The sequence below is a fragment of the Leptodactylus fuscus genome, chromosome 8, assembly GCF_031893055.1.
Source record: "Leptodactylus fuscus isolate aLepFus1 chromosome 8, aLepFus1.hap2, whole genome shotgun sequence".
Classification (NCBI taxonomy): Eukaryota; Metazoa; Chordata; class Amphibia; order Anura; family Leptodactylidae; genus Leptodactylus; species Leptodactylus fuscus.
The window spans coordinates 75,189,380-75,294,604 of NC_134272.1; the positions used below are offsets into that span (position 1 = coordinate 75,189,380).

At 43.6% G+C, this 105,225-nt stretch overlaps 1 protein-coding gene across 1 annotated transcript; it reads left to right on the forward strand.

Moving 5' to 3' along the window:
• Nucleotides 1-9,201: 9,201 nt before the first annotated feature.
• On the forward strand, nt 9,202-86,623 carry COBLL1 (cordon-bleu WH2 repeat protein like 1). Its single transcript, XM_075284233.1, has 15 exons — nt 9,202-9,459; nt 11,252-11,364; nt 65,807-65,992; nt 66,348-66,555; nt 68,119-68,347; nt 68,924-68,962; nt 69,413-69,501; nt 70,547-70,786; nt 71,388-71,550; nt 72,471-72,542; nt 73,381-73,639; nt 74,393-74,457; nt 76,249-77,987; nt 80,515-80,670; nt 84,697-86,623. The coding sequence occupies exons 2-15, from the start codon at nt 11,303-11,305 to the stop codon at nt 84,781-84,783; spliced, it is 3,594 nt and encodes a 1,197-aa protein (XP_075140334.1). The 5' UTR covers nt 9,202-9,459; nt 11,252-11,302; the 3' UTR covers nt 84,784-86,623.
• Nucleotides 86,624-105,225: the final 18,602 nt, after the last annotated feature.

Sequence of the window (105,225 nt, forward strand, 5' to 3'; positions counted from 1 at the left end):
GGAATATGGGATGGAAATCCATGCAAACACAGGGAGAACATACAAACTCCTTGCAGATGGTTTTATGCCCTTGGTGGGATTTGAACACCAGGACTCCAGCGCTGCAAGGCTGCAGTGCTAACCACTGAGCCACCGTGTGGCCCCAAATAGAGTTAGGTTTTCCAATAGGTTTTCCGATTATAGCAGATTTGTGTGATTGATCTATGCTATTGCATGTCCAGCTGTTGCAAAACTAGACTTCTGAGCGCAACCCATTACCAATGCTGGGAGATGTAGTTTTGCAAGTGCTGGAAAGAGTTGGAGGCTGGCTGGCATTCCAGTCCTTGCACAATATACTTCATTGTGTGCACTTATTACACAGGGATAAGGAGCTCCGACCTCAGGCACATGAACATTGAAGAGTCGCTTCTGTATAATAACATATTGTGCAACACGTGGAAACCTCTCGTCCTTATTGGAGTTGGCTGACCTTGTGAGATCTGCAGCTGATAATTCTATGACAATCTCACAAGGGGCTTTAGACTGAGTTAGTGACACCGAAAAATTGGCAGATAAGTGGCTACCATTGGTGCGTCTATGGCTGATGGGAAACATACTGCATTTGTGTGAAGGGGTTACCCCATGATATAAGGATATTAGGATAGGCCATTAACACCAGACTGATGGGGGTTTCAACAGAACTGCACAAAGCCAACCAGTAAATGGCCCAAAGCTGTAATACCATGCACAACCACTATGAGTGTGATGGCACTGTGCAATGGAAACAATGGAGAGGATGTCAATCAGATGATCAGCAGATGCATTGATAGTCTGATCAAACCAATCGTGTATCAATAGCCCAGGGGTGAACCTTCCCCTTTCGCCGCCCGAGCTAACTGCAGAAAGCCGCCCCCCCCCCCCCCCGCCGGGAGGAGGGGGCGGATCGGGGGCATGACCGGGTGGATCGGGGGCGTGGCCGAGTGAAGGGGCAGGGCTTAGCCCCGTTCGCCGGCAGAGAGTAGGCCCGGAGACTGCCTGCTCTCTGCCTGAGCGTGAGGGGAGGCTGCTGGAGCAGCGCTGCTCCAGTGGCCTCCCCAAACCACCGCTCGGTGATAAGCCAGTCCAGGACAGCTTGTCCTGGACTGGCTTAGGTTAGGAAAAATGCCGCCCTCCCTGAGGCCCTGGCATAGTGCCGCCTGAAGCGCTCGCTTCAGGTCGCCTCATGGGAGGTGCGGCACTGCGATAGCCTAACCTAAGGATAGACCATACATTTTGTATTACTGGATAACTTTACATTGTGCTGGTCCTCTGTTACTACTCTAAGATATGTTCAAGTAGCTGGGTGTTGCCACTTGGGGGCGTGTTCCTGCACTGTCTGACCCTGTCCAATCAGTTCTGCCAGTATCAGACGATATCAGAGGGGCACACCCCTTTGACAGAATGAAGGGTAACACCCAGTTCTTAGTTTATTCATAGATTTCTAGGCAGACTAACAAAGGGACAGCACAATCAAGAGGCAAACAGAATTGTTATTCCATGGGGCAAAACCGAACATGTGCAGTAGCTTGCATTAACTGCAGTGTTTCACCCTGTACATTGCTTTGTCTAGCTCGCTCCATTTGTCAGATACTGCTCATTATGTCTCCTCAGGGTACATTTTGCAACCACCTCTGCCAGTCGCGTAAGTGTTGTGGGTGCAATCTTTTGTCCGGGGCCCCCTACCTCAATCCTACAGTGAATTCTTAGGGTTATCTTCTTCTGGATCAACACTGCGGGATAATAGGTTGATCTGGTTTCCTTCATTCTTACTAGTGATTCTGACCTTCAGTATTCATTCTACATACATGACTTATCAGACTCTTTCCTGTATCTTCCGTGTTTCCTTCATTCTTACTAGTGATTCTTTTTTTTTTTCAAATCTTATTTTATTAACATTTTTCAAATTTTACAGCAAATATAGCGGTAAGAAAAAAGGAACAGTTTGTGAATGTACAAACACGTCGAGCATAGAGGATACAAACAATGAGCAGAGGGAGAAGCCCTCTGCTAAGTATGGGTTGAACAAAGCAAGTCCAAGCGATAATATAAAGCTTACAACATGACCTGTATGGAGGAAAGAGTTACAACGTAAAGGAGATAGGTAGGAGCAGGGGAAGAGGGGATGGGAGAAAATGAGGGGGAGAGGGAGAGAGATAGTCCATGGTAGTCGGGTTACAGGAGGGGACGGTATGGGGGAGCAAATTGGAGTACTGAACATTTTCTGGGAGAAATTACTGGTGGTCTATAGAGATGTCAATTCAACAGTAGCGGGCCCATGGGGACCAGGTTCTCAGGAAGCGTCCGTGCGAGCCAGTGGACCAGCTGAGCATTTCTTCGACTTTGAAAATTTGTGTGACTTTCTCTTTCCATTCTACAACTGACGGAACGGTGGTTTGGAGCCAATAGTTGGGAACAAGGCTTTTAGCTGCTTTCTTACTAGTGATTCTGACCTTCAGTATTCATTCTACATACATGACTTATCAGACTCTTACCTGTATCTTCCGTGTTTCCTTCATTCTTACTAGTGATTCTGATCTTCAGTATTCATTATACATATATGACTTATCAGACTCTTACCTGTATCTTCCGTGTTTCCTTCACTCTTACTAGTGATTCTGACCTTCAGTATTCATTCTACATAAATGACTTATCAGACTCTTACCTGTATCTTCCGAGTTTCCTTCATTCGTACTAGTGATTCTGACCTTCAGTATTCATTCTATATACATGACTTATCAGACTCTCACCTGTATCTTCCGTGTTTCCTTCATTCTTACTAGTAATTCTGACCTTCAGTATTCATTCTACATACATGATTTATCAGACTCTTACCTGTATCTTCCGAGTTTCTTTCATTCTTACTAGTGATTCTGACCTTCAGTATTCATTCTACATACATGACTTATCAGACTCTTACTTGTATCTTCCGTGTTTCCTTCACTCTTACTAGTAATTCTGACCTTCAGTATTCATTCTACATACATGATTTATCAGACTCTTACCTGTATCTTCCGTGTTTCCTTCATTCTTACTAGTAATTCTGACCTTCAGTATTCATTATACATACATGACTTATCAGACTCTTTGACTTGTACATTTTGCAGCCTGAAAACATTCCTGACATAACTAAATATTTTCTGCACAAGAAAGTACATGTACATATTCAGCTTACTGTGCAGGATTTTCTTCCATCTTATTTTTATTTTCTTAGGTATAAGCTCCTACTGCTTCATATTTAATACTTGATAACTCAGAACCAGCAGCTCTATCTGTAGGGCCCTGTTCACATCTGCATTGTGGCTTCAGTTTATAAAGGAAGCCCCACGGCCGGACCAAATGTGCGGCAGACACCAAGAGCTCTTGATGGACTACAATGACTTATAATAAGTTCTATCCAGCTCCGTTATGATGTCCGTCTTATTGCCAGGAAGTTACAGCTGTATATTGGATCATTTTTTCTAGTGAAGAGGCTTTGACGCAGATATGAAGAACCTGACACTTATCCTTAGCACAAAAAACTAGATCGGATTGGAAAGGCAGCAAAATATTTCTTAAAAACCAAAGTAAGTAAAAACCTGTCTGCAGGTCTTTACAGTAAAATGATCACTCAAGAAATATCTATATGTATAAAATATACTGTAAAATCTCTCATATACATCTCCCATATCCATTTAGTGATTGTGGGTGAGACCAATGACTGTACATATACATACATATCTAGTACATACCTAGTACATACCTAGTACATATCTAGTACATACCTAATACATATCTAGTAAATATCTAGTACATACCTGGTACATACCTAGTACATATCTAGTACATACCTAGTACATACCTAGTACATATCTAGTACATACCTAATACATATCTAGTAAATATCTAGTACATACCTGGTACATACCTAGTACATATCTAGTACATACCTAGTACATATCTAGTACATACCTAGTACATATCTAGTACATACCTAGTACATATCTAGTATATACCTAGTACATATCTAGTACATAACTAGTACATATCTAGTACATATCTAGAACATACCTAGTACATACCTACTACATGTCTAGTATATACCTAGTACATATCTATTACATATCTGGTACATACCTAGTACATATCTAGTACATACCTAGTACATATCTATTACATATCTAGTATATACCTAGTACATATCTAGTACATACCTAGAACATACCTAGTATATACCTAGTACATACCTAGTACATATCTAGTACATACCTAGTAAATATCTAGCACATACCTAGTAAATATCTAGTACATATCTAGTACATACCTAGTACATATCTAGAACATACCTAGTACATATCTATTACATATCTGGTACATACCTAGAACATGCCTAATATATATCTAGTACATATCTAGTATATACCTAGTACATACCTAGAACATACCTAGTACATACATAGAACATACCTAGTACATATCTAGTATATACCTAGTCCATATCTAGTATATACCTAGTAAATATCTATTACATATCCAGTACATACCTAGTACATACAGTATTACTGCTCAGTGAAGAAATCCTTCTAATCTACAAGGCGCATCTACATGTTGGGCGGCTGGGTAAGAGGAAGGTCATTCTGGTCACTACTACAATAAAACAAGATATTATCTTTGCTACATTGTAAAAATCCTATTAGATGAGCAGATACAGGGGAGGGCGAGAATCACAAATACAACGTATAAATTGGTGCTGCTTTGCATCAACCTTACACACAGGTGGAGGAACAATGGCTGCAGTGATCATCCGTCCACCATACAGTTTCTACTGTTTTTAGAGCGTCCTCTTTGTATGGGGCGTTGAGATCTCCACTAACTTTTTTTGGGGATATCATCACTTAACAAATGAGAGTTTTCCATCTTGTACAGTTATGTGAAGCGAGTGTCCCTAAAAATCTTCTCAATAGGCGCCTGTGGTCACTCTACAGGTCACACAGTCACAGTTACTTGCTTCCAGCTCCATGCACCATACAGTACAGGTGTTGGAAAGAAACCCCAAATGATTGACCCCTGCAGGTGTCGGCCCCCCACCAATTTCTGGCTAACCCTAGGGATAGGTTATAAAAAACCATGAACAACCCCTTTAAGATGGTGTGAAGGGGGCTCATGTGTAGTCCAGGACTATAAGAAAATGATTCAATAGAAGTAAGAGGAAGGTGCTCGCATATACCAAGGCGGTTTGTAAGCTTGGTGACAGTACACACAGGTGATCAGCTAATACTGTATGTCCGGCAGAGGCAGAAATGACCTATCAGTATCGTACTGAGCGATAACTAGTAAATTGCTGATCACATTCACACTATGGTACCCGCCCTTGCAGCTGTCACATGCCTACCAGGATATGTTATTGACTCTCCGTACTGAAGTTGCAATAGCTGCCATATTGCTTGTCACCCAGCTTTCTCAGAAACTGATATATTAAGAAACAGCTTTAACAACTTCTCAGGAAACGACTTCAGTTAAGGGTTAGTTTGAAGGGAAACTTCCGGTTCCATATGCCTTTAATTATCTGTGCGGTTAATACATAATCTGCAGATATGACACAGAGGGCAGCGGCTACACAGAGTCCTGTGCTAAGAGATATGTGACACTGTGAATAACATAACCTTAATAGGGTGGGTAATACCCTATACTCAAGTATTAGGTCATGTTCACGTCTGGATTGCAGGTTTTATTTGGAGCAAGCAGCGCCATTTTATAGTAAAATCACAGACATATGGGTAGGGCTGGTGAGAGAGCTCCGTCCCAGTACCAAACTTGATTTTGTCTTGTTTGATAGACCTGACCAGCCCAATACTTTATTAATGAACTGATAACTAAAACCCAATAAACATACTTAGGACGGGTTCACGGTCTCCGCTTTCGGGTTTCCATCTTCTGGCCGAGACGGAAACCCAGTGGTCAGTTTTCAAACCCATTCACTTGAATGGGTTTGCAAAGTGACCGCCGTGAGCGTCTTCTGCCTCTCCCAGCGATACCATTTTTTTTAACCGGACATGCAGGACTTTGTGTCCGGTTAACAAAAAAACGCTTTTGCTGCGGAGAGGCACAAGACGCTCACGGGCGATCACATTGCAAACCCAATGGGTTTGAAAACTGACCGCCAGGTTTCCGTCTCTTGTCCAATTTCTCGGGCAGAAGATGGAAACCCGAAAATGGAGACCGGGTGCAGGTGTGACACGACCCGGGACTGTCCCAATGACTCCAGGACATTTGGGAGCTATGCTCTTCCTATTCCTCTCTCATACGCCTCTCATACTAAAATGAGGACATATATCCTATACAATTATCTGGATTGTAGGCCTGGGTATGACGGGTATGTGCAACTACAGAGCACACTACATTACAGCAGGAACGACAGAACACGTCCGCACTGTAAGACTTGCAAACAGGAATAGACTTTTTTTTTAGGGAAAAAAACCACATTGAGGGTTTGGATATAAAACAGACCCCCAATTCATCCAGACTTGTGTAGCGGCACTGTCAGCCCTTCAGCTGGAGGCTGCGGGATTTCTGAGAGGATTCTTAGATTATAGACACGAACCTTCATCTCCAGCCTAAAAGGTTCATTTACTTTATGGAGATGGAAGTTATAGAAACCATATAAAGTAACATAAAAATCTACGATCTACGAATCCTGTAGGCCGACGTCAATAAAGCTTTATTTATAAGATTCTGGACGAGGTGTAGGCCGATGTCAGAGTTTATTACAATAAAGCTTTATTTATAAGATGCTGAAGACATTGTAGGCCGATGTCAGAATTTATTAGTTATGTAATGAACAGTTATTCAACTTTTTGATAAGTTTTGTGTTTTTCGCTTTTTCATTGTTGCTGTTTTTTTTTGTATCAAATCTGAAAAATAAAAAAAACATCCATACTTGTAAGTAAAACGTAGTATTATATTGGCCTCTAGACATAACAACAATGGTTCTGGACAGCAACAGGAGTGTTTTATAACTAATGCAGTATATACAGTATATGGAATACAGCTTCTGTGCAGTATATACAGTATACAGAGTGCAGCTTCTGTGCAGTATATACATATATAGAGTGCAGCATCTGTGCAGTATATACAGTATATAGAGTGCAGCATCTGTGCAGTATATACATATATAGAGTGCAGCATCTGTGCAGTATATACAGTATATAGAGTGCAGCATCTGTGCAGTATATACATATATAGAGTGCAGCTTATGTGCAGTATATATAGTAAATAGAGTGCAGCATTTGTGCAGTATATACATATATAGAGTGCAGCATTTGTGCAGTATATACTGTAAATAGAGTGCAGCATTTGTGCAGTATATACAGTATATAGAGTGCAGCATTTGTGCACTATATACATATATAGAGTGCAGCATTTGTGCAGTATATACAGTATATAGAGTGCAGCACCTGTGCAGTATATATAGTAAATAGAGTGCAGCATTTGTGCAGTATATACATATATAGAGTGCAGCATTTGTGCAGTATATACTGTAAATAGAGTGCAGCATTTGTGCAGTATATACAGTATATAGAGTGCAGCATTTGTGCACTATATACATATATAGAGTACAGCATATACAGTATATAGAGTGCAGCATCTGTGCAGTATATACAGTATATAGAGTGCAGCATTTGTGCAGTATATACATATATAGAGTGCAGCTTTTGTGCAGTATATACAGTATATAGAGTGCAGAATATGTGCATTATATACAGTGTATGGCGTACAGCTTCTTTGCAGTATATACAATATATGGAGTGCCGCATGTGTGTAGTGCAGTGGTCTCCAACCTGTGACTCTCCAGCGGGGTAATTTTATTAAGAGTGGCATAGGTAACTCTAGTACCCGGTGTGTTTATAAAAAGCTGTGCACTGTACATATAAGTACAATACAGATACTATACACAGTGCACATCACTCATACACACTGCACAGATATTATACACACTCTACAGATATTATACACAGTGCACACCTCTCATACACATTGCACTGATATTATACACACTCTACAGATATTATACACAGTGCACACCTCTCATACACATTGCACTGATATTATACACAGTGCACATTTCTCATACACATTCCACAGATACTATACATAGTGCACACCTCTCATACACACTGTACTGGTATTATACACACTCCACAGATAATATACACAATGCACATATATTATACACACTGCACATATATTATACACACTGCACATATATTATATACACTGCACAGATACTATACACAGTGCACACCTCTCATACACACTGCACTGATATTATACACAGTGCACATCTCTCATACACACTGCACAGATACTACACACAGTGCACGCCTCTCATTCAACCCGAACATATACTACACAGTGCACACATACTACACACAGTGCACACCTCTCATACACACTGCACAGATACTATACACAGTGCACACTTCTCATACACACTGCACAGATACGATACACAGTGCACACCTCATACATACTGCACAGCTACTACACACAGTGCACACCTCACATACACCCCGCTCAGCTTATACACACTGCAGATACTATACACAGTGCACCTATATTATACACTACAGAATACTATATACAGTGCACACCTCACATACACCCCACACAGCTCTTATACACACTGCAGATACTATACACAGTGCACCTATATTATACACTACAGATACTATATACAGTGCACACCTCTCATACACAAACACTGCACAGATACTATACACAGTGCACACCTCATACATACTGCACAGCTACTACACACAGTGCACACCTCACATACACCCCGCACAGCTCTTATACACACTGCAGATACTATACACAGTGCACCTATATTATACACACTCTACAGATACTGTATACAGTGCACACCTCTCATACACACTGCACAGATACTATACACAGTGCACCTATATTATACACACTCTACAGATACTGTATACAGTGCACACCTCTCATACACACTGCACAGATACTATACACAGTGCACAGACTTGTCATACACCCCGCACAGTGCACAGCTCTCCTACACCCCGCACCGTGCACTGGTGTAGTGTCTGCTGTGCAGTGTGTGACAGCCTTGTGTGTCCTCCCAGGTGTTGTTACAGTCCCTGCCTGGACTTTGCACCTCCCTCCCAGCTGCAGCGCCAGGAACAGAACACAAGACGCTTTCTCCTGTGACCGAAGGGGAATGTGAGGGAGAGAGAGAAAGAAAGAGAGAAAGAAAAAGAGCGAGAGAAGGAAGTGGAGAATGAGCAGGACTGAACTTGCATGCTAAGCTGCCGGCAGCACAGAGAGTTAAGCAGCGGGCGGGGGCTGAGGGGCTGGCACAGCCGGGGCACAGGGGCTGGCACAGCCGGGCTCAGGAGAACACAGGCTGCCTCTGTTTCCCAGGGAATCACTCAGGACAAGGTTGGTCTCAAGTTTCCTTTTCCCCCTTGGAGAAAGTTGCTCTAGGTGTGGTTTGTTGGTGCGGAGGGGCTGGAGAGCTGGGTACCCCGCTGGCCCACTCCCTGCAGTGCCCTGACTACCACAGCCCGCCATATGGTTGTCGGGCAGGAGGGTTAGTGCGGGAGAATCACATGGGAAGGTGAGCAGGTAAGTGCTGGCACGTTACATTGTAGCAGCCACTGTTACTATGTATCTAGTAGGGCACATTGTATATGGGGATCACCTTGTACTCGAGTCTGGGGAGAAGGGCAGAATTAACTCATTGCTTACCTGACATGTGATGGCACTACAAGTGACAGAATGCCAGCCACAACACTGCTGGAACTTTTGTTACAATGTTACTACTTGTTGCCTTTGCTACTCTTTGCCATTATATTAGTAACTAGAAGTGAATGGAGTTTCTGTGTTTAATTTAACCCTTGATGTGGACTATTTTCTACAGGGTTTGCCTTATTCAAATCTGCAATGGAAAATTTGCACCATTGCCTTGGACTTCGGCGTTGAAGCCGGTTGTATTATATTTGTAGACATGAATGTCATTGATTCACTTATTAGGGCACCTTGAGAATGGCAAGTGTCAGACAAAGGGGTCACCACCTGCCTGTAACACTACAAGTACCAGCATGCCGGTGGTTAATATTTCCGAAACATATTTGCTTAGCTCACATGCTTCTGCTGTATTTGCATGATGTTGTGCATGTGTTTCCCATACCGACCATGTACATTATGAGAACAGGCAGAGAGTTTGGGTTTGACAGCTTTTGTTGCCAAGAGCAGCTTCTGATTTTGCATGTGATAGTGGAATTTTTCCAGACTTGCCTATAGACATGTGCGTAGTGTCAGTGCTGTCTGCTACATGAGTCAGGGCTGCAGGCAACTAAGCTGGTTGTGTTCAGGGAGAAGGGGGGTGACAAGGTGATGAAGGGGGTGCATGAGGCGGAGGGGGTGACATGATGAAGAATTGGTGATGTTCTGATGCTTAATGTGATATGGAGGGGGCAATATACAAAACAGGATAATATGATGAGAAGGGGCACAGTATGAATGGCAAGGAAGAGGTGACATGAACAGGATGGAGTGATGTCATAAGAAAGAGGTGACATGAAGAGGATGGAGTGACGTCATAAGGAAGGGGTGACATAAGGATGATGGAGTGACATCATAAAGAGGTCTGATGTAATGCTCTAATGATGTCATAAAAAGAGAATGATATAATAAGGAGGGACTAACATGAAGAAGACAGGTAAAATAATAAGCAGGTAGTCATTGGAAGAGCTATTAATATAAGATTGGGGGTGACAATGATATTTAGTGGCTGGTAATGGGGTGACATATATAGGTGGATGTGAAATCCTACAGGAGATGTGACATGATAAAAAGAAGCATAATATTAAAAAAATGGGGACAGCCAAAGTATAAAGATACTTTGAGTGGAATATACAGAGAGTACAATATCAAAAAAGTGGAGCCCCATGAATATATGATAGATATATACTGAGGAAGGGTTAACAGCTGATGGCAGGGTGACACCAAGAGGAGGGGGTAATAGGATGGGTTATAAGGAGCAGGTGACATGATAAGATGTGAGATTTGAAGAATGTACCATGTGATCCGTTAGCAATAATATGATGAGATTGGGGTGTTCTAAATGTGGGTGACATGTTAAAGAAGAGCTAACATGATAAGAAGAGGGTAACATTACAATCATTGGGTGACATGGGGCGGCCACTTATCCCATCAATTTGTTATACAGCTGCTGAAATAAGGACGACTCTGCTCAGCACCCGAGGGACACAGCGGGGGAATGGACGATTCAGGATCTTGGTCTGAGAACTCCAGCCAGGACGCTTCCCTGCCACCATCAGGGTAAGAAACTCTGGAAAGTGCTAGCAAACAAATCCATGCTGGATCTATGACATGTAAATCAGACGTGGACTCCTGACCTTGTTATGCAAGCTTTAACTCATGGAGAGCGCTCATACAATGACAAGTAGGCAAAAGATGTCAGTGGAGACTCCCCGGGACCTGCTGCAATATTTCACTTTAACTTTTTTCATTTTCAGCTGTAAATAACTAAAAGTTCATTGAGAACCTCAAGGAGTCCTATCTATCTATCTATCTATCTATCTATCTATCTATCTATCTATCTATCTATCTCCTATCTATCTATCTATCTATCTATCTATCTATCTATCTCCTATCTATCTATCTATCTCCTATCTATCTATCTATCTATCTATCTATCTATCTATCTATCTATCTCCTATCTATCTATCTATCTATCTATCTATCTATCCCTTTCATACTCTTCCACTGGCTACGCCATGCCTGTCTTGTATTGCCTTGGATGGGAAACGTCCACAGTCACCACTTATGTTGTCTATAGTGTTAGCCACAGACTTTGCAGGTGTCAACAGCACAAAATCACATCCGCAGGCCTGGTCCCTAAATACCGAATTGTGCAGGGTAAAGGGTTTGACTATATTTGGATGCTTTAGTCCTGTGTATAAGCATAGAGTAGGAGAGGCATTTGATATCAGTTGCAGAGAATCTCTGCCATTCACACCGTGCCCATGATATAGTAGCCTACTTTCCACATGACAATGCACGTGCCCCTGGCTAACCACATGCCCTGCAAATACAGTGAAGGAGTCTCTTATCTGAGAGATTGGCGCCTTGCTGTTTGAGATTGGTAATGAAGAGTTTCCACCATGTCCGTGTTCTTGCTCCCAGTTGGGTAAAGGTCAGGGTCTGCAGATTCTGCTCTCTGGACTCTTATCTGTGCTCTATGCAAATGTCTGACTTCTTATATCTCTACTGTCAGGTGACAATTTACATATAGCACCTTCCTATAACTCACCCAAGATGTTATGCACAAAGGCTGGACACCTGGAGTTCTTGCAGCTCCATGCCTTGCATCCATAGGCTCTATATGTGCTGCTATATAGCGCTCTGTACTGTTAGGTATGATAGAGATGGCTTCTCTTTAATAGCACTGAATCCAGAGGAGAATAATACGTAATATGAAGTTCGATGGAACATGCCATGATTGTCTCTTATACAGAAGTATAGTATGATAGACAAAAGATGTATTCTATTGGACTGTTCATACCTGGTGACAGCGCCGATCAGATGATGTATGTCATTGGACTGTTCATACCTGGTGACAGCACCAATAAGATGATATATGTCATTGGGATTATCACACCTGGAGACAGCGCTGATCAGATCATGTATGTCATTGGACAGTTCACACCTGGTGACAGCGTTGATCAGATCATGTATGTCATTGGACAGTTCACACCTGGTGACAGCGCCGATCAGGTCATGTATGTCATTGGACAGTTCACACCTGGTGACAGCGCCGATCAGATCATGTAAATCTTTGAGATTCTCCGACCCGGTGACAATTCTTTTTTAATATATTGGTGGACTGTAAAAACTGACTCAGGAGACCTTTGTTTTTATCTGCGCCAAGTTCCATTCTGAAGCCTTGACATTGCCTTTAATTGACCACTGATTTTCCTATAGGGGCAATTCATTTCTTAATTTTCCCCTAAACTCTGCTTTCTAGTGTACACATTTATCTTGGCTGTAGTTTATCTAAGATTAACCGTATGAGAACATATGACTCCGCTTGGCCCCCCTCCTCTGCCATTCTATCCAACTACTAGATGTTCGCATCTGGTTTTGCGTTGAATTCTCCTTTCTTGTGGTTTTGCTCTTGCATAGTGGTGGAAAATTTACTGCCCCTTTAGACATGATTTGCAGATGTATTTCTATGGCTCATGACATCTGGTTGGTTTGTGAATTTACTTCCCTTTGAAAGTAACTGAATATACGATACAAAACATTAGTAGGGTTTCTCGATAGAATATTTTCATCTCATTGCTATATGGATATCATTTTATTAATGTTCTAGTTGATCTCTTGTCTCGAAGACTTTTTGTGTTCCTGGAGTCTCATGTAAACCCAGATGTTTGTGCTCCAGACGTGTCCTGTCTTAAGTCTCGGTGAGATTACGAAGCTGTCTGCACTGTTGTCACCCATTTTGACCCCAATGGGCCAACTTCTCTTGTCACACGGCCTTCAGTTGGCTCAGATGAGATGTTTTAACATGTGATATGATCTGGTTCCTGTTACCAATGATTTGATCATATGAATTTCAACACCATAGATATCAGACATCTTACTCTCCAAATGGCAACACATGCATGCTCAGGCCAGCCTAGATCCTTCTAACTAACCCCGAGGGAGTCCATGTGACCAAACATTAGACACATCCGGATATGTAAGAGTGTTCTGTATAGAGTCATTAATTGGGAGACTTTTTGGGGGCCACCGTTATGGGGCAGAAGTTATTTGGGGAATCGAAAAGAGTGTAGGGTGAGGAAGATACTCCCAACTGAGATATCCAAGGAACCATATAACCATATCCTGTTCCGATCATCATTGTCAAGTGGTTTGGTAAGAGTGATCCTTCTAGAAGCTTCTTTACATCAATATTAACCAAATTCCTAGATGAATGTAGAAGGGTTTTCTGGCTTCATGATACTGAGTTCAAATACTTTGGGTTTAGGTCATCGACACAATAAGATATTCAGGGCAATAGCTTTGGGGGCGATAGCTGTCAGCTGAACATCTAGGGCCAGCTTTATAGACATCCCAAGCAGTTTGGGTGGTACCAAAAATATGTCATGGAAGGCGAGAACTGGATAGTGAATTAATGCCTTGTATGTGAAATGCGTGTTTTGGGGTTAGTAATCCTTAAATACAAGTCCAAGGATTATATTTCAGTTGGGTTTGGCAGCGCTGGCTGGTTGTCACATCAATAACTACATGGAGAAAATGTGCTCTCTGTGTAGTGTAGAAATGTGCAAAGTCAACATGGATATTCATGGAGAGTAACGTGTCCAACGTATTCCTAGGAAAAACATGAAGGTTTCAGAAAAGTCCATTAATCTCAGGTCTTCAGGCTCCTCCTTTTTTGAGGTTCCTTTTGGTTGGTGTGGGCGGCGATTACCTGATCATAATTTTATCTTACTCTTGGTTAGAGAGTGGGCTGATTGGTAACCTATCTATCTGTGCGCCGGGGTGATATGCTGGTTCTGGTGACACTAACCTATCTATCTGCAGGGCTGGGGTGATATGCTGGTTCTGATGACAATAACCTATCTATCTGCAGGGCTGGGGTGATATGCTGGTTCTGGTGACACTAACCTATCTGTCTGCAGGGCTGGGGTGATATGCTGGGTCTGGTGACAGTAACCTATCTATCTGCAGGGCTGGGGTGATATGCTGGGTCTGGTGACAGTAACCTATCTATCTTTTTTTTTTTTTTTTTGCAGCTACTGCAATATTGCTTGTAAATTCAGCATTTTTGCTACAATCTTATGGTGCAGAACACAACATGACACCAGTGTGTTAGTGCTCGCACATAGTTGTTACCAATGTTCATTCATCCAGTATGTATTGTACGTATATGGGGATTTCTTTACTGCCTTATCAGTCCACATTCACATGACTGGTGGATTCTCATGTTGCTTTTATAACCTTCTGAATCTTCTCATGGTTGTGATCTTGCCGCTGTGGTAAATCCAGTCTTGTAGCCTTAGGGGCAGTTATTATTTCTATACTGAATTCTAATGAGCATTTTATACCATAATTGCCCTATGTAATGAGTAAAGATGAGAGATAAAGTTTATCATCAAAGGGATTGTCCAATGTGAAATAAAACTACAATAAGCAATTACTTCATAGTGTCTCTGCATTACATACATTACTGAATGTTACAGTACGGTCTCTACATTGTAGCAAGTAGAGATGAGCAAAGTGTTTAGGAGTGACCTGAATTCAACCCAAATTTTCCAAAATTTTTGGGTTTAACTCAAACTCAAAACGTTGGCGGCGTGTCACCCACGAACCACTCTGGGATCTCTTTCGAGACCGTTCTTCAGAGCTTTACCCCTGTATAGAAGTCAGTTGTTACTGTGAGATCCAAAATCTATATCATCTCACACCTGAACAGAACCATCATGGAAATATATTTCGGAGATTGGTCTGATCCTTATATACTGATGATAAGATCATTGCCCACTATAGGGGGCAGATATCTGGTTTATAGTAGTCACAGATCTTGAGTGTTCTCATTGGGTTCTCTTAAGCCTAGTTTGATGTTTCCACTACGGTTCTTGGATGTAGGACCTCATGTTTCATGTCCACCTGGCATCTGCTCTCCATTAGAGTCCATGTCCTACTTGCCTTGGAACTGTCCGGCCTGCCTGGAAATAACACAAAGCAGGGACAACAACCACAAGCTGACAAATATCTGAATCTACACAACCCTCCGGCTCTTCAGCCTTCCATTTGTGGAGTTGGGTCACACATACTTCTACGTCTTGAGGTCACGCCTGGCAGAAGATTGGAAAATAGCAGACATAGGTTACACAAATATGTCAGACATTGAATCTATGAGTTCAGCTTCGCTTTTAACCCAGGATTTCTTTACGCGCCAGTTGGCAAGCCTGGGTGAGCTTTGCACATATTTGATGAGGAGAAATTCAGTACTGTGCATTTTTTGGCCCCGGTTTGAGGCTATCACATACAAGCTAGAAAAATGTACGGGTTGGACCGGCGGAGATTGATATGTTTCTGCTGCCGCCAGTAATCACGTTGGATATATTTGACATTTTACATGTGTTACCCTCATAAAACGGGCGAGTTGGGATTTTAATATATCAACTGTATGGCTGCTGAAATGTAGAAGATGTTTGGCAGAGACTCCTTGACTCGTATGTAAGGTCTGTATGATGTCCTGGCTGACGGTCTATGGGATCCTGAAGTTTGCGAGGTCCTTGAGAATCAGTCTGAAGTAATCTGAGCTTTTCTTGACATCTCGCCATGTCAGGGAAAGAATCGGCTCTTTTCACTATGTTTGATTTAATAGGACCTGAACACAGCAAACAAAGGCACGGACTTTGAGATATTATCTATTCCACCTATTCGGACCTCACGGCCATTGTTCCAATCGAACAGAAAGATACAGAAAATAGTGTTTCGTTGCTTCATAGTTAATTTCCTATCACAGCATACTTGATAAATGTCTGATCTGGGCTCCCAGGATTCACTAGAATGGGGTTCCCAAACCCCTTGTTCCTACACAACTGCAATGAGGAGTAGTTTGAATGAAGCAATGGTCACACCATCTACCATCAATGGAAATGTCCATGCCGAACTGTCCTTAGTTTTTTCCAACTACCCTATAGACATTGAATTGGAGTGGCATGGTACATGCATGACCACTGAGCTGCTTTTGCTGAGACAGTAGGTGTCATCCTTCTTTGTAATTTGCAGTTCACTCCATGTTACTAGGGAGGGTTCCATCCATAGATTCCATTAAAACAGCAAGGCATCTTCACAGTGAGTGGAGGGGAGGGACTGGTAGCTTCTCACAGTCTCCACATACATCTTCAAAGTTCTCTCTGTGCACTGGACTGAATGTTCTGCACATACCACAGTCTTCTCTGCACTTCCTGTATATACTTGAGTATAAGCTGACCCGAATATAAGCCGAGGCCCCTAATTTTACCACAAAAAACTGGGAAAACTTATTGACTCAAGTATAAGCCGAGGGGGGGAAATGCAGCAGCTGCTGGAAAATTTCAAAAATTAAAATGGTCAGATTTTTTGGGTGCAGTAGTTACTGGGTGCTGGGGAAGGGGAGGGGGGTGTTTTGGTTGGCTGTCTGCCCCTTCCCTGAGCTTGAGGACTGTTTTTTCTTCCCCCACTTGGAATTCAGCTACAGCATTCCTGCATGTATTTGCAGTACAGTATCCCAGGATCTCCTAAATCATGATCATTTGGGCTTTTCTCAGCTATTTGTTTGCTATTGTACAGTTACCCCTGGCAGAATGGCAGAACATTATCAGTAATGGATAGAGGAGGGACAGACTGCTCTTTATTGTACATGTAACAGCCTGAAAGCCAAATGTAAAATGTGCTACAGCCATAATGGGGCTATTAGCCACAGGAAAACTGATAGGACACCATGTATAGAAGATTTTACAGCCAGAGAACCGACTGTAGAGATTTCAGGATTCCATATTTCCCATAATTTCAATGATACCCCATCTGAATTGAAATGGAAACCTGAAGATCCTCCATATTGGAGTATGAACAATCTTCTTCCGCTTTACTGATCTTCTTGGCGTATCTGACTGACGTGTTGTAAAAGTCTCTTGGGAGGACCCTATTTTGTGAAAACACAAAACAAATTTTACTCCTCAGCCAGTCATATTATTACTCCTCGTATTACTTAGTGACGATCCCTCTAAATTTATTAGTCTGGCGATAGTTTTAAGTTGCAGGCTAATACTTGCCATACGCGTCACTGGTCCGCAATAGAAAAAGGGAGAGGAAGCCTCGTAAAATGAACTCAAATTGCTGTAAAATCAGCGCTTTATGGATTTTATCATATAAAAGGACTTGTTAAAATACAAGAAATACTACATTAAAAACCTTGTCGTAAAAGAGTTTTATATGTGCAGGAATTATTATTCTCATGTTTAGATAAGGTTCTTGTGTTGCAGCTTGTCACATATAATATGCAACAAGAATGTAAAAGTAGCTGGCGAAATTCCGGTTTTGTGGTAGTAAACAATGAGACAATTCACACGGGATATTCCGCACTTTATTAGATACGTTATGTAAAGTTTTAATGTCTTGGTAAATCCAGTTTTGCTTGGATCAAGCTTGAGAGTGTATATGTGTATATATATATATATATATATATATATATATATATATATATTAGCAAGTATTTAAAGGGGGCCAGACTAGGAACTTTACCTACTCAGCAACTCCCAGGCACTTTAAGCAGGACCTTTCCTCAACTCTTTGTACCCTTTAATAGGCTCTGCTCTACTGATTTCGGCACAGATGGATTTTTTTCTCTATTCACCACCATTCTTGAGCAACTGGTGCTGTTAGTTTTGGTGCCTGATGAGCTAACTAGGCTCTGAAGTGTCAGGTGGGTGGTCAGAGGAGACAAGGGAGTGTGAGTCTCAGCTATAACACTGTTTCAGAGAGCTCTGAATCATTTTCCACCTTAGAACCACCCACTTAACAGTACAGAGCCTAATTATCATATCAGGCACCAAAACTAACTGCACCAGTTGCTCAAGAATGGTGGGGGCTAGAGAAATAATTCCAGTTGTTGCAGAATCAGTGGACCAGGGCCTTTTAAATGATGCAAATGATGTGAAGAGATATATAGACACTTATCGTATCCTTCTTACTGAGATTTAGGGTTGCTTGTCTTTTGTACTCTCTTGCATTTTTCCTTTGTGTTCACATGTATCATGTTTAAATCACCATAAAATATATGAACAATGAATAATTATTGAATTATTACCAAACAATTGTGTAAACTGGACAATGATTGGGATTGATTTGCCCAGCGCCCAGCAATGATCTCCCCACGTAAAAGGCCCTAAAAGGGATTCTATCATTTAGAAAACTCATTTTGAGCCTTTAAAAGGCCATTCAGGTGCTGTCTCCAGTTCTTCCAAAGACCCCCAGTTTGTATAAAAAATGGGTAAATACTATATGCAAATGAGGCTCACCGAGCACCCTGGGCGGTCCCCAGCACCAGTGAGCGCCCCCTGCATCTGAAACGCCCCTCTGTTGCTTGTACGCCATATGACCCTTTCCTCCAGACATCCTGTACCGCCTATATCTGCTGTAGTCCCGCTCTGGGCGGTTGAAATCCTGTGCATGGTAGAGCGCTATTTTGTTGAACGTTCGCCCACTATGTAACACATGGTCATGTGGAGATCCCTAGAGCAGTAGCAAATATACACAAAAGTTCCCCATAGCACCACATACATTGGGCTCTCAATCATACTTCTGGATTTTGCCATCCAGGACATATCTAGTTCCTTTCTATGACCCTACTGGTCATTGTTCTTCCTGTTCCTCTAATGGTTATGGAATCAACCTGTGCGTACTGCATCCAATCGGGAAAAACAGACCAGATAGGAAGCCTAGAAGCAGCGCAGCCATTGGTGGGATTCCGCGCCCTAAACATGGACCACCATACAAGCCTGCAGCAACACGTGCACTTCATTGGTTGCGTTAATACTCAGTGTAATATGTAGATGCCCTTTAAGCCTCCTAGAAAGGTTTCATGTGTGGGAGTGAAAAGTCCAGCAAAACAATACAAGATGCAAGAAAATGATGTGAATAACCTGGGCTGTGGAATTTGTTTGAGCGTGGAGGGTGTAGAGACACTAATCTTCTGTGTAATGCTAGAAAGGCATTTCCTCGGAGCGTGTCGGAACCTGCTCCTCTGTACGTTGTCTCTGAGAACATGAAGAACTGTTTGCTCAGTAGATCTTCTCATATACAAGGCCGATCTTCTAATATTAGTCACAGAGAGTCTCACGTGTAGCTGGCACCAACCGGGTAAATAAACTTATTCTATTCATTATAGATATGGTAATGTGTGGGGAAAAAGCTGAAGAGCAACAATGTTAGAAGATATAAAAGGGTTAATAGTTTGCGTTCGTCAAGGAACAGCATTTTTTACACCTGTCTAAAAGAGTAAGTTCACACAGAGGTTTTTGGACCGGAACCTGAGGCGGAGGGCACCTCAGGTTCCGATCCAAAAGCCGGGTCGCCCGCAACTGAAAGCCGGTGCAATGCACTGACATCCAGCCGCACGCTCCACTCTGGATAATGCCTGATGAATGGGCCTAGTCTGGAGGAAGGAGTTTCTTCAGGCCAAATCGCAAGGCGACTCAGCCTTGTCAGGGTGAACTTATCCTAATCAATAAATAGATACACAAAAGTATGTGTGCACTAAATCAATTAACAAAACAAGGTTTTAGGGGAATTTTTATGCACACTAAAATATAACTTTTAATAGTGATTGTTAAAAGTCACAATGTAACAAAATTACACACTTAGACGTTCCTCACGTAGTGTGTGGTCATGTGGCTGCTGTGTTTAGACACCAAAAGAGGGTTCCCCCTGATTGAATACAAGGGAAAAACTCTCAATAGTTTGGTGTTCAGTTAGCATCCCACCCAATTATAGTTACTACCACCCAATGTTCCACTATAGCTGCATAGAAATGGTGTACGAATTGCCACTAAGTATCCACCTACTTAGGATACTTAGGATACTTAGTGGCAATTCGTACACCATTTCTATGCAGCTATAGTGGAACATTGGGTGGTAGTAACTATAATTGGGTGGGATGCTAACTGAACACCAAACTATTGAGAGTTTTTCCCTTGTATTCAATCAGGGGGAACCCTCTTTTGGTGTCTAAACACAGCAGCCACATGACCACACACTACGTGAGGAACGTCTAAGTGTGTAATTTTGTTACATTGTGACTTTTAACAATCACTATTAAAAGTTATATTTTAGTGTGCATAAAAATTCCCCTAAAACCTTGTTTTGAACTTATCCTAATCCTTTTGTACGGAGTTGGGGGATCATACACATAGAGGTCAAAACCCATGTTTTTTTATGGTGCTAAAGGGTGCAAAAACTAGTATAAGGGTAAGTTCACACAGAGTTTTTTGATCAGGATTTTGAGGCTGTAGTCACCTCAAAATCCTGACCAAAAAGACAGCTCCCATTGAAATCAATGGGAGCTGGTCACGTGTTTTTTCCAGGAGCCGGCTTGTTCCGGCTCCCGAAAAAAGAAGCGACATGCTCGTTCTTTAGGCCGAATCGCCTCGCGATTCGGCCAGAAGACACTCCCTCTTCCCGACTAGGCCCATTCATTGTGCCTAATACAGAGCGGAGCACGCGACTAGGTGCCGGTGCCGTGCATCAGCATTCAGTCGTGGCTACCCGTATTTTGGATCGGAACCTAAGGCGGCCTCCACCTCAGGTTCTGATCCAAAATACCCCTCAGTATCAACAAATTTCAGAGGCCTCCCCCAGTAGCCTCGGCGGACACAGAATCGCCCCTGCTCCATTCATTGGTGCTGTACTTTATCTATTGGGGGAATGAAGATTGGACAAGTTGTATGTCAATCTGCCCCATCCTACAGGGAGTTCAGTCACTATGACCGGTGTGGCAGCAGATAATTCCTCTTCAGGACACTATAAATGAAGTTTACTGTCTAGCACTTTGTAGTTTATCACCTGCAGCCATTTGGCCCCTGGAGGGAAGATCCTGGAGCTGCTATTTGTTCACCTTCGGAGGACTGTCTGTAGGGGATCCTCTGTGTGCACATCTAGTTTTCAGTAAGCTTATAAACAAATAAACAGTTTTTATGTATTTGTGGCCTGATGTTAGGCCTGGTTCACATCTGCGCTCGGTATTCCATTCAGGAAGTCCGCGTTTAACCCCCCCGAACAGAATACTGAGCGCAATAAAAAGCGGTGAGCAAAGGACCCCATCGACTGTAATGGGGTCCGTGTGTTTTCGGTGTGGTATCCGCACGGATCATGCAGAGAGAATAGTGCTTCTTGCAGTACTTTTGTCTCTGCATGATTCGTGCAACAACGAATACATACGGCCCCCATTATAGTCTAAAGGGTCCGTGTGGTTTTCTTAGCTAACCGCTTTTTAATGCGTATGGGTTTCCGTTTGAGAGGTCCCCAAGTGGACTCCCGAATGGAATACTGAACGCAGATGTGAACCAGGCCCGATACAGCGATTCCTCTAACAATGTTATAGCCTGATCGCCCACGGTACCTACCGCCGCCCTGGGGCGAGCCTGTGCTGTGGAGCGATGTGCAGGTTTCTCATTCATTCTTGCAGGCCGTGTCCATCCTATACATGACTCCGGGTGTGTCACATCTGCACAAGCCTTTGGTACTTTCACACCTGACTCATAATACAACTGCAGGGTTGAGCGACTTCAGAATAGTGCGGTAATGGTTTTTGTTTCTTTTCGTGCTGCTGGTTTTGGTATTTTTAAGGAAAATAATGAAAGGATAGGGTCTGGTTCAAACGGAGGATTCGTTTTTGTGTTTTGTACTTGACCTGTACTGAATTAAGGCGTACTCATATTCTATACTGTCAGGGTTTCTGTGATTTTTGTGACAAAAATAGCATTGGGAGCCCGGCTGATGCTTTTGTTACAGTAGAAAACTTACTGCAAATCATCTGGTAGGTCAAAAGTTTCAGGCAGGTGTGGAATAGGAACATTTTCAGAACTCGAAGGGTTAATAGTTATTTTTGCAAATGTAAACGCCATCAATATTTGGTGCGACCTTTGCCCTTTGGAGGAGGAGTCCTGGACGTGATGATACGGCCCCCACAGATATAGCCCTGACCTCAACATCCTCCAGTCTGTCTGGGATCACGTGAAGAGACAGAAGGATTGGAGCAAGCCTACATCCACAGAAGATCTGGGCTTAGTTCTCCAAGATGGCGGGAACAACCTCCCTGCCCAGTTCTGCCAAAAACTGTCTGTACCTTGAAGAAGGCAGAGACCAAATATTGATGGGATTTACATTTCTCTTTCCTTAATTTGCAAAAGTAAACTATTAACCCCTCTATTACTGAAAGCTTTTTCTTACCGTGCACAATTTTCCATGTCTGCCTATAACTTTTGCACACGAGTGCATGTGTCTGAGCTCTGTTTCTTTGATGTCGTTGTATAATGTGCAATTCATTGAGGGGGAAAAAATCTGATATTTCAGAGCACGGCGTTGAATCACAGAGTGGGACTGTCCGGAAAGTTGACTAATACTTCCTTGGCCCGCTTAGAGCTGCACACAGAGGATTTTTCCTTTCCTGTCGTCATTTTTGTGCTTTCATGTTTCGTGTCATTAGTTGTCTATATATAGCCGTGATCCTGTCCAATGTATACAGCAGAGGCAGACATTCTGAATAGTCACAGCACAGCACTATAACAGATTCCGATCCCGCACACATAGTATATAGAAACTGTAAAAGGTTCTGATCCAATACACATAGTATATAGAAACTAGGACAGATTCCAATCCCATACACATAGTATATAAAAACTGTAAAAGGTTCTGATCTAATATACATAGTATACAGATTCCAATCCCATACACATACACATAGTATATAAAAACGAAATCCATACATCACGTTGCAGAAGGTCGGGAGGATTTTCCATTATATAAGATTCTCCGTACATCTTATTTCCTGCCTTATTTCACACTATGGGTTCACCAACGTCTCTCTGTGACATGACAGAAGATAATACAAGATAACATTGTGACTGTTATTCTTTCACAAGCTGCTGCATGATACATGAATGTACAGCTGTGCGGCAGCTTACTGGCCTCATTCATGTGTCACATTGCAGTATCATCTGAATACATTCCTGACCTGACCATTATCCCCTCCAGAATGTTATCAGACTCTGCAGTGACAGTAAATGACTCTGACATAACATGGACAACAAATTTAGGGGTCCAATAGTAAATATCCTCCCAGTATGTAGCTGACTATGCACATTAGAGTCATGATGGCCGTACATGCTGATGTTATGGGACTGGCCACACATCTAATGTTCACGGGTTGCTGTGACTTTCTCCTGTGGTGGATATCAGGGGAAGGATCAGGCTGTTGGACTTCAGTATGTGCAATCCTTTAGATCTCAGGGGAGATAACCTGTTACAGGGGTGTCTGGTTTTGGCTTTACCCCCTTTTCCCATTCATCACTTATTCAGCCTAAACCATATAAGGGAAAGTTCACACGGGGTTTTTTGGATCGGAACCTGAGGCGGATCCAAAAGCCGGGTAGTCGCGACTGAAAGCTGGTGCACCGGCTCCGGTGAATGGGCCTAGTCCGGAGGAAGGAATGTCTTCAGGCCGAATCGCGAGGCAAAACAGCCTGAAGAATGAGCACTTTGCTTCTTTTTTTTTTATATATATATATGAGCACCTCGCTCCCGAGCGGCTCCCATTGATTTCAATGGCCTCAAAATCCTGACCAAAAAATCAGTGTAAACTTACCCTAAGCATGTGTATGGGGAAGATGGGAGATGCAGAGTCATAGTCTGGCTGACAACTGTCTACTGTGTATGACCACATCTGATAAATCACAACACTCAGCTGTAATCTGACTTTCTATGACTTCATACATCGGACACTTGTAGTCTTATTATTACTGTATGAAATATTTGTATCTCTTAAAGACCAAAATGGTGGAATCATCAGGCCAAGCACCAACTCCAACTCCAATACTTTACTATAGCCCAAGTCTGACTTCTTCATAAATGTATAACAAAAAAGAAAATATGGGGGTGGGCACTCACCAATCAGTAGACGAAAAAACTTCTAAAAAAATAGATCCTTTATTGGGTGCATGGATAAAATTCAGAGAGGGAGCAACAGCATATTGGCAGAAAAAATGGCAACAGCCGTTTCGCGTCCAAACAGACGCTTTTTCAAGCCTAGAATGCAATTTTTTTTTCTTTCTCTATCAGTGACTTCTTCATAAATGGCCAACATCCATGCAATAACAGTAAGGCCTGGTTCCCATTTGCATTCGGTATTCCGTTCGGGGAGTTCGCTTAGGGACCCCCTGAATGGAATACCGAACGCATTTAAAAACTTGCAATACATTTCTCTCCATGTGTTTCATGCGGACACCATGCGGGGTCCGTGGGTTTCCTTTAGGTTACCACTTTTTAATCCGTATAGGTTTCCGTTCAGGGGCTTCCCAATGGACTCTCCAAGCAGAAACACGAACACAGAGGTGAACCGGGTACTCTAGGAGAGGTACGTCCCAGCCCCTGTAGGGTGAGTCTGCTGGTGACATCACGTGTACTTCTCACTGACAGATATAATGGCCGGACACAAAAACATCACCCATTATGTTCTTTAGGGTTAGTGTTAGGATTTTCCAGCCCCTAAATATTACATCCTATAGTCTGTATGTTACATGTTACATAATTGAGGCCGGTATTGGCCCCTATAATGACATGGACAATATGTGACCATGTCCTCCTCACCAACAGTCTCGCAACATTTCCGTGATACTTTAGGAATTTTCACATTTTTCTCCATTTTTAGCCATTTCAATGCTTTTTTGGGGGTCGATAAACCCTTCAAACGAGGAGTGATAAAACTCGTAGTCGAGATATGAAGAACTTTTTGTGGCCATTTAATATCTTGTGTTGCTTCAGGTTTTTGCTATTTTTTGCTATTTCATTGTTTGATAGGAATTCTATACAATGTAACAATTTCTTATGTTGTTATTAAACAAATAATAGTTATTTTTATTCTACATTTTAGCGCAGTCTGGCCGTTGTATAGGGCCCTCGTGTGTCCTATATACACCCGGTGACATCTGTGCAGGGATACAATATAATATATAACAGCCCGGCTCATTGTCTTTCCTTCCAGCCGCAGTCGCCCTGACATCAGATCTGAGTGTACACAATAGAACAATGTGGTTTATTTGCTGAGCTGTAGGTGGAATATATTATTATTACTCCCGAGGTATAAGCCTGACTGGATGTGGCCTCCAGCCTGGGAAATCTCTCCCCCTCCCATTCTTTTAAGGTCCTATACTTTGTTCTACGTTTTCTATAGGTTAGTAAATCAGATTTATGGCTCGGCCATTTTCAGATTTGGCTGGGCTCCAGGCCAGACCAATTTTACTTTCTCTAAAAATAAAGGCACCTGCTATGGTCTGCAGTCACGGGTTTATTTAGCTGTGCGTATATCTTAGGCCTCTGTCGTTGGGGTCTGCTACAAATATAAAGCGCATATAATAAGTCATCATTAATACAAGCAAAGGAAATGAGAAAATGTTGCAATAAATAGATATGAAGGTAATAACGCGCCGTCTGCCAGATGTGCTGCGGCCGCTGCTGCTCGGCATTATTCCTGCTGCAATGCTTTATGGGAAAAGTCAAGATTTACTCTGCTTAACATTTTACTAGTGAGGAGGAGGAGCGCCGGATCACAATTTAAAGGGGTTGTCTGGTCGATATAGATATTTTTAATATAAGAAGTATAACCTTAGCCATCCCCTGTATGGGGTGCAGAATTAGCAGTCGTCCCTTTGTCCTGGTGCCTCAGAAGGTCCCATAATCCATATATAAAGACCTCTGCCACATGGTCCATAGGCGAACCTGTAATAGAATTTGCATTGGGGCAGAGAAGCTTCGCGTCTGATGTGTTGTAAACAGCAACGTGATCAAATGGTGAAGACATCTGTAAAATAAGCTTCATAGCAGGATCCAAGTTTGGAAACCTTGCGCGGTCAGTTCTTAAATAATGAGTGAGCCTTGACCACAAGACCTGAAGCTGCTCTTAGGACCTTGTACACATTAGAATGCATATTTGGCAATATTTGGCGTGACCTTTGACCTTTGGAGGAGAAGTCCTGGACGTGATGAGATATAGCCCTGATCTCAACATCATCCAGTCTGTCTGGGATGACATGAAGAGACAGACGGATTGGAGTAAGCCTACATCCACAGAAGATCTGGGCTTAGTTCTCCAAGATGGTGACGGGGACAACCTCCCTTCCCAGTTCTGCCAAAAACTGTCTGTACCTAGAAGGCAAAGGGCAAAGGTCACACCAAATATTGACAGACTTTAATAAACTATAACCCTTCTATTTCTGAAAGAATTCTTGTTTTGTAGTATTTTTGCCTAAAACTTTTGCACCTTACTGTACCTGTGAGCCAAATGATCATTTGACTGAGGCTGATCTTACACAGCCGTAATGATTTTACAGTCCGCAAGTTGCTGATCTGCAACACTAGTTGCTAGTCAGCAACATAGACACCGCAGATGCCCGTAAACTGCCGCACTCGCCCTTAGGCGAGCTTAAGCAGTGCCGCAATTCACGGCCAATTACGGACATGTTCTATAAATTGCGGACCACGGTTGCGGCCCTGCCACACCACGGATAAAATATATGGTGGTGTAAGAGGCCGCATTGAATATAATGTGTCAGCAAATGGTCCACAATTGAAAACCCTCAATTACGGACTATTTGCGGACTTACATTACGGCCGTGTAAGACCAGCATGAGTATGGCCAGACCTACCTTGGTCATGGCTCATGGCTCGTAGAGTGGGGTCCTGAGCTGGGGGTCTCTCCTGTGTGATGTCTGTATACCCTAACAAGGGCCTGTGAACATTGGCTGTGGTTAGAAGACAACATGACACAATGTTTTTCATGTGTTTGCACGGTAAATAGATATTGCAGTTTATTTAATTTGGCTGCTTAGACTTTTATAGTGGGAGCCGCGATGACTGTAAGACATTCCTGTAGACAAATATGGAGAGAAGTCATTGCCTATATAAAGCTGATTTGCTGGCTGTAGTTCAGACTGAGGGTCGTGCTGTGACTTCCTGCTGTGCTAGAGACAGTGAAAGCAGCTCAGATAGCGGCTGCAGAGAAAGTGGGAAATTGCAAAAGTCAAACCTATCAGTTTTATCCTGAGCTCATGCACGCATGATCCAGCGATTGATTCCTATGACAGTAAATATGTAGCGAGATATAGATCTAATTATTTTAAATAATTAATCTTTCTATTTGGAATACGTAAATGACTTTAACTTTTTTCCAGCCATGACTTCAACTCCACCCAAAGCTCGCTGTGTCTCTGATCCGGAGGTACAGATCTGTGCTGGATGGTGATGGGTTAAGTCACCTGTGCACTGGCTGTCGAGCCCTGGCTCCATAATGTGCCAGCAGTAGAACATTCCAGTCTTGCTGTGAGATCCTATTAAGTCACATTCCCTGCAGCGGAGTGTAGGAGAGATATGTGAAATTCATTCGCTACCACCCTCCCTGAAGTCAACCAGTTGACGGTTTGTTAATAAAGATTGTTTTTACCTCCATTGTTCTCTGGACGTCCCTGCACGGCTTATAATTAAAATTCTTGATATGTCACATCAAAGAATGAAATTTTCTTGGAGACCGATGTGTCCCGTATAGCAGTCAGATCGTCCCGCAGATCGGTCTCTATGGTCGTGGTTGTTGTTAAAATTTTACTGTTTTGTTATTTACTACTTGGCGTATTTGAGGAATATTCATATAAATTATATGACTGATAATTTGGGGATACATAGATAGCGTTCTTATCACAATTGATATGTTAGGGACAATATTCCGGAATTGATATGGTGTAAAGCCATTACAAGGGTGTGGTGGGAACAAATGTCTAAACTTAATTTCAACATTGTATACAATATTTGTATACAATAGTTGCAAACTTTGCAACTTTGTAGCAATGGCTTACACCAAGCTTTGATGCACAGCGAACAGTTGGCTCTACTAGATATGTCCTGTATGTGCAAGCAGTACTTTACTCGCATGTTTCGTGTGAAAACCGAGCGGAAACCTCACGGACCCATTACAGTCTATAGGTAACCGCTTTTTAATGCGGATCGGTTTCCTTTTGGGGGTCCCTAAGTGGACTCCCTGAACGGAAACTTGAACACAAATGTGAACCAGGCCTATGAACATTTGATGATATTAAGTTAGTTGTCTGATGGGGCCAATAACATGACCTTCTGTCCAGTCTTCTGTGTGCAGGTCCCCAGCATAACCTCTACAGAGATGCCCCATTTGTGCCAGGTGACCCAATGACCTAAGGTTGGACCAAGAAGAGTTGAGTACAGTTTGTAGTGTTATTGGCCCCGCTCTTAAACCTTATAAAAAGTCAGACAACCCCTTTAAACATGGACGTGCACATATTTTCTGGTGGGACGAAGAAATCCTAGTCATACCACCCCTATTGGGTCATGAAAAGTTATAGTCCTTTTACAGGGTCCAATATCAGACCTATAACATATGTCAATGAATGATATAATAAGTCGGTCAGCACTTAAAGGGACAGTGCCCAATGTAAGATGATAGGGGACAAACAGCCATTAATATGGCCGCTCGTTCTCGTACAGCTCAAATTGATAGCAGATCCACAGTTTACTGGAGAGATGTGATGACCACAATGATTGTTGCCCATTTGTAGGCCGATTGGTGCTCTTCTTTGTGTTACCTAAAGGGATCTAATCAAACTTTGTGATATCTGTCAAACAGGACCTTTCACCACCTCCTCCAGTTCCAGTTCTTATTCCAGGTGGCATTTTCTCTCTAGCCCCCACCATTCCTGAGTAACAGGCATAGTTAGTCTTGATCTCTGATGTGCTATTTCAGTTCTGTACTGTCAGGTGGGTGGTGTCAGGCAGGGGGCGTGACTCAGAGCTCCAATCAAAGGCAACCAATGTCAGAGCTCATAGTCACACCCTTGTCCGCTCCTGCCTGACACCACCCACTTGACAGTACAGAGCCTAAATGGCATATCAGGCACCAAAACTAACAGCATTGATTGCTCAGGTATGGTGGGGGCTAGAGAAAAAATTCCAAAATTGCCGAAATCAGTGTAAAGAGCTGGACCTGTTAGAGCTGGTGAAAGGTCCACTTTAATACATGACACTTGGCACCCAATAACCTTTTATTAAGATATTTCTGATATATTTTCCATGAGTTTCCTATGACCTGCCCCGTCTGTGTATCTCCGCCCTGCTCTTACGTGATAGCCACCAAATTTGGCGCACGTGCCCAACGTCACTTAATACCCTTCCCTAATGAATACCCCCCTTGTGCTTTGATGTGTAGTACGCTGACCACATTGTATACACCCCGTGTTGCCGCAGTAGATTGTTGTTTTCTTGCCGTACTTTCTTCTGCTTCTCGCTTGCTCTTGTAGGACGTGGACTATTGACATTGCTCTTTCTGTAAATACAAGAATTACTCTGAGGATTGTCGTACTCTATACGTGCGGCATGTGTCCGTCCACACAGGATTTGGATTAAATAGCAGTAAAACTCGTCGGAGCAGTTCCCCACAGCTGAGGTTGGCACATACATTGTTTGCATCACTGCAATGAGATCACTTTAACTCCAGTGGAATTTCGGACTTTGCGAAGGATTTTTCATGTATCTGTCCATTTGTCTTCTCTGATTGGTTGATGACATTTGACTCCTTAAAGGGAGTCTATCACCTCCCCCGTTATACTCAGCTGTCACAACTAAGGTCTAGCGCCCATCACACTTGTAAACAACACTCCATTGTTATATAGGTCACTTTGGTAGATTTGGAGAAAAACAACTTTGACATGTTATGTAACTTTTGGTGCACTGGGGGTGGGTCTTAAGCTCTCTGTCACCCCTTCCTCCTTGTACTTGCGCCACCCCTTGCAGTGACTGTTGACATCACTACTGTGACATCACACAGTCCTACCTAAGCAGCAAGAGCAGTGCTTAAGGCCCGCCTCCAGTGCTCCAAATGCCTCATTTGTATAAGTCTTCAAAGTTGTCTACAAAAGTAACCTACATAACAAAGATATGATGTGCTCTGGTACGCTGAAGGTCTCAGGGGCTTTTGCAGAAGAATAACCTGGTGGGGGTACGGCCATGGGGACCAGCACCTGCCACCAGTGCTACAATCCTCTTCTTATGCAACTTTGTTCTGACCCCCATCGGTTTCGTTTGACCTTCCGCCTCCATGGTGGTCTGTAAAAGTTGGGAGCTGAATCTCCTTGGCTGGGAGGTAGCTTGCTGCAGCAGGCGTCCTCCCTCATTCCAGAGACCAAGCAAGCTTCTCAAGGAATAATGGTGAAGGGCAGAAGATCCAGGACAATTCCTTCCAGGATGGAACCAAGCACCCTACGGGGGGTCCCTTATAAGGCTCATTATTAAAATGGATCTGTCTAATGACACACAACAGATCTCTAGGGATCCTATGGTCTGTGACGGGGTCCGATGGGTGGTCATTGTTTTCATTGGATTTTAAACAGACTCAGCGCTGGGGTCTCCGAACTGAGGCAGATGTGACAGTCGCTTTACGTCTGTGGTGTATTGTATTCTCTGCTTGTACCTTGGTCTCCATTCAGTCATAATGATGGCGGTGTGTCAGTATAAAACATTGCGGGATTCTATTCACTTTCATTTTTAGGATGTGATAATTATAGAGACTTTATTGTATGTTGTTCCTTCCTAACCCCAAACCCATAAAACAAATAATTCTCCAGGGGTGGATATTTTTGGCTGCAGGGCTATGGGTGGAGCGAGACACAATAAGATTCTTCTTGCTACATGGACACAGATCATACAACCTGGAGAATATGGGATCAGCTGATGGAAAATTTGTAAAGAGTAATGTCCCAATCTGTATGTATTACCTGACACCAGATGACAATGATATTTAGGTTTGGTAATGGAGCCCTCAAAAATATCAAAAATACAGCGTGCTGCGCATTTGGTCCAGTAACGGGATGGACACAGAACCAGAGGGCCTGTAGAGTGGCGCCGGTGACATTCATGGGACAGATCCGATCCTTCTGTCATTTTCATTGCTCTGCCCCTGATCCTCTATATTGGGGGGTGTTTTACTCCTGATCCTGATATTGGGGGGTGTTTCACTTCTGATCCTAATATTAGGGGGTGTTTTACTCCTGATCCTGATATTGGGGGGTGTTTTACTCCTGATCCTGATATTGGGGGGTGTTTTACCCCTGATCCTGATGTTGGGGGATGTTTTACTCCTGATATTGGGGGGTGTTTTACCTCTGATCCTGATATTGGGGGGTGTTTCACCTCTGATTCTGATATTGGGGGGTGTTTTACCTCTGATCCTGATATTGGGGGGTGTTTCACCTCTGATTCTGATATTGGGGGGTGTTTCACCTCTGATTCTGATATTGGGGGGTGTTTTACCCCCATCCTGATATTGGGGGTTATTCTACCTCTGATCTTTATAATGGGAGTTTGCTACCTCTGATAATGGGGATTGTTTTACCCCTGATCCTGATATTGGGGGGTCTTTTACCTCTGATCCTGATATTGGGGGTCTTTTACCTCTGATCCTGATATTGGGGGTGTTTTACTCCTGATCCTGAAATTGGGGGGTGTTTTACCCCTGATCCTTATATTGGGGGTGTTTTACCCCTGATCCTGATATTGGGGGATGTTTTACTCCGGATCCTGATATTGGGGGATGTTTTACCCTGATATTGGGGGGTGTTTCACCTCTGATCCTGATATTGGGGGGTGTTTCACCTCTGATCCTGATATTGGGGGGTGTTTTACACTTGATCCTGATATCGTGGGGTGTTTCACCTCTGATCCTGATATTGGGGGGTGTTTTACCCCTGATCCTGATATTGGGGGTGTTTTACCCCTGATCCTGATATTGGGGAGTGTTTTACTCCTGATCTTGATATTGGGGGGGTGTTACCCCTGATATTGGGGTGTGTTTTACTCCTGATCCTGAAATGGGGGGGGGGGGGGTTACCCCTGATCCTGATATTGGGGGGTGTTTACCCCGATCCTGATATTGGGGGGGGGGGGGGGGGGGGGTGTTCTACCTCTGATCTTTATAATGGGAGTTTGCTACCTCTGATAATGGGGGTTGTTTTACCCCTGATCCTGATATTGGGGTGTGTTCTACCTCTGATTCAGATAATGGGGGTTGTTTTACCCCTTATTTTGGCGATTGCCCTGAGAGATGAGGTCAATGTCACAGGCTAGGATACTAGAGTTCGCCATCCCTACACCAGAGATATCACTGTTATGGAAATATCAGTCCTTATCTGTCTTATGTCTTGCACATTCCTTAAGTTCTTAAAGGGACACTAAACCCTAATATCTAAGAAAACTGCTCAAACAGCCGCATCATTCAGTTCAGATCTTTCTGCAGGATTTTCTGCTCTGAGCGGTTTAGGATTAATCTTGCAGACATCCAGCGGTCAGACAAGGCTTCCTTCCTCCCCACACCAAGTACCAGCATAACTTCACAGGAAGTGTGGAGGGGAGGGGCTTAGTGTTAAGGGGTGGGGCTTAGCTCCCATTCACTATAATGGAGTGTCATTGAGTGTAATGGAGACGGTGCAGCTCCAGGGCAGGAATTACTCCAGGGACAGGGCACGGTTACAGTCATGTTTGTTGTTTTCATCTAGTTTATGGAAATTACCCAGCTTTCTCAGATTACTGAAAGGCAAAACTAGCTTAAAGCGTTATAACACAGAGAAAGGTTGTGTATGTAGATTTTGCTTCAACAGCAGTCTGTATTACAACACTAATAGGTTTTTCACCCATCTTTCCCGGGATCCTGAAAAGCAAACCTGGCATGTTATGGCATACTAGTTAGTGTATATACATAGAGTATCAGGACAATAGCCAAGATACTACATACTCAGCCTGGTATTCAGAATATCTTTCCAATTTTTATTATGCAGCTTTCCAAAGTTCCTGAAAAGTTATTGTGCAAATAGGAAAAGGAAATGACCAAAGCAGGACTGCACATATTTACCATTCAGCAATTTGGGAAAGTTGGGTGACTTCCTGACGTCTCCCTCTGGAGCCGTACTGGGTGGTATTGTTGTCACTGTGTATAAGTTACTGCTGGCACCATTACTACTGGTACTACTATTTCTGGTACTGTTGCTTCTCTTACTAATGATACTACTGCTGGCACTAATACAGCTGGTACTAGTGATACTACTGCTGGCCCCATTACTGCTGGTACTAGTGATACTACTGCTGGCACCGCTACTGCTGGTACTAGTGATACTACTGCTGACACTAATACAGCTGGTACTAGTGATACTACTGCTGGTACTAATACTGCTGGTACTAGTGATACTACTGCTGGCACCATTACTGCTGGTACTAGTGATACTACTGCTGACACTAATACAGCTGGTACTAGTGATACTACTGCTGGTACTAATACTGCTGGTACTAGTGATACTACTGCTGGTACTAGTGATACTACTGCTGGCACTAATACAGCTGGTACTAGTGATACTACTGCTGGTACTAATACTGCTGGTACTAGTGATACTACTGCTGGTACTAGTGATACTACTGCTGGCACAATTACTGCTGGTACTAGTGATACTACTGCTGGTACTAGTGATACTACTGCTGACACTAATACTGCTGGTACTAGTGATACTACTGCTGGTACTAATACTGCTGGTACTAGTGATACTACTGCTGGTACTAGTGATACTACTGCTGGCACCGCTACTGCTGGTACTAGTGATACTACTGCTGGCACCATTACTGCTGGTACTAGTGATACTACTGCTGGCACTAATACAGCTGGTACTAGTGATACTACTGCTGGTACTAATACTGCTGGTACTAGTGATACTACTGCTGGTACTAGTGATACTACTGCTGGCACCATTACTGCTGGTACTAGTGATACTACTGCTGGTACTAGTGATACTACTGCTGGCACCATTACTGCTGGTACTAGTGATACTACTGCTGGCACCATTACTCCTGACACTAGTGATAGTACTGCTGGTACTAGTGATACTACTGCTGGCACTAATACTGCTGGTACTAGTGATACTACTGCTGGTACTAGTGATACTACTGCTGGCACCATTACTGCTGGTACTAGTGATACTACTGCTGGTACTAGTGATACTACTGCTGGCACCATTACTGCTGGTACTAGTGATACTACTGCTGGCACCATTACTCCTGACACTAGTGATAGTACTGCTGGTACTAGTGATACTACTGCTGGTACTAGTGATACTACTGCTGGTACTAATACTGCTGGTACTAGTGATACTACTGCTGGTACTAGTGATACTACTGCTGGCACTAATACAGCTGGTACTAGTGATACTACTGCTGGTACTAGTGATACTACTGCTGGCACCATTACTGCTGGTACTAGTGATACTACTGCTGGCACCATTACTGCTGGTACTAGTGATACTACTGCTGGTACTAGTGATACTACTGCTGGCACCATTACTCCTGACACTAGTGATAGTACTGCTGGTACTAGTGATACTACTGCTGGCACTAATACAGCTGGTACTAGTGATACTACTGCTGGTACTAGTGATACTACTGCTGGTACTAATACTGCTGGTACTAGTGATACTACTGCTGGTACTAGTGATACTACTGCTGGTACTAGTGATACTACTGCTGGCACTAATACAGCTGGTACTAGTGATACTACTGCTGGTACTAGTGATACTACTGCTGGCACCATTACTGCTGGTACTAGTGATACTACTGCTGGCACCATTACTGCTGGTACTAGTGATACTACTGCTGGTACTAGTGATACTACTGCAGGTACTAGTGATACTACTGCTGGCACTAATACAGCTGGTACTAGTGATACTACTGCTGGTACTAGTGATACTACTGCTGGCACCATTACTGCTGGTACTAGTGATACTACTGCTGGCACCATTACTGCTGGTACTAGTGATACTACTGCTGGTACTAGTGATACTACTGCTGGCACCATTACTGCTGGTACTAGTGATACTACTGCTGGCTCCATTACTGCTGGTACTAGTGATACTACTGCTGGCACCATTACTCCTGACACTAGTGATAGTACTGCTGGTACTAGTGATACTACTGCTGGCACTAATACAGCTGGTACTAGTGATACTACTGCTGGCACCATTACTGCTGGTACTAGTGATACTACTGCTGGTACTAGTGATACTACTGCTGGTATTAGTGGTACTACTGCTGGCACCATTACTGCTGGTACTAGTGATACTACTGCTGGTACTAGTGATACTACTGCTGGCACCATTACTGCTGGTACTAGTGATACTACTGCTGGCACTAATACAGCTGGTACTAGTGATACTACTGCTGGCACCATTACTGCTGGTACTAGTGATACTACTGCTGGTACTAGTGATACTACTGCTGGTATTAGTGGTACTACTGCTGGCACCATTACTGCTGGTACTAGTGATACTACTGCTGGTACTAGTGATACTACTGCTGGCACCATTACTGCTGGTACTAGTGATACTACTGTTGGCACCATTACTGCTGGTACTAGTGATACTACTGCTGGCACCGTTACCGCATCATCGGCACAGAGAAGGAGCCGCAGCGCTAAAAAAACTCAGCAATCTCTTCAGGCAGCCAATCATTGGATATAGAAATAATAATCTTCACTGATGGACATCTGAATACTCCTTTACAGAATCCGCCATGTCTGCGCTGAGGTGTTACGCTTTTATCTGTACGCTTCAAAGGGCTTGTAAAGAGATCAAAAAGAACCTAAAATGCCATAAAATGCAAAATTACTTCTTCATTATATCAGACTGTGAAGTAACTAGACGGATTTTAATCCTTTCATGTTTGCATTAAAAGTATGGACGGTGTGAACTAGTAGTTAACTACAGAAAATTTACTCTTGGACGCGCAACGTAAAGCATTATGTTTTTCCTCCACATCTTGTGCATTGTATACAAGGCACAGCGCCATACTGCATGTAGTGTCCATGCCTGGTATTGCAGCCCGGTCCTGGGCCTGCGGTGAGCTATAGCACTAGGCGCAGACAGTACTAAATATATTAGAGGGAATTTATTGAATCCTGAAAAGTGGTAAACTGGGGTTATTAGCCTGTCCAGCTGTCTGTGCACCAGATGTATCAACTGCGGCTATTAAAATTGGTGTAGAATTGCCCTGCAGTGAATGAATGGTGTAGAAAGTGTAGTAAAATCTCACAACAGAAGTATTAGGGTAAGTTCACACGGGGTCTTTTGGTCAGGATTTTGAAATCAATGGGAGCCGGTCAGGTGCTTTTTCCAGGAGCTAGCTTGTTCCGGCTCCTGGAAAAAGAATCGAGATGCTCATTCTTCAGGCTGTTTCGCCTCGTGACATCCGCCTGAAGACACTCCCTCCTCCCGATTAGGCCCATTCATTGGGCCCAATCAGGAACGGAGTGCACGACTGGATGCCGGTGCAGTGCACCGGCATTCAGTCGCAGCTACTCGTTTTTTGGACCAGAAACTGAGGCGGCCTCTACTTCAGGTTCCGGTCCAAAAAACTTTGTGTGAACTGTAACAGGATTAGCTCAGGGATTGTCGTCTCCTCAGATAGACAAACACTTTTGGCACAAAAATAAGAATCCAGTCCATCAGAATTTGGTGCAACTGGCCGCAACCAGTTTTGTTAGAAGTGGTGCAGACAAAACAAAAATAAAATACAAGATAAAGTCCTAGCCATCCGGCTTCTACCTACAACACAGGTATCCTAGCTATGAGAGCTGGGGGTTCTGCACAGCTCCCTAAACAGAACATACAGCAGTATTACTCTAAGTGGTTTCCCAGGAGCAGAGAGAGCCGTATACCCGTGGGCTGTCTGCCCTTTTATACACACATCTCTGGATACAATGATTCAACCCCATACATCTCAAAACCTGGAGTGGCTGAGTGGAGTATAGACACACCCAATACTCCCCACCCCAGTAGATAGAACTTTCTACCAGGATTTTGGTAAAACGCTCCAGCAAAGAACACGGCTTCCTCAGCTGCATCTAGAACATGTATGACAGGAACCTGGGAGAGATGTACACTCCGTCTACCACTTTTCCCCTGGTCCTCTCACAGAACTTACCCTTAAAAGGATCCTATCATTCAGACGACATTTTTTCTAAGTACCAAGTCGGAATAGCCTTAAGAAAGGCTATTCTCCTACTTTTCGTTGTCTTCTCCGTGCCACCGTTCGCCTACAATCCCAGTTCTTGTCGGTATGTAAATTAGCTCTCTTGCGGCACTGGGGGCGGGCCCCAGCACTCAGACAGAACTGGGGGCGTCCCCAATGCTGCAAGAGAACTCTCTCCAGCGCCGCCTCCTCTTCTTCAGTAGCGTCATCTTCAGTCTCTTCTTCCAGCGGTGGCTTGTAACTTCTAAGGCATCCGGCCTTGGGCAGAGCAGACTGCATATGCCCATAGGCCATGAGAACATGTCCACTTGCATAGTATTGTAAGCGGCCATTTTCTCGAGGCCTGTGGGCATGTGCAATCTGCTCTGCCCAAGGCCCAAGGCCTAGAAGTAAGAAGACACCACCGGAAGAAGAGAATGAAGAGGCCTTTCCTGATGAAGATGGAGGCGGCACTGGAGAGCGTTCTCTCACAGCATTGGGCTGCCCCCAGTGCTGTCTGAGCGCTTGGGCCTGCCCCCAGTGCTGCGAGAGAGCTAATTTGCATACCAAGAGAAACCGGGATTGTAGGCGAACGGCAGCGCGGAGAAGACGATGAAAGGTAGGAGAATAGCCTTTCTTAAGGCTATTCCGACGTGGTACTTAGAAAAAATGTCGTCTGAATGATAGAATACCTTTAAACTGAGTTCACACGGCGGTTTTTGGACCAGATTTTGACGTTGAGGCCGCCTCAGAATCCGGTCCAAAAAAACGGCTAGCGGCGACTGGATGCCGGTGCAGTGCATCCAGTTTCGGCATTCCGCTCTGGATTAGGCCCAAATGAATGGGCCTAGTCGGGAGGGAGCGTTCAGGCCGCGGACTCTGTGGCGGATTCTGCCTCAAGAAAGGGCATGTCGCTTGCAGAAAAATGAATTAATTGAATTCAATGGGAGGCGTTTTTTTAAGCCAGATTTTGACGCAGATTCCACTTCAAAATCCTGACCAAAAAACCCTTTGTGAACCCAGCTTTAAGACTCCCATTTAGCCATTTGGCTACATGACCCTGCATGACCTTAGAAACCTGTGCATGGTTATCTTTTTGTATTGGTGCCATCTTTGGCCGGAGCAGACGTTGCTGGGAAGTTTCAGTCATTTCTGGCTGTGTTTCATCTACAAGATCCGGGTTTATAATGTTAAGAAAACATGTGCGGTAGAGGCCGAAACCCCTCCAGGCTGAGGATGAATATTGGATGGAACTAATGGTTACATGTAATAAGTGCACGGACATGGATACAGTAACGTCATATATACAGTCTCCTCTCCTTTGGCTGCACACACACGGCTGTAGGCAGCTGAATTATTTTGGAAGCAGTTCCCCATTATAGAGATGTTGCAGAGCCACCGGGGCTTGTGTTGTGTCACTGTATACTATGTATCACAGCCACTGTAGTCAATGTGTAGAGCCGCCCTGCTCGCTACGTAATAATAAAAGTTATCATCATCATACAGATTTCATTATTCTGTGTCTTCCCTATGATTTAACCCCTGCCATACCGTATATCACATGTATCTGATTTTATGTATACATTATGAATATATCTTCTGTTTTTTCTTCCATTCTAGTTTCCTCTGTTAGATCTTAGACCGTGCACAGATAATAGAAACCTTCTCTTTTTATTTCCACTGACCCGTGTTAAACTTCTTCCCCCTACATGAATAAGAATTTAACTTAGTGTTGCATGGAAAAATGGCGCAATCACATAAAAAGACATCTTTAGGCAACCCCCGAAACGCGGCAGACAAAGGCGGCTTTGTATTGCTGTAAGACATTGTGTGAAGTTCATGGTTCTTAAATGCCAACACTTTATATAGTTGTGGCCTGTTTATTCCATGTTTTGGATGGTATTGTAAGCGAGACACACCCGGAGGACCTGTCTGGAGGTGGGGAGTATGTGTCAAGCCAAATAATCTTCTGAAAGTTTTTGGTGATTCAGAATTTTTTATTGTATGCAGTGTGTGTCACAGATGTATCTCTCCTGTATCTCTGCTGTATCTCTGCTGTATCTCTCCTGTATCTCTGCTGTATCTCTCCTGTATCTCTGCTGTATCTCTGCTGTATCTCTGCTATATCTCTCCTGTATCTCTGCTGTATCTCTCCTGTATCTCTGCTGTATCTCTCCTGTATCTCTCCTGTATCTCTCCTGTATCTCTGCTGTATCTCTCCTGTATCTCTGCTGTATCTCTCCTGTATCTCTGCTGTATCTCTCCTGTATCTCTGCTTTATCTCTCCTGTATCTCTGCTGTATCTCTCTTGTATCTCTCCTGTATCTCTGTTGTATCTCTCCTGTATCTCTGCTGTATCTCTCCTGTATCTCTGCTGTATCTCTGCTGTATCTCTGCTGTATCTCTCCTGTATCTCTGCTGTATCTCTGCTGTATCTCTGCTGTATCTCTCCTGTATCTCTGCTGTATCTCTCCTGTATCTCTGCTGTATCTCTGCTGTATCTCTCTTGTATCTCTGCTGTATCTCTGCTGTATCTCTCCTGTATCTCTGCTGTATCTCTGCTGTATCTCTCCTGTATCTCTGCTGTATCTCTGCTGTATCTCTGCTGTATCTCTCCTGTATCTTTCCTGTTCCTCTCCTGTATCTCTTCTGTATCTCAGTTGTATCTCTGCTTTTTCTCTCCTGTATCTTTGCTCTATCTGCTGTATCTCTCTTGTATCTCTTCTGTATCTCTGATGTTAATCTCCTGTATCTCTCCTGTTTCTCTCCAGTATCTTTGCTCTATCTGCTGTATCTCTCTTGTATCTCTCCTGTATCTCTGCTGTATCTCTGCTGTATCTCTGCTGTATCTCTCCTGTATCTTTCCTGTTCCTCTCCTGTATCTCTTCTGTATCTCAGTTGTATCTCTGCTTTTTCTCTCCTGTATCTTTGCTCTATCTGCTGTATCTCTCTTGTATCTCTCCTGTATCTCTGATGTTAATCTCCTGTATCTCTCCTGTTTCTCTCCAGTATCTTTGCTCTATCTGCTGTATCTCTCTTGTATCTCTCCTGTATCTCTGCTGTATCTCTCCTGTTTCTCTCTAGTATCTTTTCTGTATCTCTGCTGTATTTCTGCTTTTTCTCTTCTGTATCTCTGCTGTATCTCTCCTGTATCTTTCCTGTTCCTCTCCTGTATCTCTTCTGTATCTCTGCTGTATCTCTCCTGTTTCTCTCCAGTATCTTTGCTCTATCTGCTGTATCTCTCTTGTATCTCTTCTGTATCTCTCCTGTATCTCTGCCGTATCTCTCCTGTTTCTCTCTTGTATCTCTGCTGTATTTCTGCTTTTTCTCTTCTGTATCTCTCTTGTGTCTCTGCTGTATCTCTCCTGTATCTCTGCTGTATCTCTCTTGTATCTTTTCTGTATCTCTACTGTATCTCTCCTGTTTCTCTCTTGCATCTTTGCTGTATCTCTCCTGTTTCTCTCTTGTATCTTTCCTGTATCTCTGCTGTATCTCTTCTGTATCTTTGCTATATCTCTGCTATATTTCTGCTTTTTCTCTTCTGTATCTCTGCTGTACCTCTCTTGTATCTCTGCTGCATCTTACCTGTATCTCTGCTGTATCTCTTCTGTATCTCTCCTGTATCTTTGCTGTATCTCTCCTGCATCTCTCCTGTATCTCTCCTGTATTTCTGCTGTATCCCTGCTGTATCTCTCCTGTATCTCTTCTGTATCTCTGCTGTATCTCTCCTGTATCTCTGCTGTATCTCTGCTGTATCTCTGCTGTATCTCTGCTGTATCTCTCCTGTATCTCTGCTGTATCTCTCTTGTATCTCTCCTGTATCTCTGCTGTATCCCTGCTGTATCTCTGCTGTATCTCTGCTGTATCTCTCTTGTATCTCTCCTTTATCTCTGCTGTATCTCTCCTGTATCTCTACTGTATCTCTCATATCTCTGTTGTATGTTTCCTGTTCCTCTGCTGTATTTCTCCTGTACCTCTCCTGTATCTGTCCTGTATCTCTCCTGTATCTTTCCTGTTCCTCTCCTTTATCTCTTCTGTATCTCTGTTGTATCTCTGTTTTTTCTCTCCTGTATCTTTGCTCTATCTGCTGTATCTCTCTTGTATCTCTCCTGTATCTCTGATGTTAATCTCCTGTATCTCTGCTGTATCTCTCCTGTTTCTCTTCTGTATCTTTGCTCTATCTGCTGTATCTCTCTTGTATCTCTCCTGTATCTCTTCTGTATCTCTGATGTTAATCTCCTGTATCTCTGCTGTATCTCTCCTGTTTCTCTCCTGTATCTTTGCTCTATCTGCTGTATCTCTGCTGTATTTCTGCTTTTTCTCTGCTGTATCTCTCTTGTATCTCTCCTGTATCTCTGCTGTATCTCTCCTGTTTCTCTCTAGTATCTTTGCTGTATCTCTGCTGTATTTCTGCTTTTTCTCTTCTGTATCTCTCCTGTTTCTCTCTTGTATCTTTCCTGTATCTCTGCTGTATCTCTTCTGTATCTTTACTATATCTCTGCTGTATTTCTGCTTTTTCTGTTCTGTATCTCTGCTGTACCTCTCTTGTATCTCTGCTGCATCTTACCTGTATCTCTGCTGTATCTCTGCTGCATCTTACCTGTATCTCTGCTGTATCTCTGCTTTTTCTCTTCTGTATCTCTGCTTCTCTTGTATCTCTGCTGTTTCTCTGCAATAGACTGCTATGTTGTGACATAGAGGGGCCATATTATGACACATGGAGACTCCTATAGGATATGGGACCATTAAAGAGGTTTTCTGTGTTCCCGGCATTTTTCTTACTAATGACCTATGTAGAGGAACCCCCTGATCAATTGCTCCGCTTGCCTATTGATGTATTGATAGTATAGTGACGGACGGCAGCTCAGCCCCTGTTATATATAGTACATAGTGGATGGCACCACTACTATTTAGTGGATAAAGCCTTCAACGCAAATCAATAGCGAAAACGCGAGGGTATCCGCAGGTAAAATTTACAGTGTTTTACATTACCTGCGAAGTAGATGGGATTCTGGCTAATACCATCCATACATTGCAGGAAAAAATCAGCAGTGGAAAGTGGGAATGAAGTGGTGGTCAGGAAGGTGCACCCCTCACCCGAATGATCTCAAGGGCACAGCTGCACTATCTCTAGTGGCCCCATTGAAATGAATGGAGCGGGATGAGGGGGATAAGTTGCCGAAGCGGAAAAAACCCTTTACTAGAAGTAGTGCAGCACTAAAAATATGAGTACCTAGACGTCCCCCCATAGAGAATAGTCAGTAGCCTTCACCTAACAGTTCAGACTTTGTCAGACATTTCTTTCCGTAGATTTTACGCGTTCGTGCTCTTGTCAACATTGAGGAAGTGTCTCCCGTGTAAATGACCGTCTTCAGTGCAAACGCCCTGTCTAAACTGCACCCCTGGAACTCTATAATAACACGTTGGCGACTACTAAAATAAATCGTAACCAGCAATGAGTAATACTGTCTATATTGGAAAAGAAAAAACACCCTGCGCCCATATTTATGCGGACTTTATAAAGATACAGACATAATTTAAGAATCCAGGATAAACACGACTCCTCGTAGACGCGGCCCGCAGAATCCCAGCTATGTGTCAGCAGATTTATATCACATATTGCCTAATGCTTGATAAGCTGAGTGTGCACAGGCATGCTTGGATTGCAAGTGGGTTTGCACACATCCATGGCCTTGTGACCCTATAACTTTAGATTGCAAGAAGAAGCAGTGCAGGAACATATTGCTCCATGATCTCAGTGCCAGATAAAATGCCATATGGTGACTTACAATGTCCTGGGTGCAATATAGCGCAGTGTAGATAGGTCTACATGTGCAGCAATCGCCTGTGATAAAATACCGTACGGGTGTGGGGCACTATGGGGGCATTATACTGTATGAAGGCACAAAGCAGACATTATACTGTGTGGGGACATTATACTGTATGAAGGCACAAAGCAGACATTATACTGTGTGGGAACACTGTGGGGACATTATACTTTATTGGGGTATTATACTCCGTGGGGGCATTATACACTTGGGGCACAAATTCAGTAGGATACTGTCTGTGGGGCACTATGGGGGCATTATATTGTTTGCATAGAAGCAAGGGAACATTATTCTGTTTGGGTAGGCACTATGGGGGCATTATACTATGTAAGGCCACAAAAGGTGCACTATACTGTATGTGGCACTAATAGGGCACTATGCTGTGTGTAGGGAATTATGGGGGCATTATATTGAGTGGGGGCCCTAATGAGGTTTCATCACTGTATGTTATACAGAAGACCTCACTATTAGGGTATGCCATATCCGCTTCAAAATCCTGATCAAAAAGACAGCTCCCATTGAAATGCGACATGCTCATTCTTCAGGCCAAGTCGCCTCGCGATTCTGCCTGAAGACACTCCCTCTTCCAGATTAGGCCCATTCATTGGGCCTAATCCGGAGCAGAGTGTGCGGCTAGATGCCGGTGCAGTGCACCAATTTTCAGTTGCGGCTACCCGGCTTTTGGACTGGAGGCCTCCGCCTCAAGTTCCGGTCCAAAAAACTCTGTGTGAACCTACCCTTACTGTATGGGGGGTAGAAAAGGACTAGGTGGAATTGGGTAGGGTCAAAGGGGGAATGGACAGGATTGGGTGAAGTTAACGTTACAAATTAACATGTAATGTAAATTTATGTCAAAGTTTGTTCCTCTTTTTGACCTCTTTTTTTCAGTTTTTTCTGTGCGGAAAACAGAAATAACGTCAGTGTCGGCTCTATGATGGACGCCAACAATAATAGGGTTACTCGGGGTTCCATAGTGGAGTCTATCATGCAACCAAAGAAATTTCATTCTGCATGCTGCGCTATTTTTCAGCAAATTTCACGGCCTTCGTTCTTGTTGTGACATGATCGTGGGCACCATATAAGATTAATGCTCTCCTGAACCACACGTACATGTTCACATACGTGATAAAACACATAATATGATAATTGTAAGAGAACAATTTATTGCGGTAAGAAGAACTGGTTGTACCAGACTCATGTGCAGATGTCCCGGATCTGAAGGAACCTCCAGTCACAGTCACATGAGAGACTCTGCTTTTGGTCTGAAGGATTTCTGTAGCGTTCAGTTATTTCTATTTTATGTCGAAAATCATTTTATTACCGGTCACATGACAGGATAGCAAAGCAGGCAGTGGAGTCAGAATACTGGTATAAATGGGTTAGTAACGGGTTCTTTTACTTGTTTGGACTCCATTGCAGGTAGAAGGCGAAGGGTCTGTATTCTGCCATTATACAGCAGATATTAAGAGTCACAATGAGTATAGGACACTGATATATATTATTGAGGGGATAAACTCAGTATAACCTGTCATTTACTGCTTGTCAGAGTAAGACTGCCCACTGGACTCCAACTCTCATGAGCAAGGGCTTCAATCAATAAACTATAAATTTTACTGAATCTTAACCCACAAGCCTATACATCTATCTGCTCTATAACCTGCACATAGGACACTATATAGAATCTGCTCCTCCTGCTCTATAACCTGCAGATAGGACACTATATACAATCTGCTCCTCCTGCTCTATAACCTGCAGATAGGACACTATATACAATCTGCTCCTCCTGCTCTATAACCTGCAGATAGGACACTATATACAATCTGCTCCTCCTGCTCTATAACCTGCAGATAGGACACTATATACAATCTGCTCCTCCTCCTGCTCCATAACCTACAGATAGGACACTATATACAATCTGCTCCTCCTGCTCTATAACCTACAGATAGGACACTATATACAATCTGCTCCTCTTGCTCTATAACCTGCAGATAGGAAACTATATACAATCTGCTCCTCCTGTTCTATAACCTGCAGATAGGACACTATATACAATCTGCTCCTCCTGCTCTATAACCTACAGATAGGACACTATATACAATCTGCTCCTCCTGCTCTATAACCTGCAGATAGGACTCTATATACAATCTGCTCCTCCTGCTCTATAACCTGCAGATAGGACACTATATACAATCTGCTCCTCCTGCTCTATAACCTGCAGATAGGACACTATATACAATCTGCTCCTCCTGCTCTATAACCTGCATATAGGACACTATATACAATCTGCTCCTCCTGCTCTATAACCTACAGATAGGACACTATATACAATCTGCTCCTCCTGCTCTATAACTTGCAGATAGGACACTATATACAATCTGCTCCTCCTGCTCTATAACCTGCAGATAGGACACTATATACAATCTGCTCCTCCTTCTCTATAACTTGCAGATAGGACACTATATACAATCTGCTCCTCCTGCTCTATAACCTGCAGATAGGACACTATATACAATCTGCTCCTCCTGCTCTATAACCTGCAGATAGGACACTATATACAATCTGCTCCTCCTGCTCCATAACCTGCAGATAGGACAATATATACAATCTGCTCCTCCTGCTCTATAACCAGCAGATAGGACACTATATACAATCTTCTCCTCCTGCTCCATAACCTGCAGATAGGACACTATATACAATCTGCTCCTCCTGCTCTATAACCAGCAGATAGGGCACTATATACAATCTGCTCCTCCTGCTCTATAACTTGCAGATAGGACACTATATACAATCTGCTCCTCCTGCTCCATAACCTGCAGATAGGACACTATATACAATCTGCTCCTCCTGCTCTATAACCTGCAGATAGGACACTATATACAATCTGCTCCTCCTGCTCTATAACTTACAGATAGGACACTATATACAATCTGCTCCTCCTGCTCTATAACCTGCAGATAGGACACTATATACAATCTGCTCCTCCTGCTCTATAACCTGCAGATAGGACACTATATACAATCTGCTCCTCCTGTTCCATAACCTGCAGATAGGACACTATATACAATCTGCTCCCCCTGCTCTATAACTTGCAGATAGGACACTATATACAATCTGCTCCTCCTGCTCCATAACCTGCAGATAGGACACTATATACAATCTGCGCTGCTCCTCCTGCTCTATAACCTGCAGATAAGACACTATATACATTTTTAAAGCAACAGGTTCCCTTGGCATTCGGATTCCAGAGAGTTTTATATATACATTGATTATGGTGGCCTGGTGAAGTCAATAAACCAAACACATTAATACATCTTATAGCAGGGATACATTGGATTTCAGAACTTAATAATTAGGAGCTCTTATAGGGCCCTGGGATAGAGGGGCCCAACCTTGATTTCTCTCCACTTCACTTTCCAGATTCCTTTCCTAGATATGAAGAATCACCCAAACGGTCATTGAGTATAAAGGGTGGAACAAATACCAGGCCCGTCTCTTCTGGGTGGCTCACGGTACTATGTAATGGGGTACCATTTTTCTATTTGTAATTGGGCCCCTCACTCTGATATATATCACTGCGGGGCTCTACCACATAATGTATTATCTAAATCTAGAAATGTACATTAACCCTGCAGTGTTGTACGTGTCGTTCCGGTAAAGGCCCGCACATTGTCTGTCAGTGTCATCTCCAGGGTCGAGGATGATATACAGTGGGAGAATTACACGTGCAACATAAAAGAATAAGTACTGCATGTAATGGGCCCATAAATCCCGTATCATGGTGTCCTGTCATGTGGGGGTTGTTATTCTCTAGTGATTTATATAAATCATTCACATTCCTAGGACTACTCAAAGCGTTCCGAACACTCTTCAGCCCCACGAGGCGCCAAAAACTGAAGCGGCTCTTGAATATTTTAGGAAATATTTTATGATGTGAAATATTGTGTAAATTATGATCATAGACAGAAACAATGTGCAAGAATTGCAAGAAATCAGGGCAATAAGGGAATGGTGAGGCCCCTGGTGGACAACCCCTTTAACAAACTACCCAATGTATTATCATACGGATGTATTGGATGGCTGGGGTGACATATTGGGGTAGAGGGAAGCCGGACAGTTTCCTTCCTCCATGGGTCCCATCTACTGCATCTAAGACTGAATTGCAGCATGACCATGTGACCAATGTACATGACATCACTGGCTGGAGAAGACGGAGTTGGGCTCTGCAAAGTGCTGTTAGTTGAAGGTCCCAGGTGTCCGAGGTCACTGATCATATATTGATGATCAATCCTAAGGATAGGTCATCAATATTGTAATCCCAGAAAACCCCTTTAGGTAGTCAACAATGGACACGTTTGTGGCATGTGTTTTGTAAGGTATGCATCTGTGTGACCAGGTCCACCAATGGAATAGACAGCCAAGTGTGAAGAGAAAAAAAAATGGCTCCCTAAAAATTCTAAATATATATTGCAGCAAATTTATGGATACAATATAGAATATTGGCAGCTGCAGTATTTCTATTTGACTCTATTTCTCTTGCATGTTCTTTCTAATACTTCTAGACTTGACTCCTCCAGACAACACTAACATCTTAATAACATCATCCATTGCTGGAGCCGACACTTTTATAGATCCATTGTACAGTAATTCAGATGCTAGTAAAATGTAATTGTGGTGAAGATGGAAGCTGATTATAATATAATGGGTTGTCGGAGTCACTCTTTAGACCTGGATTAAAGCTATTATATAGAGCTTAGTGAGCTATCAAGAAATTGGTGCCAAGGAGTTTACTGGTTTTGTGTCTCCTCCATTCATTGTGAGCCTATGGGTTTTGTCATCTGCATTCATTATTAGCCTATGGGTTGTGTGTCTCCTCCATTGATAATGAGCCTATGGGTTGGGTGTCTCCTTCATTCTTTGGGAACCTATGTGTTGTGTGTCTTCTCTATTCATTCTGAGCCTACAGGTTGTGTGTCTCCTCTATAGATCGTGAGCCTACAGGTAGTGTGTCTCCTCCATAGATCGTGAGCCTATGGGTTGTGTGTCTTCTCAATCTATAGTGAGTCTATGGGTTGTGTGTCTCCTCCATTTATAATGAGCCTATGGGTTGGGTGTCTCCTCCATTGATAATGAGCCTATGGGTTGTGTGTTTCCTCCATCCATTGTGAGCCTACAGGTTGTGTGTCTCCTCTATAGATCGTGAGCCTACAGGTTGTGTGTCTCCTCCATCTATCGTGAGTCTATGGGTTGTGTGTGTCCTCCATTGATAATGAGCCTATGGGTTGGGTATCTCCTCCATTCTTTGGGAACCTACAGTCCTATGAAAAAGTTTGGGCACCCCTATTAATCTTAATCATTTTTAGTTCTAAATATTTTGGTGTTTATAACAGCCATTTCAGTTTGATGTATCTAATAACTGATGGACACAGTAATATTTCAGGATTGAAATGAGGTTTATTGTACTAACAGAAAATGTGCAATATGCATTAAACCAAAATTTGACCGGTGCAAAAGTATGGGCACCTCAACAGAAAAGTGACATTAATATTTAGTAGATCCTCCTTTTGCAAAGATAACAGCCTCTAGTCGCCTCCTGTAGCTTTTAATCAGTTCCTGGATCCTGGATAAAGGTATTTTGGACAAACAATTCAAGTTCAGTTAAGTTAGATGGTCGCCGAGCATGGACAGCCCGCTTCAAATCATCCCACAGATGTTCAATGATATTCAGGTCTGGGGACTGGGATGGCCATTCCAGAACATTGTAATTGTTCCTCTGCATGAATGCCTGAGGATTTGGAGCGGTGTTTTGGATCATTGTCTTGCTGAAATATCCATCCCCGGCGTAACTTCAACTTCGTCACTGATTCTTGAACATTATTCTCAAGAATCTGCTGATACTGAGTGGAATCCATGCGACTCTCAACTTTAACAAGATTCCCGATGCCGGCATTGGCCACACAGCCCCAAAGCATGATGGAACCTCCACCAAATTTTACAGTGGGTAGCATGTGTTTTTCTTGGAATGCTGTTTCTTTTTGGACGCCATGCATAACGCCTTTTTTTTTATAACCAAACAACTCAATTTTTGTTTCCAAAATGAAGCTGCCTTGTCCAAATGTGCTTTTTCATACCTCAGGCAACTCTATTTGTGGCGTACGTGCAGAAACGGCTTCTTTCTCATCACTCTCCCATACAGCTTCTATTTGTGCAAAGTGCGCTGTATAGTTGACCGATGCACAGTGACACCATCTGCAGCAAGATGATGCTGCAGCTCTTTGGAGGTGGTCTGTGGATTGTCCTTGACTGTTCTCACCATTCTTCTTCTCTGCCTTTCTGATATTTTTCTTGGCCTGCCACTTCTGGGCTTAACAAGAACTGTCCCTGTGGTCTTCCATTTCCTTACTATGTTCCTCACAGTGGAAACTGACAGGTTAAATCTCTGAGACAACTTTTTGTATCCTTCCCCTGAACAACTATGTTGAACAATCTTTGTTTTCAGATCATTTGAGAGTTGTTTTGAGTAGCCCATGATGCCACTCTTCAGAGGAGATTCAAATAGGAGATCAACTTGCAATTGGCCACCTTAAATACCTTTTCTTATAATTGGATACATCTGGCTATGAAGTTCAAAGCTCACTGAGGTTACAAAACCAATTTTGTGCTTCAGTAAGTCAGTAAAACGTAGTTAGGGGAATTCAAATCAATAAAATGATAAGGGTGCCCATACTTTTGCACCAGTCAAATTTTGGTTTAATGCATATTGCACATTTTCTGTTAGTACAATAAACCTCATTTCAATCCTGAAATATTACTGTGTCCATCAGTTATTAGATATATCAAACTGAAATGGCTGTTATAAATACCAAAATATTTAGAACTAAAAATGATTAAGATTAATAGGGGTGCCCAAACTTTTTCATAGGACTGTATGTGTTGTGTGCCTTCTCTATTCATTATGAGCCTACAGGTTGTGTGTCTCCTCCATAGATCGTGAGCCTATGGGTTGTGTGTCTTCTCCATCTATAGTGAGCCTATGGGTTATGTGTCTCCTCCATCAATCATGAGCCTAAGGCTGGTCTTACACGGCACTAATGTAAGTCCACAAATGGTCCGCAATTGAGGGTTTTCAATTGCAGACCATTTGCGGACACATTATATTCAATGCGGCCTCTTACACCACTGGATATTTTATCGGTGGTGTGGCAGGGCCGCAACCGTGGTCCGCAATTTATAGAACATGTCTGAAATGGCCGTGAATTGCGGCACTGCACGGATGAATTGCGGCACTGCACGGACTCGCCCATAGAACTCTATGGGCGAGTGCGGCAGGACACGAACATCTGCGGAACCTATGTTGCCGATCAGCAACTAGTGTTGCTGATCAGCAACTTGTGGACCATACATTCAATATGGTTGTGTAAGACCAGCCTAAGGGTTGTGTGTCTCCTCCATTGATTGTGAGCCTTTGGATTGTGTGTCTCCTCCATTGATCTTGAGCCTATGGGTTGTATGTTTTCTCCATCCCATGGATTTTTTATCTCCTTCATCTATTATGAGCCTACGGGTTGTGTGTTATCTCCATCCTATGGGTTGTGTGTCTCCTCCATCAATCATGAGCCTATGGATTGTGCGTCTCCTCCATTGATTGTGAGCCTATGGGTTGTATGTTTTCTCCATCCTATGGGTCGTGTGTCTCCTCCATCTATCGTGAGCCTATGCGCTGTGTGTCTCTTCCATCCATTGTGAGCCTACAGATTTCGTATCTCCTCCATCTATTGTGGGCCTATGGGTTGTGTTGTGATCCTATGGCTACCCTTCACCCCCTCACCAATCAGTTGTTACCAATTGTTGGAATAATACAGTGGATGGAGCTGGAAGTGTACAGCTCCAACCACTATGTAGTGGTAGTGCCAGAGTACTGCAGTTTGGCTGAGCTGTCTCAATCTAGAATGTCCAGCTTACTGTGAAATGGAACGGTAAATTATAAAGTGCCAATTCCAGCTGATCCTTGGAGGTGCTGGAAGTCAAACTCCAAGTAATCGATCACATAGTGATGTCCTGTTCCGACGAAAAGTTAAACTGTTTTTTCATAGATTGGAAAAATTGTACCCAGAGATGGTGCACAACCCAAAAATGAGCAGAAATGTATGCTGTAACTCTACATTAATAAGCAACCTGACTGTCTGATTAGCATTGCACATCCCTTTAAGAGTAAGGCCACAAGTGTTTTCTGCAGATTTGCTATGTTTTCTTGCCATTACTTCCCCGTCCGATGCAGTTTTGAACGTTTGGTCAATGGCTCATGTAAATCTACAGTAATATGTAAGACTGTCTGGTTTGCAGTTGCACGTCCCTTTAAGGCTAAGACCACATGTGTTTTCTACAGATTTGCCGCTGATTTCACCCTGTGCGGTACAAAATGTGAAAATCTGCAGCATGCTCTAATTCTGTGCAGATTTTTTTCTGCTCCTTGTGCATTAGGTTTTAAAATCTTTCCATGTATATATTTTCAGAAAATCTGCAACAAATTCTGCCCCATGTGAACTTGCCCTGGTAGCCACATAAAGCCTCTTATATGTAAAGGAAAACTAGATAAATCACTGGTAAGAAAGGTGAGACTTGTCAAGTGACTGGTTGCTTCTTTCTTTACCAGCCTCAGGTTATAATGGTCATGTGATCTTTTTTTGGGCGGTCACATGACTGTTCCTGCAGCAGTGATGCCAAAAAGAAGAGACAGGTCGTCCTGGTGGTTGCAACGTGCAACAGAACATGAGCATATTTTCGTGCTGGTAATGGTCTGAGCGTCCCTGACATGAATGGTGCGGTGTCACGTGGGATACATATATACTTGGCATGGCTGTGATGTGGAGTATGGGAGTTTTATTGCATAGATATTGAGCACATGGTTTGCAGTGTTTTCTGCTCCCAGCCTGGGGCGCCCTGTCGTTTTCTCCACCATGCACTTACATTGCTTGACCTTTGTTGCAGACGCCATTTCCTTATGGCCTTTCCCCTCGGTGTCTGTTCTTTGCTGCCTGTGGAGACTTTTTTTTTTTATTATTTTCTATTTTTGGAGGACTTTCTTTTAGTTTCCACGATTGTGTTTATATCCAGTATTTTATGTGTGTGGGCGCAGATCTGCAGAGCATGTTTGTACGCCAAGATCACGCCGGGTCATTGTATAGTTGTCCATTAGATCTATGATGATGAGGCTATATGGAAAGCTGGGAATGGCCAAGCCCTGTTCACACTTGTGTGTTTTGGGCCATTGCTGCTTCTTGTGTCTTGTATCTGCAAAATAACAATTCTACAATATGATATTATTGTCCTGCCATCCTCATCTGCACAGGTTGCACCAATGGTATGTCTGCCCGTGCTTTACCACCTCCTACCCCTTTTGATATGGAGCATTTGGGGTAACTTGTGTGTCTCCTGTTCTCTTGATCAATCTGGGATCTGGTGGTCAGTCCTCCCGTGGATTTCCGCTCGATGATGGAATCGTTGATCCGACCATCAACATTAATAACTTAGGCTAGGTTCATACCAATGCTTGGATTCCATTCGGGGTTTCTGTCCCCAAATCCGCTTTACAAATGCAGAGAGAAAAGTCCCCCAACCAAGACTTATCTCTCTGCATTTTTTGGGGTGGAAATATAGTCTATGGGGTCCATGTGGGTAACTCTTCGGGTTCCAAAGCGGAAACCTAGCTGCAGTTGTGAACCTAGCGTAGACTACCCAGTCAGGGGGCACTGAGTCTGATTCAAGTTGGTGGTTGTTTGACCATTCGTGGCCAACACTGGTATTTTTGCCCAACATCAGACCAAAGTCGAGTGGTCACAGCAGCTCAAAGGGGTTGTCCAGGCAAAATGAGGGCAGCGAAAAAAAAAAAAAAAAAAAAGGCATACTCCCCTGTCCCCGGCTCCGATGAGCTCCCGCGTCATCTGTTCAGGTGGCGTCTTCTGGCATTATGCTGAAGCCACGTAAGACTCTGTGTGTAAACGTATTTAGAATATTTTCACACGTGCGATTGAAACAAAGGCGTAACAACAGCAATAGACAATCATGGACCCCATATATGTAGTTCACCTGAGGTCACCCGGGAATAGCTGCAATGTGCATTAATATGCAGTTCAGCCATTGCGTTTTTTTTCTGTAGCGTCCCTCTAAAAAATCTTGATAAGAACAGTCGTCAGGTTTGCATGACTGAATTCCAGCCATGAGAAAACCTGACAACTACGTAGAAGGCATATTAAAGCTTCTTAAGAACCTGAGCGCTCAGTGAGAAGGATTAGTCCTTCCTGGCAGATCTGCTGCGGCGTGTGAGACAAGGGAGAGCTTTAGAGAAGTAGGCCGTGAGCGGGGCTGATAGTACTGGGGCCCTTGGTGTTGGGGCCGCTGGTACCGGAGCTGCTAGTATTGGGGTGCCAACCTTAACAAATATTCCCTGTGACCAGATGAAGGGCAAGCTATGGAAACTGGTGTGCTGGAGGTGAGACATTTCTATAAGTTATACTGTATATTGCCTTCCTTAAAGGGATCTCGTAGATGTGTACGCATGTTGTTGGAAGCATATAGACTGTTATAGTACATACCTACTGCATGCTCATATCCCGCTCCTATATGGATACGCTTTTCATAGCTGCCCCGACACTAGTGCAGCAGATACCTGAGAGGGCCCAGATGCCACTATTACAAGGTCACATGGTAGATGGAGGACCCTGCTAGAGAGGCTGCGCGGGAGCCCAGAGGCTTCAGATTGGTGCATGCACATCACACTCTATTTAGGCAAGGGTGGTATACCTCATTGCACTGTGCGTGCCCTGCACATCTGGCGCATGCGCAGTGAAGCAAGACATACGGACTGTGGATTCACTGACCACGATACTGAACTGTTGAAGCCGATTCCTAGCGGTATCGATTGGGGAATCTATAATGTTATTTACTAAGGACAGACGGCTGCCATATAGAGTACATAGAGTTGGGATCCTACACCCCAGCTCCTTAACGTCCTGCCAGACTCCATATCCTTCGCTAGCATCTAAAGATTTCTTGTGTCTCGACTAAAAATATCTTCAAATAATAGGAATGATGCAAAGACGCCCTGTGTAACATTTCTGGACAAATGTTTCCTAAAATAATCAGGGAGTTGTATTAGAATCCATTAGTTGGGTGTTTTCATTTACTTTGCTGGGATAATGCTATCTTGGGGTGGGGGGTGACGTGGGGGGATGGGGAGGGGGCTTCCTTTAATGCTTCTCGACCATTTCCCCCCGTTGTTCATTAAAGACAATCAGTCTCGAGTGAGACTTTGGCATTCCTGACTTAATGGTTCTTCATTTTTCTCTGCCACCCTGACCTCACCCTAAGACTTAGATTCATTCTCCAGGAAGTCATAACTTTATTTCTTTTTGTTTGTTTGTTTTTTTTCCTTAATTTTTGTTCCTTTATTTTGTCCTTAACTTGGCAAGAAAGTGTTTGCTGCAGTCTTGTCTGGTTCCCATAGGACGGGATACTGGATGTTGGATGCTGAGCTGTTCTGAATCTTCTAGTACTGAATGAGTTACCCAAAGCCTAGGAAGCAGATTCCACTGGTAAGAAAATCACATGTCTTCATGTGATCGTGGTGAAACTGCTGGAGGGTAACGTGTCGTGTGATAGTGACGCTGCAGGAGGGTAACGTGTCCTGTGATAGTGACACTGCAGGAGGGTAACGTGTCCTGTGATAGTGACACTGCAGGAGGGTAATGTGTCCTGTGATAGTGACACTGCAGGAGGGTAACGTGTCCTGTGATAGCGACGCTGCAGGAGGGTAACGTGTCCTGTGATAGCGACGCTGCAGGAGGGTAACATGTCCTGTGATAGTGACGCTGCAGGAGGGTAACGTGTCCTGTGATAGTGACGCTGCAGGAGGGTAACGTGTCATGTGATAGTGACACAGCAGGAGGATAACGTGTCATGTGATAGTGACACAGCAGGAGGATAACGTGTCCTGTGATAGTGACCCTGCAGGAGGGTAATGTGTTCTGTGATAGTGACACTGCAGGAGGGTAACGTGTTCTGTGATAGTGACGCTGCAGGAGGGTAACGTGTCCTGTGATAGTGACGCTGCAGGAGGGTAACGTGTCCTGTGATAGTGACGCTGCAGGAGGGTAACGTGTCCTGTGATAGTGACGCTGCAGGAGGGTAACGTGTCCTGTGATAGTGGAGACAGTGCAGGAGGGTAACATGTCGTGTGATAGTGACGCTACAGGAGGGTAACGTGTTGTGTGATAGTGGTGACAGTGCAGGAGGGTAACGTATCGTGTGATAGTGACACTGCTGGAGGGTAACGTGTCCTGTGATAGTGACACCGCAGGAGGGTAACGTGTCCTGTGATAGTGACACCGCAGGACGGTAACGTGTCCTGTGATAGTGACACCGCAGGAGGGTAACGTGTCCTGTGATAGTGACACTGCAGGAGGGTAACGTGTCTTGTGATAGTGACGCTGCAGGAGGGTAACATGTCATGTGATAGTGATGAAACTGCTGGAGGGTAACGTGTCCTGTGATAGCGACGCTGCAGGAGGGTAATGTGTCCTGTGATAGCGACGCTGCAGGAGGGTAACGTGTCCTGTGATAGCGACGCTGCAGGAGGGTAACGTGTCCTGTGATAGCGACGCTGCAGGAGGGTAACGTGTCCTGTGATAGCGACGCTGCAGGAGGGTAACGTGTCCTGTGATAGCGACGCTGCAGGAGGGTAACGTGTCCTGTGATAGCGACGCTGCAGGAGGGTAACGTGTCCTGTGATAGCGACGCTGCAGGAGGGTAACGTGTCCTGTGATAGCGACGCTGCAGGAGGGTAACGTGTTCTGTGATAGCGACGCTGCAGGAGGGTAACGTGTCCTGTGATAGCGACGCTGCAGGAGGGTAACGTGTCCTGTGATAGCGACGCTGCAGGAGGGTAACGTGTCCTGTGATAGCGACGCTGCAGGAGGGTAACGTGTCCTGTGATAGCGACGCTGCAGGAGGGTAACGTGTCCTGTGATAGCGACGCTGCAGGAGGGTAACGTGTCCTGTGATAGCGACGCTGCAGGAGGGTAACGTGTCCTGTGATAGTAGTGACACTGCAGGAGGGTAACGTGTTCTGTGATAGTAGTGACACTGCAGGAGGGTAACGTGTCCTGTGATAGTGACGCTGCAGGAGGGTAACGTGTCCTGTGATAGTGACGCTGCAGGAGGGTAACGTGTCCTGTGATAGTGATGCTGCAGGAGGGTAACGTGTCCTGTGATAGTGGTGACCGTGCAGGAGGGTAACGTGTCCTGTGATAGTGGCGACACTGCAGGAGGGTAACGTGTCCTGTGATAGTGGCGACACTGCAGGAGGGTAACGTGTTCTGTGATAGTAGTGACACTGCAGGAGGGTAACGTGTCCTGTGATAGTGGTGACCGTGCAGGAGGGTAACGTGTCCTGTGATAGTGGTGACCGTGCAGGAGGGTAACGTGTCCTGTGATAGTAGTGGCAACACTGCAGGAAGGTAATTTGTCGTGTGACAGAGGTGACAGTGCAGGAGGGTAACGTGTTATGTGATAATGGTGACACTGCAGGAGGGTAACGTGACTGCCCTCAAATTTTCTGTAGAAGACAGGTAGACGTGGGTGAATGTTTGTAATCTGTTAACATGGAGACACTTAGGCCGGCTTAGCAGCTGTATACACTAGGGAGGGCTTACTTTTTTCCTCCATTCTTACTATTTCGAATTGTAGTAGTAAAAGAAATAGTCCCTTGAACCTCCTCTATGAAGATCTGCGTTGCAATTCTGCAAGTAAAAGCCATGACTGTGATCTGTACAAGTGGTTTCTCTCCATAGAGTTAAAGGGGTTGTCACACAAATTAAAGCACAGGTATGGGAATAAGGTGTGAGCACCGGGGCCCCCTGCTGGTGGTGGAATGGGGGTCTTAAGTACCCCTGTTGAATGCATTGGTTGTGGGGAACATATTCCCCGACAACTACATAGTTGAATTGGCTCATAAAAAATACCTTCTCACTTCTGCAATGTGAACATGCCCTGAAAAGTGCGTTTTTGTTTCACCATTTTTGTGTATTGGAGATTTTTCATCAGGCCCATGTGCTAGCGGGCGGCGGTTCTTTAACAAGCTGTTTGTAAGCGACTTCTGCTGTATGGTATGAACTAAGACCAATGCACAAGGGAAATCCTTCCAATCTAGAAGGGTTGTAAAGCGACGCCCTTCATCAGTATATACCGGCGATCTGTGCACCTCGCTGTTATGTGACCCAAATTCCACAATCTACAAGTTAGTGCGTTCTAGCAGAAACCCCAAATCTTTTCATTTTCTTTATAATGCAGATTGGGCGCCATTTACACATCTGTGCGGACCGTCAGCCAGACCGCCACATGTTCTTAATCCACATTTTATATATTCTCTCTTTTTTTTTTTTTTTTTACGAATTCTGTGTTTTTATTTTTACTAGTGCTATAAATGGTAAGACACGGGATTGCAAATGCCCGGAGGCCGTCTAGAAGTGCGGGGCGAGACAGACTGCAAACATGTGATACGTTTTTTCATAACGAGAAAAAATAGAAAAGAACACCGCGCGGCACCTTGCGCATTATCCTTGTGATGATTTTCACAAAACAGTGCACTAATTATAGTCACCTTGATTTGCTGTGATATTGATCACAGCACTCAAGCCAGATATTTCAATAACCGATAGCAAGCAGATCTAAACCGTGTTATACACGTATAAAGCAATGCAAATAAAGACCAATCCAAAGAAATCCTTCTGTAGAAGTTACCAATGGACAATAAGATCCGCGCTTACCAGCTGTATTATTTGTTGTATTCGTTTATTAATAGCCTTTCACACAACGCGTTTCGAAACCATACAAGTTTCTTCTTCACGTGAACAAAGGACAATGTTACAAACACTGCTAAAACAGAGTATAAATTGACTTTTTGGGGACCGCCCCCCTCATGACCTCGTCATCTCCATCATAAGGAGTTGTCTCCTATAAAACACAACATATATTCCAACTCAAGTTAAAGGATAAAATAAATATAGTAGGCAAACCTGTTTTTTGTCTAGCCGCACCTTCGGCGTGTTACTCGCACAGCTAGTGTTTTTCCTCCAGACCGGACCGCATAGAAATTTCCGGGTATGTCACTTCCGGTTGTCCTGGAACGCATATGCGTTCCAGGTCTCACATTGGAGTAAAAACGCCGTGATAGTTATTCATAGTGGTGATACATGTATAAAAAACCACTACAGATCGCCTGTGGTGAAAGCTGCCTATATCTGAATGCAGACGGCTCCCACATGCACACTCCAGAAAAGGAGAGAGAGCCGCCCTGAAGCAACCAACCCCACACCTCCGGTGCTTACTGGAACGCACATGCGCTCCAAGGGACGCACATGCGGTCCAAAGGCCGGAAGTTTACGCGATCATATATAGCTAAATTGCCGCTACATATTATTGTCTATATATCAGGTATAATATCAATAGCTACAATATAAAAAATGAAAATGTAAATGGAATCAAAATATACATCTGTGCTTGCATATAAAAATATTAATGATGATAACCTTAAACCCCAACGTCCTCATTGGTTATCCTAGAAATATATATGTCCAATAACAAGAAATAAAAAAAAAAAAGAATAAAAATAAAGATAAAATTGAAATTACACTTGTGTACATTTTCATCCACATATATACAAATAACATAGACATATGTAGCACATGTACAGAAAAATAAATACATTTGAGACTCACCATCCTTCCCAATTTTCTATCAAGATGTGATATCTTCCAAGGTCTCATTTAACCCAGCTGGACTTAATGTGTCAAGCTGGTAAATCCAGTAAGTTTCACGTCGTTTCAATGTCGTAAATCTATTAGCTGGTAAGCGCGGATCTTATTGTCCATTGGTAACTTCTACAGAAGGATTTCTTTGGATTGGTCTTTATTTGCATTACGTTTTTTCATAAGTCTGTCTTGATATTATAACAACTTGGCTTATGAGCGGAATAATCGGCCTTGCTCAATTGTTCTTTTAGTGTAACACTCGATAAAGCTGCTTATTTAAGAAAGTCGCCATTAACTGCCATAATGGGATTTTTTTCGGAGACTGCCCCCCCTCCTCCATGCCTCCGTTTTTATGTGGACGTAGCCTTCTTTGTCCTACTTACATGTTTCTAGTTTTGTAATGGGAGTCGACGCTACATAAACAGACTTCTTCTTCACCTTCTGCTAAAGTTTTGATTCTTCACCTCAAGAGCAGAGTTGCACTATAAAGTATGGTGGTCACTGTAAAGCAGTCCATACCCATTGAATTAATATTGGCTAAATCAGTTGATCGTTTTTGGGATCGTCCAAGCGTCTAATTTTTATGGACGCGTCCAGATGTTAGATGTTGGGGATAAGGGGGGTAAGGATCGTTAGTTATATTTTTGTTCTTGGTGAGGTGTTTTGGGAATGTTTTTGTATTTTCCCCTTTGTAACGTGTATGGGAGGAGGCCGCTGAGAAATCGCTGTTGGCTAAACGACTACTTAGGCACGGGGCCGCCTATTTTCGTCCTGATTCTGATGCAGGAAGCCAAAATGCGCCTGCCACGACAGTCGCAGCTTCCCCCTCCGGAGTAGGCTCAAATGAATCGCCCTAGTCCGGAGGTTGCTGTCACGAGGCGGACGCCGGGGCTGACTCAGCCGCGGAATCCGCCTGAAGAAAGGATAGCTCGTTTCTTTTTTCCGTGAACCGGAACATACCACTCACGGAAAAAGGAAGCTAGCGGTCTACATAGACCTCCATTGTGAGGGGGCGGATTCTTAGACGGATTTGGCATCAAAATTCGCTCCCTCTTTCCCCGTGTGAACGAGCCCTTAGCATTTAATGTGTGAATGGTCTATGGCGCTATTCACAGTAACGTCAAAAATGGCTTTTTTCGTCACATGGGCATTTTTTTAATACACATTGGGGCAGGTTTATTAAATTGGGCTAAACTGTTTTAGTTGCCCCTATCAACTTATCAGCCCCTAGCAACCAATCACAGCGCAGCTTTCAATTTGCATTCCGCTACTGAAATATGAAAGATTTCTATGGGTTATGATTGGTTGCTATGGGCCGCTGCGGCCTAGTATCCGACCATTTTAATGAATCTGCCTCATTGATTTCTATTGAACCATTCACACACGCGTTTTCTGCTAGATTCACACCTGCAGTCAGGTTTCCGTTCTTCAGTGCCACTTGGGGACCCAAAAAACGAAAACCCAACCACCTTAAAAAGCGGTAACCCATGGAAACCCGCAGATTCCATAGACTTTTCTCTCCGCGTTTTTCAAGCAGATTCGGGGTAGGAATCCCCGAAAGAAGAGTGGGCACAGATATGAACCTAGACTTATGGACTGTGAAAACGGGCGCCCCATAGATGCAAGATGGCTGTGAATGTAGGCTTTTGCTGGCCAAATGGGCATGTAAATGACCGTAGCTTTTTTTCGGCCTTAAGAAAAATCCACGCTGTATTTTTATGGCCAGCGAAAATAACTACGATGTTGTAGACCGGCGTTTTCATATCGTGTGGTGATATCTACTGGACGTTCATTGGATTTTCAGAGGGAACAATCTGTCAGTAGTTTTCAGTGGACTTGCCGGTAATAGGCGACGTTGCGGCAGTGACAGCGTTTCCTGCCATTCACTTTGCTTTTTGCATTGTTTTAACCTGTTCCTGTGTAAATTTCACTGCGGTAGAAAAGTTTTATTATGTTATATTTTACCTCGTAGAGTCCGTTTCGACAGGTTCACCTTGACACTAGGCTGCTGCTCGGAGACTCTGAGCGTTGTATTAAGGGTTATTATTCCCGGATACAATATAATGTCATCAATGTGCCGTCCTTTATAAGAAGGAAGGTCAGATAAAAACACTACAGGTCACCTGAGGTCACCTGTATGGCCTAATAGATATGGCCTGGTGCAGTGTTAACCGGCGCACCGAACTCGCCAAATGACTCCGCTCGATGTGGAAAAGCCGAACATTCCCCAAGTCAGCCTGTGTTATTAATAAGGCCACGTGCACATGACCAAGTGTATGGGCCGAGGGGCAAGCTTTTATAGTAGAAAGTACTCCGAGTGTCACCCGAAATCTACCGCATTGCCCTTTGGAGGAGGAGTCCTGGAAGTGATGATACGGCCCCCACAGATATAGCCCTGATCTTACCATCATCCAGTCTGTCTCGGATGACATGAAGTGATAGACGGATTGTAGCAAGCCTACATCCACAGAAGATCTTGCGCTTAGTTCTTCAAGATGGTGGTAGGAACTGACAAAAAGTGTCTGTACCGAGAAAAGGGCAAAGGTCACATCAAATATTGATGGGGTTTTCATTTCTATTTTCACCATCCTCAAAAATAAACTATTAACCCTTCTATTTCTGAAAGTTTTCTCGCTGTGCAGAATTTTTTCCACACCCTGCATAGAACTGTACAACCTTCTATACTGGATTGTCCAGGAGATCTTCTAGACCAGGGATAGGGAACCTTCGGCTCTCCAGCTGCTGTGAAACTACAACTCCCAGCATGCTCCATTCACTTCCATGGGAGTTCCAAGAACAGCAGAGCCACTATGCATGCTGGGAGTTGTAGTTTTGCAACAGCTGGAGAGCCGTACGTTCCCTACCCCTGTTCTAGATCTTCAGCAAACGCAGTGTACATGGCCGCCAGCGCGTTTCATCTCATAGCCATGAAAGTGCTGATGGTTAGACTCTTTAGTTTGGAAGCCTTTGGTGGTGACCATATTTGGCCATATATTGTGTCCCGGTGTCTTGCAAGTCTGGCAAGATCTGTTGTGCAAATATTTTCAAGAGTTTCCAGAAAATTTCTGTTCAGTCCAAATCGTAAGTGCAGGGTAAGGACCCCCGAGTATAATAACCAGAGCCCAGAAAAGGTGTGCTCTCCTGGACCCACCGTGGTATCCTCTAGCGTTGCAGTCTTTTTCCCCGGGCTGTCTTCTATCTTCTCGAGCCCGAGGTCACTGCTGTGCCACTGATATTGTATGGCAGACATGTATGTACCCCCTAGCACCGCTTTTTGGTAAGTGCACTTTTCATACATTAGGTGCAATCTCTGTTTTGAGCTCCTCTTTGGCTCTAGAAGGATCATCCGTTTAACCCCCACCATGCCAGAACAGACGCATGCACTTCTATCAATGGCTACAAGAGGCTTACAGGAATCTCTTACAGATCGGGTTGCAGGTTATTATCTCACTTTGTCTGCAGTGAACAGATGTATATTGATATAGCCATTAGGCTGTGAACCTGAATGGCGTAGACGTGTATTGCGGCTCTGCTATAACTGCCTTCTAGGTCTAAGGTAGCCGGAAGACAAAAGAAGACGTTTGTTTTCAGGAAGGAAATCAAGAAGGACCATTGGGGATCAAGTCAAAGAAACCGGATTTCTGATCCTGCCAATTGCCTGAAGGTGTATTGTGGATTTACAAGGTGTCAGGAACACAGCACAGTATTATTCCATTACCTACTAACTGATGGCTGTTGTAATTCTATGGTGGCAGTCATACACTGTATACGGTATGGTTTATATGCCGTGTGGGCCAGTTGTGCACTGTATATGGTTTATATGCCATGTGGGTCAGTTGTGCACTGTATATGGTTTATATGCCATGTGGGTCAGTTGTGCACTGTACATACTGTATATGCCATGTGGGTCAGTTGTGCACTGTACATAGTGTATATGCCATGTGGGTCAGTCGTGCACTGGACACAGAGTATATGTTGTAATACAAACCATGCACAAGTGCAACAAACCACATCTCTGAATTCTCTTTTATAACACACGTCAATGGAAATATTCTGTTGGTTTACCTGAAAATTATATTTGTCTAAGCGTCACATTCTGATGTCAGAAGCTGAAGATTACAGAGATAAGTGGCACAATTTAAGCTCTGCTTATCTCTTCCCGTCTGCCATGGATTACTTTTGTTGGAAATTAATTTTCTTCTACATTGTATTATTCCTGTTTTATAAAGACGAGATCTGTCAATTTCTTATGCTGCCCTGATATTGGCCACAAAATATACCGTATCCGCAAGTTTGTAATGTTAGTCATTATAATGGTACAAAAGAGTTGCTGACTAACATCCTATCAGCAATAACACAAGCAGCTAGTTGGAAGTAGGCGAACTCTCCTTAGCCTAGGTTCACACTAGCGTCACCTGTTCAGCTCCATTGAGGGACCAAACCACGGAGAGGCAGATCGCTAAAACAGTGTTTACACATGGAGTCCGTCATACCCTATTGAGTATAATTGGGTCGATCTGTTGTCCTCCATTTAGAAACTGAAACCAGTGGAGGCAAAAGATCTCTGTGCAACACTTTTTCCTTCCATGATTTTCAGTGGTCCAATTAAGATGTGAAGGTAAATTTACATTCACTGCACTCCTGTATGTGCAATTTACAGGCAGGGAGCACAGAGCAGTGTGTAAACATGCAGATGCTATGAAAAGAAACCTGACCCTGTCTCCATCCACTTCCTGTGTAGAGACCTGACCCTGTCTCCATCCACTTCCTGTGTAGAGACCTGACCCTGTCTCCATCCACTTCCTGTGTAGAGACCTGACCCTGTCTCCATCCACTTCTTGTGTAGAGACCTGACCCTGTCTCCATCCACTTCCTGTGTAGAGATGACCTGACCCTGCCTCCATCCACTTCCTGTGTAGAGATCTGACCCTGTCTCCATCCACTTCCTGTGTAGAGACCTGACCCTGTCTCCATCCACTTCCTGTGTAGAGACCTGCCCTGTCTCCATCCACTTCCTGTGTAGAGACCTGCCCTGTCTGCATCCACTTCCTGTAAAGAGAGACCTTCTCCTCCATCATTCGCTTCCTTTGAAGAGACATTTGCCCCCTTCCTACAATCTCTGTGTTCTCACCTTGAGTTTGTTGGTTTCTAAAGACAGATTTTCCCTAGTAACAGGGAGTGAAGAGCAAATTAGCTAGAAGGGAGACATCTAGTGGGAAGAAATTCAGAGTGGTTGATTTCAGACAGAAAACATCCTCAATTTTCTAATATAGTACATTACATTTTGGTGCAGAATCTCCTGATCTATTAAATGAGGCTAAGTTGTCTGAAAGGTTAGTGACTATAGCCGGTCTAACTACACAAAATTGGACTTATACCAGTTAAATATCTTCACTTTTGGGTTACAGAGATTTTTCCTTTTCGGTCTGAATCGGAAGATTTGCCATGTAACAGCATAAAGGTGAAGTTTCTATAGGGTAAAGGACTGTACGTTCTAGAGATGGCTTAAATAAAGGTGGCTTTGGTTCTGATCTCCGCTCACTATTACACAGTGTCTGCTTTAAATCTCCCTACGGAATCCGATCATTTTATACAACGCGTCTACTTGGTTGGAAACGATCCAGATCACTTGATGGTTGTTTTTTTTTTTTTTCTTCCCATTTTCTTCCCTTCATTAAACACGACCTGAACATCAACTAACAAGCCATAATTCTGTGTACAAATTACTAACATGGACCCGAGCCAAAGGGCATCGTAACCGAAGGTGAAGTCCTAGTATTCCTCCTTCTTCTGGGACCTTCTGGGTTCATATTGTGGAGGTGAAGCTTTTCTGCAGATCTGACCACGCTTCCTATTTAGTAAATGTCCAGGTGCCTGTTATTAGTTTCAGATTTTTCTTACAGGGATTATCTAGGTCAGAAAACGGGTCCGTGCACACGACTCGTTTTGTCATCTGCCTTCCGTTTTTTCACTGTCAAAAGGAGAAGACATCATAAAGTGAAATATAGAACAAATAAAGGGTCGTTTATTCCGTACGTCAAATAAACCAGACCTGTGAAGGCTTCTTCATTGTCATTGTTTGCAAATTGGCCGTGTGATGGGCATTAAAAACCTGGTGTGAATAAGCCCTTAGGGTAGGATTTTCAGAATAGCCTTGTATATAGATGAAGCCCCCAAATTTCCTTTAAAGGTTTTTTTTATTTGTAGGGGGTAAATTTTTTGGTAACGTGTATTTTATTTTCTTAATTTCAGGAAAAGGGCCAAAGCCAAGGCTCCTCTTCCGCCCGGGGAAGCCAGATATTCGGACAATACACCGTCATTTGATTCCGCGGACACAGTCCAGTATAACATGGACCAAAAAGAAAATATTGATCGAGACATTGAACTAAAAGTGGTTCTTCCTGGTGACCGAATCGCAACAACCATCGTTCATGGCAGGTAGGTGGCTCTAGAACATATTATATAGTGTTACATTGGTGTGCTGTGTGTGTGTGTATATGTGTATTGCAATGGTTTCCATCTATTTTTACAATACTAACTCTGTTTACATAGAGAGTTAATGCACATTGTTACCCCCCACCCACTCTGGAGGACCATGACCACCATGGATCAGGGACCACCAAATCATGTTTTCTTCCTCTGTTTAGCAGAAACTGGAGGCATTAGCTGTGCTACACTGTTTCCTTAGTGCCCATTGACCTCAGACAGCACAGAACTTCACCTGGCGTTGCTTTTACTATGTTGCACTTATTCTTGTTGGAATGTTCTAGAGTCTTCTCTGTTCTTTGTCCAGTAAACCCATGATGGACCTGCTTGTATTCCTCTGCGGACAGCACCGTCTAAACCCATCTGCCTACACAATGGAATTATTATCAGTCGACAAGACGCAACTCAAGTTTAAACCCAACACACCTATCGGCATGCTGGAAGTGGAGAGAGTCGTCCTCAAGTCCAAAATTGTGGATGAGAAAAACAAAAGGCCTGGTCCAACTGTGCCGGAGGTGAGTGCGGTCTAGAGCGAGTAGTAAAATCATGAGCAAATAATCTTCGCAGTTTTACCTGTGTTGCATATTTCACTCATAATACTTGAATGAATTTCCCATCCTCCTTTGTGGTCTGGTGTATTTACTACATGTTATAGGGAGTCCATCATGGAACAGCAACTGGGGGAGTATTCTTAAAGGGATCCTCTTATGTCAGCATGTATACATGGTATATGCCATAACAGTGTAGATCTATAGTAAGGTATAGAGGGCGGTGTAGATCAGTAATACGGTAAAGAGGGCGGTGTAGATCAGTAGTACGGTAAAGAGGGAGGTGTAGATCTGTAGTACGGTAAAGAGGGAGGTGTAGATCTGTAGTACGGTAAAGAGCGCGGTGTAGATCTGTAGTACGGTAAAGAGGGAGGTGTAGATCTGTAGTACGGTAAAGAGCGCGGTGTAGATCTGTAGTACGGTAAAGAGGGAGGTGTAGATCTGTAGTACGGTAAAGAGCGCGGTGTAGATCTGTAGTACGGTAAAGAGGGAGGTGTAGATCTGTAGTACGGTAAAGAGGGCGGTGTAGATCTGTAGTACGGTAAAGAGGGCGGTGTAGATCTGTAGTACGGTAAAGAGGGTGGTGTAGATCTGTAGTACGGTAAAAAGGGCGGTGTAGATCTGTAGTACGGTAAAGAGGGAGGTGTAGATCTGTAGTACGGTAAAGAGGGCGGTGTAGATCTGTAGTACGGTAAAGAGGGCGGTGTAGATCTGTAGTACGGTAAAGAGGGAGGTGTAGATCTGTAGTATGGTAAAGAGGGAGGTGTAGATCTGTAGTACGGTAAAGAGGGAGGTGTAGATCTGTAGTACGGTAAAGAGGGAGGTGTAGATCTGTAGTACGGTAAAGAGGGCGGTGTAGATCTGTAGTACGGTAAAGAGGGAGGTGTAGATCTGTAGTATGGTAAAGAGGGAGGTGTAGATCTGTAGTACGGTAAAGAGGGAGGTGTAGATCTGTAGTACGGTAAAGAGGGAGGTGTAGATCTGTAGTACAGTTAAAGAGGGAGGTGTAGATCTGTAGTACGGTAAAGAGGGAGGTGTAGATCTGTAGTACGGTAAAGAGGGCGGTGTAGATCTGTAGTACGGTAAAGAGGGCGGTGTAGATCTGTAGTACGGTAAAGAGGGAGGTGTAGATCTGTAGTACGGTAAAGAGGGCGGTGTAGATCTGTAGTACGGTAAAGAGGGAGGTGTAGATCTGTAGTATGGTAAAGAGGGAGGTGTAGATCTGTAGTACGGTAAAGAGGGAGGTGTAGATCTGTAGTATGGTAAAGAGGGCGGTGTAGATCTGTAGTACGGTAAAGAGGGAGGTGTAGATCTGTATTATGGTATAGAGGGAGGTGTAGATGTGTAGTACGGTGAAGAGGGCGGTTTAGATCTGTAATACGGTAGATCTGTAGTGCGGTAGATCTGTAGTGCGGTGTCACACATGATTATTATCTTCTAAAGAAATTCCCTCCAGCAATCTCATCCTACGGACTTTGTTGCGTCTGGAAATACAAAGAATCTGAAATCACTTTTCTTTTAACCCTTCAGCAAACTGTGAGGGTTGTCATCAACTACAGGAGAACGCAGAAGACGGTCATGAGGGTCAGTCCCTTCATCCCACTTCAAGACCTTATTCCCGCCATTAGTCACAAGTGTGAATTTGATCCTCACTCTACGGTGTTACTACAAGATTATCAGTCCCAAAAGCATCTCGATATCACAAAGTCCCTGAATGAACTTGGTTTACGGGAGCTGTATGCAATGGATCACAGCCGAGGTAAGAGCCGCAACCATGGGTCCATTATGAATGTGAGAACACAATAGGGGATTGGGTGTAAATTGTGTATAGATTTAATGCCCAGTGCACAATCTGTAATAGAGCCCTCATTCTATGACATGCGTAAGAGAGAGGGGGTCTCATAGCAAAGATCAAAATGAGACCCCCATTATGCTTTCGGGTTTTGTCCGATGATCCTTGCACCATTACTTTCCCTCTGCTTGCCAGGGAGATGAGTCCTGCATACTGTAGGTTCTCACCACTCATTAGCAAAGGGACTGGAACCTACCAAAAAAGTGACCCTGTCTCTGGATTTCCTTTGACACCAGGACCCAGATGTGGCCTTTGAACACCCTATAACCACTTCTCTGCTGGGCCTGAGACTGTTTCTTCTCCGAGTGTCCTGCCCAGTGTGCAGTGATGTCTCCATCGTAGGCTTGTACAAGTCCTTTACAGACTACCTGGTTATTGCTGCCCATAAAACACTTACTGCAGAAACTAATCCTAGAAATTGTAAAATGTTATTGCCGGTTATACAATCTCTTATAAAATATTATTTTTTAATGTTCATTTTAGCTACATCTCCCACAGAGATCAGACCGCCACCGCTGCAAGGTAAGTACCTGTTCATGAATATGTCAGGTCGAAGTGTCCACGTCCTGCCCTCCGTTCTGCTCCTTGTTCTGTCCTGTCCCACTCTGCCCTGGCCCACCTTGCTCCCTGTTCTGCCCCGGCCCACCTTGCTCCCTGTTCTGCCCCGGCCCACCCTGCTCCCTGTTCTGCCCCGGCCCACCCTGCTCCCTGTTCTGCCCCGGCCCACCCTGCTCCCTGTTCTGATCCCTGTTCTGCTCCTTGCCCCACCTTGCCCTGGCCCACCCTGCTCCACCCACATTTGCACAATAAGTCAATCGAGGCACAGAATGGAGGTTGTGGTGCATGGTTGTATTAAAAAATAGCCTTACACCCAATGTGCACCTCAATATCCTCTAGTTTTCTCCCCTTATATGTCTTACGTTGCGATCTGCTCTGAAAAGCTTCTCCTAATTGTCTATGTTAATTTTACAGAGTCTTGTCAGAACATTGACATTAAACATCACGATGAAAAGGGGTTCTTCAACTTTTTCCGCAGAAGTACTAAAAAGAAACGTGATCAGGTAAGATGTCTGGGAAAATGTTATCAAGAGTTCTCTGAATTACTCTTAATACCTCTCATGTTATTCCTCCTGGAAATGTAAGACTAAACTGACAACTGTGTGCTATGATTCCTCTTGTCAATGGGCTACAATTCTACAGTTTGACTCAATGAATCAGTTACCAACTCCTCCTCCTCCCTCTCCCCTCTCCATAGATTTCTTAAGATACAATATTAAGTTTCTTATATTCACCTGTTCTAGTCACTTAAATATTAGCGGCTACATAATATATACATATATACGTGGGATATTTTTTGATATCTACTATTAATTGGATGGTTATAGATCACAATAATAGTTAATTTTTCATAGCAACTTTTAATTTTTTTCCTCAAAAATTTCCACTGAAGAAGTATTGGGATTGGTTGTTTTTGAAAAGTGGATGACGCTTCATAAGCGAGTGGGATTACGCCTATAAATTTTCCTATACTTAATGATTAGAGATGAGCGAACAGTAAAATGTTTGAGGTTCGATATTCGTTTCGAGTAGCCCCTCAATATTCGACTACTCGAATCGAATATCGAACCCTATTATAGTCTGTGGGGGGAAAATGCTCGTTTCAGGGGTAGGCAACGTTCGATCAAATTATACTTACCAAGTCCACGAGTGAGGGTCGGGCTGGATCCTCCGAGAAGTCTTCTCCTTGCAGCGTCCCCGCGGCATCTTCCGGCTCTGAATTCACTCTGCCAGGTATCAGGCCTGGGCAGAGCCGACTGCGCATGTCCGCACTACAAGCGGCCCGATGCCTAGCAGAGTGAATTCAGAGCCGGAAGACGCCGCAGGGAAGCTGCACGGAGAAGACTTCTAAAGGTAGGAGAAGACTGTATAGCATTCGGCCAACCAATGCTGGTTCTGCATCGAACTTTTACATTCGAATAGTGAGTGTTACTCGATCGAGTACGAGTATTTCGAATACCATCGTATTCAATCGAATACCTACTCAATCGAGTACTACTCGCTCATCTCTATTAACAATGATTTATTGTGTTTTTTTGTCGTGTCCAGACCTCCAGCGCCCCCGCCACTCCGCTGCTCAATAAGCCAAGACCACAGAACGTGACGAGAGCGAATACGGTCACCAAGTCTTACGATTCCAGCACCTTGCCTTCTGACGTACCAAAGAAACGGAGAGCTCCGCTGCCACCCATGAACCCGACCCATAACGGATCCAATGAAATACATCGGGGGCAGATACGAACTTCATCTTGTGTTGTGAAATCTGTCAGCGTTGACGATTCGGAGAAGGCACGTCATTCCTTTTATTGGCTTTAATTTGTTAAATCATTACCTAATAATAACACCTCTTCTCTTGTAGGGTTTCCTTTTCTAAATTTCCTGTCTATAGCAGCCACTTATTACTTAGACGGCCTGTAGGTAAATGGAGTAGACAGTATGGTACATGAATGAAGAATCAGACTACACACAAAGCACTCTAGTTGTCTGTTACCATGGAGACTCATAACCTGTCCTAGGAACTGTGTACAGAAATCAAGACTATTTGCAACATTGTTTACAAAGTAGGCGTGGCCTTTAAAGGGCTATGACACAGGGATTTGCCATTGATCTCTGATGACTGTGCAGGGCCCCATCCCTTGTGATAAGGTAGTGGCTGCCCCCTGGTGGAAAATGAATGGAAAGGTGGACGCACATGTCATAGTGGTCTCCATTATCTTGTATGGGAGTTTTGGAACCAGGCAGACACCCCTCTCCATTGAAGCTCCTGATCAAACAGGTTGTGAGACATTGGTGCGGAGCTGAAGCCAGAATTCAAGTTACAACATCCAGTGACAATGTATTATATTATGTCTTTTCCCACGTTTACTTTATGTTTGATGCTTCCTCGCAGACTGTAACTGGATTTGACAGATCTAGAACCGGCTCTTTCCAGCACAGCGGGACGTCATCCTTTAACTCTTCACTAAGAAGGACAAAGAGGAAAGCTCCGCTCCCGCCATCGCCTCCTCCAAAAACTCCAACAGAGATGAATGACCATATCAGTAACACTATCGGTAATACATTTATATGGAACCCTTTATTACATCCCTTGTCGGCCGGGTCTACCAGAGCCTATAATTCCATAATGGCCCAGCAGAAGACACCCACCTTTGTATGGTACTGGGGTCTATTTCCCACCATTTTATCTGGTGGGCCCAAAGAACTTCAGTCTGACACTGTCGGCATCTTGAAAATAACACAAAGTGGGGATTCCCATGAAAATATGAAGTGGGGATCTTCAGGCTGCCGAATACTGCGCCCCTTCATCTGTGTTAATAACCTTTGTTGGTTGTAATCTAATAGTAATTTGTATCGCTGTGTAGTCCTCATCTTATACTGCATCACATATACCATATACAAGGAGGGAATGACCATGTGTTACGGCGCCACAACAGAGGAACGGGCTGCGACCCCACCCCTTGGCCGCATCTGCCGCACTGCCCTAACAGGGGGTCAGGATTTTAGGAAAGCTTTATCTCTGGAATGGTATGTCCGGACGAGTTGAGGTCTCCTCTTAAACCTTCCCGGACACCTGAATTATCTGTGTGCAAAATTTGGTGAAGATTGGGCCAGTCGTTTGGTCGCGCATAAAGAACAAACAGACAGAAATTCATTTTTATAATATAGAGATATTTCAGCTGGTAATATAATAGTAATTTATAATTTATATAATATAATTATATCACCGTGTATTCCTTCTCATATACTACATCACATATATCATATACTAGACTACAGCTGGTAATATAATAGTAATATATATCACTGTGTAGTCCTTCTCATATACTACGTCATGTATATCATATACTAGACTACAGCTGGTAATATAATAGTAATATATATCACTGTATAGTCCTTCTCATATATTACGTCACATATATCATATACTAGACTTCAGCTGGTAATATAATAGTAATGATTTATTTTATTTCAGGGGTTTCAGAAGAAATAAACCAGCATAAAGTGTCTGATGATGACCGCAATCTCCACGAGACGTCCCCAACAGGTATAAAGTCCTTTAGACCCTTTGACCTTCAGAGACCATGTGCCCGCTCAGGTGTTATATTATGAGGTCAGATGTTACTGAAGTGTCTCCTACAGCAGAGCTGTCCGTGGCGTTACAATAAGGTGATTTACTCTCCGCTAGGTCACAGTAACAAGGACATTCTGTTCTTCAGCAGTTTTTTGCTTTATTGAATCAGTTTTTTTTGTTTTTTTTTGTGCTGCAATATTTCTATATCTTGACCAGATGTTTCATAACGTCACAGTTTTGCTGATTTCGGGATACCTCTGTAATACGGTTTCATCGTTTTGGTTCTGCGATGGTATTTGTGGTCCTCTAGCGACACCTCCTGGAATCTCTTGGTAATGCATGTAAATTGTGGTTTGACGACGGAGGCCAATAAAGGTTTCATGAAGTCACTTCTGTCCTACCCCTGAAATAAATGCTGCCAGGAGAATCCGGATTTCAGAGGATTAGTTTTCAGGCTGTGATGTGGAGTCAGAGATAAGGAGAGAGAATTCTGTGTAATATTAGCTAGATTATTTTATTGTAGCTATAAAACTTAATTTGGCAAATATTTGTATTGCCGATTAAAATGAAAAATTCTGGACGATTTTTCTTAGCGCTCGTATTGTATCGTTTCTATGTTATTCCTCCCGACACATTGCCTGACAGGGTCGGATTGTCCAGGGATTCATCTCCAACTGTGACCAAATGATTCTGAAATTTGTAGGAGGAACAACAAAGGAACAATTTCACCAATTGGAAAATAATTGCCCCTAATTGTCCCGTATTATTCATGTGTAAATTGTGATTACATGTTTTTGTTTTTTATTAGCAGTCGTCCATTTAGTCTCCAGCTCAGACCTCCAAGAGGAGAAGGAAGGATTGAGGGTCTCTCTTACGGAAGAAACTGAATCTGTCTCTAAGGAAAGTGTCAATGGTTCCACCAAGGAAGAAATCAGTTCATTGTCTACCGAAGAACATTCAGATGTGGCGGGGGATAAGAGCGCGGCTTCTGAGACACACGAGTCTTCGGTGCTCTCTGACGTCGAGGATATTTCCAAGATTACACAGGACGATATCACTGTAGATGGAACGTGAGTATCGTATTGTCAAAACTTGTCGCATTGTGTCTGCTCATAACACATCATATAAAAAAAACATGGTGAATGGGGTTGAGGCGATCTTGAGATTTCAGGATCGTTTAACGATTTTCGTTTATTTTACAGCCAATCGGGAAATTTACTCGATTGTCGATCGCGATCCGATCTTTCCCGATCGCTCAACCCTAAATGCAATAAGTCATAGGTAGGGTTGAGCCGATCTGGAGATTTCAGGATCGTTTTTAAAATCCGATTTTCGATTATTTTCCACCTGATCCCAATTAACAAATTTGCTCAATCGCCGATCGGGATCCGATCTTTCCTAATCACTCAACCCTAATGGTGAACATAAATCCAAAAAAATTATTTGTACCCAATATAATCACTACTGCACTAACCACATGTAACACACTCTACAATATTAATAATTGTATAATATCATTACTAATCCAGTAATTCCTATGATAGTAACCACGGAACAAATTATGTATCTATTTATATAATATAATAAAAAAATAATTCCAACTAAGACTCCACCCAGATCTGACTCTGACTCTACACCCCTGAATTTCTTTGAACCTTGGTTCCTTGTTCACCAGAAAAAGCAACAGCATAAGCCAAAACCTATTCAGAATTAAGGAGCACAACTTGCGCCCCGTGCAGGAGAATAGCCTCATCTTCCAGTAATACTCTCTTAAAGCATAACCTTATTGTTCTTTTTTAATCCCACATTTTAATGTCTTTCAGGTCAAGTCTTTTTATAAAAGATGAAGCTGCTACTGAGAATACAACACTGGAATATGATAAGATTGGTGAGTATATGGATCTCGAGCATCGGAGATAGCCGAATGACAGCAGTCAGACCCCCATCCATCAGACATGCATCCTCTACCCTATCCTTTGGATATTGAGGAGAACTCATTTTCCTGACATGTCCCCATTACCCCCGGACTGATTCCAGGTCTCAGACATTTTTTGACGTGAGTTCAGTGTGTACACATTCCAGTATGTACTTTCCATGTGATGTGTGAGATATGCATGACTGGAAGCCATATTTAACACCTCTGTAATGACGGATGGAAACAGGACAGCAAACCAACAACACGACAGATTAAGACAAGTTTTCGTAGAAAATAGAATGTTATGTAAATTGTTACAATGTTCTGAATATTTTACGTATAATGTAATATAATGACGTATCCATGAGCTAGTTACATTGTGTACATTACATACGGTATAGCGCCCCAAGGCACTTTCTTCATCCTACTGTACAGATACTTGGCTGCCCGATGAGGGGTTCACTGGACCTTGGGGGTCCCACTAAGTATGGAGTCTTACAGGTAATGCTTCATGGGAAGACTGTATGCAAATTAACTCTCATCTAGAGGAAAAAAAAGTCAGTACAGAGAATGAAATTGGTTGTCTAGACGAGACGTCTTCGATGCAGCGCTCTCTCTCTCTCGTGCGCATTCTCGCTTTCTCTTGCGCATGCGCACTCTCTTTCATCATCTCTCAATTCTTACTCTAGGTGGAATTTATTATATCAGTATTCTGGCCCCAAAGTAGGATATTAATGGTGCACAGATATTTGTACCAAAATGTACCACTTTGTCCATTTTCTTACCTTCTCATTATTCTTGATAAAAGTGTCCAGAGCAGACCAGGATCAAGGCAGGCCAGAGGAGGGATGTCTAGGCCCAACTAATTTACTATAACTCGCACTAGAATATTGGTGCAAGTTATACCTGAAATGTATGTCAGCCTTTGACTGGCTTAGGGCGGGTTGACATCTGCGCCCGGTCTCCGCTTTCAGTTTCCGTCTTCTGCCTGAGAAACTGGTCTCCGTGCCAAAACCGTTTTTTTTTTAACTGGACACAAAGTTGGACATGCAGAACTTTGTGTCCGGTTCAAAAAAAACTTTTGCCGCGGAGACCACAAAACACTCACAAGCGGACATGGTCTTCTGGGTTTCCGTCTCCTGTCGGCAGAAGACGGAAACTGAAAGCGGAGAACGGGCACAGATGTAATCCCGCCCTTAGATGTTTTCTGGTGTTCAGGATCTCTTTTGGTGCGCCAAAGTTATTTGGTATCTAGAGCCTCTTAATAAATTTGGATCCTCTACTACCGGTTCTCACAATATTAAGATCGGCACATGATGCATCAGTCTCAACAGAGTGGTGTATTTATTGCAGTTGTCTTAAAGGGGTATTCCATTGTTTAGTTTATATGTCGAGGCAGAAAGTTTGTTTAAAGGGGAACTCTGGTTTAGAAAATCATTAATTGTTGGGAACCTCCTTTGAGTCCTCCATTGGTTGGCTATAATGGAGGCCTTTTGCAATGAGCATCTCTTCCTGGAGGACATGACCGGACTCTGAGTTGCACGGACAGCCTGTTGATTTTATTGAGCACCATGCAGTTCTTCATTTCTCCTTGGGTTGGCGCTGATCGGTGAGATTCCGAGCAGTGGGACTCATTGTGGTCAACTTTTGAAGGGGGGATCCTTCTAACATAAAGAGATTGCCCAACCCTCTTAAGCTCCCGTGCAGATTACTAGAGTCTACATCAATTCTATATTCATTTATTTATCTGTTTTATTTCCCTAGGTGAAAGAGAGAATAGGACATGTACCCCAACCAGGGACCTGGAGAATCACCAGACCTTTGATAGTAAAGTTGTAGTAGCAGAACAGGCCTCTCAGACGGCGTCGTATGTAAAGTCTACTGAAATCGCAGATCTTGTTACTGAAGACAGTGGCTACATTAACCTGACCGAAAGCCACGTGGATACAGAGGTGAAACAGTCCACATGCCAAAAGGGAAAAATGCAGGACTCTGCAGTCCAGACAGTTACCTTTGACAGCGAGGTGGATGTGATCCTAGACCATGAAGTTGCACCTTCTCAGGGTAATTCTTTGGTGCACAAAGTCCAACCTGAACTCAATGGTCATTCCAGTTACCTGGCACAAATCACTGAGCATCAAAATAAAAACGAACATGTCAGTAATGTGGGCGAAAGTGTCGAAACTCAGACTGTAAGTTTCCAGGAGAACGTTGCTGAAGGTTCCCAATCAAAAACATTTCAATTCTATCGACAGCACTCTGATCCCAAGCCTAAGCCTTCCAATGAGATCACGAGAGACTATCCCCCCAAGGTTGGGATGACTACCTACAAAATTATACCCCAAAGATCGTTCGAGGTAGAAAGATATGTAGATTATGAAGGTTCACAAGATGGCGGGAAGTCTGTGAGTGAAGAAGAGACTACTTATACTATTACAAATAGCAACGTTGCCCATAATTATGACCCGGAGTATGAAAAAAGTCAGACGCCTTCAGTGGTGAAAAACGGGGACTTATCGCCACAAGGGTCAAATGTCAACACACTGAGTACGGTTTCTAAAACTACTGCTGACCAAAGTCGGAAAGAACATTTTGCACTTTCGAGAAGTTTATCCTCTGCCCCTGTTCTAACATCGGAAAAAACTGCTCCTCCTGAGGTCAAACCAAAGCCCAAACCTACAAGCCCACAAAAAGGTCCAAGTTCTTTCTACCTACAGATGCAAAGGAGAGCCTCAAGCATGTACGTGACGTCCGCCATTGCCAAGGCCAAAACTTCTGCAAATCCTTCGAGTAGTACTGTAAAAATTAAAGACTTAGGAAATGAGGCTGCACAAATATCCATCAGAACTCTTCCTTCTAGAGTGAATGTACTGAATTTCCCGCCTAGGCTGGAGGAGAAATTACCAGAAGACAAACCACCATCACCAGAAACGTACAGCGAGACTAAGAACGGTGGCCTTGGATCCATTTCTGAGAAGCCCTCAGAAGTTGGAAACCACGTCAATGTCTCGCAAGCTTCCACCGAAAGAAATTCTAAACTAAGAGGATTGTCAAGTGAACTGTCTTACCAGCCCAGAGTGGTGGAGTCTTCCGAAGAGAAAAGGCCTGATCACTCAACACTGGAGCAAAAACTTTTGGAAACTAGAAATGAGGTCTACTCTGCTGAGAAGCCATCTCCCATTGTGCAAAATGAATGGAAAACTGAAGTAGTTTCTACTACATCTTCTAGCAAAACTGTACAATCTTCGATCTCTCCTACTAGTCATAACCCTCCATTAACTCTTCCAAAATTCAGCAACTTTGTCACCCCAAGGCCATTTCTAAGTTCACATCCGGTGGTTAAACGGTCTCAATCATTCAGTTCGGGCATCTCGCCCACCAAGTCCCCTTTGATTGTGGATGCCCCCATAGGATGGTCTCCAGTTACTTCTCCAAGTGAAACCAAAAAGGATTCTCCGATATTCTCCACCATTCCACAGGAGGAGCCTGAGGAAGATCAGGAGGTAATCTACCTAAAACTGTTTAGGGAAGAGTAAATTTTCATTGAGAACAAATAGAGATGAACGAACACTAAAATGTCCGAGGTTCGAAATTCGATTCAAACAGCCGCACACTGTTCGGCTGTTCGAATGGATTTCGAATCCCATTATAGTCTATGGGGGGAAATGCTCATTTCAGGGGTAGGCAACATTCGATAAAATCATACTTACCAAGTCCACGAGTGACGGTCGGGCTGGATTCCCCTTGAAGTCTTCTCCCGGCGCAGCGCCCCCGAGGCGTCTTCCGGCTGGAATTCACTCTGCCTAGGCATCGGGGCCTGAGCAGAGCCGACTGCGCATGCAAGGGCATGCACGCGCATGCGCAGTCGGCTCTGCCTAGGCCGGATGCCTAGGCAGAGTGAATTCCAGCCAGAAGACGCCACGGGGACACTGCACGGAGAAGACTTCTAAAGGTAAGAGAAGAACTAGCGTTGATTGGCAGAATGTATAGCATTCTGCCAATCAACGCTGGTTCTGCATCGAACCTTAAACTTTGAACAGCTAGTAGTGTTCGATCGAGTACGAGTATCTCGAATACTGTAGTATTTGATCGAACACCTACTCGATCGAACACTACTCGCTCATCTCTAAGAACAAACAATATCACTTTAAGAGTTAACTGTGTACATTAGTTTTCGGGTTTTATCTACTTTTTACAGATACATTTCTTAGATTTAGTAGGGGTATGGCAGTAGCTTGGGTCTACAAGTTGAGACCCTACTCTAAATAATACCGTATCTTGAACATAAGAGTCCAAACTCAGTCACGTATACCTAGAACCATGTTGACATGCAGATCTCGTAATGAGGTGTTGTCTGGAGTCGGGCAGATATCTCACCGAGACCTTCATTGCCAAGTTCAGTAGAACTGCAGAAAGTCTTGTAGCTCATAGGAACCATTTCCCAAATAGAAGACTATAGAATTCCGGAAGAAAAACAATATAACATCTTGTAGATCCTGGATCATCAACGTGTGATTTGAATACATGAACCACAGTGTTGCGCAAAAGTTTTAGGTATGCATGGAAAGTATTTGTAGTGAATGAAAACAAGGGAAATGTAAATCCCATCAAACTTTGGTGTGACCTTTCCCTTCTTATCGGTACAGACGGTTTTTGGCAAAAATGGGCAGGGCGGCTGTTCCGGCCTCCGTCTTGGAGAAGTAAGCCCAGATCTTCTGTGGATGTAGGCTTGTCCAATCCTTCTGTCTCTTCATGTCATCCCAGATGGACTGGATGATGTTGAGATCACGGCTATATCTGTAGGGGCCATATTATCCTTTCCAGGACACCTCCTCCAAAGGGTAAAGGTCACACCAAATATTGATGGCATTCATATTTCTCTGGTCTTCATTCGCTACCCTTCTATTTCTGAATTCTTATTGTACAGCATATCTGCCTGAAACTTTTGCATAGCACTGTGAAGGGAATACTTTGGAGGGTCGGGGGTGAGTCCATTCCTCGTACTTGTGACTATTATTTATATAATAAGAAAATACTGCGACTACTTGCTGAACATTAAACCCAGATGTGGCTCCCTAACACTGCTATGTAATAATATTAAATGGCTATTAACAGGATATTTAATTAACTTGTTTGGATTGTAAAGATTTTTTAATGTTAATTGTCGTTAAAGGGCGATTTCCATGAACGATTAGTGATTGAGAGGATTGAGAGCTGCCACATTCTTAGCTATTTGCACTGATATAAATGCGCAGCCATTGCTGTAGAAGAGGGGTGAAGGGTGGGGAAAGAATGTGTAATGTGAATTAGGGTAGACAGTAGGGTTGAGCGATCGGGGAAGTTCGGATCCTGATCGGCGATCGAGCAAATTTCACGCTCGGCTGGAAAATGATCAAAAATCGGATTTTGAAATCTCAAGATCGGCTCAACCCTACTGTATATATAACATACAATTGGGGTTGAGCGATCGGGATCAGGAAAGATCGGATCCTGATCGGCGATCGAGCAAATTTCACGATCGGGATAGGCTGGAAAATGATCGGAAATCAGATTTTAAAATCGATCCTGAAATCTCAAGATCGGCTCAACCCAGTAGACAGAGTGACCGTGACGGATCTGCAGCTTCACTGTGTCGATGGTCATTTCCTGGGCTGCAGCATGAAAAAGTGCTACATATATCACACATTCTAAATGGGGCGCACGTAAGACTTGATACTTATGACTATCTTTATTTGTGGCTCCTCTACGTACATATCCATAAACTAGGTGGTAAATTGTTTACCTAGGAAATTGTTGCAGCTCCCCAAGATCCAACCTGATCCTAAATATCTAGATTAATTTAAAGGTATATTGTAGCTAAAGATGGGATTGGCTTGGGGTGTGATGAGATTGGAAATTGCCCTTTAATACGTTTTCATGTTAATTATTGTACTGAAATCACTTGTGTGGCTTACAATATATATATATATAAATTGTAGTAATCTGTTTAACCCCGAGAATGCCGTCACTGTGAGACCTTTTGTCTTGTAGATACTAACCCCTGAACTAAAATACAGAGTCCATAGTCCTCCTCCCGTTCCTGAAAAAAAGCCCACAGTATCATTTCAAAATTCTGATCCAGAACAACTCCGCCAGGATATCCTGGCTGCCATACGTTCCGGACAGGCGGCTTCCAACCTGAAAAGGGTGAGTTTATTAGAATGTGTACAGATTCAGACTTAAGAGGTTTGAGGATATTTACATTGAGTAGCCAAACTAACAAGTAAGTTCTGATACTACAACCTATTAGAAATACAGTACAGGGGCGAGGGTCTGTATTCATTATGGAGAGGTGTTCACACCAGTGGGGCTCTACCTTAAGGTGACAAAACTAAACTTTCTTGTACTTTTTCTTGTACCTGCCTGGTTATTTCTGCTGCCGTACTGAAAGGAGGATATGATAGAGGAGAGAAGCTGAGCTCTGTGATATATAGGGTTATATGATAGAGGAGAGAAGCTGAGCTCTGTGATATATAGGGTTATATGATAGAAGAGAGAAGCTGCGCTCTGTGATATATAGGTTATATGATAGAGGAGAGAAGCTGAGCTCTGTGATATATAGGGTTATATGATAGAGGAGAGAAGCTGAGCTCTGTGATATATAGGGTTATATGATAGAGGAGAGAAGCTGAGCTCTGTGATATATAGGGTTATAGGATAGAGGAGAGAAGCTGAGCTCTGTGATATATCAAAATCAAATGGGGCGGGTGTTTTGGGATAAATATAACAGTCCATGGAGTCTCATCTTCCTCTTGTTTGGTGACAGCTGGACACGTATTGGGCAGCGATCTCCACAGTGGCCTCTTCTTCTCCCAGTAGGATGTAGAGTTTCCTCTTCTCGTCTGCAGATATGAAGTCTGGGATGTGGGCAGAGAGTCTTTGGTAGTAGACGGCCCTCATAGCTGAGTATTTGGTGCAGTGTAGCAGGAAGTGGGTCTCGTCTTCTAGGGCCCCCTGTCACAGTGCTGGCACAGTCTCTTCTCCCGTGGCTTGTACGTCTGTCTGTATCGCCCCGTCTCTATCTCTAGGTTGTGGGCGCTCAGTCTGTATCGGCTCAGGGTCTGTCTGTGCTTGGGGTGGCGTATTCTCTCCAGGTAGGTGGCCATGGTGTAGTCCCTTTGTAGGGATTGGTACACGGTGAGTTTCTTGGAGTTATTTATTTCGTTTCTCCATTCTTCAATGTACCGCTCTCTGTTTGCCTCTGTGGTCGCCTTTATTTCGGCCTTGGTTATCATCTGTTGGAGTTTTTGGTTTGGTGGTTGGCTGCTGTTTGGTTGTTGAATGTCTGGTTTGCTCAGGTGGCTTAGCCATGCTTGGTGGTGGTAGGAGTCAGGCTTGCTCCCCTGGATGTGTGCCTGGAAAGCTAGCGCCCTCTTCTGTATGGTGAGCCATAGGGGGAGTCTGCCTAGCTCTGCCCTGCAGGCTATGTTGGTGGTGTTGCGATGGACATGTAGCAGGTATTTGCAGAACTCCAGGTGGAAGTTCTCTGTTGGGCTGGAATCCCACCTTGACTGGTCTGGGTAGGTGGCTGGGCCCCAAACCTCACTGCCATAGAGAAGGATCGGGGAGATGACTGCGTCAAATATCTTCATCCAGACCCTCACCGGTGGTTTGAGGTGGTACAGTTGTCTTCTGATGGCGTAGAAGGTTCTGCAGGCTTTTGCTTTCAGGGTTTCTATTGCTGCTTTGAAGCTTCCTGATTGGCTGAGCTCCAGCCCCAGGTAGGTGTAGCTGTTGGTTTTCTCCAGTGTGGAGCCGTTCAGTGTGAATTGTGAGGTGGTGGAGGCTTTATTGTGGCCCTTCTTCTGGAATACCATGATTTTGGTCTTCTTCTGGTTGATGGGTAGGGCCCATGTAGGTTATATGATAGAGGAGAGAAGCTGAGCTCTGTGATATATAGGGTTATATGATAGAGGAGAGAAGCTGAACTCTGTGATATATAGGGTTATATGATAGAAGAGAGAAGCTGAGCTGTGTGATATATAGGGTTATATGGTGTGGTCATAGACAACTTCAGCATAGGGTTATTTGGCACTCTAAGCCATTGGTCCATAAGGACCTGTGGGTGAGTTAGTTTCCCAAAGTCTGTAACTGGTTACCTATGCAGATATAAGGGTGGACATCTTTGTATAATGTCTTGGACTTTGTGACGATGAAGTCTCCATTAACAATGAACCTAGTTGTGTGTTCTGGATGGTAGAGGGTTAATGTCACAATTAGCAGTAAGCTCCCATAGAAGTCTTAGGGACCTCTGACCCATTAGGCTGCCTGTCAGCGTCTTGATAAATGGCCCCCACTGATTTTTATTTTTTTATTTTTTTTTTACCTTAAATGAGAACTGGTTGCGGTTGGTCTGGCGTTGCCTTCCACTAATGTCAAGGCCGATGTTCAGCAGGTCTTGTGAGCAGAGACGTATTTAAATGTCACACCTAATCCGCACTGCTTTTTAATTAAATCTGAACTTTACATTACCTATGCTTGATGGAATTTGACTTTTCACATTTCTGAACCATTTTTTCTGCTTGTTTACTAACCTGACACTTTGGGAAGGTGCGCGGCCCGGTGAGCTGTGTCGCCCCCCGACAACAGGGTTCTCCTATGTCATTGTATCACTCACCTGGCGACTGCGTAAAACCCCCTATTTACTAACTAGTTATTTGACATGTACCATATAGGGTCATGGTTTGCACCAAAATGTCCCGCCCTATATGGGACTCTAGATATGAAGATGGAATTTAACTCTTTGAGGCTTTATTATTTCTGTCCTCATGCACTGATAAACTTGGTAAACATGGTAACAAAAACTTGGAAACTTCAAGTACTTGCAAAAAGGATATTTACTAAGCTGTTTTTTGCCGAAAAGCTGTCTAAAATGCCCAAGTGTTTTTCACTCTTTTTATGTACTTTAATTAAAGGGGTGTGACACAAGGGCGTGGAGTAAGTGGTGACACCAGGGGCAAAAAATATTCCAACTTTTGGGGCACTATCCTGATGTAAGCTAACTAATAGGAGGTATACAATTAAACTAGATAGTGTAATAATGTGATACTGCATTAGACACTGTGATAAATCTGGTGTAGTATAGTCCAAGTTTACACTGTCTAACTGTTATACAAAGTTAGTAAACCTGTCTTACAGTGTCGAACCCCTGCAGATCTAATATGGATGGCCTATTCTAAAGCATAGCCCATCAACATGAGAAAGTGGATAACCCCTTTAAATAACAAGCAGCTACACCTACAGTACTATAACAAAGATCTGTTACTTGGTTTACTTTGAAGAACATGTCCCTTTTAAAGGGATCCTATAATTAAAATGCTATGCTTTCTCACTAAGACGTAGGAATAGCTTTAAAGCTATTCTTCTCCTAGCTTTAGATGTCTTCATTGCGCCACTGTTCAGTAGAAATCCCGTTTTTCTTCGGTATGCAAATGAGTTATCTCGCAGCACTGAGGGCGGTCCTCAGTGCTCAAACAGCACTGGGGATGTTCCCCAATGTTTTGAGAGAACTCTCCAGCGCCGCCTCCATCTTCTTCTGGAACGGCCTCTCTCTGCATCTTCCTCCAGCGCTGGCTTCAAACATCTAGGCATGCGCAGTCGGCTCTGCTGTCGGGCCTCAGGCAGAGCCGACTGCGCATACAAGCGGTTATTTTCTTGTAGTCGCTTACCCCAGCTTACTGTGTAAGCGGCCACAAAAAAATGGCCACGGGCATGCACAGTCGGCTCTGCCCGAGGCCCGATGGCAGAGCCCATTGCGCCAGCGTAGACGTTTGATCCCAGCATCGGAAGCAGACGAAGATGGAGGCGGTGCTGGAGAGTTCTCTTGCAGCATTGGGGACACCCCCAGTGCTGTTTGAGCACTGGGGACCGCCCCCAGTGCTACGAGAGAACTCATTTGCATACTGACGAAAATCCGGATTTCTACCAAACTGGGGCACGGAGAAGACCTCTAAAGGTAGGAGAAGAATAGCCTTTCTTAAGGCTATTCCTACGTCTTAGAGAGAAAACATAGCATTTTACTTATAGGATCCCTTTAAGAATTTAGCGTGCTGAAATCCCAAAGATTGAAATTACAAATGTTCTGCAGAATTCTGCCGATATCTTTTGTCTATTTCCGATCTCCGATCCTGCGTTATAAACTTCTCTGTATCTTTGCTCTCCATTTTCTTCCAGATCACCATCCGCTCAAATACAATCTCTATTAATGGAAAATCCCGAATCGGTCATCCGGTTTTCTCGGAAACGCTCCCCGAAGACTAGCTATCGTGCCAAAGATCAGCAACTTTTCCATTGACATCCGCTACCATGTAACTGGTTAATCTATGTGTAAAAGTGTTGAGTTAAATTAAAGTATATATTAATATATTAAAATAATATGCAATATTATTGGAAAGTTTCAGAAAAGAAAAAAAATCTATTTTTTGGGGGGGATTTTTTTGTAATTAACTTAAGTTTGTGGCCTGCCATTTTCTATAATTATAGACATTGATGTTCTGATTACAACGACGTAACCCAAAACTTTTGAGATTTCTAGGAAAGGTCTTTTTATTTTCTGTTCGTTTTGTAAATGTATATGCTGCAACTTTTTTTGTTCTGAACATGATGTAATGAATCTTAAGCGACGTTGATTCCTTAAATTTACTGTATAGAACTGCCAATGTTGCCTCCTTGTTCTAGAGAGAATGGAAATAATTCTGCGACTTGCGGTGTTGACTTAATTCTGATTAAAATGTTACTGTATCTGTTACCCGGACCAGAAATTTACTGCTTCTTTTTTTGTATATATAGGTTAGTTTTTTGACAAATTTTCTGAAGGTTTTTCACCTGAATTTATTATTTGAAAAAAAATCTGATTAATTTCATGGTAAGCAATTCAGATCCTCGTTCCAGGTTCGAGCTGAAGATCTGAGACGTTTTAGTTGCTATGGACAAGATGCCTGACAATCGTATACAAAAGGCTGCCCATACACAATAGATTACGACTCTGAGGTGGGGACGATTTTGCAGTGGAACTCACTAGGATGGCACTTGGAGTGTCAGCAATTACCTCTATGGAAGCTTTTGATCTGTTCTGTTTCGATGACATGGAATGGACTATTGGACGCCCCCATGGATGGCACGCTCAGATGCATGCAGAGATTTTCCAGGGAGACAATTTTTGACGTGTTTGTGGTCCATGTGTTGGAAACGGCACCTGACCCTCGGGTTGCTCCATCTCCTCCCTGTTCTCCCGTTTTCACCACTCGTTACCTGTGCTATGGGAGATGGCCTTTAGTATGGGCTGCCAGCCTATGTAGGAAAGATAAGTACCAATGATAATGGGAGAGGAGGGAGGAGTTGGAACGATCATGTTACCTGGGGCCAGAACCAGCCTACAACCACCTAGATACAACATCTAAAACCTCCTGGAGGAAGTAGGTCAAAAGAAGACTCCATGGACAACCCTTTAATGTCCGATCCACTGATGTTGGTGGAAACGACTGACCATGTAATGTGTATTGGGGCTCCTGTTTTTACCCAATTGCAGATATCTGGGAGAAACCAAATAAGATCGGCCAGTTGGATTTCGGCACACCTGATCCTTTTGTTCTTGTGAGATAAGCTGCCCCTAGAGATTTACGGCAATGGTTATGGCCGTTCCCCCATAGAGGACATCTGTATGCATAGCCAAGTCATAGCTATATGGATATGGGTGGTTGGGTGGAATAACAGGTGTCTAGTGTGTGCCTCCATTTTTCGGTAGTACACCCATGTACATCACTGCCTATTTGGTTGACCTTCTACTTTAAGGACCTTCTGGCTGTGCCCCCAAATTCATGATCAGATTTGTTGGATTTCTACATCCACGGAAGAGCAAGATAATCCGTGCCAGAGGTGATTATTATTAATCAGATTTTTCTTCAAATAAAAATAGGCAGAAAAACTGGGAAAACGGGAGCTTTAAAAAAAAAACCCACCTTCTCTACTTTTATATGACTGTCGACCACCAACATCCATAAAATGACTCTGTGTCTTCCACTGCCAAATAAAAGCTTTTAGCGGAATGTATTACTTCTTATTTCTCAATGTGTTTTCCTTCTTCACTGATATAATTCTCGACATTCTCATACACTGTGTTTTATGATTAGTTACTTTCACAATTGGAGTTTTTGTTTGTAAAATGGAATTTATATTTTCTATTATTCCTTCACGTCATTTCCTTTTACAGCTTTTTTTTTTTTTCCTTAAATTTTGTTTCAAGAAAATTCAGTTTTGTGTCAACTAGAGCGACGAATTAAAAACCATCTTTACTGCAAACAAGGTCTCCTGTAGCCCGGTATATTGTATGAATTGTGGAGAACATACGCATCCATAATGTATTGGATGTTACATCAAGTTCCTATTAATTGTTGGTATTTTTGTTATTGCGGAATGGGAGAAGTTGGGATAGATTTTTGGGTGTTTCTAGATTCTGGTATCACGTGAAATATTCCAATCCCAGTTGAATTCTAAACCAGCGATCTCTTTGGGAATACTAGAGATAGAACCGAAATCTCTGCTTTCATATGACACCAGAAGCAAGTTTCTACGGTTGATCTATGAGATTTATGAAGTGCCCCTCCCCTATTCCATTTTTCCTACATTACAAACCCATAGACGGTGAGAAGCAGGGACAGATCTCAATTAGAGATGAGCGAACACTGTTCAATCGAATAGATTTTCGATCGAATATCAGGCCGTTCGAGGTATTTGATTCCAATCGAATACCACGAGGCAAACACACTAAAAATTTGTATTCCCTCCCACCTTCCCTGGCAATTTTTTTGCACCAATAACTGCGCAGGGGAGGTGGGACAAGAACTACGAGAACGGAGGCATCGAAAAAAAAAAAATCAGAAAAAGTAATTGAGTGTGCCCTGAACCCTACTGCACACTCAGCTCTGCTGCATCAGAGATGCACTGAACCCTGCTGCACACTCAGCTCTGCTTCATCAGAAATGCACTGAACCCTGCTGCACACTCAGCATGAGATGTAGCAGAACTGAGTGTGCGCTGAACCTTCCTGCACACTCAGCTCTGCTGTGATGCAGCAGAGCTGAGTGTGCACCAGGGTTCAGTGTACACTCAGCTCTGTTACATCTCTGATGCAGCAGAGCTGACTGTGCAGCAGGGTTCGGCGCATCTCTAATGCAGCAGAGCTGACAGGGATCCCGACGTAATACAGTGACTTGGGCTTGTTAGATGCCCCCAGACATGCTTCCCCTGCTGTCCCAGTTGCATTCCAGGGTGTTGGCATCATTTCCTGGGGTGTCATAGTGGACTTGGTTACTCTCCTGAGTCGAAGAGTGGGATCCCCTGAAATGAGCATTTTTTTCCCCAGAGACTATAATGGGGTTCGATATTCGTTCGAATAGTCGAATATTGAGGGGCTATTCGAAACGAATATTGAATATTTTACTGTTCGCTCATCTCTAATCTCAGTAGAGAATCATCGGAGAAAATTTTTTTGTAACAAATGTTAGGTAAAGCATAAGCCACGTGATCGTCTATGGAAACATTCATTTGACACAAAAAGAAGCCATACCTTACCTGTGGGAATGAGCCCTTACACTATGGGGTCTACATTGTTGCAATTTGTGTCTACATCAGGAAATGAGTAAGGTCCCATGGTCATGGTTTTACAATCACATCCGTTCTCCGGTATACACATTCATGAGAACAAAGCTCCAAGTACAACATTTTTAGAAAAATTCCGAGCGCTTCATCATGTAATTATTAATAATTTATTGTAATCTTCCAATGGGTTTAAAGGGGTTATCCCACAAATTAAAAAAGTAAAAAAAAATATTATCTTTTTTGGTGTGATCTTTTCCCTTTGGAGGAGGAGTCCTGGAAGTGATGAAAGGGCCCCCGCAGATATAACACTGATCTCAACATCATCCAGTCTGTCTGGGATGACCTGAAAATACAAAATAAGAATTGTGTATGCACTACGATGCACATAGATGACTTTTGTTCTCCTCCTGGGAGGGGTGCTTCCTCTTGTACCCTTTGACCCTTGACTCTATTACTGCCTGTGTTACCAAATTGTCCTCTGGTCTTTCAGATGGTGACCACTCACCTGCTCCATTTTGGACTCTGCTACTGTTGTATCAGCACTATCACCACTGAGAAATCCATACTTCATAAAAGGGTTTAAGGGTGAAAAAACTGACATGGTTCGTAGACTCCGCACCTTGGTCAAGCCAATGCCAAACTGGTTGTGGCTTAGGCCTGGTTCACATCTGCGTTCAGGTTTCCGTTCGGTGAGTCCGCTTGGAGATGCCCCGAATGAAAACCTATCCGCATAAAAAAAGCAGTTACCTAAGGGAACCTTTTGCCGCCTGAGGTGGATGAGAGAAAGCCCTCCCTCCCCCCTATCCCAAACCCCCCCACCCGCCGCCCCTCCACCCAATTCCCACCCCCCCATGGCAAAAAGGCTAGGTTCACCCCTGACTACACAGCATGTAGTCCAAAAATTGTTTCAATTTTTCAATTGTTTTAAATTTTTGGACCCCACGCTGTGTGGTGATTAACTCCCTCCGCCCCACTGGTGTCCGCTTACCTGCAGCTCCCTGTTCTTCTTGGTCCGGTCCTCTGTCCGGTCTTCAGAGCGCCCCCTCCCCCCACGCGTAGGACACAGGCACATGTCGGGTGTGGGCCTGATTACGTGGGCCACGTCACCTTACGTGTGGGGAGAAGGGGGCGGAGCGGTGGGGGTGGTATTAGCAGGCAGAGAGCAGGCAGGGAGAGGACCTGCTCTCTGCTAAGCGTGAGGGGTGGCCACTGGAGCAGCGCTGCTGATAAGTAAGTTAAAGCAGTTCTGCGTCCACAGGGCCTCCCCAATCCACCGCTCGCTTCCCGTGCCGCTCTGCCAAGACGGTGACGCTAAGCCAGTCCAGGACAGCTTGTCCTGGACTGGCTTAGGTCAGTAAAAATGCTGCTCCCCTCCCCGGGGCCCCGGCATAGCGCCGCCTGCAGCGGTCACTTCAGGTCGCCTCATGAGAGGTGCGGCCCTGAAGGGAACCCACAGACTATAATGGGGTCCGTGTGGTTTCCTCTCTGTTTCCGCACGAAAAATACAGCTTGCAGGACTTTTTGCGTTTTTCATGTGGCGAAGGGAACGGAATGGCCGAATGCACATGTGAACCGGGCCTTAGAGATCTAACATAACCAGTAGAGATGAGCGAGTACTGTTCGGATCAGCCGATCCGAACAGCACGCACGCACGCATTGAAATGAATGGACGTAGCCGGCACGCGAGGGGTTAAGCGGCCGGCCGGCGTCAAAGCGGAAGTACCAGGTGCTTCCATTCATTTCAATGCGTGCGTGCTGTTCGGATCGGCTGATCCGAACAGTACTCGCTCATCTCTAATAACCAGTAAGAACCTACATTTGATGATTTTTTTTTTTTTCTTGAATGACCGTGACCTTTGCATCGACTCAAGTATAGAAGCCTAGAAAGTATTGAGACCTCTGCACCCCAGTGAATCTGAGAACTACAATGGCGTCCATTGGCTTATACTATGGAGAAGAATCCAATCTAGTAGGAATAACCCGATGGAGAGAAATATTATTTAACACATCGAGTTCTACATGGTGTTTCCAGTTGTCATGGTTCCGATTTGCCACTGTTTTTGTTTTTTTGCTGTGATCTGACACATGAATATATAGATTGTGATAGAAATAATCCATTTGTGATTGGCTTGTGGAGCCGGCAGGTTGTCGGAGTTCAACATCAACTTACAAACAGCCACAGCCTCTGCTACATCTCCCTTGTTACGAGACCGGGTCTTCAAGTGCAACGAAAAGAAATCGGTTCTAGGTCAGCGCGTTATAAGGAAACTTCTCAATAATTAAGGCTAAGTGTAATAGCTAATTGGTGGAAAACGGCGACCCTCGCCTGCCGGTTGCTATGTTACATGTTGGTTTTGTATTCTCTGGGGAATTTGCTTACTTAATGTTTATATTAAATTGGCATTGACTTGATATCTTGTCTCTACGGTTATAATTAGGTCCAGTGTTCTGTAAACATGGGTTTGCTTGGAAAACTCATGATACAACATTCTGGGAACATCGGTTTTGTAGCAGATACAATGGCAGCAATTAGTAAATACCTTTATATACGGAGTGACTAATTAGATCTCGCAGGCAGTAGCCACAATGTGTCGAAATCCGGGGCCGCTTACGCTATCGTATATTATATTCAATGATTTTTATAAGCAATGGTAATGTTGCTGTCTATATTTAATGATCAAACCCGCTTTACCTTGGCTTATGTGCTCAGAAAAGATATTAATTTTAACCCCTTCCAACAACTTTTGTTGTAATAATAATAATACACTGAGCGTGCGTCTAATAAAAAAAAACTTAATTTAAAAATAAAAAAAATTCTTAATATAAATATTCAAATTGTCCCCCTTTTAAATGACATATAAAATTAAACACAAGTAAACATCATTAGATACCCTTATTAGTTGTCTGTCTGAAAATTCCCAAAATATTAAAAAAAATATTTTAAAAAAATTAAATATTAAAAATATATAAATTATGCATTGCATTGAGCAGAGAAGAAGTAAGAATGAAATTAAAATTGAAGTTCTGAATCCCTCCAAAAAATGTAACAAAAAGTGATCAAAACAGCAGACGTTCCCCAAAATGGTCTAAATTAAAACTACATCTTGTGTCGCAAAAAAGTTCAACGTTTTTGATTTTCTGTAAAAGTATTAAAACAAAAATTATCATACAAACCCATAGAATTACAAGAACAAAACCTGCCAGCCGGGGAAGTTGGCATGGGGACCCCCCCCCCCCCCCCCGAATGGAATACCAAACGCAATTGCAGGTGCCGTGCAGTGAAAGCACACGGATCCCCATAGACTATAATGGGGTACTTGTGCTTGCCGCCAGATCTCCGCACATGCGGACATGAAAGTAGTTCACAATCTGCTTTCTTGTCCGTATGATTCGTGCGGGCAGCGCGGCAAGCACATGGACCCCATTATAGTCTATGGGGTCTGTGTGCTTTTACTGCACAGCGCCTGCAATTGCGGACTCCCCTGGACGGAATACCAACGCAGATGTGAACCAACCCATAGAATATTACTACAAAGTACAAATGGTTCTGCAAAAAATAAGCCCTGTTATGGCTCTATGAGTTTTTGGAGAGGAGAAATGAAGAAAGAAAAATGACTCCAGCAAGAAGGGGTTAAAAAATATGGGAAAATACAAGAATACATCTAATATGTCCAAATTTGTCTGCACAACATCCTAAAAAATGTGGCAAAAAATAAGTAATTCTCTGCTTCTGGTTCACACCGTAGTTGTTACCTAATGGGGGAAGGGGGAATAATAATCTTGTATGATGATATTGTGGCATAATGGGTCAGACATTGAATTTAGTGGTTATTATGGCTCCTACCAAACCAAGGGCTCCAAGAAAACTGGTGATCTAGTGGATGGGTGCCAAAGACTCCCTCATACATATAGGTCTACATCATGTCAGGCAGGTGGTTTTAATGTTATGGTTGATTTGCGTACACACATTCGCCATCCTCCGCCTATAAATAACAGCAGCTTTGTCCTTATTATTTCGGGTTCTTTTCTCTTTAACGGTTTTGTCCGTGGAGTAAAACTTATCTCAAGGATAAATTCACTTTTTTTTTAAAAAAACCATGAACAAAAAGTTCAAGGCAGTTCCAGCGTCTCCAACTATGTGATAGTAGAAAATCAAAACTTTACCACATCTCAAGGAAAAGAACATCTCCTTCCAGCATGTCATCCGCATTGTCTGTCACTTGCCAATTTGTTCTTGTGAGATTTCTATTTCGGTTCTAAATCATTTGACTTCCATGATAAATGGAGTAAAATTAGTCGTTTACCAAGGGACGATTTTGTTTTTGTTTTTTTCAGCTGCAAAGGTTTCATCCATAGGGGTTTCCAAACTCATTAAGCCAAGTATATCACTAGGATGTGATACAGACTGGGGGTCTGATAGCTGGGACAAGATGTATCGGAGGCCCCATGGTCTTTTACGTTGCTCAACAAAACTATAAAGCAAACGTGCAGACATGGCCCTATTGAATGGTTTGCGGTTCCTGCACATGCCTGGTATGGAGAAGTGTGCACAGAGGAGAGAATGTTGCTCTTCACCTACATTCTTATTATATGTCATGACTTATAGCTTACCTGTCATCTCAGGATAAGTTGCCATGTGCCATGGGTATCACTATCTTTGGCCATTATATTTTTTTTTTGCTTTTTTAGGAGTATTCCTTTTCAGGCTCTAATTCAAATCTACGTCACAAAATTGAGACTCTGCCCTACTGCATGGAGGACTTTTCTCTCCACCCTGTTTTAGTATAAAAATGGTGGACAGACCCCAATGAATTATTGAATGGGTTTGCTGTCGTTTGAGTCCCCCAGTGGACCCAATCGATGGAAAACCTGGCACAAGTATGAGCCTAGCTTCAGTCTGTAGTTTGCAATTCTCTCGGAGTTGGTGGTATAGACTAGCTGCCATATACTGCCCACAGTAAATAGAGGAGAATCTGCTCCAGTGGATCTAAACCACAGAAAGCCCTACACAAGCGATAACCTAGCTTCTGTCTGTAGTTTGCAGTTCTCTCTGAGCTGGTGGTGTAGACTAGATGCCATATACTGCCCACAGTAAGTAGAGGAGAATCTGCTTCAGTGGACCCAAACAACCTAGAACCCATCACAAGCATGAATCTAGCTTTTGTGTGTAGATTGCAGTTCTCTCTGAACTGGTGGTATAGACTAGCTGTCATATACTGCCCACAATAAGTAGAGGAGAATCTGCTCCAGCGGACCTAAACCACAGAGAGCCCGACACAAGCGATAACTTAGCTTCTGTCTGTAGTTTGCGGTTCTCTCTAAGCTGGTGGTGTAGACTAGACGCCATATACTGCCCACAGTAAGTAGAGAAGAATCTGCTCCAGTGGAACCAAACCACAGAGAGTCTGGCACAAGTGTTAACCTAACTTCTGTCTGTAGTTTGCGGTTCTCTCTGACCTGGTGGTATACACTAGTTGCCATATACTACACACAGTAGAGGAGAATCTGCTCCAGTGGACCCAAACGACGGAGAGCCCAGCACAAGCATGAACTTAGCTTCTGTCTGTAGTTTGCAGCTCTCTCTGAGCTGATGGTGTAGACCAGCTACCAGTAAGTTGAGGAGAATCTGCTCCAGTGGACCCAAATGATGGAGAACCCAGCACAAGCCTTATCCTAGCTTTTGTGCGTAGTCTGCAGTTCTCTCTGAGCTGGTGGTGTAAACTAGACACCATATACTGCCCACAGTAAGTAGAGAAGAATCTGCTCCACTACTGTCCCTCTCGCAAACTCCATTTAAAGTCCTATGAACCTTTCCTCCTCCCGGTGCTGCTACAAGGACGGAGCGAGTGACCCTAAAGGTTAATGTTTTTGAAATTTCCAAAGAAATTTTCTGTTCCTTAGCTACTAAAGTAAAAATGGCAATGTTAAGTTCTTATTACAATGTTGCAATGTGTAAATTCGGAGCATGCCGTTTCTTGTGCCACTTTCCTTCCCATTTTTTCTACCTTTATTTTTGTAAGTCTCATCCCAACGTATAATGATGTGCGGCGAATATGACCTTTTCTAATCTGAGCAGGAAGACGTATCCTCCGGTCCCCGTTCTATGAAATTGCAGTAATAAATACCCTCCTCGGTGTAAAAGTCATGTGTAATAATTACGGCAGAAACAGCAGAAATGATGTCTCGTGATATTGGATTATGTTATAGTGTTGTAATAATTGAACTTTAATACAGATTTGGAGAGTACGCGGCGACTGGTGGAAGTGTCACTCTGACAATATGTCATTTCTATGTGTACATTACCCGGTGTGGCTCATTTGATGACTTTTCTTACAAGAACGCACATTACCAGGGAAAGTACATTGAGGCCTTGGGGATTTCTTTCAGCAGCTGCATGAATTTGATAAGGACAGGGAGATTGAGCAGCTGGGCTGTAGTTTTTGGAAATGTTCTTTGTGCTTTTTATTATGGATCGAAAGTATTATGAGAATACAATAAAATAAGAAGGTTAAAATAATATTGAATTTTATTCCATAAACTTTTCTTTTTGCTGTGGCCTATTTAATAGGATTTATCAGGTAGTAGAACTTATGGGGGTTTATAGGATTGGTCTTATTGGCTAAGGAGAAACCTTTCGTGATTTATTCTTATAGTCTTCAGACAAAAATATATAATAAATGCGGGTGTAGACAGAGGTTGCATGTGCTGCCGATCATATAGGGGGCTTCTGATCTTCTATATATTTGGTATATTAAGCTTACCGTATATACTCGAGTATAAGCCGAATTTTCCGGTAGCTGCTGCATTTCCCCCCCTCGGCTTATACTCGAGTCAATAAGTTTTCCCGTTTTTTTGTGGTAAAATTAGGGGCCTCGGCTTATATTCTGGTCGGCTTATATTCGAGCATATACGGTAATAGGGTTTTCTGGGACAGTGTATATAAAAAGAAGTCCTACTTCTCCATGTCCCTATCCTCCGCTCCAGGATCGGGGGTATATGAATATTGATTCTTTTCTATTTTGGCCCAACCTGCCCCTCTGGGTTTTCTAATTTGCCTTGAAAATCCCTTTAAGATTTGCAGATTGAATAGTGATATCATGTTCTAAGGTACATTAAGGATGAATTTATTATTCGAGAGTTTTTTAATGCAAATTTTTGAGCAAAAGTTCCCAACGTTTTACTTTTTTCTGCCGTTCAACGCTCTTTTTCCAAAAATTGTAAGCGAAAACCACAAGGGATAGGGCCACCAGCCTGGCAAAATTGGCTATAATTTCATCGAATTTACTCCAAGTTGACATAAATTATATCTCAAATCTACATCAGCCCATGGTTGACCTACATTTGCTTTTCTGGCTCACTGACTTCCATAAGACATGTCTAGTTCTTTAAGAGGTGGGAACTTCTTGAATAGATTTGGTGCCTTCCTTAGCAAATTTCCCTTTCTGTCTAATTTGTCACCTTATATCAAGTTCTGAGTTTTTCGAGGCCAATGTATATAAAAAGAAGTCATACTCCTCTTCTTCCACTCTGGGGCGGCACTGTTTGCTGTCAGTGAATGGAAACGTCCCCAGGGATGGAAACGTCCCCAGGGATGAAAACCTGCAGGGCCCGATAGTTTTCTTTGATCAGAATTTACTATACTATATATTTATTATAACTCTTACCAGTTTTTTTCCCATTAGTCATATGTATTTCCATTCTGGCAGAGGGATGTGCAGGTGATTTGTGGCCGGGCTGGAGCTATGTTAGGCCTCTGTATGCTCGGACAGGAGGTGTTAGTAGTGTACAGATAGACGCTACATAAATCAGTCCATGCTATATTTGCGCCTCCATAGTGGACTGGACACTGGCAGGAACGCACTACTTGGCTTTAGTTTGACAACCTTAGGTAGGTGCCGGTAAATAGCCGTATACAGTCTCCTGCCCAAGACAAGTTAGCATCTCCTGACACTGTTTATTCGATGCTGAGGACATTTCATTGACTGCTGTATTGCTAATGTAATGTCAAGTTTCTTGGGTTTTCCTTACGCTAGAATCACTCCTGCGTTGGAGTTTCCGTTCTTCGTTCTTCCCTGCTTGGGGACCCCAAACATCGGGAACTCGATCCACTTAAGAATGGTGATCCAGTGGAGATGTGCCTTACAGGTGCAAAGTGAAAGATGGAATTGTAGTTGGTTCCCGGTGTTGTAACATAGAGGAACTACATCGGCACGTCCCATGGTTTGACCCTTCGCTGGTTACGGTGTGATGCTTGGTTTACTCAGGAGCGAGAAGATTTCATCATCCAGACCCTCACTGATCAAAATGATGGTCATGTGCCTATTAGGGTTGAGCCAATCTTGAGATTTCAAGATCGATTTTAAAATCCGATTTCCGATCATTTTCCAGCCGATCTCGATCCTGATCGCGATCTCGAAATTTGCTCGATCGCCAATCGAAATCCGATCCTTTCCGAACCCGATCCTCAACCCTAGTCAATGCTTCTCTATGGGAAAAGTCACTTTTAGGGTTGAGCCGATCTTGAGATAACCTCCGCTCTCGATCCCGCTGGAAAAGATTGGGTCGGAATTCCGATCACGATCGTGAAATTTACTCGATCGCCGATCGAAATCCGATCTTTTCCGATCCCGATCGCTCAACGCTAGTGCCTATGACAAGTCAGAAGTTTCTGGGCAGGATATAATGGGTTACTTCTATCTACTGGGATCTCTGATAAGTCTCCATTTAATAAGGCGTTTTATTAAAATTGTTGCCAAGAAACTGACAAGAACAGAAAATGTCCTCTGTCCTGCAGCAAGACTCTGCGACTGATTTATAGTCTGTACACAATATTTCTTGCCTTAAGCAGATTTCCCTGTACATTACACAGTATTATATTTGTACAATATGTTCTTCCAGATTTACATAGTTCCATAGCGAGGAAAAAAAAGTAAACAGAGTCTTCGGCTGGAATCTATACGAGTTTACTCTGCTGTAACATACAAAAGTGAAAAAAGTGGAAACAAAGGAAACGTTTTCCATGACGTGGCAGCGCTTACAGGTATATAATAGTGCACCACCCAGTAGACTAGACCTACGGGGACCTACGTCATGTCCTATAGAGGTATTTGCACTGTCCTTCCGGTAGACATTTGATAACTCGGCACTGTATATCATCATCTTAGACTTGGGATCAATTTTATGTGTTTTTGGAGTAGATGGTATTAGGTGTAGGAGCGTTGAGTTATAGGGTGCTTGGAAAGTCAGAATCCTATCAGGATATGTGTGGGGTGTAGTTATAATGTCACATTGTAATGTTGTAAGCCAAAAGAATATTTTGGATGCAACGTTGTCTACGTTGGAGATCAGACAGTCTTATATCTTGGTTACCGGAAGTTTAATAGTGCCAGGTGGGTGGGCCAGGTGGATGAGCCAGGTGGATGGACCAAGTGGATGGGCCAGGTGGATGGGCCAGGTGGATGGGCCAGGGGGATGAGCCAAGTGGATGGGCCAGGTGAATGGATGGGCCAGGTGGATGGGTCAAGAGGATGGGCCAAGTGGATGGGCCAGGTGGATGAGCCAGGTGGATGGGCCAGGGGGATGAGCCAAGTGGATGGGCCAGGTGGATGGGTCAAGTGGGTGGGTCAAGTGGGTGGGTCAGGTGGATGGGCAAGATGGATGGGCCAGGTGGATGGGCCAGGGGGATGGGCAAGATGGATGAGCCAGGTGGATGGGCCAAGTGGGTGGGCCAAGTGGATGGGTCAAGTGGATGGGCCAGGTGGATGAGCCAAGTGGATGGGCCAGGTGAATGGACCAGGTCAATGGGTCAAGCGGATGGGCCAAGTGGATGGGTCAAGTAGATAGGCTAAGTGGATTGTCCAGATGGATGGGCCAGGCGTGTCTCCTGAAAGCTCTTCAGTTGGTAACATAATCCATTATATCTACTATTATATCCTCCCACCAGATAGTTTACCATTATATTACATTCATATTTCACCCATATTTAATTGGGTAGCATCTTCTACAAATTTACAACAGATAAAGGCTAGCTTCACACCTGTGCCTGGATTCCGTCCGGGATTTCCTTCCCCAAATCCGCTTAAAAAATGCTTGCAGGACTTTTCTCTCTGCATTTTTTGGGGCGGAAACCAGACACACCCTTTATAATCTATGGGTTTCCGTGGATAACCGCATTTTAAGCGGATTGAGTTTCCGTTTTTCAGGTCTCCAAGTGGACTTGAAGAACGGAATCCCGAATGCAGGTGGGAACCTACCTTAAAGTTGATACCAAGGAAACCACTTTCTACATTCTGTCTGTAGAGATCTAGAATGTTATCTGCAGATATATGGGCTTTCTTGGAAGTTTTTTGTAATCTTTTGCTTTTCTTTAACTTTTCAGTTCCTGGAAATGGAAAAGAAATGACTATCATTAACAAACAGTGTTAACTGGCAGGAGACAGAAGATTTTCTTGCCAAGTTTACTTTAAGCATTTCAAGGATGAAAACAGATCAGCGATTTGCTACTCGAGCATTTATTTTGTAACATTTGTACTTTTTGAACGGCCGTCAAATATTATTTAAAAGTCTTTTCTAAATACCGGGCTGGAGGAAAGAAATCAGATCTTAGGCCCTGGATATGTTCATTGGAGATAAATGACACAGAATATTTCCAAGTTTACTGACAAATGAGTCGATGTTTGCCGTGCGCTGTTTATCTTTCAGATATGTTTGGCTTTAACTTCAGCCGAGAACATGAAATGATGATTAATTTGTAAATCCTCCTGCGAGCGCCGTCAGCCCTGCACTTGTTTATCCACTTAATAGGCCTCTCCGTTTCCGAGGCGCCAGTAACGTGTAGATATTAAACATAGCAAAATGGCAATCAGAGCCAATAAAAAATATTACTTTACATTGTTTATAATGAAGACTGACTATTCTGTCTCGGGTGACGCAGTTACTTGCAGGATTGTTCGTGGTACATCAGACGGGGCCATCTGGGGATGGGATTAGGTTGGCCAGACGTCTAGTGGCTACTGAACAGCTGCTCATGCTGTGTGTAGAGCCAGAAGACCAGTCAAGAGGCCCATCACCAAGATGTGTAGTACTGTAGATATGGGCAAAACTCAAAAAATTAGTGGGTATGTCCGCCTGTTTAATTTTAGATCGTACTTGTTGACCACATACTTGGTCAATCACTGATATTCACCTTCCTTCATCACTCCTGGGCTCCTTCGTGGTTACCGATGCTCCCTTGTGGTCCTCTTGCAGACTCCTCTGGTCTACTGGTTGAGGTCATGCTCCCCAGAGGACTACTGAGGCCTCTATTTGGGCTTGGCCCTCACATGAGGTGCATTGAGGTCATGGGACTTGAGGGTTATTATGTTTATTCACCTTCCTTTGGGTTCCACTTATTATATTTTGGAGATTGAATCGAACCCATATTTGCTGGTGACAGCCCCAATATTTCAGGTTTGAGTGAAAACTTTTTGGAAAATTCAGATTGAATCCAGTTTATCCTGAATCTGTTAACATATTTCTAACTTGTAGATGCGAGACAACAGAGGCGTATATACTATCCTATGAACAAACCCTAACACACCATATAAGTTCTTTAGAAGTGGTTTTGTAGCAACCAAAGAGGTACTAGAAGGTCATGTGTCCAAACACTGCTCAGCTGATTGGTCATCAGATGACTATATGAAGTGGATACAAGCTACAAGGTACCTGAAATTGATCCAGTACTATGAGCAGGAAACATAGGATGACCATCAGATTTACAGGTGCACATTATTAACACTGCTGCAAAAAATGGTGCACAATCTTCCAGATGTACTGGATAGTTGAGAATTTGCAATAAGAAGGAATATGCACAATATAATACAATCTGGTGTCAAATTTGTTCAGAATTTAGCTAACTTTAAAAGCATCTTGTGGCGCAAGGGCAGCTCATGAGCAGTCTACACAGAGGAAGGATGTTCTACATGGCAAGAAAACCAAGCTGGAGGTGGGCCTACTTGGACTTCCTAGAGTCGGGGAAAGAGGACCAAGCAGGGTATGAGTGTGGCAGTCCTGAAAACAGACTGCAAGCCAACCAGTGGCCATATCAGTTGCAGTGGTTGGACTTGCCCATACCGTCCTCTTTGCCACACCTCTACTCTGTTGAATTGAATCATTACCTTACACCTACACCATGCTTATATGGGCCAATGCACACTCTCTATTCTCTTCCTGTCTGTTTATTGTGGGGGGTACTGTTACTTTGCTGGGGGCACCGTTACCTTGTGGGAGCTATAAGGGAGCTCTGTTATTTATTAATTCTCTATCTATAAGATAGAGCGCTCAGCTATCTCTGGCGGTCACGTTAAAGTGAGTGGGAATGGGAACACATCTCCATGCTTTTTCCACGGCAGCCACCATTCTCAAGATCAGTGGTGGTTTCATTAGTCAGAGCCCCACCAGTCAGCACATTTTACATCAGGATCCATGAGCCTTTAGCTATAACCCTAGAAGCTTGCTAAAATGAATGGTCTACAATGGCTGAATGAGGGAAGGCAACCTTTTGGAAACCTTTGAGCTCAGCCAACAAGGGGCACCATCAGTATTGTATTCCTGGATATCATTGGAAGATTAGGTTGTCGGCCCCACCATCACATTCTTTGGGAATGACAGGGAGACTCGCCATGCACGGGCCAAGTGTCTGAAGACAAGGATTCTAGTATTGTCTTCTTTCTTATTGATTGTTTGTTCTAACAGGTTAAAAAGACTTAGGTAAAACTGGGTAGCAAATCGGTTGTCGTTCTTGTGTCTGACCCTACACACGTTACAATAACAAGTATAAAGCCCATAGTTGACCTAATGGATTTGGGAAACTGCAGAACTCTGTATATGCTAGAGGAGTGGTCTTCAGCTGATGCAACACAAGACTCCGAGCATATCGAGATTTGTATGTTTTCACTTGGGTGGAGGGCTACAAGGTGCCGACTGGTCTGCAATATGTAAACCAATAAAGAGAGAGAATTTACATGTCTAACACAATGTAAAAGTAAAGTGCAAGACTTACAATTAGGGTCGGGCGATCACAAAAGATCGGATCCTGATCAGCGATCGAGCAAATTTCACGATCGGGATCGGTTAGAAAATGATTGAAAATTGGATTTTTAAAAACGATTCTGAAATCTGAAGATCGGCTCAACCCTACTTACAATGTATATTATGAATGTAACGGGAATGGGAAGAAAAGGTCCGCGCTCCGTCCTTTGCAGCTACAGGAAGTTGCTATGTAGTAAAGGTGTTCACCTTCTTCTTGTTTGCTGTTTCTATAGGAAATTCTCACAATTTCTCATTTTAATTATAAAAACTGAAAGCGACGCTTGAGCAATGACAATTAGTTTTATGATATCTGTGATATGAGCTGTCTATCACAAGATTTTTTGAAAAAATTAGCCCTAAAAATGCGTTCTATATTCAATTTGAGCCTCTGTAGGCCCAGGAGGGCTCTACAAAAAGAAAATAATAACAATAAATACCGGATTGTGGTTTTATTTAAGTATTTCACATTGATTCACTCTTTACTTGCTTATGGGGCTGGTTAAGGGTTCGCGCTTCTAACCAACCTGCGTTTTTCGGTTAGGTCCGGACCTCAGGGCCCCGCTGGCTCGCCCAGCCCATTTTTTGTGGGCTTCTTTAAGTATTTCACACTGACGCAATAATTTCGGAGTCAGAAATTTCAATATAACAGATTTCTATGTCTCTTTTACTCTTTGCTTGCTTATGGGCTGGTTGAGCTTAAAGGGGCTCTATCAGCAAAATTATACTGATAGAGCCCCACATATGCATGAATAACTTTAAAAAAAAGGCTATTCAGGCACCGCCATCTAGACTTTAGGGTAAGTTATATTAAACTACTCCCCCCTCATTTTAAAATAAAATCCTACAACAGAATATGTTCAACTTACTGAGCGTGCATGGGGGGGCGGGCATTCAGAGAGAGTTCCACGGCTGGCCTCCGTGCTGACGAAGGAACGTGTCTCTGCGCATGCGTCGACCTTTGGCCATTTCATCCACTCCTCCTCAAGCCCCGCCCAGTGGCCGGACGTAAATAAACATCTATCGTTGCACAACGATCGAAGGCAGGTAAGTATCCGTTTGCTGTTCCGTGGATACTGAAGCCAAACAGTAGACGCCCTCTCTCAAGGAAAACCCACAGAAAATATCAAACGACGTCCACACGATGTATATTCAACAGATGCTCAGCGGAACCCCTATCAGTAAACTATGTCATTCGCTATACGTCATATAGCCATCTCTATAGGGTTTTTACCATTCATAATACATATCCCTACCTGAACATTATCAATCCATCTAGACTTTAGGGTAAGTACGACCCCTACATGGATTCATAACATTGGCCATTAGAGGTAGAGTCATCTTCCACATGAACCCTTCTCATCCTAAACATAGTGAACCCAGAAGGTCACATTCACATTTACCTTAGACTCAGGCCATCATCTAACATAGGACTGTCATTTGACATAGGGCCCATATACCACATGATCCTACAACTACAGGGCGAATCCACCATAAAGGTAAAAACCAGGAACTTGTTCCATCCCAATAATGCATCAGTATATCGACAGATCTATAGCCAAGTGGTAGCTTACTGTATACCATCATCCCAATTCTGTGCATTTATTTAAATTGACACTACCCCAGGGAGAGTAACCGCTAGATAAAGCAGGCGTAAGAGGTGTTATCATTTAAGCCATAGGGCTTGACTGTTTTTAAAAGAAACACCCACCTTGCCTCCCTCTGTAACAGTTTTTGGTCAAAATTTCCACCTCTGGGTGAGGGTAAAACCCTCTCGATTCCCTGAAATTTAAGACATACTGTGTCGCCCCCATGTTGGTCAGTAACGTAGCATGCCACAGTTGTGTCCTCCAGTACAGTCACCAGTACTATCTGTGCCTATGTAATTTCCCTTGAGGGGCAAGAAGTCAATACTATCTGTGCCTACATCATTTCAAGTGAAAGAAAGTAAGGCAGTGCTATCCTACTTACATCATTTCCAGACGAGACAAGTAGTCAGTACTATCTGTGCCCACCTCATTTCCCTGGAGAGACAAGGAGCCAGCACTATCTGTGCCAACTTCAGTTCCGTGGAGATACGGTATTATTTATACTTGCATCTTTTCCAGAAGGAGACAGGACACCAGGACCAATTGTAACTACTTTATTACACATCAATACACATTAATAGGGTATCAATAGTTTAGATCTCTTGGTTTTAGCCTTAGCCCCCCCTGCTATCTGTTTTTGCTGCTAGCTTGGGATGAAATTTAAAATTTGGTGACTAGTGGGCCCAGGGGCCAAAACACAAAGGCTAATATTTCACGTGACTTGCCTAGGATGCCTTGTGTGAGACGATGTACATTGTGAAGCAGCAGTCTGTAGAGGGCACTACAATATGTGCAAAGATTAAGTGCATGAAGTTTACACTGTATTACTGCTATAGTTACTATCTATATATAAATGTGAGGTTCTTAGCGCACTATATCATCAAATTGCGTTTGATATTTATGTTTACATTGCAGCCATAGCGGTGTGTACCTATGCACATCTATTGTATTACAGAGGTGCTGTCTGATTTTTTTTGTAGGCAGTGCCGCACCTCCCATGAGGCGACCTGAAGCGAGCGCTTCAGGCGGCACTATGCCAGGGCCTCAGGGAGGGCGGCATTTTTGCTACCCTAAGCCAGTCCAGGACAAGCTGTCCTGGACTGGCTTATCACCGAGCGGTGGATTGGGGAGGCTACTGGAGCAGCGCTGCTCCGGCAGCCTCCCCTCACGCTCAGGCAGAGAGCAGGCAGTCTCCGGGCCTACTCTCTGCCGGCGAACGGGGCCCCTTCACTCGGCCACGCCCCCGATCCACTGGCCACGCCCCCGATCCACCCGCTCACGCCCCCGATCCGCCCCCTCCTCCCGGCGGGGGGGGGGGCGGCTTTCTGCAGTTAGCTCGGGCGGCGAAAGGGGAAGGTTCACCCCTGTTTGTAGGTCTAAATCCAGGCCTGAGAGAAGTATGTTTGCATGGTGTGGGGTCCAATCTGAATGAGGTCGCCTTGTCGGGACAGATGGGCTCTCACAATTTGATGTTATAGTGCGCTAAGAACCTCATGTTTATATACACAGAGAATGACTATAGCAGTAATGCAATGTAAACTTCTTGTACTTATTGTTTGCATGTCTTAGCGCCCTCTATAGAGTGCTGCTATATTTTTGTACCTCCCAATCGCCCCAAACCTAAAGATTGTGGGTTCTGTTTCATCGTCCCGGTCGGCAGGAGGTACATCCCAGATTCAACTCATCTGCGTCTGGAGAAGACGCAGATGAGTTGAATGCAATAGTGAAGCGGGAGCTACCCAAATACAGCACTTGCTTCACCATTGTTCCCCTCCCTATGCTACACCCCGGGATCTGTAGGCGCTATGTGATGATATCACTGACATTGCGCTCCATGAACACTCCAGGAGAAGAGACAGAGCAGCAAAGGAGCGAGGAGAGGTGAGTATCAGGGATTTTATTATGGTAAACTTTGAGGAGACATTAAACTGGGGAGAGATAAAGGGGGACATTAAGTTGGTGGCAAATGAAGGGTAAATCAAACTGAGGAAGATTAAGAGTGGCAACTGGGGGCAGATGAAGGGGGACATTAAACTGGTGGCAAATGGAGGGGGATATTAAGCTGTTGAATGAGGTAGGGCAGATCAAGTGGACATTAAACTGGTGGCAGATGTAGAGGGTCAATTAACTGGGAGCAGATGAAGGGGCAATTAAATTGTGAGCAGATGTAGGGGGCAATTAAACTGGGGCATATGTAGTGGGGACATTAAATTGGTGGCAGATGAAGGGGGGGCAATTAAACTGGGGCAGATGAAGGGGGGGACAATGAATTGGTGGTAGATGAAGGAGAACATTAAATTGGGGACAGATGGAGGAGTGGACATTAAACTGGAGGGGCAGATGGAGGGTTACATTAAACTGGGTGCAACTCGGGGAGGACATTAAACCATGGGGGTAGCTAGAGGGGGGCATGTCTGCCTCTACTTGCCCCCAGTTTAAAGTGGGGCATGAG

Bases quoted from the DNA above. Each gene is read 5' to 3' on its own strand.
- COBLL1 (XM_075284233.1), top strand. From the start codon at position 11,303: ATGGACGATTCAGGATCTTGGTCTGAGAACTCCAGCCAGGACGCTTCC. The intron at 70,787-71,387 runs GCACGTCATTCC...GCTTCCTCGCAG, and splicing joins GCGTTGACGATTCGGAGAAG to ACTGTAACTGGATTTGACAG. The intron at 74,458-76,248 runs GTGAGTATATGG...TTATTTCCCTAG, and splicing joins ACTGGAATATGATAAGATTG to GTGAAAGAGAGAATAGGACA.